Source organism: Dunckerocampus dactyliophorus, chromosome 15, assembly GCF_027744805.1.
Source record: "Dunckerocampus dactyliophorus isolate RoL2022-P2 chromosome 15, RoL_Ddac_1.1, whole genome shotgun sequence".
NCBI classification, from domain to species: Eukaryota; Metazoa; Chordata; class Actinopteri; order Syngnathiformes; family Syngnathidae; genus Dunckerocampus; species Dunckerocampus dactyliophorus.
In genome coordinates this window covers 21082492-21226670 of record NC_072833.1, presented here as the reverse complement: position 1 = coordinate 21226670, position 144179 = coordinate 21082492, and the positions used below count along the sequence as shown (strand labels likewise).

The 144179-nt window shown below is 43.3% G+C and overlaps 2 protein-coding genes and 1 long non-coding RNA gene across 4 annotated transcripts; 2 read left to right on the top strand and 1 right to left on the bottom strand.

The window, feature by feature from the left end:
- Positions 1–28744: 28744 nt before the first annotated feature.
- On the top strand, positions 28745–32270 carry LOC129168550 (uncharacterized). The gene is made up of 5 exons (XR_008566276.1): positions 28745–29362; positions 29427–29466; positions 29586–29712; positions 29858–29932; positions 30041–32270. It is a non-coding gene; the product is annotated as an uncharacterized LOC129168550 (long non-coding RNA).
- A 4840-nt stretch (positions 32271–37110) lies between these two features.
- LOC129168549 (uncharacterized) lies at positions 37111–41527 on the bottom strand. The gene is made up of 8 exons (XM_054753975.1): positions 41478–41527; positions 40710–40972; positions 40559–40630; positions 40391–40489; positions 40255–40308; positions 37936–37972; positions 37755–37871; positions 37111–37650 (listed from the first exon to the last, which is right to left on the bottom strand). The coding sequence occupies exons 2-8, from the start codon at positions 40950–40952 to the stop codon at positions 37382–37384; spliced, it is 891 nt and encodes a 296-aa protein (XP_054609950.1). The 5' UTR covers positions 40953–40972; positions 41478–41527; the 3' UTR covers positions 37111–37381.
- A 7123-nt stretch (positions 41528–48650) lies between these two features.
- On the top strand, positions 48651–126983 carry ttll12 (tubulin tyrosine ligase-like family, member 12). Of its 2 annotated transcripts, XM_054800179.1 has the most exons (14): positions 48652–48991; positions 52436–52596; positions 66769–66958; positions 74056–74215; positions 76728–76861; positions 88173–88249; positions 90228–90344; positions 99572–99760; positions 100249–100360; positions 105313–105464; positions 107891–107972; positions 113274–113342; positions 118698–118836; positions 122453–126983. In XM_054800179.1, exons 1-14 carry the CDS (start codon positions 48848–48850, stop codon positions 122602–122604), a joined length of 1878 nt encoding a protein of 625 aa, XP_054656154.1. In that variant the 5' UTR covers positions 48652–48847; the 3' UTR covers positions 122605–126983. The 2 variants fall into 2 exon arrangements, with proteins under 2 accessions (XP_054656155.1, XP_054656154.1); XM_054800180.1 differs by lacking the exons at positions 113274–113342; positions 118698–118836; positions 122453–126983 and adding an exon at positions 108110–108395 and having other exon boundaries at positions 48651–48991.
- Positions 126984–144179: the final 17196 nt, after the last annotated feature.

Here is a 144179-nt window from a genome sequence, read left to right as displayed (position 1 = left end):
TTGACCAACAATCAATTCCCCTCATTTTCATCCTCTTGGGCGTGTTTGTCATGGTCACTGGGTTGACCTTGACGGGTCTTAACCCCCAAGACTGTTCACACAGGCTGGAGATGTTCTACTGTGCAGACGCCACTTGAATGATGGATTGCAATGCCTTGATTGCATTGGAATCCCAGCTGGTGGGAAGATGATGACCAGATACTTTATTTATCTCCAAGAGAAATATATACCTTCAAAGTTTGGCTTATTTTGCAAAAGCTGTGCATCATCTTGTAAAACTTTTGCATTATCTTGCAAAAGTTTTCCCTTACGTTGTGCCATAATGATTTCAAAGTTATGTTAGGAGAACAGACAAAGACAGACGAGAGAGGGAAAAACTTCCCAAAATGCAATTCTTCTTAAAGGGCCAGGCTCAGCCGATTATGATGATGAACCAGCACGAATTCTCCCCACAGGACAGAAGCCAAAAACCCACCACTTCCACATGGAATATTGATCAATGGCCATAGCAAAACTCTTGGAATGGTGTCAGGCAGATAAAGGCTAAATTACGTTGCAGGATATATATTTTGGGACAAGGACACCAAGAGTGCAATAATGGAACAGGACTAAATAGTGGTGTGAATGATATAGCAAGACATTCCACTAAGTAACCTTACACGACACAACAAAATAGCAAACAAAACATCAAAACAACAACTGTATTTTATGCTATTTTTTTTTGAGCGCCTGGACGTGCACACCGGTGTTACAACCTTTTTGGAAGCCTGAGGCACACGAGTGCTGAAGGCGGGGCTCACATTAGCTGGACTGCCAATCATATACTGTAGCTGTATATCAAAAAATTTTCGACAGAATTGTTTTATTTTTTGGAAAATCAGGGCATGTGTTTGAAAAAGCTGAAATGGTGGCATAGGATTTCCGAAGGGGCTGAATGCTGGAAAACACAAAGGCTGTGCCTCATATGGAATACTCCCATCAGAATGTTGGAATAGGATTTGTATCCAGTCTTACAAAAGACCATTTCAGGTTGGTTGTTTCTATGACAGTAACATTTTTGAAGCCTATAAAAGCAAATGATAGAAAAGCATCCTCAGGGTGAAACGACCTAGGAAATATACAAGTACCAATACTAGTTTCAAATGAAAAAAAACAACAATTTTACATTTTCCCATCATGCATTGCTAAATAAGACATTGTTTGGAATGTTAGGTAGAGTTACAAAAAAGAACACGTCACGTTCTTGTCTTAATTAGTGCTCATTTAATTTCTCACTTCTGAAATTAATATGTGGACAGCTAGAATAGCAGTGAGGACAAGTGAAGAACATTATTTGAACAAATAATAGTGTCTTGAATAGCCTCTTTTTGAAATAAAAATAGTGTGTCTATAATTCCTTTTTAAGTCTACTGTACATGAAGCAAGACCAATGTTCTTACAAACATAGATGAACACCTGAGCAGCTCTGTGTCACGGTGCGGTTAGGTGCCGGTCTGGGAACCCCAAATGCAGAGACTGGAGGCAGGTAGGTGAGCACTGAATTTATTCTGCTCAAGAATTCAAAACGTAAAGCGATGGTGACAAAACAGGTTCACCATGAAAAAATAGAACACAAATTATGCCGGTTGGGGGCAGAGTCTGCTGAGAGCTAGCAAGAGACTGGAAACAGTACGAGGCTAAGGGACACACACACAGCTGGATCGTGGTGTAGCGAACGAATAATCCGGCGTTCTCCAGCTGTCAGTAGTCGGCCTAAGTAGTGGCGTAGGCGCTCAATTACAGGTGCGTTCAGCAGCTCCGCCTCCAGCCAGGAACTAACGATCTGGACAGAAACACAGAAAAGGCACGGGAGACAGGGGCAACCAGCAAGAGCCCGTGAAACGTGACACTCTGCCTTTCCCAGCAATCTAAACACAATGCCCTCCACACCTGAATAAGTGAGGATATCGGATGAGCAGCAAACGTGGGTAGTGAGACATACTAGTGGATCTCCTCAATGTTTTTGTCTGGATCAGGACAGTTGGGTGTCCACCAAAAAGAAACAACAGTACACTTTTAGGAAAAGATCCTTGGTTCTCACCCGGAAAAGGGAGAACCATCTCCGAGTGCCATCTCTGGGCATCCTGCAGGTGCAGCTCCAACAGAGTGAAAGTATTTGTGAAAAATGTTTCAACAACACACACAGCGATTGGCAAAATATTCCTGCGGCATCGACAGAAGCGGTCAACCTATATTCTGGTAAGTTCTGGAACATAACATCATGTGTGTGTCTGAAACAGGCCCGTTTTTAAACCTTTTCAATATGTTGCCTTGACTTCGGCTGAATTGTCAACCAAATGTCTCAGTGAGTGTTGACTGTCGGGATGAAGGCTCTGCGTCTTTATTTGTAAAGCTAGTTCCAAAATATTGTATATGGCGTAAACAGGTTTTCTATGCTCTAAATGCACTCTGTGGTCTTCAAACCAAGAATATCCAGACTTCCTTCCGAAAAGTCTCTTTCCCCGCAGATGTACACCCCGAAAACCCCTCTCCATTCATTCAAGTTGCAGTCTTTCACCCCAATGTTTCACATGTTGTGCAAATGTTAATTTGCATTGATTTTTACAAAGTAAAAATAGGACTGCATTGATTGAAAAGTGTGACATTCACTTCCCCTGTTATACAGAATCAGTCAGCTCTTTATTTGACAAATAAACAGAGCAATAGCTAGTTTTAATATAATTGTATTGTTTCTTACAGAAGCTGATGGAGACCACTGCGGAGAATCACAAGCAGACAACACCAAACAATGGGTCCATACATGCTCAGCCACTGTTTGGAATTACACGACTCAAAATAAGAATTTGTGCAATCATTATGTGAGACATCTTGTGCGTTCTAACTGAAAAAAGTAATAATAAATACAAACTCTATGAAATGAATGAAACCAATGAATGTCAAACTAAATTATGTCAAGTCTCAAAAGTGCAACTCTGAAACTAGAAGGAATTGCAGATAAAAAGTTTATTACACTACAACATTACATCACTACAATATGGCGTTATAATTGTGCCAGAATTTTGAGTACAGCAATGAAACTCAAGTGAAAAATAAAACCGACCAAACATAAATGTATTTTGTGCCCAATAAAGGTATTTGCATGTTTGTAATTATCCATATTAATGTGCAATAATTACTGTTGCTGCGCTCCCCCACTTCCTCTCCTTCTCGCTCAACCTGTGCAACCTGGCTCAAGTTTGGGTTTTTTCTACAATCGTCACATTTCTGCTTTCTGCTTGCTCTCAAGTCGGCACAGCGTTATAAATGTGCCAAAAAGCCAGCCAATCAGAAAACTAGAGAAATGTACCCTCTGATTGGCTGATTGTTCTCCAATAATTGTTCTCCGGAATAATTCAAGTGGAGGTGGAGTGGCTGTACTACAAAACGGTGAAGTCGTTTGCTATTTATAGCCTCATTCTGAAAGTCTTATCGTGAAACAAAGCTGACGTAAATTGTACACTTCAATGACTACTGCCCCTTGTGGTTGGGAGGCATTTATCCCTTCCATCCATCTTTTCTGTGTATTTATATGCTTTTCCAATTGTTTTCTGCATGCAAACTATTATTCCTTGTATATCCATTTAACTAAGAAGTCACACAAAACGTTAGACCAATGCAGTGTATTTACTTTCCTGCTCTAACCTGCTTGCTAGAAATAATTTGAGTCCTCCTGACGCCGCTTGTGTAGACTTCGGTACACTGGACTTCTCAGGGACTAGTCGATGGCCCTGTGAAATCCAATATCCAAAAGCTCCTGTAGAGTGTAAACCAGACCCGATATGAGCAAACTGCAAACCTGGAAGAGACGTAGGCTTCGCGGTCTGAATGCGCCGCCATCTTGCGTAAGAATAGGTCTTCTGTTAAACACACACGAAAATAAAATGAAACCATTGCCATTACCAATGTCTAATTTCTCAACTTCCCCAGTTCTGTGCCACCACGGGAAAGTTGTGCATGCACATGAATTCATTCTAAACCACGAAAGTGAAAATGCCTACTTATCTTTATGCTCATCACATTTCGTCCAACGGGGGTCTGGGGATGTCGATTTACTCAAGTGCAGAGAGTAGCAACTTTATTCTGGTAAATGTAGGGTTTCATGGTTGACTATGGATATTTACAGGGTTGGTGTGCACAGTATGTCTACAACGACACATCTGAAGCTGATCCAGGGATTTGGCACATGAACGCACCAGGGCAGCCACGGAGCTTTGACAGTTGTTGTCATAACATGGACCTTGTTTTTGATGTGTGCATCTATAAATGTGAGTAACCTGGTCTTAAATTAGTGACCCATGTTGTGGTCCCTGAAACAGGCCTTTTTGGGCTAATCTATGCTCCCCGCCCAATAAAATGGAGGAGCTGCATCTCCTCACAATAACGAAGACAAGCCTAACCTGCCAGTGTCGCCTCCGGGGAAGCTCCTGCCCTACTGTGAGTTATAGGCGCCAATTTTCGGAGGTGTCTCGTGTGTTGAGAAGGTCCCTTGAATCCCACTTGGCCAAAATACAGTACAGTATATGCTGTTTAAATACCACATGGCCCCGTGGGATATGTCGTCTGTTTCGTGAGCTAAGGGAAAACGAATACAGCACATCCTGGATGGATACTTTATTCATCTCCACGGGCAATTCATATTTCCAGACGAGGGCTCTTGTAGGAGCCGAGCAGAGCAGCAGTTTTGCTCACGCTCAGCTGGTAGGTGCACCTCCCGGACGAGTCATAGTGATACCGTCGCACACACACAAAAAAGGATGCAAGCGTTAAAAGGGCCCGTTCAGCCGCCTGCTTTGTGCAGGAGGTGTGCTTCCTACAATATACAGAAAGAATTTTGTAAATTTTCGAGCTTTCGAGTTTGATCTCCTTGTCTAGATTTTAGGTGTGTTTTAAAACTCAGACTTCCCAACTGTTTGCTAGCGACTTTGTCCTGTGCGCCATGATCCAACTCAGTGCACTCAAATGGTAAGCAGGGCTTGTACACTAACCCGGGAAGAGACACAGCAGAGTGGTAGTACAAAATGACACCGTATGTGGCGAACAGCTCTCTTATTTTGAAGGCCAGAATAATGTAGTAATGTTAAAATTATATATTTAGAAAGTGGTAAACAGGTTTATATACAAACAGGCCTCGACACCCTAGTTCACTCATCGAATGGGAGACAAATGGATCTACCTTTTATCCCGTCAATGCACATGGCCGTGGCAATTTTCCACCTTTTGGAGGTAAGGGTAGAAGCCTGTTTGATCATGATAGACTGAAAACAAGGTCTCCTCTCAATCCATTTGGAAGTGGTCAGAGCTGTGTCATTTCATCACAGGGGTTACGCTTCAGATCAGCAAATCTTCTTTTCCTTTGGACTTTCCCTTCAAGGGTCGCCAAAAAGGGGTGTGGCTGCGCTGCAGAACTCTCAGGTAAAAATCCACCCGGAACGCGAAGTGGCTGTCCAAACACCAACTCAGCAGGCGCAGCCTCGAGGTCTTCCTTGGGAGCCGAACGCAATCCTAGCATGACCCAAGGCAAACGGTCAACCCAGTTGCTGTCCGAGAGCCCAGCACGCAACGCCGCCTGAAGTGACCGATGAAAGCGCTCACACAAGCCATTAGCCTGGGGGTGGTAAGCCGCCAGGTCCACGTGCACGTGGTCAAACCGCCTATCAAGGATCAGGACTGGCTCCAAGGGGGCCTTTATGTTCCGGTGGACCTTGGCACGCTGACACGCCACGCATGCAGCCGCCCACTACCTGACGTCCCTCTGAAGGCCAGGCCAGACAAACTTCGCGCCCACCAGTCTGACCGACGCGTGAACCCCGGGGTGTGAGAGGGAGTGAATTGACTCAAAAACCCGGGGGGCGCCAGCCAGTCGGAACCACAGGCCGGGGGCGGCCAGTAGAAACGTCACAGTTGGGACTTGGGCCGCCATCCTGCATCACCACATCCTCGAGCTTCAGGGCTGTACCCATGGACACAAGGGAGCAGATATCTGGATCACTGAGCTGGCCCGCAGCCATCGCGGAAAAATCCGTCCCAAGGTGCACGGGTGACACCAGTGCACGAGACAGACAATCAGCAACCGGGTTAGCCTTGCCCGCCCCGTGTTGAATGTCCGTTGTGAATTCTGAGATGGCCGCCAAGTGGCGCTGCTGGCGGGCTGACCATGGCTCAGTCACCTTGGACATGGCGAAGGTCAGCGGTTTATGATCAACATAAGCCGTGAAGCGGCGGCCTTCCAACAAAAAACGGAAATGGCGGCACGCAAGATAAAGCACCAGTAACTCACGGTCAAAAACGCTATACTTCCGCTCATTATCCTGCAGCTTACGGCTGAAAAACGCAAGTGGCTGCCAAACCCCCGCCACCCGCTGCTCAACTACTGCACCGACGGCAATGTCAGACGTGTCTGTCGTCAAAGTCACCGGCGCAGCGGCAATGGGTTGCGCGAGAAACCGGACTCGCTCAGAAGTCCAGTCAAGAGGGTCATTGGCCTTCTTCTGCCGCAAGGTCGTGTAAAGAGGTTGCAGGAGGTGGGCCGCACGAGGAAGGAAACGGTTGTAAAAATTAACCATGCCCAAAAATTCCTGCAGTGCTTTAACTAATGCCAGGTGGGGGAAATCCGCCACGGCCTGTACCTTGGAAGGCAATGGAATCGCACTCTGTGATGAAATACGGTGGCAGCCCAAACTGACATTTGGCCGGGTTACCGATGAGGCCATGTTCATCAAGAAGGCGAAAAACCTGCGTGAGGTGCGACAGGTGTTCCTCGGCCGAAGTACTGGCCACCAATATGTTGTCGAGATAGACTAACATAAGTCCATCAGCCTCTGGAAAGTGTGCGCTGCCCCCTTAAGGCCAAAAGGCATGCGCAAAAATTCAAAAACATACGTCAGCCCGCACAGGAACTTGGTGATAATCACGGACCAAGTCGACCTTGGAAAAAAACGTTGCACCGGCCAGGCGAGCTGAAAAATCCTGGATGTGTGGAATGGGGTAGTGATCATGCGTGGTGATTGTCTGAAAGTCTATTTGTGTAACTTTGATGTCTGTTATAAGTAGAACATTTGTAGCCTTTTCTGTGATGTCCAAGTGTCCATGAACGCAGCAGCAACTTGTTCCTGGAAGGTAGGTGATGAACATATACTGGTATATACTGAACTTCTCAAGAATGTGGAACGTCTTTGACAGATTGATACTCTCCCATATATCAGTGAGAAGACTGCATCTCGTTCCAAGCAAGACCAACATGCGCTCACCCTTTTACAGATGGACTCTGAACATGTGTCTGTCGATGGAATCCAGCGCTATGCTACTCCTCTGCTACGTCGCCAACCAGCCACTATGCTATATGCACCTCCAGATGCTGTAATGCCAAATTTACGCAGCATTGAACGCAGGTTGGCCAAAGACCCTCAGCGTGCAGCTTCTTACTGCAAAGAAATTAACAAGCTTCTACAAACAGGATATGTTGAAGAGATTTCGCCCGAGGATGCAGCAAAGACCACTGAGTCATGTTACGTACCTCATCACATGGTGCACCACAATGGAAAAGACAGAGTAGTCTTCAACTGTTCTTTCAATTACAATGGCCAGGCTCTGAATGATCAACTCCTGCCTGGACCAACGTTGGGCCCTACCATGATTGGGGTCCTGCTGCGGTTCAGATGCCATGCTATAGCCATAAGCGGAGATATAAAGACGATGTTCCACCAAATTCACTTACTGCCCCGTGACAAACCACTCCTTCGATTTCTGTGGCGGAGCATGGAGACGACTCTAGTCCACAGATCTTTGAGTGGCAAGTCTTACCCTTTGGTACAACCTGCAGCCCCTGTTGTGCAGTGTACGCCCTACAGCAGCATGTCAGGGAGCATGAGCCACCAGACTCCCTGCTCATGCAAGTGATTGAGCACTCGTTCTATGTGGACAATTGCCTCCATAGTCTGGAGAAAGCTGAAGATGCCAAGACTTTGATAGATAACCTGCGTGCACTTTTGAGCAAGGGAAGCTTTGATATCCGGCAGTGGGCAACCAATCTGCCAGAAGTTGTTGCTCACCTCCCTGCTGAAGCACAGTCAGCTAGTAGTGAGCTGTGGTTAACCCAAGCCAGCGATAACATCAACGAACCCACTCTTGGATTATGCTGGGATTGCTTGAATGATACACTCAGTTTCAAGCATTATGCTACTCCCTCTTCAGTTGCCACCCTCCGAAATGTCTACAGTGTTCTGGCCAAGCTCTACGATCCCTTAGGATTCATCCTGCCATTTACCACTAGATGTAAGGTGCTTATCCAAGACATGTGGAAGGCCAACATTGGCTGGGATGACCAGATCCAGTCCGTGGAACTACTTGACAAATGGCGGAGCTGGGTAAAGGAGATTCCTGCTCTACAACACATTAAATTGCCACGTTCCTATGCAGACTCTACCGCTGACACTGCCACTTCAACCAGACACATTCACATCTTCTGCAATGCCTCAGAGCGTGCCTATGGGTCAGTAGTGTACATGCAGACGGTAGATGACAATCAGCACCTCCATGTGTCCTTTGTGTTTGCCAGATCCCGGGTGGCACCCGGAAAGCAGCTATCTATTCCGCGCCTTGAACTCAGCGCCACATTTACAGGTGCACAGCTTGCCAAATTGATTGGGATTAAGCTTGATATACCTCCTGAGCACATCACACTCTGGTCAGACTCCACGACTGTGCTACACTGGATTAAATCAGAATCCTGCCGTTTTAAAGTGTTTGTGGGGACCCGCATCACAGAAATCTAGAACTTGACAGACCCTGCTCAGTGGCGCTATTTCGATTCTTTGAACAATCCAGCAGACGATATCACACGGGGACTCACCCTGCAGGAGATAATCCAAAGACATCGCTGGAACAAAGGCCCACATTTTCGAGACATTTCCGAGACAGAGTGGCCAACTATACCTTCATTGGAACTGGAACCAGATGCCACAGAGCTGAGGAAATCTGCCTTTGTTGGAACCGTTTCCACTACTTCACTCATGTAGCTTCCTGACCCCAGGAAGTGCTCCACTTGGAAGCAGCTTCTTCAGGAGACAGCTAACTCCCTTCACGGGGCAGCTGACGCCAGTATCACATCCTCACATTCAGCTGTTGACTTCCTGCAGGCGAGAAGCTTATGCTGCAACGAGTCCAAGAAGAGTGTTTTCCTGAAAAGTTAAGAGCTCTAGGAGCCGGACATTCTCTGCCCTCAAATAGCCGCCTTGCATCACTTTCGCCAGAATATGAAGAAGTCACAGGGCTGCTCAGAGTTGGCGGAAGGTTGCGACATGCAGAAGGCATAGATCTGGATACGATTCACCCTATCATCTTGGACCCAAGGCATCACATGACAAAGCTTGTAATTAAGGAGACTGATGAAACATTGCTACATCCTGGGCCGGAAAGAGTTCTCGCTGAAATCAGGCGCAGATTTTGGATTATACAAGGCAGAGAGGCAGTGCGGAAGCATGAGAATACATGTCTGGAGTGCCAACGATGGAAAGGCAAACCTGACTTTCCCAAGATGGCTGATTACCCACCTGCTCGACTCCAAATACACAAACTATCTTTCTATTCAACCGGCGTTGATTGATTTGGCCCCTTCCAAGTGAAAATTGGGCGCCGCAGGGAGAAAAGATGGGGAATTATCAACAAATGTATGACAACTCGTTCAGTGCACTTGGAATTACTGGAGAGCCTTGATACAGACGCCTTTCTGTTGTCCCTACGAAGATTCATTTCCCGACGAGGCAAACCCTTTGAACTTCTCATGGACAATGGGACTAACTTTGTTGGAGGGGAACGTGAATTACGTGAAGCATTTGCTTCAATGACAACTCACTTGAGAGAGCAACTAGCAGCGCACCAGATTTCATTTCGATTCAATCCTCCAAGCGTGCTGCACTTTGGGGGCACATGGGAGAGGGAAGTGAAATCCATTAAAACGGCCCTCAGAGTCGTTCTAAAAGACCAGACTGTTCCTGAACCCGTCCTATTGTCGATGCTGGTGGAGGTTGAAGGCATAATGAATGCTAAACCCCTAGGTTACCTGTCTTCAGACGCCTCAGATCCAGACCCAGTCACGCCAAACCTCCTCCTCATGGGTCGTCACGATTCATCTCTACCTCAAGCCATCTATGACCCGAGTGATTTAGGAAGAAGACGCTGGAGGCACAGCCAAACCCTTGCAGATCGCTTTTGGTCATCTTTCATCCGGCATTACCTGCCAGGGCTGCAGGAGCGTAGCAAGTGGAGGAACGAGGGCAAGACACTCTTGGTTGGTGAAGTCGTCCTGATAATGGATCCTCAACTCCCCCGATCATCGTGGCCTGTGGGAAGGATTATTCAAACCCATCCCGGAGCCGATGGACGCATCCGCACGGCCAGTGTTCAAGTGGGAAATTGCACCTATTGTTGTCCAGTGGCCCGCCTCATTCTGCTCCCGCCTCTTGAAGAAACGGCTGATGACGACACCAGCACATAGACTTTCTCATTGCTTTCAACTACCTTACGGACAGTTGGGGGCGGCTGTGTCTGAAAGTCTATTTGTGTAACTTTGATGTCTGTTATAAGTAGAACATTTGTAGCCTTTTCTGTGATGTCCAAGTGTCCATGAACGCAGCAGCAACTTGTTCCTGGAAGGTACGTGATGCACTTGAATGCAACCTTCTTACAAAAGGAACTAGCTGAGGACTTGTAGCAGTTTGCTAGTATGAGCTTGCTTCCCATGTGGGGTATGAAGAGTCCATCCTTGGTGTGCGTTGTATGACTCAACAAGGTGAGTTTGATGATTCTTTCTGCATTAGGAGTGTTTGTTGTTGCATGATTGACACTGTGTAGGAAGCTAAATGAAAGCTAGTTTGTTGGATGTGGTGTGATTGGGGTACACTTATGAGCCATGTGCTTGTTTGTTGTTTGCTAGCTGTTCGTCATCATCTCTTAGCATGACTTGATATGTGTACTGTGCATGCCTTTATTTGTGTCATGTGAGTGCTATTTGGCTGCTTTATTTGGCATTGTTGTAATTTCATGTGTTCCTATTGTTTAGACCACACACATACAAGCCTTTGGACACACAGCTACTTGGACAAATCCACTCCTTTTGGACAAACCCAATTTCAATGGACTAACACACATTTCTAAAGAGCACATCCACCTCTATAATAAAGATGATTAAATGATTCTCTGACCGGAATCTTTCCATGGTGTCCCAACTCTAAAAGAACCACTACCCCTTTCTCACAGTGAAATTGTTAAGGCGGCGGAAATCGCCACATGGCCACCATGACCCATCCATCTGCCTTGGGCACCATGTGGGCTATTAGACGAGGCCCATGGGCTATTAGACCGCCTCACGATGCCCAAACGCTCCATTGTAGAAATCTCATCTTTAGCTGTTGCTAATTTGGCTGCGTACAGGCGACGCGCGCGCACGCGAAAACCGGCGGCCCCACTGTAGGAATGAAATGTTTAACACCATGCTTAGTACTCCTGGTCGAAAAAGCTGGTGTGAACAGAGCTGGAAAATTCGCTAGCAAACGCGGAAAAACGTCACCCGACGCCTGAAAATGAGCTTTGGTCAACGGCCCAAGTCCCCCTGTCTCACACGGAAATGTGGCAAAAGACACAGCGTCAATCAAGCAGCGATTAGAAACATCAAGAAGCATTCCATTCGCACACAAAAAATCTGCGCCGATAATAGGGACAGTTATTGAGGCAATGACAAAGTCCCACACGAAATTACGCTCGTGGAAACAAACAGTCACCGACCTTGTGCCAAAGTGTTGATGGAAGAGCCGTTTGCGGCACTTAACAGCCCGCAGCCCTCGGCCACCTGGTCCGTGTTCGCCGGGGGAAGCAGGCTGACTTGCAAGCTGGAGTCCACCAGGAAACGCCTCCCCGCCTCCCCCGACGCCCACAGTCGCTACTGGACACCGGTGCTGGCATTTCCCGGAGCTTCGAAGGTGCAGGGGGGAACACATCGCCGAGCCTTTCCACCGAACTACTGGTGAAAGAAGCACAGGCTCTTCCCGCGCCGCTTCTGAAACACCACACCAGCCACCATCGCCGGGTCCGCGTCCTCCGTCGCCATTTGCAGTGGATCCGCAGTAACACTGTGCACTGCGAACCGCCTCTTAGCAAGGAGAATACGATCAGCTTCCTCAGCCAACCCCCGGTAATCGCCGGCGTCCAAACAGGTGGAGTTAGCCAACACCACTTGCACCGCAGGCGGGAGTTGGCGCCGGAAAATGTGCGGGAAAAGGAAACGTCATCCGAGCCCAAAAGTGAGAGCATATTGTCCATCATGGCCGTGCCGTCGCCCAAGCCCGGCAGGGAAAGCAGTCTGTTCGCCCTCTCCGTGGGTGACAAACAGTACCTCCTGAGCAGAAACTGTTTGAGCGCGTCAAATTTTCCAAGATGTGGAGGTGCACACAAGAGCTGCATGACACGGCGAGTGGTCATCTGGTCGAGAGCAGCAACGACCAGGGAGTACTTGGAGTCATCCGTCGTGATCCCCCTCAAGTGGAACAGCGCCTCGTTATGCTGGAACCACGAAGATGGGTCGCTTTGCCAGAACTCCGGGACCTTCGCAGCGGCGGCGACGGCCGGAGCTGGGAGCTGGGGCGACAAGGCCGAAGAGGAATCACACTCATCTGCTGCTTGAAACATGTTCAACGGGGTCACCAATGTGGCAGTTGCAAGGTTTGGTCTCATGCAGAGCTTTATTCTCCAACTGCAAACTGAAACTTGACAAAGAATGAACATCTCCTTTTTAGCGCTAACACTTGCGCGCCAAAACATGGACTCTAACCACGCCCCCTAGTCAACTCCCGACTGGTTGAGAGACATGCCCCCTAGTGTCCACCACACTGCCATCATTTATCACAGCACATCGACACTCCGTTACAATTACACACTTTGATAGCAGCTTTTTTTTTTTTTTTTTTTTAACCAAGCGGACCTTCGGTCGCCCGTGGGGGGGAACCCCTGAACCCCCCCTGGCCTGCACTGTCAATAGACTTATCCTTAATCACCCTTAATCTCTCTGTCTTGCCAACCTGTACTGTATAGATCAGTCTCTCCCTTGACCCTAGTGAGGATAAGGGTTAAAGAGGATGGATGGCTCTTGGAGTGCGTGCAAACAGAAGAGCAAACTGGGTGAGAAATAAAGCCAAAGTAGCAAGCCAGTTTGTGGACTGAACGTTTTACTGCTGGACAGTGTAACAGATGCGAAAAAAACATGTATTATCATGTCTGAAATGTTTTTGTTTATGGGTTAATTTCTCCAAAATCCCTACTTTGTGATTTGTTTTGGTTTCTTCTTAAGCTATAATTTAAAATTTGTAACTTTATTTTCGTATTTCCTTTGTCATGGTATAAACTTTTATTTTGAAGGTTTAGGGAATGTCATACTGTTGCTGATGTCAGTCAGTCCATGTTTGTGCTGGCTGACAGGTACGTTGGTGTGGGAGCAATTAAGTTCTGTAATAACATTTCAGTGGTTAAAATATTGTTTTACATTAACCATATGGAACCCATGTTGTTACTTATTTATGTTTCTTTAATATTATGTCGTGTAGTGTGGTTTTGGGGATGTTTTTGACCGTGGGAGAGCAAGCTAACAGCCACGTTTTTATCTCCTATTGGGGGTGTGCGTGAGCGTGCTATCGTGCATTGTGCTGAATGTGCCTTATTCTTGTACAGGCCCGTTGTTATTGAGGAGCTCACGTGCATGTCCTCTTCATGTATTCCACCACACTGCAGGTATAAACTTCTGTTCCAAAGCCATGTGTCCCTCCATCGTGCACCAGAACACAACGCAGTGTAGTCGAGTCATGCGGATACACTGGCAGCCCGGCTACAACAGTCTGGACGTACCAGCTACAGGAAGTGTTACGCCGACTTTGTGTTGCTTGTCACTGTGCACTACGTACCCGGAACGCAATCGGTCCCGCTCACTTCCTCCTTTACCTCATGTTTACGACAGTGCTTCTGTGACATCACGTGCTGTGGTACTGATTCTATTTGAAATGTATGAACATGAACGGTCAATGACCATACTTCATGCACAGTGTGTGACATGCTGGGAGGTTACTTTAAGAGTGACTTGTTAAAAGACGTTTCCATTGTCTTATGACATCCACCAAGGCTGAGCTGCATAAAAACGTACGCAATGCACGTAGCGCCGACGTAAAGGTCTTATCTGCTTACGTGTAATTAACGTAAATAAAGCACATCCACACAAGTTATATTTCAGTGTAAACAACCATAAACAGAGTGCAATGATGGATTCATGTGGAGTGTTTTTCTAAACGGGGAAATAGCATCCATCCAAACAGACCTTCCTGGCATACCTTCCCTGTCTGGAGTGGCGAAAAAAAATGTAATATAATTTAGAGAACAAAGAAAAGAGGGCTCATAAATTGTCCATTGCACCTTGGATAAAAGAAAATAAGATCCATCCATCCATTTCCCTCCGCTTATCGTGGGTGCAGCAGTCTCAGTAGGGAAGCCCAGACTTCTTGGTCCCCTGCTACCTCCTCCGGCTCCTCCGATAGGACACCAAGGCCTTCCCAGGCCAGCTGTGAGACATAATCCCTCCAGTTTGTCCTAGGTCTGCCCCGGGGCCTTCTTTCATCGTTTTTTTTCATGACTGGATGTTGCATTGTAATGCATGACGAGCAGTTTCAGGGGTAATGGGAAGTGAATCTTTTAGACCCCTCCCCTCGACGTGATATCATTTCGGAAGTCATATGATACAAAAATATTTGAGTTGAAATAAAATGGTGGTATAGTTTTCTGCACGTGTGTGGTTTGAATCTAGGAGATACTTGATTTATGTGTTTTTTTGTTTGTCTGAATGCTGTAAATATTGGACCGAGAGTACTTGGATGTGATTTTTTTTAAAAGACAACATGAGCGCCAAGGTGTGTATGTGATGTCATTCTTTTGTAGTCGTGTTGTTTCTCCATCATGAGTAATCAGATGTTGCCATTAACAGCTGCGTATAATACAATTACAGTCAAACCTGTCTTAGCGGCCACCTGTATATAACGGCCACATGCCTATAGCGGCCACTGAAAAATCCCCCGCAGAGAATGTACGTGTTATAGACCCTGTGTATAGCGGTCGCCTGTCTAACGCAGCCAGCGGCCACCCATTTAGTATTGTTACGGCGATCAGCTGTTTTGCCGGCTGATGCGCGAGCCCGCGAGTGCAGCGGCCCTGTGACGCGCTCGGCAACAGGCGGAACCCTGTTTAGATTAGTGCAGGTTTCTTTAAGAGAGCACTTGGTAGGGCACATCCACTCCCGTATTCAACCAGGTTACTAGAGAGGGGTTTTATACAATTCGGCGTTAGTTCGGCCAGTCAAGTCACATGATCAAAGCCAATTTACTTTCATGGAAAGTTACAGCGGTGAGCGCTCCCGTCTAATCGGCTGGTGCGCGAGCGCGCTAATTACGCAGCTGTGTCAAATTAAGCAGAGTAAAGAGACGCCACTACATAGCAGAACAAAGGTTTTAGTTCCTCCACAGAGCTGTGAGAATACTACCAACAAGAGCTGAACGGACAGCCGGTAAGATCACTTTCTATTTTCTTTGTGGATGTGCGGCACTTGTTGCGCTGCTGTGGCATTGGAATGTGGGGCAAGGTGCTTTGTGTAATGTTGGCTGGGTAAACAGTTGCGTATGGGGGAAATGAGTCACTTGGTTCACTGCTAGATAATCATTTTATATCGGATATGGATTGTAAATATGTGCCTGTAAAATTTGTGGTTAATTAATTCGGTATTTATTAAGTTGTGTTGGCTTTAACTTGTTCCATTAATTCATTGTTTCCCGTGGTTGAAAATGTATTTTTATGCATTCACACTGAAATAATTCATTTAAAATCTGTTTTAACTTAAAAGGAGAGAATTTAATCTATTTTCATGTACTTGTGTAATGGTTAATATTTAAGGGTTTGATAATTAATTGTGTTGTATTAATTGTTCATTATTATGGGTTTTGATAATTATTTGATTTGTGAGTACTTGGGTATAAAATGTTAATCATGTGGTGTTTGTCATTTTAAGGTTTTTCACCTACTGAAAAATAAAAGGAAAAAGGAAAAACAGTCTGGGCTTATTGAGTGAAGTCCTGCTTAATTGTTCAGCGTTGGTACACCCCTTCAAGTGTGGGGAGCACGGCAAAAAACAAAAACACTTGACAAGTATCCCTTGGTCAATATCTGACCGCATATAGCGGCCAAAATACCGACTCAAGTAGAAGCTTCATGCACGAAAAAGTTTGGTTTTTGAATCAATGAAGCCGTTGTGTGTAGACTTTAATTAGTGAGTCCTCGCTCAGTCACAATCATTCACAAGATCCACACAAACTGTCAGTTGTTCCACATAAAAAAGCAGTCTTCTAGGAGCACGCTACTACAGTGACACCGTTTATTTCCTGGTGTGAGCCAATGTGCAAAGGTCAATACTGTAATGCCCTTGTTGTGGGGAAGGAGAGACTCACGTCGCTGACACACTTTAATGGCTTTATTATCAGCGGAGAACACTGCAGGACTTTACATCCACGCCAACATCACACACTTCCCAACTCTCTCCACACTGACAGCTAGCACTCAGCCTAGCTCTCCTGCTCGGGACGCCCACCGTCACTTCCCGATGAACTAAAGCTGTAATGACACTCTGCCGTATATATAGTAGCACAGCTTTGTTCTGTGGGGGGTGTAGAATAACAAGCCTAGTTGTTCTTTACAACTTTTATCTGTAGTCCCACAGTGTCCTCTACTGGTCAACATTCAAAATGGCCGCCAACCTGTCTATAACGGTCACCTGCCTATAGCGGCCACTTTTGCCGTTTCCCTTTAGTGGCCGCTATAGACATGTTTGACTATATACACATTTTATTCTATTTATATACATGTCAGATAATGACGTTTGCATATTTGGCAGTGAGACCTGAAAGCAGTTCTGGATGGCTCAGCATGCTGTGTTTTACAGAGTCCCACTGACGCCAAAGCAGCCTGGACTTCCTTACACGGGCATGCTGGGCAAACGCCTTCACCCGAGGTAGGCCCGCCCTGCTTGGCTCTGCTCTGTTGACCGTGCGAGCACGTATAGCTCCCAGGAAGTGTTTGTGGGGGTGTTCCGAAAGAGGTGTGGTTGGAGTTGCTGATTCCTGGCCAGCAAGACAATATGCTCATCTGTCAACAACACTTCACACGGGACTGCTTTGTCAATATGGGCCAACACGAAGCCAAACTATCAGCCAAAGTGTTGCTGAAGTCCGACAACTTTCCAGCATTGGTGGTGTTGAAGAGTCAGAAGAGCAAGCTGTAAGCAACAATGTATAAGTATCCTAATGTGTTTATTTTGGTAAGTCATCGGACTAAAGGGTGTCCTCTAGGGTGTGACCAATCACAGCAGAGTGGGCGTACCTGGGGTGGAGTAAATGACACGGAGGCAGGAAACACTGCAGGAAGAGTCTGGTCCCCTTCAAGTGGACGTAACCACCACGATGTCATCAAAGGAATGAAAGAAAGCCTTGCAAAATTAACAAATTGTGCCCATCATTATTCAGGATCACAGCAACATTTAATGGGCCCCTGCTTTGCCCAAGACCCGCCCCGCCAAGGAAACTTTGCTGAAATCACACCAGCTCTTAAACCCTTGCTAGCTTGCTTGACCAATGGCGGCCTGTCAGTTCCACAATGTGGCTCCAGGGCGTCAGAGTGGAGTTTACCTGGGGGGGGATGACGCCTCCACAGATGACCAGAATGTGGGGCCTATTGAGCTTGCGCAGCTCCTTCATTAGCTCTGGCACCAGCGTCTTGTGACCAGCGGCAAGCCCCCCAGGTAAACTTCACCCTGACGCCTTTGAGAATGTGATAGCAGTGTGCTGGAATCCCAAAATCCTCCCAGCTGGTACATGATATGGGAGGACATTAGTGCCATTTCATAATTGCAGCTGAGCAAACAGTGAGAGCTGTATCGTCAGTGACAGCAGCATGTGTTGGGAGGAAGACTCTTCCAATCTAAACATCATTTCATACTGACTGTGTTCATATTTGCCTGTGTTTAACTGAATTGAATTGTTGTTTTCAATCAATGACTTTTTCAAAATGTTTTGAAAAAGTCAAAATGTTTGATACAGCTCTCACTGTTTGCTCTTCCAATCTAAACAAACAGTGTGAGCTGTATCGTCAGTGACAGCAGCATGTGTTGGGAGGAAGACTCTTCCAATCTAAACATCATTTCATACTGAACACAGCCAGTATGAAATGATAAATGTCATTCAGTTAAACACAGGCAAATATGAAATGGCACTACTGTCCTCCTGGGGTCACGTGTCCAGCTTCAGTGGTGTCTGGCTGAGCGTACGTCTATAACGAATGATTATAGTCATCAATGGAATGATTATAGTCATCATTCATTCCGACTATAAGGAATGATTATAGTCATCATTCGAATGATTATAGTCATCATTCATTCCGACTATAACGAATGATTATAGTCGTCATTCATTACGACTACAACGAATGATTATAGTCATCATTCATTACGACTATAACGAATGATTATAGTCATTCATTACGACTATAACGAATGATTATAGTCATCATTCATTACGACTACAACGAATGATTATAGTTATTCATTACGACTCTAACGAATGATTATAGTCATCATTCATTACGACTATAATGAATGATTATCGTCATTCATTACGACTATAACGAATGATTATAGTCATTGATTCGTTGTAGTTGTAATGAATGACGATAATCATTCGTTATAGTTGTAATGAATGACTAGAATCATTCGTTATAGTCGTAATGAATGATGACTATAATCATTCGTTCATTACGACTATAACGAACTATAACGAATGACTAGAATCATTCGTTATAGTCGTAATGAATGATGACTATAATCATTCCTTCATTACGACTATAACGAATAATTATAGTCGTCATTCATTACGACTATAAGGAATGATTATAGTCATCATGTTATGATGGTGTTTGTCGCTCTGCTGCCGCCTGCTGTGTTTTTACTATCAGTGCAACCTCAGCCGGTATGGGTGGAGTTCCCAGCGCACACCTGTAGGCAATCTCATCATGCGCCCTTTATATACCCGGCGGCAGCAGTGGACCTTTGCCAGATTGTACTCCTTTGCTTTGCTACCTGTACCGCTTTGTCCGGCTCCTTACCCGTTACCCTGCTTTCTGGCTCACCTCTATTTCTCCCTGCTCAGAACTATTACCTGCTATACGTATTGCTGTTCCAGCTCAGGTTTGCCTGTAGTGTTTCTTAGTTATATTATAGTTACTCCCTGTCGGCCTTCTGCTGACAGCGTTTTGTGTTTCTGCTTTTGGTTTGTTACTTTTGCCTGTGTTGTACTTTTCCCCCCGTTTCGGGACACCTTGTGTTGTTAAATATCTTTTGTATCTATTTTTGGACTGTATCTCTGCGTTGGGATCCGCCCCCTTTACAAGTGGCCTCTCCCACTTGTGACAGAACAATCTGGCTTCCATCAATCAGTCACGCTTCCTGTTTACGCTCCGCCATAACTGACACCCCCGTTACTCCCGTCAGGGAGGAGAGTATAGATTTAACAGAGGTAGCCGCGGTTTACCATGACCTTTTTCAGCAAGGACCGTGCCCAAACCCTACCCCCGCACCGCCCTTATGATTGTGCCATCGAGCTTTACCGGATGCTACCTTACCCAATGCTAAGCTATATAATGTTTCTGCTCCAGAGCAACAAGCTCAACAAGTTTCTTGTAGAGGTTGACGCATCGGATACGGGAGTGGGAGCCGTTCTGTCGTTCATGGTCATCACTGACCACAAGAATCTCGCCTACATCAGGACGGCACAAAGACTCAACGCCCGCCAAGCTCGGTGGTCTCTATTTCTCACCTGTTTCAATTTTTCTATTACTTACAGACCCGGGTAACGCAATATCAAGCCTGATGCGCTGTCCAGGACGTTTGTGTCTATGGAAGAGGAGGCGGCACCAGAGACTATTGTAACTGTGGCTCGTGTGTTGGGGGCTGTTCAGTGGGAGGTGGAGAGAAGGGTGTCCGAAGCAACCCGCGGCACGGAACCACCGGAGGGCTGTCCATCTGGAAGGCTATTTGTCTCACAGGGCCTGAGGTCGGACGTAATACAATGGGGGCACTCTTCCAAGATGGCGTGTCACCCTGGGGTCAGTCGCACACAGTCGGTGGTGGCACAGAGGTTTTGGTGGCCTTCCATGGTGACGGACATTAAGGAGTTCGTCGCGGCCTGCTCTGTCTGCGCCAGAAGCAAGACCTCTCATCGTCCTCCCTTGGGACTCCTTCAATCATTACCCATCCCGTCCCACCCGTGGTCCCACATTGGCCTCGCCTTTGTCACAGGACGACTACCAGCCACCCGAGGTAACACGGTCGTTTTGAGCATCGTGGATCGATTTTCCAAGATGGTCCATTTCATCGCCCTGCCAAGACTACCTTCTTCGCTAGAAACGGCACGCCTACTGGTGAGACACGTGTTTCGTATCCATGGCATACCACGTGATATTGTGTCCGACAGGGGTCGTCAATTCACTTCCCGAGTATGGAGGGCGTTTTGCAAGACATTGGGGGCATCAGTCAGCCTATCCTCAGGTCACCACCCCCAAACTAACGGCCAGACAGAGCGGGCCAATCAGGATCTTGGAGCGGCGTTACGATGTGTTTGCCACCAGCATCCGTCATTGTGGTCCTCCCAACTCCCCTGGGTGGAATATGCCCACAACACCCTCACAAGCTCAGCCACAGGTATGTCACTGTTTAAAGTTGCCTACGGTTACCAGCCTCCGTTGTTCCCTTCACAGGAGTCGGAGGTAGCAGTACCATCTGTGCAAGTACACCTTCGCCGCGCCCAAAGAGTCTGGCAAGAGACTATCGCGGCACTCAACCGGACAGCTGCACGCAACCAACGCCTGGCGGATCGCCGTAGCACCTAACTACCAGGTAGGCCAGGAGGTGTGGTTATCAGCCAAGGACTTGCCCTTAGCGGGAACCAGCACGAAGCTAGCCCCGAGATTTGTGGAACCTTTTCCGATCTAAGCCATCATCAGCCCCTCCTCCATCAGGCTCAAGCTCCCATCATCACTCAAGGTACACCCAGTATTCCACGTCTCCTGCCTCAAGCCAGTTTCCTCCAGCCAGCTGTGCCTGCCGGCCGAGGCGCCGCCCCTGCCGTGTATGATCGATGGCCAGCCAGCTTACACTGTGAAGGCTCTTTTGGACTCCCGTAAGAGGGGTAGAGGGTTTCAGTATCTGGTCGACTGGGAGGGTTACGGTCCTGAGGAACGTTCCTGGGTCTCCCGCTCCTGTATCCTCAACCATTCCCTCATTAGTGACTTCCACCGTCTTCACCCTAGTAAGCCAGGTAGGTCGTCAAGGGACGCCTTATAAGCGGGGGGAATACTGTTACGATGGTGTTTGTCGCTCTGCTGCCGCCTGCTGTGTTTTTACTTTCAGTGCAACCTCAGCCGGTATTGGTGGAGTTCCCAGCGCACACCTGCAGGCAATCTCATCATGCGCCCTTTATATACCCGGCGGCAGCAGTGGACCTTTGCCAGATTGTACTCCTTGCCAACCCTTGCTACCTGTACCCCTTCGGCTCCTTACCCGTTACCCTGCTTTCTGGCTCACCTCTGTTACTCCCTGCTCAGAACTACTACCTGCTATAAGTATTGCTGTTCCAGCTCAGGTTTGCCTGTAGTGCTTCTTATTACGACTATAACGAATGATTATAGTCATTCATTACGACTATAACGACCGATTATAGTCATCATTCATTCCGACTATAACGAATGATTATAGTCATCATTCATTCCGACTATAACGAATGATTATAGTCATCATTCATTACGACTATAACGAATGATTATAGTCGTCATTCATTCCGACTACAACGAATGATTATAGTCGTCATTCATTCATCATGTTGTGCGCAAGAATCTTGACACAATCTCTTTCAAGCCAACAACACACACACACTTTTATTTCACTTTGTTTATTTTCTTTGGGATGGTTGTTGGCCATGACTGGGGTCACATGTCTGCTCTCACCCCCCGAGCCATGAAACCCCATAGTGTTTGTTTAGAAGCAGCATGTTCTTCCATCTTCTCTCATTCAGATCACAGAAAGACTGGAGTCAAGTGGTTGAAGGGAAAAGGCCTCCTTATCCTCTTTATCGTGGTGCTCCTCTTCATAGCCATCGAAGTGGGATGGATTCCTTTGCCTTCCTGGCTGTGGACGACACGCATGGACCGCATGGAGCAGGTGGAACAAACACACCTGGTACCTCATTTGCATGTACTGCAGCAGTACTGACACTGATGTACTTCTCGGCTCTGACTGGAAAGATGAACAACCTGAAGACTGCAAACACCATTCAGGTAGAAAATCACACGTGGGTACTTCATTAGCATGTATAGACAGGAAGTACTGCAGTAGTACTGACACTCATGTACTTCTAGGCTGAGACTGGAAGGGTGGACTACCTGAAGACTGCAAACACCATTCAGGTAGAAAAACACACCTCGGTACTTGATTAGCATGTAGAGACACTGCTTGAGGCGAGTGACCCACAACATGTTCACCTGCAGGATCTGAAGGAAAGTATGGAAACTCTTGAAGATGAGAAAACGGTAAGAACACACCTGGATGCTGAATTACCATGTATACACCATGTACTGCAGTAGTACTTATACTCATGTACTCTCATAGAATCTAACCACACGTGTGGACAACCTGAAGACTGCAAACACCATTCAGGTAAAAAATCACACCTGTGTACTTGATTAGCATGTATAGACAGTACTTATATGTACTCTCATAGGATCTAAAGGCGCCTGTGGACAAGCTGGATGCCATGTCAGGTAGGTCAGAAAGGGTAAAGGTCATAGGAGTGTAGGTGACCTATGACCTGACACCTGATGTGTCCTGCAGACAAACGTAAGGTGTGGTTTACAGCAGGAGGGGGCGGCAAAAAGACACGTGATGGCACGGTGATCTTTGAATACGTGTACACCAACGAGGGTAACGCCTATGATGCCAACACAGGTAGGATGCCACCTGACTGCTAACTAGCATAGCATTTCTTCATAGCTCCTTACCTCTTTGACAGCACTGCTGGGGGTGGGGCACTAACGAAGGTGTGATTGTCCTCCTGCAGGCATTTTCACAGCCCCCTACAAGGGTGCCTACGTCTTCACCTTGAACTACCAATCAGATGGTGAGAAGATTGGTCTAGGTGTGTATAGGGAGAAAATGGATGGGAACAGAGACATGCTGATGATCCTGTGTGACAACACCGACACCAAAGGGGAGTGGTACATGACCTCCACCAGCAGGATGGTTGACCTGGAAGATGGAGACAAGGTGTACGTCTATGCTGATAGTGGCCATGTACTTACATCTACTAGTGCTAGCATATTCAGTGGCTTCCTGGTGCATCCCATGTAAAGTGGAGCCGGGTGCATCATCCATGATATCACGGATATCAGGGCAGTATCGCTATGGATGGATGCTTTTATGTGTATTCCATGATATGGTGTGGTTAACGTTCCATGTGTGTTTATGGGTATTGAAGGGCGTACAGTTGGCGTGTGGGCTGATGCCACCTACTGGTAACGCTTGTCATATTTGCTAGTATTCTGCTCTATATTGTTTTCCTAAAGGGACTGTTTGCCAACATCCCGCCCTCTTCCTGTGTTAGCACGTAAGGCTATTGCTAACATGCTAGCTGCGGGTGATCTTTGTTCCCTATTTGTTCCCTTGAAATGTTGGCATGATTTGCCAACCATGCGCCCTGCTAATGGATCTTTTTCTGGATCATTCTGGATACGATGCCAACATACCGGATGCCAGCAGACGTGTCCTTTCTTTGCAATCAATAAAGTTGTGTTGAAGTTGGCCACACCCATGGCTACATGGTGGTGGTCTATGCCCATGCTAATGTCATAGAGCGTATTGATGACATGTATTTCATGAATGATCACATGAATAAATCCTGTTAGGAAAACAAGTGCATCTTTCATGCTGATGTTTTGGTTTAAATGTACAAATGGAAGTGAAATCCAAGGCAGAGGACACGTGTACGTTGGGAATGTACATGTCTACATTGGCCACTAGGTGTCACTCATTACAATCACCGTCAGAACACAGGCTACTGTTGCTGGGGAACACATTTACTGTGACACACAGCAGCACCAGTCTCATTCATCATGTTTCATTGTTGGAGTGCAAAGGTGACATAGGGGTGCTATCTCATGTCTGGAGGGCTCTAATGCTAGACGGCCACCGACCCGTACGCACACATTTTATCCAAAAACATGATAGTATGGACTTTATGTGACAATACTTGATGACAGTAGATATTTAAGTGCAGTCACATTAACATTGAACACCTGCTCAGATCAAACATGCTTCAAATTGTACCAACTTCCAAATGGTGGATAGGAGTATAGAACAGCACTTCATCTCCCACAACACCTTGCTTTGCTTTAGCAAGGCCTTCAAAAGGCTGTCCACACATTTTACACATAAAATAAATGGATGTTATTATCAATCACAGAAGGCCACCGCTGCTTCATATTTGGACGTGTGTCATATGCTAAATGTTCGTATCTGTACCTTCCATCTGGAAGAAAAATGTAGATTCAAAGCATCTCGATAACCTCCGCCAAGCGCAAGCGCAGCACAGACGTCGTGTTTATGTTGGTTTGTGTTCAAAATAACTTGGAAAGTTCTGAATGGATTGGATGAAGTGGTCAGGAATTGTGGAGGACGGGATACGGAAGAGCGGGTTACATTTTGGGGGGGATTCAGATCACCGTCTGGATCCGGGTATCGTTCAAAAGGATTCTTTAACATTGCGAGACAGGACAGTGGTCGACATTTGTGCGTATAACTCCAATAGAGCAAAAAATGGTCGGAGCACTTGTTTGGGGCATTTAGCCTTCATGCTAACGTTAACATTGTTACGTAGTAGTGGAATCCAAAATGTGGAGACAGAGCTCCCGTGGAACAAAAAGTTTATTAACAAAGTGTCCACAATATGGCAAAAATAGAAAACAAAGCACGACTAAATGACACCTGGACCTTGTCACGGAAAAATGATAGAAAAACAGAAATGGCTGCTAAGCACGGATACAGAGCAGGAAAAAGATAGAAAAACAAGAACCAAAAGTGCTGCATCAAAACTAGCAGAAATGGTTTCAGGAACAAAGTCCACTGCTGGAGAAAGCCTAGCAGGGAACAAGGCACTTCCAAAAATACTGCCAAGGAAATAGAGCAGAAAGCAGAACCCGCTGGAAACAGGATTTCTGGAAGGAGCAGGGCACTGTGGCACGGTAGGTACCAATCTGGCACTGAGGTGGTGTCTTCACACAGCTTAAGAAGGCTGCTAATCAGCTCATCAAGGTGGCATGGAGGTGTGCTGCAAACATGTTAGCATTGCTAGCGTGCTACTATGAGCTATCTTATATACTGTCATGCTAGGTATCAGCATGCTAACATTAGAATAGAACCTTTAGCCATGTTCCTAGGTAGACACTTATCATTAGCATTAACAACATGAGCATGCTATCATCGTTCTACTAACATTTCCATGGACTAAACAAACAAAACTCCCACTGCTGGAACAGCCAAGCAGGGAACAATACTCACCAGATACAGTACAAGGTGACCAGGAAGTAATACCAGCCGGGAACTACAAGATGCTGACATGAACAGGGAACAGGCGAGTAGCAAGTAACAACCTGGCAACCACAGGCAAGTGTGTGCTGCTTCAGAAGCGCTGCTGAATTGGCTGCACGTGTGCACAGGTGGCTCCTCCCAGGCCAGCCGGCCTTGCACTGCAACCAAGCATCGACAGGTGGCAGCAGAGCAGCAAGACAGATCATGACAGTTCGATGATTCTCGCGGATGAACAAGTCTTTTTTTCTCCACTTTTTCACTCTTGCTGGGAATTTTGTTGGGTTAGATTTCAAGGTATGGCAAACTTGCTCTTCATTTTGTTGTTTAGGCTTGTGACTGGCTTCAGAAGCACATGTTTTAAGCTAGGCATGGGCGTTTAAGATAACTTAGCAAAAAGTACTATACTTAAAGTTCATTTCATTAAGCATGCTCAAGTAGAAGTATCGCAAGTACATGACAGACCATGGACTTTTACTGTACTACACAGTATACTCAATTTATACTTTTTCAGACTAAATTAGAACATTTGAAGTTTACTTTAAAGAGTGTACTTTAAAAGTGTACAACAAGTACACTCAATGGTATACGACCAGTGTACTTGGTATATCCCTCTAGAATACCACCAGTACACTTATCTACATACTACCATTGTACGAGCTATATACTCCAAGTCCCTATTTTTAGTTTATTGTAGTATACTTAGATAAACGTTGGTTATTTGACTAGTTGGCTTGTTCTACTTGGCATATTACTATTTGTAGAGTTGAAGTGTACTCCTAAAGGATTCTTCAAGTGTAGCTGTACCACATGGAAACATTGACCAAATCACAAGACAGAATGTTGAAAACAAGTGTGATGTATGATGATATCTTTCACTAACAAAAACCTAGAAGTCCTTAAAAGTCCTTCAAAAGGAAAAAGAGAGACCTGAAGGTCAAGTCCTTGTGCACATGCTTGTAAAAATGTCAACACAAGAGCATTTTCAACTGAGAACAAACGTGCTTCCTTGTCAAGAAAGGGAACAGAAAAGTGCACATGTTTGGAACCAAAATCAAGAAGTAGATGAAAACCAAATGTGTACTTGTATGTCTTCTTTTCATCGACCTGCTTGGCCTAGCTCATATTGTTGCATTTCTTTCTACTTAGACGTCCCACATCTTGCATGGGGGTGTCACGAAGTTTGGTGTCTGCGTGGGCAGTGAGTAGAACACATCCAGAAGCAAACATGACACCAATGTTCTTGTTATCCACGCCCACCATGAACACACGTCATGGCAGGGAGGATGCTTTATCAGCTCATGCAGTCAGCCACACCTGTTACCAAAACATGACAACCCCGTCACTTAGACTGAATAAGACAGAGTGGTAACTGAGTGGCATCACATGGAAATCCTCTGGAATGACGACACCTGAACACATCAATTGTTGACCATCACCATCGTACTTCCCTGTTGTTCCAATGTTGCCTTAAAAATGCACTCACCAAATATAACATCAAGCTAGGCTTTCATCTTTGTGGGCCCCTGACCGCCTCCCACTCAAACTTAACTTGGACAATGTGTCTTTACCATAGATGAGCACCGCAAGACCCCCCATGTACAATGACAGCAGAGACTTCAGCTTTTGTATGGGGACCTGCCGTAAGAGGCGCCTGCTAAACATTAGAATATGACTCACTGAAGAATGACTCAACAATTCCATATGTGTTCATCAGTGCAGTGAATATGCATAGACCTACAGTCTATAGACTAACTCTACTACAGGACACATTTGGGGCGTCATGCCTTCAACAGAACATTTCCTAATCCATCATGAACAGTGCTGGGCTGGGCCATGCGGACCCAAAACTCATATCCCATACATGTATGTTGGATATCAACACACCATGTCAAAGTCACTTTAGACTAAATCTAATATGCATGCAAAGTCGTTTAATTCACATTTAAAACATCATAGAGAAAAAATCAAAGAGTTCCTTTTCTCTTTGAAGTAAAGATAGAAAAAGTCAAACATCATCATCAACCTTCTTTCTAACAAACCTTCAGCTATGCGCTAATCCTCAGTTCACACAAAAAGCACAAAACACCAAATAGGACATCAAGTGCCCCGTTGAAAAGAACATGTTTAAATGTCAGCAGTGTGTCCTTTCTGCTATTAGCAAACAGCATTATTTTAGTTTGACCTAAAAGGATAGTCATCTATTTTTATCAAAGCATCTTTTTAGGATGGCCATGTCATCTGTGACTTCATGAATTAGCTCTTGTGTGCTTTCCCCCCCAAAAAATAATAATAACTTGAAGTCTTTTGTCACTTTACAGATGTCATGAACAGACAAATGAAACCGCTTTGGACCCAATATGAAGTTATTACTCAAAAATGATCCCTGGGCTCAGTACTGAGTAGTCATGTCATGAAGATGAACATAGATTTCTGTTTTAGATCCTGCTCAGTAAAACAGGACGAGATCCACCCCGGTGGCATCGAGGATGCGTGGATCTCCACTATGCAGTGTGCAGTGGGAGCTGACGGCTGCACAGGCGGCTTTTGAGTGCTTGGAGGGCGGGGCGGACCTCTCAGGAGCATCCCCTGCCGCTCAGTGACAACACACAAACTGCACAACAACACATACTTTCACTTTGAAATCCCCAAATAGCAGAAAACTCCCCAAGGACGCCAGAAAAAGTATCTTGATTGACGCACGGAGGAAGCCGAAGCTCACGGTAGTGAGACCAGCTTAAATCCAGTCTATTTTGATATGAACAATATGTTTGTGTTATATGAAAAGAAATATTGACATTGGAATAATATGGATCTATGGCCCAGCTCTAGTATACTGTACATCTATACCAGGGGTCACCAACGTGGTGCCCGCGGGCACCTCATGTGGTCGTGGGGGACTACCAAGCCTGCTTTTCATTCAGGTTTTCAGTTAATAATGAAAGAACAGTAGAAAGAAATGCATTCTGAAATACAAAATGTAAGTTGTGGACACCAGCATTTTGTTAATGTTCTGGTGAAACAAACATATTCACTTTGTTTGGGTTTAAAATATGCTCTGAAAAGAAATGTTACAAAAATGAGTAGCTCTTGGCCATTTTCATTTTGTAAAAGTAGCTCTCACAAGGAAAAACGTTGGTGACCCCTGATCTATCCTGTACACGTTGATGAATATGCTTTCTTTCTAACTTGTGTGTACAATCAAAAGGTGTAGAGGGAAACAGTACAGCAAACCTTCCCACACCAACCAACACATCCACTATCAATGCATCTTCAGGTATTCACCACATCATCAGAGTCAGACAACACTTGAGCAGAGGCGGGTGCACAAACTGGTGGGTGTCCAGATGGTGTGGGTGTTGATCAGGGGATGCATGTGTTGACATCACAACTGGGATCTTTTGTATGACCACCATCAGCGTTGTCACTCCTGCTGGAAGCTCTGTGAAGGAATGAAAACAAGGCAGCAAAAGCTTTGTTTTCACACCATTTTAAAACATGAAATGAGTCATTTTTGTTGTGAAGACCAGGAGCTGATGAGGCAGGAGCTAGGTGGCTGCTGCTGACACGCAGGTAGGATTTCCTTTCAATGAAATTGGCAGAAAAGATCACGTTTAATCTGCTTTTATTTCCAAAGGCAATTGATCCCCATGCACCATGTACAGTCTCATATGGAGGTATCTTCCCAAAATACAGCATGTTGGGATGATTGTGAATGCACTCATACCCATAGGGAATGGAAGTACCTGAGTAATAATTGCTATTTATGTTTGAACGCCCCACCCTTCCGGGATAGGGCAGAACTACAGGACAACACACGAGATCACATGAGTCGGCCCACTGCTTGCACTAGAGAAGTAACAGATGATGCCAACATTAGGAGCTCTTCCACACCTGGGCTTTTGGATTGTGCCCTTCAACAGGTAAACATGGAAAGGCACAGTTTTAGTCTCAGTAGAATTGTTGTGTTGCTAGTGTACATTCCCCATGTATCTGGGGAACCTTCTTATCCTGCTTGGTTCAAGTTGAAGAATCTTTCCTAAATGGTGCTGTCATTTACCCAACCAGGTACGTGATCATCAGCACCTGTCATGTGCCACGCCACTGATGGATGTTTCTCCCTTAACACAACAAGCAGTTGAGGTGGAAAGAACTTTGAAGTTGTCTGAACATTCAAGTTTCCACCTACACTGGTTGGACTTGACATAAAGGGAGTTCATCCAATTGTAGTTCATTGTTTCTCTTCTTCAGCTGGAGAATACCAGTCATGGTGATGATACCAACACACATGGTCACATGACTAACACTTGGACCCACGGAGAGGAAGACGTCAACAATTCCAGCAGCAAAGATGAACTTGATAGTGAGAACTCTTCCACGACCAGCCTGTTGGATGTGGACATTCAAGAGGTACATTGGGGTGGGGGATCCACTAGGCCAGGTTTGTTGGCATAGTAATACACCTCAGAGGGCCTCCAGTGACCCCCTCACCCAAGTGCCAACAGTGCCCACGTGTTACAATACATCTACAAGTAGTTCGAGGTTGAAGGCTCTAGTAATTTTAAAAGGTGTACACTAAGTCCCCAACTAAGGAACACAATTGGTTCCAGATGACCGTTCTTAAGTGGAATTGTTCTTAAGTAGGGGAAAAGGTAATATTACCAATAATATAGGTACTACATGTACGTGAATACATATACAGTATATATGTATGTATGTAAATATGAGTTTGGATGCAGTAGTAATATTAAACCAGGATAATGAATGAAAAAAACAATAATAAAAATGATATAATAATACGTAATGATAAATGTTATTTACCTTTGAGGAGGAGTGGTCGAGCATACGTCGTTGTGGTGGAGTTGGAGGAGGAGATATTGAAAAAAAGGACAAATGGTGGTGGTGGTTAGACTCTTCTAAAAGAGGTAGTGTTCTGTGCAGGCCCGTAACCAGGGAAGGTTCGGGGGGGTTCGAACAAACTCCCCTGCGGGCGACCAATGGTCTGCTTGGTTAAAAAAAAAAAAAAAAAAAAGCTGCTATCAAAGTGTGCAATTGTAACGGAGTGTAGATGTGCTGTGATAAATGATGGCAGAAGTGTTGCAACAGCGCCTGTTGCTGGTGAATAGTGGCATGTGCAAGTTGCTGCAGGAACTGCTCACAACTGTTAGAATGAGACATGGTGAGTCACGTTTTTGCACTGTCCGGGATATTTGGTGATGTAATGTTTACTGTGTGTTTAGATTTTGTCATGTACAATGTCATGTGCATTTGATAGTGTTCACTATTTGGAAAGAGCCAGTCTGCACTTTTGAGTGAAGTTTTATAGACTTTAATGCGAATCATTTATGTAAATGCAGATGATCCCGTGACCAAAGTCGACGCTCATCTGTCATTCCTCTGTAAAAGTGTTGTTCCAAGTAATATTCTATGTCATTGTGACTATGTTGTCTTCAATATGCGGTTTCTACTTGTTGGTACTTTGCTAATGCTAATTGCTGGGCCTCGTTTAGTATTGCACCACTGATCTGTATTATATATCTGGATAGCTCATTGGCGATGACTTGTGAAGGCAAATGGCCGCCATAATGCAACTCGCAAGAAACACTTCTCGGGCAAGCTTTTGCATTCATGGTGAACTTCTTTTATTAATTCGGATTGGACCCAAATTTCGACTTAAGATGCCTGCATGTCCAGCTATTAACTGCACAAATTGCCAGTTCAAAGGCTGTGGACGAACATTTCACGTGTAAGTATGATTGAAATGTAGATTTATGATTGATCATTTAAGGGTTTTGCACTATCTCTCAGATATTTTCGATCGTGTAAAATTCCTCTGATTAAATGTATGTCCAGAATTGATACGTTTATCGAGCTCTATGATAGCTAAGAGGAAATGTACTTTTTTGTTATATCATGACATATGTATTTCTTTAAGGGAGGAAGGTTGCGTTACTTGAAGGAATGGGAGAATCTCAGTGCTTCCATGATGCTTACCAGGCATTGTATACAGTGCAGTTAGCAAGCCAGTTTGCATACAATTGACCCGGCATGACCCTTCATTTGGATAAACAACCATTTTTTTTTTTTTTGCTGCTGAATGACTGACGTAAAAGGATTTATTCGTATGATATGTTCTGGAAAATAATATTACTGAACATGCATACCGGTATGTTTGAGATTGCAAACAACGTATTGTCTTACCCAAAGCATATGGTTTTGTTTCAGTGTTGTTTTTTTCTGTGTGTGTGTGTGTGTGTGTGGGTGTATGTGTTATGGTTACTGCTGCCAGACCACAACCAGTTGCCAGTTATTCCTTTGCCTACCCTGCGTCCTGTACCTTCTTTCCCTGGCTTCCAACTGGTCTCCATTGCTCCTTTCCTTGCTGCCATTGTGTTTACTAGTATCGTGTATGTTCCTGCTCTGTATGCCGTTTTTGCTACAGCTTTCTTATTTATTACTTAGTTTTTCCTCCTGCTTGCCAGTGATTTTTTGTTAGTACTTTTTGGCCTTTGCCCTGCGTACCTTAGTTATATTTTTGTATTTTTGTTGTATTTTTGCACCTTATTACCTACGGTAATAAAAGTGTATTTTTTCACTCAGCGCTGTGTCCATCTGCATTCTGGGTTCCCACTCTTGGCGTAAGCCAAATCGTGACATATTATACATTATGGTTATCACATATTATTGCTGTGGTTTTTGTTAAAATATATTTCTTTATCAGAAAAGAGGTTATTTCTATTTCATAACACAAACAAAAAAAAATCAGCAAAATGTAAAATGATTGTAAAACTTGTCTCTTTTATGATTCATATTTTGTACAGATGAGAGCATAGAGAATTGTATGAAAGTATGAAAAAAAGTAAAGGATCATGACCATGGATTTTAGTGGAAAAAAGGGATGGGATATGCAGTTCAAATGAAAATCTCTTGCTAGAGGAGTAAAACTATGCATTGCTATAGGGGAGTGCTGAGCCAGGGTGCACAGTACAATTTTGTCCCAAAGGCAATGAGAATTGGAAGGGAAAAAGTAGATTTAATATAGCCAAAAGATAGAGAATAACGTATCAAATGGTTTTTCAGGGACGACGGTTGCGTTACTTGAAGGAATGGGAGAATCTCCGCGCTTTTTAATTTAAAATATAGATCTTCTGCGAGCCTCTTCATCTGCTTTGTACACGATGTACGCTGTGCCAATGTCGACGAGATGTGTGAGTAGTAAGATGGCGTCTCTTTGGCTTCAGCGACTTGCACTCCGGCATGCGACGTATGAGCTATCCAGATATATTATACAGATCAGTGTATTGCACGCTGTGCAGCAGCAGCCATGTTGGCCACGTGAAATGTGTTCAGGGACATCATGCAAAATAAGTTTGAATGTGTTAACTTGTCCTGTATTGTAAATTGGATTACAAAATATTTCATTGTATGAATATCAGCACACCTGTGGAACACCCCTCCGTGAATCACCACCTTACTGTGGTGGAGGGGTTTGTGTGCCCGAGTGATCCTGGGAGCTACAGTATGTTGTCTGGGGCTATATGCCCCTGGTAGGGTCTCCGAAGGCAAACGGGTCCTGGGTGACGGGCCAGACCAAGAGTGGTTCAGAAGACTCTTATGAAGAAACACATGAGGAGAGACTGCATCTCGCCCGGACGTGGGATACCGGAACCTCACCCTGGAGCCAGGCCTGGGGGAGGGGCTCGTAGGCGAGCGCCTGGTGGTCGGGCTCTCACCCGTGGGGCCTGCCTGGGCTCAGCCCAAACAAGCCCCACGGGATCTCCCCCACCCCCGTAGACCCAACACATGCGAGGGAAACCATAAGGGTCCGGTGCATTGTGCTTTGGGTGGCGGTCGAGGGCGGGCGCCTGGGCGACCTGGTCTTCGACGGCCAAATGTGGTTCTTGGGACATGGAATGTCACTTCTCTGGTGGGGAAGGAGCCTGAACTTGTGAGAGAGGGTTGAGACATTCCGACTAGATATAGTCGGACTCACCTCGACCCACAGTTTGGGTTCTGGATCCAAACTCCTCAAGAGGGGCTGGACCTTGTTCTACTCTGGAGTTGCTGCTGGGGAGAGGCGGCGATCAGGTGTGGGCTTATTAATAGCCCCCCGGCTCGGTGCCTCTGTGTTGGAGTCATCCCCGGCTAACGAGAGGGTAATTTCCCTACGCTTTTGAGTTGGGGAAAGGGTCCTGACTGTCGTATGTGTGTACGCGCCGAACGGCAGTTCAGAGTACCCAGCCTTCTTGGAGTCCATCGGAGGGGTGCTGGAGAGCACCCCAACTGGTGACTCTGTCGTTTTGCTGGGAGACTTCAACGCCCATGTGGTTAATGACAGTGTGACCTGGAGGGGCGTGATTGGGAGGAATGGCCTCCCCGATCTGAACCCGTGCGGTGTGTTGTTGTTGGACTTCTGTGCGAACCACAGTTTGTCCATCACAAACACCATGTTCGAACATAAGGGTGTCCATAAGTGCACATGGCACCAGGACACCCTAGGCCGCAGGTCTATGATCGACTTTGTAGTCGTATCATCAGACCTGTGTCCGCATGTTCTGGACACGCGGGTAAAGAGAGGGGCTGAGCTGTCAACTGATCACCACCTGGTGATGAGCTGGATTAGATGGCGGGGGAGGATGCCGGACAGACCCGGGAGACCCAAACGTGTAGTGAGGGTGTGCTGGGAACGTTTGGCAGAGTCTCCTGTTCGTCGAGTCTTCAGCTCTCACCTCTGGCAGAGCTTCGCCTGCATCCCGGGGGGGCCGTAAGGTGGCCGGTGCCTGTCGTGGCGGTAAGCCCCGAACCCGATGGTGGACACCAGAGGTCAGGGCTGCCGTCAAGCTGAAGAAGGAGTCTTATTGAGCATGGATGACTTGTGGGACTCCTGAAGCAGCTGATAGGTACCGTCAGGCCAAGCGGCACGCAGATTCGGCGGTGGTCGAGGCAAAAACCCGGGTGTGGGAGGAGTTCGGTGAGGCTATGGAACACGACTTTCGGTCGGCCTAGAAGAGGTTCTGGCAAACCGTCCGGCGCCTCAGAAAGGGGAAGCAGTGCCCAGTCCACACTGTTTACAGTGGGGACGGGGGCCTGCTGACCTCGACTGAGGAAATAGTTGGGTGGTGGAAGGACTACTTTGAGGCCCTTCTCAATCCCACTGACATACCTTCCATAGAGGAAGCAGAGGCTGAGGACACGAACGTGGACAGTTCCATCACCGTGGCTGAGGTATCTGGGCTAGTCAAAACGCTCCCCAGTAGCAAAGCTCCGGGGGTGGACGAGTTTCGCCCTGAATTCCTCAAGGCTCTGGATGTTGAGGGACTGTCTTGGCTGACACGTCTCTTCGACATTGCGTGGAATTCGGGAACAGTACCTCTGGATTGGCAGACTGGGGTGGTGGTCCCCCTTTTCAAGAAGGGTGATCGGAGAGTGTGTTCCATCTACAGGGGGATCACACTCCTCAGCCTCCCTGGGAAAGTCTATTCCAGGTTACTGGAGAGAAGGGTACGACAGTTAGTCGACCCTCGGCTACAGGAATTGCAATGTGGTTTTCGTCCTGGTCGCGGAACACTGGACCAGCTCTACACCCTTGCAAGGGTACTGGAGGGTACTTGGGAGTTTGCCCAACCGGTCTACATGTGCTTTGTAGACCTGGAAAAGGCATTCGACCGTCTCCCTCGCAGTGTCCTGTGGGGGGTGCTCCGGGAGTATGGGATTGTTGGCACGCTACTACGTGCCATTTGGTCCTTGTACAATCGGAGCAGCAGCCTGGTTCGCATTGCAGCAGTAAGTCAAGCCTGTTTCCGGTGAACGTTGGCCTCCGCCAAGGCTGCCCTTTGTCAACGATTCTGTTCAGAATTTTCATGGACAGAATTTCTAGGCGCAGCCAAGGTGTCGAGGGAGTCCAGTTCGGGGGCCTTAGGATCTCGTCTCTGCTATTTGCGGACGACGTGGTCCTGATGGCTCCCTCCGGCTTGGGAATGAGGTCCTTCCCCAGGTGGAGGAGTTCAAGTATTTCGGGGTCTTTTTCTCGAGTGAGGGAAGTTTGGAGCGTGAGGTCGATAGACGGATCGGCGCAGCGTCTGCAGTAATGCGGTCGCTGTACCGGACCGTCGTGGTGAAAAGAGAGCTGAGCTGAAAGGCAAAGCTCTCAATTTACCGTTCGATCTATGTTCCTACCCTCACCTATGGTCATGAGCTTTGGGTCATGACCGAAAGAATGAGATCGCGGATACAAGCGGCTGAAATGAGTTTTTTTCGTAGGGTGGCGGGACTCACCCTAAGAGATAGGGTGAGGAGCTCAGAGTAGAGCCGCTGCTCCTTCACATCGAGAGGAGCCAGCTGAGGTGGCTCGGGCATCTAGTCCGGATGCCTCCCAGACGCCTCCCTGGTGAGGTGTTTCGGGCATGCCCAACCGGGAGAAGGCCCCGGGGAAGACCTAGGACACGCTGGAGGGATTATGTCTCACAGCTGGCCTGGGAACGCCATGGTGTCTTCCCGGTGGAACTGGAGGAGGTAGTCGGGGACCGGGAAGTCTGGGCTTCTCTACTAAGACTGCTGCCCCCGCGACCCGCACACGGATAAGCGGAGGAAAATGGAATGGAAAAAAATGAATATCAGCACACCTGTGAGACAAATGATAAAATGTGAAGATAATATTTTAAGGGGCATTAGAAAGGGTTAGCCAACCAATATACTATACCTTCGACAATATTACATATACTATATAGTCGACAATATTAAACAGCCCTACAGTTGCGTTATTACATAACCGTTCCGACAATAAAGTCAACATATTATGGCAATGAAGTCACAATATTGAGAAACAAAAGTTGCCAATAATGCAAACTTAGGTTGAGGATAAACTTTTTTTGGTAAAATGGCAGCTGTTTTTTCCATTTCAGCTGCGTGGTAGTGTTTTTTTATCTCAAAAATGGAACTTCTAATTGAACTTTGTGTACATTTTCTCATAACTACTTTATACCCAAAATATTTTGACCTCATTCGTGTATTGTTTACTGCATCCTAATCTTAAATAAATGACATCTTTTTTTCTATTTCAACCTAAAAAAAAGTTATATTTCAACTCCATGCTACTAAAATGTTATTCTCACAATATTACATTAGTCTTGTAAAATTGTTAAATTTTTGCGACCTTCTAAACACTTATTATATAGTTACCTTTAAACTCCTTTTACCCTCAGCGCAAACAAGTCATGTTTGTGAAATAAATATGTCTTCCAGCTGAGGTAAGCACTGACAAACTACTCTTGCCAAACTTGCTAAACTTTATTGATTTAATAAGGAAATCCAAACATCCAGCATTCAAAATGTTGTATCATCAAAGAAAAAAAAAAGCAGAACATCAGTGTTTCATCCAAAATGTAGCCTCAGTTTGCGTACAATATGGTACACTTCATGATCACAAAACATCTGTGTTAGCATCGTGCGCTTGCTAACAGAATGGCAACCGGGGAGGTCAGCTACGTTGCCAATCTATGATGCCATCAGCAAAAATTCTGACTGTTGAAATGGCTTCGGTTGGGAGTCGGGACCTTCTGGAATGAATTGACACTAACCAAGTTTCCATCTAGTTTACATGGGATGGATGAGGAAGCCGCTGAACATGCTTTGTTGGGTGTAACTCTGGACTCTGCCCTTATAAGCCTTGACATACACGGTGTCTCCACTCTCCAGTGGCATCACCAAGCTGCTGGTCTCACTGCCGTGATATCCTGCAGTGGGGTTATACAGCTGGCTCATGTCCTCCTCATTCTTATACACATACAGGTCAATGTCCCCCCCATGCGTGTGGATGGTGACGGTGAAGAAGTAGAGGCCCTTGATGCGTGCTGTGAAAATGCCTGCAGGGGACAATCACACCTTTGTTAGCGCCCCCCAGTGGTGCTGATTCAAAAAGCCAACGCGCTATCTAGAAATGCTATGCTAGTTAGCCGTGACATCAGACCTGTGGTATTGTCATAGTCGTCACCCTCGTTGGTCTGCACTTGTGAGAAGATCACCTTCTCCCCACTGTTGAATGTATTCTCATGTTTGATCATTGCTGAGAATACCACCGAACTGGCTGCAAGATGACACATCAAGGGTCAGGTCAAAGGTCAAGGGTGACCTTAGTCTTTCTGACCTACCTGCCGCTCCCAGCTTCGTCACTCGGGTGGTCAGACCCTGCAAGAGGACATGTCGTGGGTCACTGTGCTCAAGTACCGTCCATGTATGTCAGGGGTGTCCAAAGTGCGGCCAGGGGGCCGTTTGGGACAACCCCATCAAAAAGGAAACATTGTTAAGAAAAATGAGAAAGAAAAGTCAAACATCGTTAAGAAAAACAAGAAATAAAAGTCAAACATTGTTAAGAAAAACAAGAAAAGGTCTTAACTCAACAAGAATAATGTTGTAATAGGAGGAAAAATAACATTTTAGTAGCATAAAGTTCAAATATTGTAATATTAATCATACTTCATAGTAAGTTGTAGTATGATGAAAAAAAACTATTTTGGACGATGGAAAAAAACCCACAATTTTCTGACAAAAAAGTCCAAATATGAAAAGAAAACAGTCATATTCCAACAAAATACTAACATTTGATGGCAATTACGAGGAAACTTGTACAGTTCGCTGTGGATGTGAACAAGTCTAGAATTTAAATCAAATACTTTTAAAAATTGGATGTCATTTTAAAAAAATTGTAACATTACAAAATAAAGAAAACAAAGCTGAAATTTTTGGCAAATTAGGTTGCGGAAAATGAAAATAAAGTCAAAACATTTTGCCAATTACAGGAGAGAAAAATCGTTGCCAAAATGCTGTCATTTTAAGTCAATAAAATTTTAATATGAGAAAAAATAATGTCATTTTAGTTGTTGAAATTAATTAACAACTATGTTTTATGAGAAAACAAAGTTGTCATTTTTTCAAAATTGGGTCAAATTACAGAATAACTAATCGGGAATAAAAGTCAAGAACATTTTTCTGACAAAAGTCAAGAGAAAATCCTATTCCAAGTCCAATTTTTACAACAATAAACAGTAATCATAGATTTGAATTCAAGCTCTGTGGGAGTTAAAAAATGATGGGTTGAAATACACTCCTGCTCACAATCTTGGTTGAAAAATGTCTAGAATGATCATTTTGCACGTTTGGATCTTAATGAGGTTTTAAGTAAAGCTACAATATGCAAACACAAGAAGGAGGGTTGAGACAAAAAGCATTTTGAAAAAGTCATTTATTGAAAACAAAAATTAAACTGAAATAGGCGGCTGGGATTGTGGCGCTGGATAAGCAAGGTCTCTCGCAGCGTGCCATGGCTGCTGAGGTTGGGAGCAGGAAATCAGTCTTAAAAGTTTTGGAAAGATCCTGAGCATTATGGAACAAAAAAGTCAAGTGGTAGCCCCAAAAACATCACACCTGCGCTGAGCCGGAGGATCCCATTGGCTGTCCATCAAGACACAGGGCGGTCTTCCACCCTCATGAAGGCCCTCACTGGTGCCCACTGCTTTTTGTGTCACTCCCCCTTCTTGTGTTTGCATATTGTAGCTCTTCTTAAAACCTCATTAAGATCCAAATGTGCAAAAAGCAAAATCCAGCAAGTTAAACTGCTCTTAAGGTTTTGATCAGGAGTGTATGTAGAAAAAAGCTGAGATATACTTTTTCTTTCAATGTAGAGTGGTGTTAAAAAGTGTTTGCCCCCTTCCTGATTTATTTTGCATGTTTGGTCACACTTATGGTTGAGATCATCAAACAAATTGAAATATTAGCCAATGACAACACAACTCATCACCAAAGACCCCACAACAACATCCTAAGAACTGCAGCCCTCACGTGCCCCAGTTAAGGTCAGCGTTCATGACTACATAAGAACGAAAAAGAACATCATAGCAGCAGTAAAACATGGTGGTAGTGTGATGGTTTTCAGGACCTGCAAGACTTGCTGTGATAAATGGAAGAATGAGAATGTTCGGCCATCTGTCAGTGACCTCAAACTGCAAACAACTTGGGTTCTGCAGCAGGACAATGATCCAAAACACACCAGCAAGTCCACTAGTAAAGACTAGTCCAAGTCCTGACCTGAATCCTATTGAGATGCTGTGGCATGACAAGCTATCACAAACGCTTGATTGCAGTTGTTGCTGCTAAGGGGGGCCCGACCAGTTATTAGCTTTAGGGGACAATCACTTTTCACACAGGAACATGGAGCTTTGAATTTGTATACTCCTTTCATACAAAAACTGCCTTTTGTGCTCAGTTGTGTTGTCACTGACTAACATTTACATTTGTTTGGTGATATGAAACATTTAAGTGACCAGCAAGGGGGCAAACACGTTTTCACACCACTGTAGATAACTTCTGGCATGCTAAATATCCCAAATGTGCTCACATTGTGCAGGTGTTGTGGGTCACTCTGCTCAAGCAGTGTCTCTATATGCAAATTAAGCATCCAGGTGTGTTCTTACCGTCACTTGCTCCTTTTTCACTTTTTCAAGAGCGTCCACACGTGCCGTCAGAACCTACAGGTGAACATGTCGTGGGTCATTCGACCCTAGCAGTGTCTGTGTATGCAAATTTAGTATCCTGCTGTGGTCTTTTTACCTCAACTTGCGCAATTTTTGCTACTCCATCAATCTTCTCCGCGAGTGTGGTCAGACTCTGCATGGTTGCGGCTTGTGTTTCAACCATACGGGTCACATTCTGCACAAAGACTTTGAATACTCAGCACTCGCTTGTCCACGTGTGTAAAACTATCCAGGTGTGTTTTACCTCAATGTGGACGATAGCTGCTGTTCTTTCATCAAGCTCATCCACACGTGTCACCAGGTTCTTCAAGAGGGTCTGGGGTCAAATGAAGCAGCCATGTGTGTTCTGGGGTCAGTCCCATGCATGCACATAAAGCAGCCATGTGTGATCTTACCTTCAACTCATTGATGTCCTGTTTCATGGTTGTCAGTTCCTGCAGGAGGTTCTGGTCTGGGGCATCAGTGGCCCGGGTGCTTTGTGCCACGGCGACAGAGTCCCACGGCCAAGACAGGTTAGGCCACGGCCATGCAGTCGCCACAGCGACCAAGACAAGCGAAGTGACCAAGAAGAAGCCCGGGTGGACGGGGTTTTGTGGCTTCTTCTTGTGGGCGTGTGGGCCTTTCACCTTCCTCTGCATGTTGCAAGTTCTTCTGTGATCTGGGAACTGATCAATAAGTTTTTTCCAGTCCATAATCTGGAATTACCACTCAGGCTACACATTTTAGTGCTCAGTCAGTCGTAAGTATTGGGTCCCAACTTTTTGCAGGGAGGCCCACATAGTGAAAATTCAAAGGAGGCCATTAAAATGACACGGTTTCCTCTCATGAGTTTATTCTCCTAAATTTGAAACTTTTTTCTCTTAATAGTCCAGTGAGGTTCATGTGGCCCATCACACATGAAACTACCCAAATCTGGTCTGGAAAAAAAAGAGCTGTTTAGAATTTCCCTCTTAATATCTTGACTTTAATCTTGTGAAACTGCAGCTTTTTTTGCTGTTTTTCTTCTAAATCTTGTAAACGGTCTCGTACCATGACTTTAATCAAGTCCTATGTCAAATCGGAACCATTTTCCAGAAAGTTAAGGGGGTACTCCATTTACTGGCAGATGTGCAGCTTGTTCCAGTCAACAGTGTATTTTCCCAGCAACACCAGTACAGACTTACCAGTTGGCTGTGATGTCTTCTCTGCGGCTTCCAATCGCTTGTGCTGTGTCTGCTTCTCCTGCAGCTCACAACCAGCAAACGTGTACGTTCTTTATATCAAGCATGTCATGGAGTTATTCCAAAGCTGTGAAAGGACGGCTCACAGTCATTAAAGTCATAAAGGCGACGTGTCATGTAGCGTCATCATCGTCATCAGCTTTAATCCTATTAGCGATGGCGTCTGGTGTTTATGAACAAGATATTTCCAGGTAACTCCCAAGCCACCATGCAAAGTGAATGAAAACAGTCCACAGGAGGCATATTATATGTCATATCCAGCAGCGTATTAAGTCACGTGGGGGCCCAAGGCAAAGCCAGCCCTCCACATCCTTGTCCCGCACTGACCATTGTTTTATTCTCATCTTTTTCCCTGCTTCTGCAGAATGAGCTAGCTGACTATTTGATGAAAGGAGGGATGTTTACTTCTTGACGTATATATTATGGGAATAATGCATATAATTGTAAAACAGTTACCATAATAGTAGTGATAGCTCTGCATTTAACACAGACAGCCCCCACAAACTCACAAAAAAGCTCCTCACACTTGGCCTGTCACCCTCCCTCTGTAACTGGGTGTTTAACTTTCTAACAGGCAGGTCCCAGTCAGTCAGAGTCCACAATCGCACATCCAGCTCAAGAATTGTGAGCACTGGGACCCCACAGGGGTGTGTGCTGAGTCCGCTCCTCTACACACTCTTCACCTACGATTGCGTAGCCTCCCAGAACAACACCAGCATCATTAAATTTGCGGATGACACTACAGTCATCGGACTGATCACTGGTGGTGTTGGAACGTCATACAGAAGAGAGGTGGCGGACCTCATAGCTTGGTGTCATGATAACAATCTCCATCTCAATACAGAGAAGACCAAGGAGATCATCATCTACCCAAGAACAAGGGAAAAGGAGCCGCATAAACCCTGTTTATTGATGAGACTAAGGTGGAGAGGGTGAAAACCTTCAAGTTCCTTGGCACACACATCAGCGAGGACCTCATCTGGTCTCACAACACCCTACACATCATCAAGAAGTCCCAGAGGAGACTGTACTTCCTGAGAAGACTGAGAAAATTTGGCATGTCCACCAAAATCCTGAGTTGCTTCTACAGATGCACTATCGAAAGTGTCCTTACCGCCTCCATCACTGTTTGGGACAGTAACTGTACAACACGTGACAGGAAGGCACTCCAGCTGGTGATCAAGACCTCACAGAACATTGGGCCTCATTCACGAATATCTTCTTAAAAGTCTTCTTAAGAAGTGTACTTCAGAAGGCGCGGGTTGGAAACTGCGCCGCATTCACGACACGTTCTTAAGTAGGGATAATCGTTCGCACCGGTGTTCTTAGGTTGATGAATGCCAACTGCGGTGCCCGTGCATGTGAGCCCTAATTTGCATCGGTTACCGCCTATTATTTCCTATATAAGGTCAAAAATGTGCCGTGCGCAACAGGCAGCTGGAGGCGGAGATGGCAACACGCAAGGGGGAGACTAAGGAGCAGCTGGACAACAAACGAAAGAAAAACTTCAATTCTACTGAAATAGAGGTGCTTTTCCAAGGAGTGAGCGAACACAAGACCACCTTATTTTCACATGTATCCATCGGTCATCAGGCCAACCAAAAAGAGTTGGCATGGAGCACCATTGCAGGAAACATAAATGCCGTTTCCACGGAGAAACGCACCACCACAGATGTTAAAAAAAACTGTTTTGACTTAAAATAGACTAAAAAAAAGATTGGACTGCACCGGAGGGATCTGGAGGAAACGGGAGGTGGGCCATCAATCAGAAACCAAACCATTTCGGAAACTCTAGAAAATATTTACACAATCATGATGGAAAAATAAAGTAAAAATACTTAGTTTGTGTGTGACAATTTATTTTTTCTGTGGTTACATTTGATTAGACGCTGCCTAATGAATACAGCAGCCCCGTGCTCTGGCTCAAGATGTGGCTGGGGGCGCCTGTCGTTATCTGGAGGTGCTCCGTGCGCAATAGGCACACCACGTTTCATTGCGATGTTATTCTGATGATCCTGCACACCTGCAAGAACAGAGAGGGAAGCCTGAAGCGGGACATCAAATATTGGTGGCTTTCAGCAAATAAATCTAATGGTCCCTTTACATTCTCTCTCTGCGCAGCGCACGTCCAGCCAGCCTTTTTTTTGATGAATTGGGATTTGAATATATATTTATCGATGGAGTATATTTTAGTTGTTTTGATGATAAATAATTGTTGGGATATTTTATTTGCACTACATTTTTTGGGATCAGGTTGCAAAATCCATCATGAGGGCGATTGCGCATTGAAAGTGCAAGCTTTGCTTGTGCGTAAGAGTCCTCCTGAGTGTTCGTAGAATTTGTACTTAGATCTAAGAACTGTGAGTTAAGAACACGTTTCGTGAATGCCAAAAATCTTCGTAAGAAGGCTTTAAGAACACATTTGTGCGTAAGAACGTTTCGTGAATGAGGCCCATTGTTGGGGCATCCCTCCCCTCACTGCAAGACATTTATAAATGTAGAGTCCTACGCAGAACACACAACCTCATCAAGGACAGCACACATCCACAACACTCATTATTCACACTCCTACAGTCAGGCAGACGCTACAGCAGTTTGAAGTCCAGGACACAAGACTGGCAAATAGCTTTTACCCACACGCCATCAGGCTCCTCAACCAAGTACTCACACATGCCGCACGCAACACACGCACACACTCATAACACTATATATTTATTTATTTGTTTTTTGGTATTCATGTCTCTTCTGTTGTTGCTTAATTTATTGTTATTGATGTTTCTTCTTTTATTGGTATTAATGTTTCTTCTGTTCTTATTCATTTTCTTGTGTCTTCTTTCTTTTCTTGGGAGAATGAAGAGAATAAGAATTTCATTGCAGAGTGTAACTGCCTGTTTTACTATGCATATGACAATAAAACTCTTGAATCTTGATGAAATGATGAACTATCATAGTCATCACAATGATAGTACTGCATTGAAACAGTCACATATAATAGTAGTGATGAAATGATGAACTATGATAGTGATCACAATGATAATAACTGCCGAACCCGCCCCAAGCTCGCAGAGGTGTCCACGGCCCAGATCAGTCCAAGGGAAGCACCGCAAGCCTTCCCACCCCCCAGCGCAAGCCCCGGTTGCAACAGGCCCTAACAGGCCACCCCAGGGAAAGTCAGGCGAACAAGACAAAAGCACCCCAGGACACTCCGGGTGAGCCAGACCGGCCCCCAAGCCCCCCACCAAAGCCACCCTCAACCACCCCACCCCAGAGTAAGCATCCCCCCACCAGCCACAAGAGCTGGAGGGTAGCACGCAGTCCCCACATGGCACATATTCCATACACAAATAAATACATAAAACACAATACAATAAGTAATAAGTTAATTAAAGAAAAAATCATAAATCAAAAATCATAATCATAAAAATAAAATGAAATAGGGCCGCACGGTGGTCTAGTGGTTAGCATGTTGGCCACACAGTCACAGTCTATGATGAAATATGAGTAGGGGTCTTTCGTCGGGTCATTAAAACTCTGAAGAACATATTCTCTTCGGGAACATTTTCTGAGCCAGAATTCTAATCTGCAGTTTATCACGAGGGGATTTGAAAAGATTCAAGATTCAAGAGTTTTATTGTCATATGCACAATAAAACAGGTAGTTCTGCTATGCAATGAAATTCTTGTTCTGTTCATTCTGACTGTGTTAAATGCAGAGCTATAGTCTATAAATAGCATTCTGACATACAGTACTGTATTTGTCCTGGCCTTGTAGGTGCGAAAGGGCTGTGTTTAAACTACTAGTTCTGCTATGTTTTCCTTGATGAAACAAGTTTTGACCTAGAGAGATTACAGATCATTTTTGATGATGTCTATACATTGTAAATGCCTTCATTAATTCATCCTGATTGGCCCCAACATCCATGCAATCATCAACAACTAAAAGACTGCGTTGATTTGATGGAAAAATATTTTCATCCGTCAAAGAGTCAGGGATTCCTTCAATAAATTTAATCTTCACATCTCTAGCCAATTCATCATACATGGGTTGGTAGGATGAATAGCTCCAGATGATTTGATCAGGAACTTGACATAAAGTATCCTTCATATTTTGGAGTACATGTTTCACAAAGAACGACTTCCCACTACCATTTGCCCCAACAAGGAGGACGGTGAATGTTACGCATCTGCTGGTTCTGTAAACTGACAAGCTAAATAACCAAGAACACAGATTTTATTCACAGACATCAAGATGTATACACAAACAAATGAAGAAGGATTTATTGCTATAAATGTCATAGTCTCAGTCACTGCTCTGCCGCCACCTAATGGTTTTTCATTGCAGCACACCTGCCTGCCTAGGGGAGGAGTTCCTGACACACCTGTATTCAATCAACGTTGGACTATTTAGCTCTCGCCCTGATGCTTGGTCTTTGCCAGATTGTCTTCTCATGCTCCGTTACCATGCTCTTGTCCTGACGTTCTTGTTACCTTTGATCCTTGTACTTGTGAGTACTTTAGCCTAAGACTTCTTGCTGTGATTCTTGTGTCCATGCATAACGACTCCTGCAAGTTCTGCTGCTCAAGATATTTGACTTTGGTTTTCCTTGCACCTTGCTCGGTCAACCTTGTTTTTGCTTAGTCTAGTTCTATTGTCATTTTTGATACAAGCTCTTTGTTGTAAATATAGATCTAGTTTCGCCAGTTAATTATTTAGTTCTTGTTTTGTACTTCTACCTTGTTTCGTATTTTTTGCACCCTTGTTTTTCCCCTGCCTAGTTTTTGTGCAGTGACCTCAGTTTTGCTCTTTTCCTATTTTTGGTTTTTCCTGCCTTAGTTTTTGTGCAGTGCCTTGTGTTCTCGTTTTTCCCTGTGGCTGTGCCCGGGTCATGCTTTTGGACTGTGTTTTGTATACTACACAACTAGAGTATTAAACTCATAAAATTACCACCGGCGTCTCTCTGCATTTTGGAATTCAATCACACGGCTGTAAGCCGCCACTACATGACAGTACAATCTGGCCAAAATGGATTCGGCAGAGTTAGACCATTTTCGGTCGGTTTAGACACTATTAATCTCCAAGATTTATATGTCATATGTCAAGTCCACGAGAAGGTGTTGAAGTCGTCAACAATTGACTATTACAATACTGCAATAGCATAGATTGTGCTAAATTCAACAATAGGAAGCAATACATTACCAGTGCATATTGCATAGGCTATATACACCCAGTATTTACTTACGATTCTCAGTAAATTCAAATTGTGCCTTTCTGTCCAAATTTTACTCCAGTATTTATATTTTTGTCTTCACTTGTTTCTATTTGAATGCCATTTCTTATTCGAATTTACAGTATCTTTAAATATTTCATACTATTGTGTTACTCATGTTATTACATTTTACTTTTATCTGTGTCTTATTGGTAATATTTTTCTTTCTTTTCCTTAACACAGCACGAGTTATAGCTCGCACATTATTTCTAAACTCCAATTGGCTTATTTTACTTTTTTCCAAAACCTCTCCTTTTTTTTCCTCCCGTCCTTCATCACTGCTTAATGTATATGTAACGGATGCCAGTCTGTGAGGCTGCGCAAGCGTACGTTGGTAAACCTCACTCCCTCTGCCTTAAAGCTGCGCTGAACACGGGGCCAACAGTCTGGGATTTTAGCCGTGCGGTCAGCGCTCCCGCCTTCCATCACGAAGGTATTGTGTTCAAGCACCAGTGCGGGCAGTGCGAAACAGGGCGGGTTACAGCTTCAAATTGTGTGTAAAGTTTCTGTCAAAAATTTTACTCTGGTATCTATTTTATTTATACAGTATTCCATTACATTCCACCTTTGCATTTTTTCCTTCATGACTGCATAGAATACCTAGCCACTGATACATAATTAAAACAGGCAGTTATACTATGCAGTGAAATTCTTATTCTGTTCATTCTCCCAAGAAAAGAAAGAAAACACAAGAAAATGAATAAGAACAGAAGAAACATTAATAAATTAAGCAACAACATTAATACAAATAAATAAATAAATAGTGTTATGAGTGTGTGCGTGTGTTGCGTGTGTGAGTGCTTGGTTGAGGAGCCTGATGGCCTGTGGGTAAAAGCTGTTCGCCAGTCTTGTGGTCCTGGACTTCAAACTCCTGTATCGTCTGCCTGACGGTAGGAGTGTGAATAATGAGTGTTGTGGATGTGTGCTGTCCTTGATGAGGTTGTGTGTTCTTCGTAGGACTCTACATTTATAAATGTCTTGCAATGAGGGGAGGGCTGCCCCAACAATGTTCTGTGAGGTCTTGATCACCCGCTGGAGTGTATAGAAGAGCCACGTGTGTGTTCGCCCGGTCTGCTCAATACATCACTGCATGACACTGTGCTGTTTTCCTGCTAGGCGAGCATTCATTTTAAATGTGCAGTGTCCTTTATATTATACAGGTGTGTTGAAGGTAAAATATGTATGCAAAATAAGTAAATGAATGGTATGAGTGTGTCAATTGCTAATTAGCCGCTATGCTAAGCGGAGTTTGCCATTGCCATTCATTTGTATTGATGTGATACTTTGAATCCTGTTAGATGGTTATTCTACAAGATATAAGTGCCTTTATTTTTCTTGTGTGTTTATATTGCAACATGTATTAGGCTGTTACACATTTACGTTTGCACATGGTCAGACAGTGTATAGGAGAGAGCATCACAACATGACAACACAACATCACTGCATGACACTGCTGTTTTCCTGCCAGCAAATTGAATGCGAGAGACTGTTGAGCTCAAGTGACACTTTATTTTCTTATGCTGGACAGCAATCTTTAAACTGTTCTCAGGATATTTAATGGACATATATATATATATTTATGTTTCACTTAAATGTTTTGCCTGTTCATTCTCGTTGGAAGTGTTATGTTTACAGTGGATCTGACTCCCAGTGTAACTGTGAGCAATGAAAGGAGATGCATTTCAGCCCACCAACTCATTGGTGGTAAACTGCTGTCAGGATTCTGAATTTTGTCATAAACATGGTCGATATTACGTACTCCGGTACAGTAGGTGGCGGTATGCACCGTTGAATTCATGGTTGCAACCCGCCATTAAAATCAAAAGAACAAGCAGACGAAGAAGAAGAAACCTAAGCGAACATGCGCAGAACGGCTCACGTAGGGACAGATGTGGCTTGAGGAGGTACAACCGGAAATTGTGCCCTTTGGACACCGCGTGGGCTGAGTGCTTCGGGGGCTCGCTACCTTGAATTTTGACACAGCTACTGCCGCTAAAGTCCCATTCTTCACCGCTGGATCAACACTTCCGGTTACATCGCGACGACGATGTCAACCAACGCTGGCGTGTTGTTAAATGGAGGCGAAAATGAAGAATTCAAGACTTTTGTTACCTTATACTACAAAGCCTTGAATGGATGTGGAATACCTCAAATGTACTGGAGGAGCCTACATCACAAAATCACGAACCAGGTCAGTGTTAAGTGTCATCACCACCTCTAAAGTGGTAACTTTTAATGGCTTGACTACGTCAGAAAATCACTGACAGCGGGGGTCTCATCAATCTACGAAGTTTGGGTACGCACAATAAAGAACGGAAAGGTTTCGCACGTTTTCCATGCAAAGTGTGGGACATGGGAGTCGTTTAAAATCAGAGCGAAATGCCGCATACACATGCAAGAACGTTAAAGAAACAACTGCAAAAACGCAGAGAAGGGTGGCTACTGGACAGGTGTGGCATCAAAGACGGAACTTGTGAAATTTGTACCTATTTGGTGGCATGCGCGCGGATTAATTGGTTATTAGTTCTATGCCTACTGTGATGAGATACGAAGTGAGATAGTCATCTGTGCTTCATTTTTAAGATTGTCATTGAGCGAATATTTTAGTGTTACAACACAAAAATATGTATCAAAGATTTTAGCGCATGCGCAAAACCGGCGAGGATACACATTTCATGTCGAGTGGAACTGCGTAAAAACATGTTCCATTTGCAGTGAGCAACAACAAGCGAAATGCATACTAAAGCCAAAGTTAAAGTATTCTTACCACTCGAAAATGTGAAATGCAGAAAGAATTGCCTCATAACAGAAAACTTTACATTTATAATTTCCTCATATTGCTTCATGTAAATACACTCTAGTGCCAAACCCCTGCTTGTGTGTGTATATACAGTGTGTGTGTGTGTGTGTGTGTATATATATATATATACACACACACACACACACACACACACACACACACACACACACACACACACACTCCTGATCCAAATCTTAAGACCAGTTGGAAAAAATGCTAGAATTTGCATTTTGCACCTTTGGATCACTACCTGAAGCTCCAGTCTTCTGCTGAATGAAAAAGCACCCCAGATCATGATGGACCCCCTCCAGTGTGCCGGGTAGAAAACATCTCAGGTGGGATCTCCTTGTCATGCCAGTAACGTTGGAAGCCATCTGGACCGTCAAGGTTACATTTTTTCTCATCAGAGAATACAACATTTTTTTAAACCTTTCAGTGTCCCATGTTTGATGCTCCCAGGCAAAGTCTAAACGGCCAGTTTTGTGGCATTGAAGGAGACGAGGTCTTTGAATTTGTTTTTTAAACCCTTTTCCCGCAGATGTCGTCTGATGGTTATTACGCTGCATTCGGCACCAGTAAGGGCTTTAATGTGGGTCGAAGACTGCCCTGTATCTTGATGGACAGCCAATTGGATCCTCCGCCTCAGCGCAGGTGTGACTTTTTTGTTCCAGCTCGACAATCCGACCACGTTCAAAAAGAGAAAGTTTCTTAGCTTTCGCCATCACGAGGGCATGACAGTGTGAATGCCTGACAGAAAATGAACATTTTAAGCCGTTTTATAGCCTGTGGTCTTAAACTGTTGATCAGCTGATAAACAGCCTATTTCAGTTTAATTGTTGTTTTCAATAAATTACTTTTTGAAAATGCTTTTTGTCTCACTTCCCCTTTTTGTTTTTGAATATTGTAGCTCTACTTAAAACCTCATTAAGATCCAAATGTGCAAAATGCAAAGTCTAGCAATTTTTCAACTGGTCCTAAGATTTCGATCAGGAGTATATATATGTGTGTATGTATATGTGTGTATGTACAGTATATACAGTGGGGCAAAAAAGTATTTAGTCAGCCACCAATTGCGCAAGTTGTCCCATTTAAAAGATTAGTGAGGTCTCCAACTTTCATCATAGGTGTATCTCAACTATGAGAGACAAAATGATAAAAAAAAAATCCAGAAAATCACTGTCTGATTTTTAAAGAATTTATTTGCAAATTATGGTGGAAAATAAGTATTTGGTCACATAGCAAGCAAGATTTCTGGCTCTCACAGACCTGTAACTTCTTCTTGAAGAGGCTTCTCTGTCCTCTACTCGTTACCTGCACAAATGGTACATATTTGTCCATCAGTATAAAAGACACCTGTCCGCAACCTCAGACAGTCAGACTCCAAACTCCACTATGGCCAAGACCAATGAGCTATCAAAGGACACCAGAAACAAAATTGTTAGACCTGCACCAGGCTGGGAAGACGGAATTTGCAATAGGTAAGCAGCTTGGTGTGAAGAAATCAACTGTGGGAGCAATTATTAGAAAATGGAAGACATACAAGAACACAGATAATCTCCCTCGATCTTGGTCTCCACGCAAGATCTCACCCCGTGGGGTCAATGATCACGTGAACAGTGAGCAAACATTCCAGAACCACACAGGGGGACCTAGTGAATGACCTACAGGGAGCTGGGACCAAAGTAAAAAGGCTACCATCAGTGACACACTACGCTGCCAGGGACTCAAATCCTGTAGTGCCAGACGTGTCCCCCTGCTTAAGCCAGTACATGTCCAGGCTCGTCTGAAGTTTGCTAGAGAGCATTTGGATGATCCAGAAGAGGATTGGGAGAATGTGATATGGTCAGATGAAACCAAAATTGAACTTTTTGGTAGAAACTCAACTTATCGTGTTTGGGGGAGAAAGAATGCTGAGTTAAATCCAAAGAACACCATACCTACTGTGAAGCATGGGTGTAGAAACATCATGCTTTGGGGCTGTTTTTGTGCAAAGGGACCAGGACGACTGATCCGTGTAAAGGAAAGAATGAATGGGGCCATGTATCGTGCGATTTTGAGTGAAAACCTAATTCCATTAGCAAGGGCATTGAAGATGAAATGTGGCTGGGTCTTTCAGGATGATAATGATCCCAAACACACCTCCCGGGCAACGAAGGAGTGGCTTCGTAAGAAGCATTTCAAGGTCCTGGAGTGGCCTAGCCAGTCTCCAGATCTCAACCCCATAGAAAATCTTTGGAGTGAGTTGAAAGTCTATGTTGCCCAGCGATTGCCCCAAAACGTCACTGCTCTAGAGGAGATCTGCGTGGAAATGGACCAAAATACCATTAACAGTGTGTGGAAACCTTGTGAAGACTTTCTGAAAACGTTTAACCTCTGTCATTGCCAACAAAGGGAAGATAACAAAGTATTGAGATGAACTTTTCTTATTGACCAAATACTTATTTTCCACCATAATTTGCAAATAAATTCTTTAAAAATCAGACAGTGTGATTTTCTGGATTTTTTCCCCCTCATTTTGTCTCTCTTAGTTGAGGTACACCTATAACGAAAATTGGATACCTCACTCATCTTTTAAGTGGAAGACCGTGCGCAATTGGTGGCTGACTAAATACTTTTTTGCCCCCACTGTTTATGTGTATATTCTCATTCCTCTCCCTATCCCCCTGTGCTCTTTCTCTTTGCCATCTTTATCTCATCTCAGCCAACTGAGCCCGAGTTCTATTGCAGGTTTATTTCCTAGAGAGAGTCATCCCTTGACTTTGTCAACAAAGAGCTTGCAAATAAATCCAAATAGGTCTCATTCCTTACAGAAATCTTTTTTTCTTTTCTTGACAGATTTATGATGCTGGCAAGGTGTTTGGAATCATGCAGCTCCAGGTAAATGAGGATGATTGGAATAAGGTTGGCTGTGTAGAGAAGGAAAAGACTGGAATGGTGGTTAGCTCCAAAGTAATTGTTACACGAAAGAGTGGACTGCAAACCTCACAGCCAACAAGGTAAGTATGGCAAAGATGCCTTGTTAGTAGGAGTGTAACAGTATACATGTATTTGTATTCAGTAGGGCTGCAGCTATCAATTATTTTTGTAATGGAAAAGTCAATTTGAGTGTTTGATTAATCGAGTAATTGGAATAAAACACACTTGAATAATTTCATAATAAAACAACCTCCATGTGTATTTTAGTGAAAACTAGTTTAAATTATTAATTTGTCTTATAAATGCACATCAACATTGAATTTGCACTTTCAACATAGTGCTGTCGAGATTTAAAACAAGGAGTGATTATGATCTGTATTTAATGTAGTAAATCTAATGAATGTCTTTTTTTAATCTCACATAAAATTGCAGAAAGGAAAAGTCCTCACCTTGAGTTATTTTCATTTAAATTTATTATACTATGGCAGATCACAAAGTTGATATTAGGCATGGGCCAGTTGCTGGTTTCAGTGTATACCACAGTATAAAAAAGTCATGATTTAAAAAAAAAAAAACGCTAAAATAGTCTGTTATACCATCCTACAATATGAGAGAAAGTGATGGTCCACCGCGGCCACTATGTGGAAATACTTTGTCATGTCCTGTGTTATTCCTCGCAGTTGCAACTGGGCTTTGGTGTGCAGAAACCACAGGCATGAACTTTGTTGGGAGATGTCAGCAACTAAACCGTCGCAGCATAGCTAGCACTGTCGTTAGCTGCCTCGAAGCATCAAGGGGGGCCAGTGTGACGTGTGCTCTCGTAGGGTTTTGGATCCCGGAGCGTCTGTATTTCACACTCTTTGTATTGTTTACTGGCTTTGCTTGGCGTCATAGAACTCTACTACAAAATCAGTGTTTTCTACAAGTTCGCTTCTTAAACTATTATTTCATGATGAAATTAAAAATGTGCCCATTGATGAAACCATTTCAATATGTTGCCTTGACTTCGGCTGCATTGTCTTTTGCATAATCATTTTAAATTCTTGTATATCGGTAATTTTTGATAGCAAATGCTAACTGGATGTAACACATGAACTGCGTTACATAGTTAATTTGACTGACACCAGTACTCAGGTTATGTACACAACTATTTAGGAGTTATGTTTATTATCATTATTATTATTATCATTATTATTATTATTATTATTATTATCTTTATTTCCATATTGAAGTGAATTATGATAGCAACTACTTTGATTACCTGTAAACTTTGAAAATGTGAATGTGAAATACTAATCATTAATATTTACAATAGAATTTCAGAGTTTACTGGTTACATTTTGTCTATGTTATGTTTTATAGAAAGAGGTAGATCATTTTGACTTGTATTTGCATGCTGAGAAAGTGTGTGCACTCCTGGTATACATGTATAACATACATAAAAATCTACTCATATATTTTTTTTATTTTAAGTAAATATATATACTTTCTATATTTATAGTAGTAGGTAGATCTTTGGGACTTGGTCATTTTCAAAGTAGCTCGCAGGCTAAAAAAGTTTGAGCACCCTGCTCTATACAGTTCAGAAATAATTCTAGTTCCGGCCTCTTTATACGATTTCAATATGATTCTTATCACACCAGTCGCTTCCCAGGAGGGGTCTACCTTCATCTCCTTTAAATAATAGTCCCTGAGTTGCAGGTACTGTACCTATGAAAGTCAAGGTTACACTTTTCTTTTAAGTTTTGGAAACTCTACAGCTGCCTCCCCTTCAACAGTAAACACCACACTGTGATTCCATTAGTTATCCACCTTTTGAATCCTTAATCGTATTTAATTGGTTTAAAACCACTGTCAAAATCTTAAGACCAGTTGAAAAATTGCTAGAATTTTCATTTTCCACATTTGGATCTTAATGAGGTTTTAAGTAGAGCTACAATATACAAAAACAAGAAGGGGGAGTGAGACAAAAAACATTTTGTAAAAGTAATTTATTGAAAACAACAAACTGACATAGGCCGTTTATCAGCTGATCAACAGTTTAAGACCATCGCTCAAAAAAATAACAAAAAACTCTCCAAACCAGAACAAAAATTGTTCTCGGTAGGACTCGGTAATGAGTAGCTCCACCGTTCTTGTTAATCACTGCGAAAATTGCTTTGGACATCTCATGAGTGTTTCCAGGAGGCAAGTGGAAACATTGCTCCAAGTGGTGAAGATGGCTTCACGAAGGGCATCAACTGTCTGGACCTGATGGCCATTTTAGGTGCCGTTTGATGGTTATTGCGCTGCAGTCGGCAGCAATAAGGGCCTTAATGTGGGTCGACATTAAGGTTAAGGTTTGGTTTGGTTTAGTTTATTTGAACATGAAGGTTACAATGGAATACAGCTCATGAATCATTCTTTCACAGTTCCACATGTCCAAAAGGAGTAGGAAGAAGCAAAGTTTATTTAATCCTACCCCCCCCATTCCACATCTAGTACAACACCTGTTTCATATCCTTCCAGCTCAAAGTCCATTCCTTTGTTGGCATTGATCCAAGTTTCTGAGATTGCTATTACTTTGAAAGGTTCTTTGAATTGATTCAAATATTGTTTGATGCTAATAAAGTTTGCATACATGCTTCTGCTGTTTATGTGGATGATGGACAACTTGTCGTCGTTGATGAGGCTGTTGTTATATTGCTACTCCGAATAATAACAGCAGTCGTTTGTAATGTGAGAGAAAAAATTTGAGTCCGGATCAATGTCTTTTTCCATATCCAATTGTTTGTGATCTGTAGAAGTTAAATGTGTCCAATTGTAGATCTTCTTGTAGCATATTAGAACTGTTTTCTTCCATGTTGGGAGACCTCAATATCTTTCTAGGTCCTTGATGTCTTTGACAACAAGAACTCTGGCCTCTGGTCCTCCATTTACTTAGATGAAGATTTTGCAATTTGCACTCCACGTTCCTTGGATCCTTCTTTGCTTCCTCAGATCACGTGCTTTCTTAGCAATTTCAGCATTGCGCCTTGTCAGGTGGTCATTCATGTAGACTTGTTGCTCCGTTGAGGCGACATCCATGTCAGTATCCGACACTTCTCTGGCATAGGACCTTGGTTTGATTCGAAGCCCTGTCACGACCACGTCATTCATTCGCGTGTTCTGATCTATGTCATCTATGGTAATTTTCAGCTGCTCAATGATTTTATCTTTTTCTTCACATTCTTTTTTTGAGAGTTGCTCTCAATGTAGCATTACTTTCCTGTAATTCTTTATTCTCCACTCTAATGACCCCATATCATTTTGTAATGCTTTATTCTCTGCTCTCTGACCTTGAACTTCCTTACTTAGGGACCCTATTTCTTTTTGCATCTCTTGAACTTCTCTTTGCGTGGAGGTGGAAGTCTCCACAATGAGCTGCAGCTGCCTTCCAAATTCCCCCAGGACTTGCGCTGTGGTAGCCTCACACTTTTGCGTTAAGATTCTTTCTTGCTTTTTTGCTTGGTCATGAATCTTCTTTATGGCTCTCGCTGTTGCTCCATCTACACTTCCACTCACTTGTCTCATCTGATTAAGTGTGTCATCATTGTCAGGTCTCGGCGGCGGTTGAGGTACACGGCTAGCACCTCCGGTTGTCTCAGGAGTCAGTTCTAGATCGGCATCTTCCATATACTTAACTGAATCCGGAGTGCTTCGTCCAGAACTGCTAGAGCCGCCGCCTGATCCGCCTCTTCTCCATCGAGCCTTTGACATTGTTACTGTTGCTTAGCAACGCCGTCAGTTAGCCGTTCACTTGTGGTGTAAGCCTTCGGTGATTAATATTCCTTATACCAGAGAGTTTGTCTCTCCCAGTGTCTCACCAGTCCTCGTTAGCCGAAAAAAGCTCCAGATGTTTTTAAAATCCGGCTTCGTATGCAGCTGTCAAACCGTGGCTAGCATGATAGCTTGCCTTTAACGGCTGTTGGCTCCAACTGACTGTCTGTTTTGGTGAGTTTAGTCCACACGCTGGTCCGAATTGAGGCAGAAGTCTCAGCACTCACTTGCGGAGTTGTGATCACGAACTGTAGCCGCCAAAAGTCACAGAAGGTTTAAAACTCCGGTAGACAGAGCTTTTCCGTCAGCGTCCTTTCCATACATCAGGAAGTGACGTAGTTTTTTTAGCTTTAGCCATCATGAGGGCATGACAGTGTGAATGCCTGACAGAAAATGAAAATTTTGAGCAGATATTGGCTTTTATAGCCTGTGGTCTTAAACTTTTGATCAGCTGATAAACATCCTTTTTCAGTTTAATTGTTGTTTTCAATAAATTACTTTTTAAAAATGCTTTTTGTTTCACTCCCCCTTCTTGTTTTTGCATATTGTGTCTGTACTTAAACCCTCATTAAGATCCAAATGTGCAAAATGCAAATTGTAGCAATTTTTCAACTGGTTTTAAGATTTTGATCCTTTAATCCTTTCCTGCATCTTATGTTTTTTCACTATGGCAAACCACAAGTCCAGTAATTTAATCAATTTGATTTTTGATCTCTTTGAATACCTCCTGGTCCCCCACAACACAGTGCACTGGGTATTCTCCACAGTATATTTACATCTTTCCACTTTGCAATATAATTTGGTTTACACCAACATACTAGAAATCTCATTTCATCCTGATTATCTGAATTTGTGAGGTCAAAGCCAGTGTTAGTGTGGACCATCTATCGATATCTCTTTGTATGTCCTGACTTATTCTGCTATAATTTGCTTGGTATAACTTAGATATTCCCTTTGTAACGGTAAGCCCCAAATATATATATATATAATAATATATAATTTTCTTACGTCCCCAGTCAAAGTTAAACATTTCTTGCATATCACGTGAGGGGCTGTAATTGAGCCTTAATATCTGCGTCTTTGTGACATTTATTTAATACCCTGACAAATTTCCAAACAATTCCAGAAGTTTCATCAGTGGAGGTAATGATTTATCTCTGTATTTTGTCTCACTGCTTGCGCGAGCCGTTCAATAAAAAGAGTGCTTAAGGTGGGTGATAGGCAGCAGCCTTGTCTCGTCGACCTCTGCAGTGGTATTCTATCTGTCAGGCTGCCATTAATTTGTATTCTTGCTGTTTGTTGTTGGTAGAGCGTCCTAATACACTGTACTGCCTTATTGTTGAATCCAAATCGTTCTAATACTGTGAATAGTTGTTAATACAATTAACACAGTCGAATGCTTTTTCAGCATCGACACTAACTAGTACAGTGCTCTTCTTGTCGTTTTTTGCTTGTTCCACAATATGCAACGTTCTCCTAATATTATCATGTGTCTGACGTCCTCTTATAAATCCTGCTTGATCTTCATTTATCAGTTTGACACAAATGAGTTCAAGATTCAAGATTCAAGATTCAAGAGAGTTTTATTGTCATGTGCATAGTACAACAGCAGTTATACCATGCAATGAAAATCTTATTCTGTTCATTCTCCCAAGAAAAGAAAGAAAACAAATGAAAGAATAAGAACATAAGAAACATAAACACATAAACATATATACCAATAAATTAAGCAACAACAACAGACGAGACATTAATACAAGTAAATAATACAAATAAATAAATAAATAAAGTGCTATGAGTGTGTGCGTGTGTTGCGTGCGGCGTGTGCGAGTGCTTCGTTGAGGAGCCTGATGGCCTGTGGGTAAAAGCTGTTTGCCAGCCTTGTGGTCCTGGACTTCAAACTCCTGTAGCGTCTGCCTGACGGTAGGAGTGTGAATAGTGAGTGTTGTGGATGTGTGCTGTCCTTGATGAGGTTGTGTGTTCTGCGTAGGACTCTAGATTTATAAATGTCTTGCAGTGAGGGGAGGGCTGCCCCAACAATGAGTTCAACCTCTTTGAGATTATCGTAGTATAGATTTTATAGTTTACGTTTAATAACGACATCAGCCTATAGTTTATGCAGTGTTGTTGATCTTTTCCTTGTTTTGGTATGACTGTAATTATTGCCTCAGCCCATGAGGGAGGTATTTTATTGTTCTGAAGAGTCCCATTCAAGGAGGAGAGGAGGACCGGAGTTAGCTCTTCTATAAACATCTTATACCACTCCACTGGAAACCCGTCACTTCCCGGTGACTTATGATTTTTTTGTGCGTTTATTGCCTCTTTCACTTCCTTTGTTGTAATTTCAGCCATAAGCCTATCATTCTGTCTGAGGAAAGGTCTAGCCCCTCAAGAAAAACCATCATTTCCTCTCCTTTTGCTGATGTATATACAGTATGTCACAAAAGTGAGTACACCCTTCACATTTCTGCAAATATTTTATTATATCTTTTCATGGGACAACACTGAAGAAATGAAACTTTGCTACAATGTAAAGTAGTCAGTGTACAGCTTGTATAACAGTGTAAATTTACTGTTCCCTTCATAATAACTCAATACACAGACCTTAATGTCTAAACTGCAGGCAACAAAAGTGAATACACCCCAAGTGAAAATGTCCAAATTGGGCCAAAAGTGTCAATATTTTGTGTGGCCACCATTATTTTCCAGCACTGCCTTAACCCTCTTGGGCATGGAGTTCACCAGAGCTTCACAGGTTGCCACTGGAATCCTCTTCCACTCCTCCATGACGACATCACGGAGCTGGTGGATGTTAGAGACCTTGTGCTCCTTCACCTTCAGTTTGAGGATGCCCCACAGATGCTCAATAGGATTTATGTCCGGAGACATGCTTGGCCAGTCCATCACATTCACCCTTAACTTCTTTAGCAAAGCAGTGGTTGTCTTGGAGGTGTGTTTGGGGTCGTTGTCATGTTGGAATACTGCCCTGCGGCCCAGTTTCCGAAGGGAGGGGATCATGCTCTGCTTCAGGATGTCACAGTACATGTTGGCATTCATGGTTCCCTCAATGAACTGTAGCTCCCCAGTGCCGGCAGCACTCATGCAGCCCCAGACCATGACACTCCCACCACCATGTTTGACTGTAGGTAAAACACACTCGTCTTTGTACTCCTCACCTGGTTTCCGCCACACACGCTTGACACCATCTGAACCAAAAAAGTTTATCTTGGTCTCATCAGACCACAGGACATGGTTCCAGTAATCCATGTCTTGAGTCTGCTTATCTTCACCAAACTGTTTGCGGGCTTTCTTATGCATCATCTTTAGAAGAGGCTTCTTTCTGGGATGACAGCCATGCAGACCAATTTGATGCAGAGTGCGACGTATGGTCTGACCACTGACAGGTTGACCACCCATCCCTTCAACCTCTGCAGCAATGCTGGCAGCACTCAGGCGTCTATTTTCCAAAGACAACCTCTGGATATGACGCTGGGCACGTGCACTCAACTTCTTTGGTCGACCATGGCGAGGCCTGTTCTGAGTGGAACCTGTGATGTTAAACTGCTGTATGGTCTTGGCCACCGTGCTGCTGCTCAGTTTCAGAGTGTTGGCAATCTTCTTATAGCCTAAGCCATCTTCGTGTAGCGCAACAATTCTTTTTTTCAGATCCTCAGAGAGTTCTTTGCCATGAGGTGCCATGTTAAACTTCCAGTGACCAGTATGAGAGAGTGCGAGAGTGATAAAACCAATTTTAACACACCTGCTCCCCATTCACACCTGAGACCTTGTAACACTAATGGGTCACATGACACTGGGGAAAGAAAATGGCTAATTGGGCCCAATTTGGACATTTTCACTTGGGGTGTATTCACTTTTGTTGCCTGCAGTTTAGACATTAAGGTCTGTGTATTGAGTTATTTTGAGGGGACAGTAAATTTACACTGTTATACAAGCTGTACACGTTTTGCCAATAATTTTGTGGCTTTTGGGCGTACTTCGTAATAGCCCTGCTTAAAGTCTTTTTTTAGATTTCATCTAATAATATACTCCTGGACTCTTTCATTTCTTGATATACGTTGGATCTTGTGTCCTCTGATAGTCCTGTTCCAGTTCCCTTAATTTCTCACTATTTACTCTATACTCTTTAGCTTTAACATTTTTTGCATGTGCTGTTTCAGGTATTAATTTCCCTCTGATAACTGCCTTCATCGCGTCCCAGAGTATTGTTCGGTATCTCTCCTTTGTCGTTCTCCTCAATGTATCTTTTTATCTCTGCTTTTACTTTAGCCCTTGTCTGATCTTTGTTTAATATTCCCAAGTTGAGTCTCCATATTGTTTTCCTTTTCCTGATGTTAAGATTTATTAACAGATCAACTGGGTTGTGATCAGATACATCTGCACCCCCAATCTGTCATTCCCTCACTCTATAGTAATCCTCCATCCATCCATTTTCTATCCCGCTTCTTCCTCATTAGGGTCGCGGGGATGCTGGAGCCTATCCCAGCTGACTTCAGGCGACAGACTGGTCACCAGCCAATCGCAGGGCACATATAGACAAACAACCATTCACACATTCATACCTATATATAAGTCACCAATTAACCTCACCTGCATGTTTTTGGACTGTGGGAGGAAGCCGGAGTAACGGGGAGAAAACCCACGCGCACACGGGGAGAACATGCAAACTCCACACAGAAATGCCCAGGGGAGAATCGAACCCAGGTCTTCCCGATCTCCAAGCTGTTACTTTGTTGGCCAACATGCTAACCACTAGACCACCGTGCGGCCCGTAATCCTCCATGTTAATGAAAAAATAGTAGATTCTTGAGTGCACTTTGTGTACCGCTGAATAGTGTGTATAATCTCTTTCGAGGGGGTGCATATTCCCCCATACATCTACCATCCCCATCTCTTCCAAAGATTATATATGTTCAAAAACCTTGTAAGTCGCATTCTGTTTATTTTAACGCTGGTTGTATCTACTTTATGATCTCTAATGACATCCTGGTCTCCCCCACATATCAAAATACCACACGTTTCTGTTGCAATAGCATCAAATAGGCACCTTATTTCCTTTTAGCGGATTGTTTAGGCCATTAACATCCAGCGACATTATCCTAACATCATTCAACATCCTTGTGTTTTATCATTCTTTGATCATATCCTCCCAAACAAATCCTAACTAGGCACTCATTAAAACAAAAACAAAAAAAAACATTCAACTCTTCTCCACAAGTCCCCCTTGATGGGCAGAGGAGAAATCATCATCTCTAAGAGGGCTACTCTCTAGCCTTCCCGTTCTGGTAACTCTATAAAAGACCTAGATGTCCAACTGAATAATATACTAACATCAACAGTCCCCAGCCGGGTGGAACTATTATTTTGAATGACAGAGAAGTCTTTGTTATGAACCCGTAATTCTACCTCTCTCTTCCTGCACTCGTTCAGATTTTCTTGACGAAGTCCTGTAGCTTTTCCCTCGCCTGCATCACCATTCCATGTCGAGTCTCTCTCCTCCGGACACGCCGCCACTCAGCTACTCCTCGCTCCTTTCCCGCCGCCACCGGCGCACTGTCGTCTCCTGGGATGTCCACAGCGTAGACCGGGGTGGGCAAACTTTTCGGCCCGGGGGCCACATTGACTTTTACAATTTGACAGACGGGCCGGGTCAGCATAAGATACGATACATATAAAAAAACTGCATTTGTACAAATGAAACAGTTACAGTACATATGAAACATAACCAGAAAAAAGCATGAAAGTATGAACATACCTTTTCATGAGAACAGTGCTGTTGATCACCTATTTTAGCCAGTGCATCGAAGTCTGGTGGTAATCCTGTTGTGGCAATTCTCAGAACAGATCTGAGGTGTTCATCACTCATCTGGGATCTGTGGGGTGCTTTGTTGGTGTTCATCACACTAAAAGTCTGTTCACACATACGTAGAGCCCAACAACACCAGCATCGTCTGTGCCATCTTCTGGATGTTTGGAAATTTGGCTGCACTGAATGAAGCATAAAACTCATCCAGTTTCAGGGAGTTGAACTTGTCCTTTAACACCATGTCACATTGGAGATCAATCAGTTCCAACTGCAACTCCTGTGGAACCGTTTGCGGGTCTTGTGAGAAGGGACATGACACCAGTTGAAATGCCCTGTCAATTTTTCCAAAATCACAAAACCGACGGCAGAATTCCTCACGCAGGTCATCCAGTGATTTTGCTGTATTTTTTCACATGTTGTGGGGCCTCTTTTTACGTAGCCAGTGTGGGAAAATGAGCAAATGACTTGTCTGACATTTGCTTGGAAAATAAAACCAGCTTGGCTTTGAAGGCTCTGACGTTGGCTTGCATTTCATGCACAAACTGTTTTTTCCCTTGTAGCTTCACATTCAACTGGTTCATGTGTGTCAGTATGTCCACAGTAAAAGCTAAATCACAAAGCCAAACTGCGTCATTCAGCTCAGGAAATGTGTCAGTATTCTCAAGTAGCTCCAAAAACCAAATCATCTCCTGTTTGATCTCCCACACACGTTGACATAATTTTCCCAAACTTAACCAGCGGACATTAGAATGGTTAAGTAAGTCTGTGTGATTCGCACCAGTTCCTTCAAGAAAATTAAGAAACTGACGATGGTGAAGTCCCCTCGCTGGAATAAAGTTAACGAGTTTCACAACTGGCTTCACTACGTGGGCAAGCTGCAACACGGATTTACACAGCGCTTCCTGGTGAATTATGCAGTGTAGAAAAATGACCTCCTGCTCAGGGTTGTCCTCTTTCACCTGTCCTGAATTCTCTTGAGCATCCCGACGTTTTTTCCTGTCAGATTTGGCGATCCATCTGTGGTAATGTTGGCGAGCGAGTAGAAGAAGAGCGGTAATTGGAAATGGCTCTCTCAAGTCACTGCACCTATGGCGCCACCTGTTGTTGAAATGGCGTCATTACAAGTCAAAATGAAATGAACGCAGTCATTCACATCAAACCTTAATTCTGTACCAATCTTCGGCGGGCTGGATTAAAAAGAACAACGGGCCAGATCTGGTCCACGAGCCGTAGTTTGCCCACCTCTGGCGTAGACTCTCACTCTCATTTCCTGTGCTGCTGTCGTATGTCTTCATTCCATCACTCCAGTGGATTCAGATTCTAGTCAATGGTGTCTGAAACCGAACTCCTCTCTCCTTCAGCACCTTTTTAATACTCATATCAGGCTTTTCGTTTTTTGACGACTTCGGCTGGATAGTCGCGATTAAAAAAAATTAATAAATAAATCAATAAAAAATAAATAAAAAACTTGTTTCCCATGTACACCTTCCTCTTCCACGCCGTCTTAAAAATTACTTCCTTCTTCTCAAACTTTAGAAAGTTGACAATAATGGATCGGGGTGCAGCATCCTTAGTTTTTCCGCTCGTGTGTTTGCTAGCTTGTTCGCTAGCTTCACTTTCGGTGTGTTCGGATGCTGCACGGGTTTGGTCCTGCTCTCAGCTTGCTTTCTTTGTTCTTCTTTTGTTTCTCCCACGCATGTCAATCGTTGTTGCCATTGAGTTAAGTCTTTTGGTGGGTTTATGATGCCCGGCCAGGGAGAGTCGATGACTACACGTCTGCTCTCGGCGCCATATTACTGGAAGTCCTAACATTTCATATATTTTTGAAAAAAAAAGTGAGAATGAAATACAAACAAATACAAACTGCGAAGTGTCGAGGGACGGCTGTAAATGATTACTGAAAAGGTTAAATGATCATTTAACGTCGCTTTTACCTTTTATTGAAGACTTTGTTCAGCCATGGATGACCAAGGGACTACTAAATGCCTAGAAGAAGAAGAAAAATACACTATATAGGAGATTTATCATTCAAAAAACTAAAGAAGCAGAAAAAATATGTAAAACATACAAAAATAAGTTAACAAACATCCTGAGAGTGTGTACTGTAGGAAAGAATATTATAGTCAATTATTAAACAAGAATAAAAACAACACTAGAGCAACATGGGGCATTCTAAACAGTATTATACGGAACAGTGCTAAGAAAGACTACCCTCTTTATTTTATAGATGGAAATGATAAATATGACAACATGAATCAGGTAGTTGAAAGGTTCAACAATTACTTCGTAAATATTGGACCGGAATTGGAAACAAAGATCCCAAATTACCCACCAGTAGAGGAAAGAAATGAGATCATAGACAATAATCCCAATTCCATGTTCCTCACTAACGTTACACAAAAGGAAATCATAGATATTGTCAATAAATTCAAAGCGAAAACATCAACCGATTGCAACGGAATAGAAATGGAAACGATAAAAAGGGTTATAAATGAGATTGTACAACCGCTAACATACCTTAGCAACCTATCATTCCAGACAGGTAAATTCCCAAATAAAATGAAAATCGCTGAAGTAGTTCCAATCTTTAAAAATGGAAACAAACATCAATTCATAAATTACCGACCAGTGTCCTTACTGCCACAATTTTCCAAAATCATTGAAAAACTATTTAATAACAGGTTGGACAATTTTCTAAACAAAAATGAGTTACTCATGGACAGTCAATACGGATACAGAAGCAACATTTCAACTTCCATGGCACTGATAGAAATTACAGAGGAAATCACCAATGCTATAGATCAAAGAAAGTGCACGGCTGCAGTATTTATGGATTTAACAAAAGCCTTTGACACAATTAATCATGATATTCTAATCACTAAACTAGAAAGGTATGGAATTAGAGGGTTAGTCTTGAACTGGGTTAAAAGCTACTTAGCTGACAGGAGGCAATATGTGAAGCTAGGAGAACGTACAGTACGTCCGAGGAGTTAAACATATCATGCGGCGTTCCCCAGGGGTCAATTCTAGGACCAAAACTATTCAATCTATATATAAACGACATCTGTAAAGTCCCAAGAGACCTAAAGCTAGTATTATTTGCAGACGATACAATCGCATTATGTTCTGGAGACAGCACACCAGAGCTAGTGCAACAAATCACAGATGAACTAACTCTACTAAAAAGATGGTTTGATAAAAACAGACTATCACTGAACCTAAGTAAAACTAAAGTAATGCTATTTGGTAAGTGTAAAAAGGAAACGTACCAGCAAATACAAATTGATGGTGTAGACATTGACAGGGCGAACGAAAATAAATTTCTCGGGGTTATAATAGATGAGAAGATGAACTGGAAATCTCACATTAAAAATTTAAAACATAAAGTGGCAAGAAACATCTCAATACTGAATAAAGCTAAATTTGTCCTTGACCAAAAAGCACTACATACGCTCTACTGCTCACTGATATTACCATATCTAACTTATTGTGCCGAGTTATGGGGTAATAACTACAAAAGTGCACTTCAGCCACTAACTGTGCTACAAAAAAGGTCACTCAGGATCATCCATAATGCTGCTTACAGAGAACACACAAACTCTTTATTTATAAAATCACAATTATTAAAATTTGCGGATCTCGTAAACCTTCAGACGGCTAAAATTATGCATAAAGCAAACAATATTCTTCTACCGAAAAATGTAAAACAATTCTTATCAACAAGAGAGGAGAAATATGATCTGAGAGGAAAATTTAACCTAAAACACCTATATGCACGGACAACACTGAAAACTTTCAGCATTTCTGTATGTGGAGTCAAGTTGTGGAATGGAATGGGTAAGGAACTCAAACAATGCACAACAATGAGCGATTTTAAGAAAAAGTACAAGCAGTTGATGTTCACAAAATACAAAGAAGAAGAGACCTGAACCACTGTGTACATACAATACAACATCTAACCACTACTATACTGACTATTAACTCTTCATTGTGGTGAGTACATGGTCTGTACTCATTCATTATCAATCAAACACTTCTTCAATCATTCTATCAATTATAAAGCCTGCAGCTTCCTTTTAGTAAGTGAAAACCTTGGTTATGATCGCACTACATTGTCATGTAGCCTTACAAAGCATACCTGGAAGAACAAGAGGTGAATAAATGTATTGCAATTAATGTGAAACTGATGAGAGGTAGGATTAAATAAGCTTTGCTTCTTCATACTCCTTTTTGGACATGCAAAACTGTAAACTGTATTATGTGATGTGCTACTGTTTGACTTATATGCATGTTCAAGATGAATTAAAACCATGAACCATTTGTTGACAAAGACAAAAGCAGAGATCCACATGGACATGCATGTTTTTGTATCTATATTGATAAGCCACAGGCCTCACACACTACCCCAAAGCTATAAAAATTGGGGAAACACTGTTTTAGTAGTAGTAGTAGTAGTAGTAGTAGTAGTAGTAGTAGTTGTACTTTTAAAAGAATCTTTTTTTTTAATTTAAACTTTTTTTCAACTAAAGCTTTTGAATACATGACAGGTTACATTTCTTTACAAATGTGTTATTTTTGCCAACAGTTTTTGAATGAGCTTTACAATATGGACATTTTAATGCCTTTGCAGCGTTTTCTTGGTTGACCATGCATGGACATACCGTGTTGGTCATGCCCGTCAGCAGCTGGAGGAGATTCCTGGCCTGTTGCAAAGAATGGAGTCCCTCATGAGGTTGGAGAAAGACCCTGCTGCTGATTCAGTCCAGCGTGTGATGGACCGTATGTGGCTGTACAACCAGACTTACCAACTTTCCCAAGGGGTAAGTAGACCACTTTACACAGTCACTGGTTAGTCAGTTGAAATTAACCCATAATGTTTGGAAGCAATATGGTATGTCTATTTATAAAAGTTATTTACTGCACTTTTGTACTGTTCATTGAGTATCAACATTAAGTACGACACATTCTTAACCATTTTTGAAAGTTTTGCCATGCCCCGAGAGATGCAAGGTAATGTATGCAAAACTAGGATTGAATGATTTGCAGCTGTTTGCAACAAAACTGAAGAAGAGTGACGCTGTTTCAAACTAGATTTGAGTTACTAATTGTTTTAAACGAGAATTTTAATCATCTTTAGCTACTTGAGCTAACCAAAGCACTGCAGAAATATTTGTCATTTACCCATTCAGCAGCCTGTTTGTCCCTGCTGTCTGTCCTGGTGCCTCGTGTACAAAGACTTGCATGGATTTTCCTACTTAAACATGGTGTACGCTTAAAACTTCGAAAATGGCATACACACAAAAAATCCTGATGTATCAAACTGTGCGTAAGTATGAATCCAAACACATTTCCTTTTGTACCTCTCAATCAACGTGGAATTGAGCGCACATGTAGTAGTGCCAGACAGCCTCCCTCAGCACGGCCACATTTAAATATGCAAATTCTTATAAAATATGCTCAGCACCTGTGATTCTGCTGTCTTTTGGATCATAAAACAAAATGTATAGATCAGGAAAGAAGAGGAATTTGACCACGTGTGAGTTGGAGAGACTCCTCAATAAAGACACCAAATCGGTTTCAAACTCCGGTAGCAAAAGCAGAGCTCTTACTAAAAACATCCTTTCCAAACAACAGAAAGTGACGTCCTGTCACTTCCTCTAGGGTGTCGTATTTGAGCTGGACCACATATCTGTGGTAGTGGAGTAAAATACAATGTTTTTGATGTCCTTCAACTCATCTTCTTTTCGTACGGTCTGTCAAACATTTCACGAAATGTTGGCTATTGAAAGGTTGCATTTCTTTCGCAATGTTGCAGGCGACACTGTTTGTGAGCGCACACCATTTTGCACAGTTTCGTTGATATTTACTTTGCCGAACAAACGCCTCAGTAAGCGTTGACTGTTGGGACCTGCACCTCCACTTTAGATAAAGACTGGAATACAGAAAGGAAAATGTTAATGAATTTGGACATCAATGTACAGAGTTTATATTATATGAAAAAAATACCTGATACATTAAAACAGAGCCCATTTGAAGCTACTTTTGACATTTTCAAATTATGCCATAATATACACTGCTCAAAAAAATTTAAGGAACACTTGGAAAACACATCAGATCTAAACTGGGGGAAAAATTATCTTGAATATCTTTCCTGATAATACGTGGGTGATGTATTAGTAACAAAATGATGCCACATAATTTGATAGAAATGAAAATGATCACCCTATAGAGGGGGGGAAATCAAAGACACCCCAAAAATGAAAGTGAAAAAATGATGCAGCACACTGGTCCATTTTGCCAAAATGTCATTGTAGCAACTCAAAATGATTCTCAGTAGTTTGTGTGGCCCCCACGTGCTTGTACGCATGCCTGACAACGTCCTAATGAGACTACGGATGGTGTCCTGGGGGATCTCCTCCCAGATCTGGACCAGGGCATCACTGTGGTACCTGGACGCATGGAGGAGATTCCAGGAGACAGGTAGTTACTCCAGGAGAGCTAGACAGGGCCGTAGAAGGTCCTTCAACCCTCAGCAGGATCGGTATCTGCTCCTTTGTGTGAGGAGGAACAGGATGAGCACTGCCAGAGCCCTACAAAATGACCTCCAGCAGGCCACTGGTGTGAATGTTTCTGACCAAACAATCAGAAACAGGCTCCATGAGGGCCCGACGTCCTGTCATGGGCCCTGTGCTCACTGCCCAGCACCGTAGAGCTGGATTGGCATTTGCCATAGACCACCAGAATTGGCAACTACACCACTGGTGCCCTGTGCTCTTCACTGATGAGAGCAAGTTCAACCTGAGCACATGCGACAGATGTGAAAGGGTCTGGAGATGCCGTGGAGAACGTTATGCTGCCTGCAACATCATTCAGCATGATCAGTTTGGTGGTGGGTCTGTGATGGTCTGGGGAGGCATATCCCTGGAAGGACGCATAGACCTCTACAGGTTAGATAATGGCACCCTGACTGCTATTAGGTATTGGGATGAAATCCTTGGACCCATTGTCAGAACCTACGCTGGTGCAGTGGGACCTGGGTTCCTCCTGGTCCACGACAATGCCCGACCTCATGTGGCTAGTGTATGCAGGTAGTTCCTGGAGGATGAAGAAATTGATATCATTGACTGGCCCTCACGTTCACCTGACCTAAACCCAATAGAACACCACTGGGACATTATGGTTAGGTCCATCCGGCGCCGCCAGGTTGCTCCTCAGACTGTCCAGGAGCTTATTGACACCATCCGTAGTCTCATTAGGAACATGCCCCGACGTTGTCAGGCATGCGTACAAGCACGTGGGGGCCACACAAACTACTGAGAATCATTTTGACTTGCCACAATGACATTTTAGCTAAATGGACCAGTGTGCTGCATCATTTTTTCACTTAAGCTTTTACAAACATGAATAAACTCTCTTCAAAGCAATAGTCATTTATTGATGGTATAAACAACCGGCATTTAGAGCAGCACTTCCCGTACGAGATCCAGGCACAATGACACAGCAGTCCGGGCACAGTGAGGGGGAAGTACTGCTGTAGCTACAGAGCCAAATATCCAACCCTAACCCTCTATGTTCCCACCCTCACATATGGTCATGAGCTTTGGGTCTTGACCAAAAGAACGAGATCACGAATAGATCGCGAATACAAGTGGCTCAAATGAGTTTCCGTAGGGTGGATGGACTCACCATAAGAGAGAGGGTGAGGAGCTCAGTCATCCGGGAGGGACTCAGAGTACAGGCACTGCTCTTTCACATCGAGAGGAGCCAGTTGAGGTGGCTCGGGCATCTAGTCCGGATGCCTCCCGGATGCCTCTCTAGTGAGGTGTTCCGGGCATGCCCAGCCGGGAGAAGGTCCCAGACACGCTGGTGGGATTATGTCTCACAGCTTGCCTGGGAACGCCTTGGTGTCCTCCCAGTGGAGCTGAAGGAGGTGGCCGGGGACCCAGAAGTCAGCCAGAGCTCTTTTACACACAGACCCAGAACAGACAGTGACTCTCTGCTTGCCTGGCTCGAGGTTTTTTGTTTTTCAGTCTTGACAGTAATCCCTCTTTTACAGCGATTAATTAGCACCTGACTGTGATAAGTGAGTTTCTGCGAAGTAGGATTCCTTTTTCATAAATGGAATGTGTCTTCTTAATGCCTTGTACATGGACTTTTACTTCATTTAGCCATTTTTACGCTTAAATTAGGCAAAAAAAAAAGTACTTTTTAAAAAAATATGCATTTTTAGAAATAACAGGCCGTATTCAACCACAAAACAGCATGACTTATAAAAACAAATGTTGAAAAAACATGAGTGAAGTCGCAAAATTTGAAACGTTATGTGGCGAGGTACAACTGTATAAGTGACAATGCATGCACGGTTAGTGAAAATCTGCTAGCACGAGGCAGCTATCGAGAACACACACAAATGGGAAAGACGTGTTCTTGTCTCACATAAGGATTGTGGATGGTGGGCATAATTTAAAAAAAAAAAAGTGCAATTCATGCCATGGCAGTGTAGGTCTATGGCGGGGGTCGGCAACTTGCGGCTCCGGAGCCTCATGCGTTTTTCATCTTTTAGCTTGATTTACATTTTTTGTTTATTTGCCGCATACAATACATACAAAATATATAATTGTGTCCAGTTATTTATCTTTTTTTCATAAAATACACTAGGTCCCCAACTTACGAACACAATTGGTTCCAGACGACCGTTTGCAAGTCGATTTGTTCTTCAGTCGGAGAAAAGGTAATTTACCAATGATATAGGCTACATGTACGTGTATACATATACAGTATATGTGTATGTATGTTAATATGTGTTTGGATGTAGTAGTCATATTAAACGAGGATAATTAATGAAAAAAAACAATAATAATAAAAATGATATAATACATAATGATAAATGTTATTTACCTTTGAAGAGGAGTGGTCGAGCATACGTCGTTATGGTGGAGGAGGAGGAGGGGTTATTGAAAAAAGGACAAATTGTCATCGTCGTTAGACTCTTCTAAAAGAGGAAGTGTTCTGTGGGTGGTGTAGAATTAAGCAGGCCTGTTAACACTTCACAACTTTAATCACACGCTCTGTCCGGGTTGTATCATACAACTCTTAGCCTTCCTCTCTCCTCTTCGTCTTTCTCTCCTGTTGGTCCCATTTGCAGTGTCACAGTGCCCTCTACTGGTCAAGCATGTAGCAGTATAACTACTGATGGAGCGACAAGACAAAATAAAATAAAATATAGACCAGTCTGCTGGTCTGCTTGCGTTCGTATCCGCGAATGTTCGCTAGTCGGATGTTCGTAAGTTGGGGACCTAGTGTACAGTAAAAATTGGCATATTTCATTGATAGTGGTAAAGGGAGATTAATTCATTTGAAAGGTGATTATTTTATAAAAAAAAATGTAATCAACTGACAGCCCTAGTTATTTTTTTATTAGTCCTACGACCGGAATAAGCGCCAAGACCTTTATCAGACACTGTATATTTAAAGACAAATGTTTGTGTTTTTATCAGTTATTATTATCAACATTGTAGCTTTTTCTAGTTACATTATGCCTTTTTGCTTTATTTTTCCACTTTTGCTGGGTTTTTGTTTATTTCCTTCTGTAATGAGTCACATTCCACAGATGGCCCCTGCACCACACTTTTGGACACTCATGCTTGTTTTGCCAGAAAGGAGAGTGTATCCAAGCTCTGCCTTCTTGGCAATGTTGGTCAGGGACTGGTTTGCATTATGGAGTTTTTTTTTTTTTTTTTTTAGTTTTTTTTTTACAGCTTTCAGTCATGCATTGAGGTTTTAAGTAGAGTGACAATATGTAAAAGCAAGAAGGGGGAGTGCGCCAAAAAACATTTGGAACTTGTAATTTAAACAAAAACAAAAAAAAAAAAAAAATAGTTGTTTATCACCTGATCAAAAGTTTAAGACCAAAGGCTATAAAAACCAAAATCTGCTCAAAATGTTCATTTTCTGTCAGGCATTCACACTGTCATGCCCTCCTGATGGCTAAAGCTAAGAAATGTTCTCTTTTTGAAAGTGGTCGGATTGTCGAGCAACAAGGCAGCGTGCCATTTCTGCTGAGGTTGGGCGCAGTAAGACAGTCATTCTACATTTTTTGAAAGATCCTGAGGATTATGGAACAAAAAAAAAGAAGGGTTTTATCTTGACAAAGGACTTCTTCAGGGAGAATAACATCACTCTTTTGGACCATCCTGCACGTTCCCCTGTTTGTCTATGGGATTTAAAACCCATAGACAACATTTGGGGATGGATGGCAAGAGAAATTTATAAAAATGGCCATCAGTTCCAGACAGTTGATGCCCTTCGTGAAGCCATCTTCACCACTTGGAGCAATGTTCCCACTAGCCTCCTGGAAACCCTCGCTTAAAGCATGCCCAAACTCATTTTTGAAGTGTTTAACAAGAACGGTGGAGCTACTCATTACCGAGTCCTACTGAGAAAATGTTTTGTTCTGGTTTGGAGAGTTTTTTTGTTATTTTTTGAGCGATGGTCTTAAACTTTTGATCAGCTGATAAATGGCCTATTTGAGTTTAATTGTTGTTTTCAAAGTGCTTTTTGTCTCACTCCTCCTTCTTGCTTTGCATATTTGTAGCTCTACTTAAAACCTAATTAAAATCCACCAAATGTGCAAAATGCTAATTTTTGCAATTTTTTTTAACTGGTCTTAAGATTTTGATCAGATCTGAACATGCATGACTCAAAAAGTACTTAAATGTGCACCCTTACTTTTTAAATATAGTGACCATTTCGCTAAATTGTCAACATGTATCTCTTCCATGAGTGAGGTGTGTTATGAAACAGAACCGATGATCGTGGGTGTTTGAAAGCTGGCGTTGCAATGAGCGTCAATACAAGCGCTCAGTGAATAAAGGTGTAGAAAAGTCAGAACATCTACGTGGATTGATCTGACAAATCAATGTACAATTGATCAAATGTACAATTACTACAAGTTTTGCTTGGACGTCAACAAGTAGAAAGCAGCTGTTTAACTCCGATGGACAAAAACAGCCACATATCACGTGCTGCTGTTGTGAACACCATGGAACCAAGCTACAACGGATAAATGACGCTGACCAAGGTTCCACTGTACACTAGGTCCCCAACTAACGAACACAATTGGTTCCAGACGATCGTTCGCAAGTCGATTTGTTCAACAAAAGGTAATTTACCAATTATATAGGTACTACATGTACGTGTATACATATATACTGTACATATATGCGTATATATGTAAATTATACATTACTGCTGTTTTACCATGCACATGACAATAAAACTCTCTTGAATCTCTTGAATTAGTTTGGATGTAGTCGTAATATTAAACGAGGATAACTAATGAAAAAAAAATAAAATTATATAATACGATTATGTATCATATAATTTTATGTTAAATGTTATTTACCTTTGAAGAGGAGTGGTCGAGCATACGTCGTGGTGGTGGTGGAGGAGGAGGCGTTATTGAAAAAAGGACAAATCTTCGTCGTCGTCGTTAGACTCTTCTAAAAGAGGTAGTGCTCTGTGGGTGGTGTAGAATTAAGCAGGACTATTAACTCTTCATAAACTTTAATCACACGCTCTGTCCGGGTTGCATTGTACAGCTACAATTTAGCTTTGCATTTCTCCATTACACTCTCGCCCCACCTTTTTCCTTTACCTGTTGGTCCCATTAGCAGTGTCACAGTGCCCTCTACTGGTCAAGCATGTAGCAGTATAAATATGGAGTTACTACAAGGCAAAATACATTAAAATATAGACCAGTCAGCTTGGGTTCGTATCTCCGAATGATCGCAAGTCGGGGACCCAGTGTATAGCATATAGTAATGTGTGAATGTTGCATTAATAATTAATAATTTCTACTGTTATGAGCTGACTGAATTGGAATTTTCTTCTCTTCCTACTATGTTTCCACCTTCAGTCTGCAGAGGAGAAGGTTCCTGTGTGGTACATCATGGATGAGTTTGGTTCTCAAGTGCAACACTCTGACCAGCCCAGCTGTGGCATGGCTCCCTTCTTCTACGCTCAGGAGCAAGTGGCCTACACCGTACTCTGGCCTGTCATCGACCTGCAAGAGGGAGGTGATAACAAACACACGGTGTATAGGTTAGAGTGGACGATGTGTCAGAATCTTCCATGTTCATCGGAACATGTTCATGTTCATCAACGCCACAAAAATATGAATTGTCCTTGTCCCTAAACAGATGTGTGCAGGAAAGCACTGAGGTGTTTTCTATATTGCACACGACCTAATTAATTTTAACTTAGTGGAGGTATCTGGAGTTAACTTGATATGACTCCTGACACAGCAGATGTTTTTCAACTGTGCAGCACTTATTGTATAGATTGTTACATGTCAAATTATGAACCTACATTGTAAAATTTTGTAATGGTTTGAATCGACTGAGAAACATCGAAAAACGACATAATAATAATGAATAGACAAATTTTAGTGCAGAATACATCCCTCACATTTCTGCAAATATTTAGTTAGATCACACTAATATAACCTATAGCGTTCAGACCTGCCGACATGTACTTTTTTTTGTACTCTGCACACATTTTGACCCTTAATTATGGTTGTACGTGTCGTTGCTCTCTTGGTACAGATTTGAACTTTCAGTTTGACGTTCCCATGGCAATCGGCTTGTAGGTGGAGTGACAAGCTTTGGGCGAATCTGCGCACTCCGTTTATAATTGCCTCCTACAGCTGCCACTGCTAGCAAGTAGCAAGTGCTATGTGGAGTTCACTTCTATTCACACTTTGGGGTGTTAACATCACCGCTGCTGCAGCTGCATGCCCATCCCTTGTTATCCGTCAATGAAAGCAGCATTTAAAAGTAAAAATTAAGATGTTTACAAGATGTTGTTAGCCATTTGTCGAAGACCCATTCAGCTATTTGATGTGCGTATTATGGCGTCCGGATTGTCCCATAGAGACTGATGTTCTTTTTAAGTTGTATGAGCGCTAACATTCGTGGTAATTTCCAACACCGTATGCAGCTCACGGCACACACGTCTTTCTTACACTCACAAGAACAACACTTCCTTCTTATCCACTGATAAAATTCACCGCGAGGCACGCTGACAAACACCACAATTCAGAAATCAGTGTTACGTTCAAGCTGGTATGGCTGTCTTTTGTTGTATCGCTCATATGGTTTGGTTTGGTTTGGTTTGGTTTAGTTTATTTGAACATGAAGGTTACAATGGAATACATCTCATGAATCATTCTTTGACAGTTCCACATGTCCAAAAGGAGTAGGAAGAAGCAAAGCTTATTTAATCCTACCCCCCATCCATTCTACATCTTGTACAGTACATGTAGTTCACTTCCTGCATTCCATGTCATGTTTTCAGTAATAGTCAGGATAACACATAATAGATAACGGTAAGATAGCCCTCCCCCCAAAAAAAAGAAAGAAGAAAAAATGTTATATATATATATACATACACATACATTAATAATAATAATGATGACAATACTAAATAAATAAATAAAAAAGAACAAAGCTTTTTTCTTTTCTTTTTTTTCTTTCTTTTTTTTTTTTAAACACAACAAAGAAAATTATTAAAAAAAATAAAATCAAAAAAATAAATAAATAACAAACCTGACAGAACGATCAGGACTCTTCTGCCTTGTATTTAGCAAACATCAACTGCTTGTATTGTTTTTTGAATTTGCTCATCTCTGTACATTGTTTGAGTTCTTTACTCAATCCGTTCCATAATTTAATTCCACACACGGAAATGCTATGGGTTTTCAGCGTTGTTCTCGCATATAAATGTTTTAGGTTTAATTTTCCTCTAAGATCATATTTCTCCTCTCTGATTGAGAAATACTTTATTAGGTTTTTGGGTAACGAGTTGTTATTAACTTTATACATTATTCTAGCGGTTTGGTGTGGAGGTGTGGAGCTTGAAGGGTCTTGCCCAAGGACCCAACTGGATAATATTTTTCACCCTCAGGGTCTTGCCTAAGGACCCACCTAGATGTTCGTAAGGAGTGCAAGGTCACTAATATCCACCAGTTCCGCGTTGCCATCATGGAGCAGTGGAAGAGGATTCCAGAGGCAACCTGTTAAGCTCTCATGAACTCCATGTCAAAATTAGACATCACAGAATTAAGTAATAACTGTTGTCAGCTAAAGTTTAACGTGAATGTAAATCTCCTTGCATACTAGTTTTGTGCAACAAATATACAGCAGCGTTCATTGAAATTGAAATATATTTCCCTTTAAGGGATTGTGATTAAAACGTTAGTTAATACAAAAGAAATAATCTAAATGAAATGCACCATGTCACATCAATGTTGATCCCGAGTACGGAACATTCTGCTGTCAAAAAATATAACAGAGATTTTAAAAATCCTTAATCCTCCCTCAAAGAATGTAATATACGAGACATTTTAAAACCCCAAGCCCTAACCTCTGTCAATTTATACTTGACATTGTAAGGAATAATTGATCCAGTACGACCATGGTAGCTGAGGGAAAATGATAATTAGCAAGATACTGAATAGCGATATTCATAAAATACATTTATAATGTTATAAGAAATGCTGTACTAACTTGGAATGATTTCATTTGACAGATGAAGTAACACGTGACTTTGCATATGGCGAGTCAAACCCTCTGATTAGACAATGCCGTTTGTTACCATGGATACCTGCTGATCTAGAAGAGCTTTGTGGCAGAACCCCAGAACCACCGGATTCGTACTATGAGGTAGGAAGCAGTGCTGTTAATATTTCATTACCTCCACAAAGCGCAAGCACGACCCGGAGGTTATGTTTTGCCAGCATTTATCTGTTTGTTTGTGTTCCAAATAACTTGAAAAGTTCTGAATGGATTTGGATGAAATGTTCAGGAATTGTCGGAAATGGTATATTGAAGAATTAATACAATTTTGGGGGTGATTCGGATCACCGTCTTGATCGAACATTTTTTTGAAAAGGTTCTTTTAACATTACAAGAGAGGACCACTTTCGGCATTTGTGCATAGTACACCTCAAAAAATGGTCACAGCACTTTGAAAAGTGACCTGTATTTTTTGCCAAAGACTGACTGAAAATATAAAAGACTGATCCAAAAAATGTAGTAGTATTATTTTGGTGTGAATCACAATATGGGTGGAACTATGGTACTTGGCGGAGGTCTGCTCTCTCCAAGTGCTTCTCTAGTTTAGCCAAAAGCACCGTTGATATGATCTTCACCAGGGGTGTGACAAAAAAATCAAGATGTCGAACTATCACAGTGTTTAACCCTACGATGGATTATTGATACAATTTTACTATCAAAATACAGCCACTGTAAACGTCTTCCACCGTTTCTCCTCAGTGAGTCACCATTTTGTCATCAAGGATGAGCTCCTCCCAAATGTGGCAGAAACTTGGGCAGAAGTCACATGACAAAGCCATCTCCTTCATCACCACACTTGCCAAGAAAACTGTCCCTACTAGAGAAATGTTGAGTTTTCTCTTCAAATGCTAAATATTGTTATTCATTCAAGAGACGTGTTTAATTTACGGCATTTGTCAACATTGTGCTCATGCAGCCCAGATGCTGATGATGAAGAGTTTGTCGATCAACCTTGTCACCTTTTTTTTTTTTTAAACAAAACCTAATGTTACAGTCAGCTGCACATGAAAGTAACATTTGCAACCTTAACTGTCTCCTAAACATGCAGCCGTCTGCTCTCACCCGTACACACACACACACACACCGGCTCCCCCCGTCACCCTTGCCTTTCACGCTTGCTCACCAATCATAGTCACGACTCAGCCGGTACATATTCACCGCATCACAGGCAGATTATAAATAATATAATATAAATAAATACAAATGATAAAACTGTAACACCAACAAAAGTGTGTTTATAATTATTTTGAGTAATAAATTCACCAATATAAAATAATGCAATTGTCATAATTATAACAGGAAAAAACTAAAATACAGAATATAGGAAGTGTGCAAAAATAGGTAAAGATTTTCTTTACCTATTTTTGAACCTTGAACATAATCCAAGTTTATACACAATTCTAGCAATGTTAGACTACCGTGGCAATAGTGTTTGCTAGTTATAACAGAGTGTTGTTACAATTGTTATGTGTTTTGTGTGTGTGCCGTCAGAGATCCTCAGGTGTGTGGGAAATTTGCCAATTTCATCTAATTGGGGGCTGTGCAATTCAACACACTTCCACTAGATGGGAGCAAGTGGCTAATTACGTTGTTCATCATCAGACAATAGAATTAGTGAATTACTGTCGGTGACTCATTAAGAGAGATGCGGGGGGGGGGGGGATTACAGTGACAAAGATGGATAAATATCTGAAAAGGAAAAAATACAAAGACTGAACTGGCTCTCAACAAAATTCTGACGGAAGAGTGCCATAGTGTGAGTGGTGGTGAGGAGAAAGCAAAACTGTTGAGCAATACAGTGAAAGATATCTTTGCTTTGGATTCACCTTTTTACCAAACAATGACTTTGCTGTGCTTGGTGTGTTGTCCAACAGCGGTAGGATAAACTGAAACATCACCTCCAAACAAAACACCCAGTAATGCAAAACAAGAGCGGATACCATTTTGTTCGATTCTGTGAACAAACTGAGAAACAGGCAATTTTACTGATTAAGAAAAAACACAAAAGTGAATGAGAGAGCTCTAAAAGCATGCTACCACGTTGCAGAGCTTATTGCCAAAACCAAAAGGCCACACACTATAGCAGAGGCAGTACCGTAGCTGTGTCGCATTTCGGGGTCTGCATCCTTCAAGCATCAGAACATTTCGTGGTTGTATCATATCGTCACACCCGCTATCAAAGTAGAGAAAAAAAGACGGACAGCCCTAACAAAATATGAAGTAATGGAGCCAAAGTTGTTGTTGTATTTATATTGGGATTATGTGTTGCTGGAAAGAGGAAAAACGGCCATCTCTCTGCAGATTTATCTCAAATTCAGAGAGAAGCCTTGTATTTTTAACCATACCAATATCATTAACTACTTTATTACTTCTAGCCCATTTGTACAGCACTTTGGTCATTAAGAAGTTGTTTGGATATTTACAAGTTATGGTTTCATTATTTTCATTTTTTTTTCATTAATATCTTCACCGGAGGGTTCAGCATTCTCTTTATTAGGCAAGTCAAACCATTTTCAAACTATTCTTATTTTATTAGTTGTGCAATAATTACTTTGTTTTAGTAGCCCTGTCAAATTAAAATGAATTATGATTAAATTATGATTAAAATTTTTAATCTGATTGATCACGGTTTTAAAATGAATTATGATTAATCACCATGTCACACTGTCTGAAATATGCCCATTTTTACTGTATTTTATTGAAAGAAAGATAAATGACCGGGCAGGATTATATATTTGTATGTATTAACAGCACCAAATTAACTTAAAATTTAAATGAGGTTAAGAGATGGCACACGTCTGAAAATCTATTTACCTAACACTCCTTTTTTTGATAGCAGAATATTTGAATCAGACTTGAACTGTGTTATTATGAGCAATAAATATTTGCTTTCAGAGACACCATGTCATTGAAGTTGAATTCACGTTTTGAGTGAAATTTGTGGGATTTTCAAGCATACTTAAATGCAGCAAATTGTACTTCAGTATTAAGAGTTAGAAAGTGAGTGATAAGAATATCCACTTATTGTTTTCTTTGCATTTCTGTTTATTTAGACCACACATACACGTATAATGAGGACGTTGTTGTAATGTTCGGAGTGTCCGTGAATGCATTTTGTGGTCTGTCTAGTGACAATGAGGATGTTAAATGTTGTTGTAATGACGAATGGACTAGAGACGTGTTTGTTTGTAGTTGGAGAAACATATATGGTGTTGAAATTGCATTGCTATTGATGTGTTCAGAATTAAGTTATAAAAGCGTGTCACTCTGTGGGGAGCTACACTGTGCCGCCGTCTGTCATCGTAACAGAGAGCCGTGGCTTCCCATGATGCGTATGTGTTAATTACGCAAAAAAATATCAAGTAATTAATGAAATAAATTATTTACTGCCTTTAAAGCATTATTTTTGACAGCCCTACTCATTAGTTTCTGTTTATATAAATGTCTTAGTAGCAAACTGATAGTCAATCAGCTCTGCATACTTACTTGATGTGCTGGACATAAACCCACTCCAGATGATGTCCCAGAAAGACAGACGTCATCATGGTCGTTGTTGGAGTTCATACAGCAACACCACACACTCGACTAATGGATATATTTTTTTAAATACGTTGTAATCTGTAAATAGATTTTTTTCTATAAATGCCCAGGCTGAATTTTTAATAACAAATAATCCCTTGTTTCTATAATATAGCACTTGGGTGCTAATGGGTTTTCTAAACCCATTATAAATGTTTTCTAAACCCATTAAAAATAGTACTTTAAACTATACATTTAAATATTAAGTGAAATAGAACAATTGGAATAGCAGAGTTTATTGCTGAATATTTGCAATTAAGGCAGAGGAACACCAGAGGACACCAACAGTAGTTTCAGCACATAACAAGCATGGGTAAAAAAACAACTCTGCTTATAAATGATCCTCCAAAGCTGTACTGTTTATATGTTTTTATGACACACTTCTTTGTGCATAGTCTGTTGTCCTTTAATTTGTCTAGTGCAAAGCTCCGGTGCTCCCTTCGCCGAGCGCTCTGATTTTTTTACAGTACCGAAATAGACCTAATATATGCAAACATCAGCGACGCATACAGTGCTGCCCCTTTACCTGCACTGGGGAAAGCAGACCACAACCTGGTCCTGCTCAAACCTTACTATATATCAGAAGTGAAGAAATTACCCATAACCACAGGCTCATTCAGGAAATGGTCCCGTGAGGCTGAGCAGGCTGATAGACTGCTTTGAGACCACGGGCTGGGATGCTTTGCACAGCCCCCACAGTGACAATATGGATGAAATGGTCGCTTGCACCACTGACTACATCAACTTCTGCATGGATGTTGTTGTGCCAGTAAGGACCGTACACTGCTTTGCTAACAACAAGCCCTGGATAACAAGTGACATCAAAGACCTTCTGAACCTGAAGTAGAAGACCGTCAAAGATGGTGACACCCAAGCACTTAAGCGGGTACAGAAAGAACTAACAGTCCAGCTGAGAGAAGCAAAGGAGCAGTACAGGAGGAGAACAGGAGAGTGGATGCAGAACAACGACATGAAGGAGGTTTGGCAGGGAATGAAGACCATTGCGGGCTGCTGCTCAAAGAGAGATGCCCACATTGAGGGGGATGTGAGAAGGGCAAACCAGTTAAACCAATTTTTTAACAGGTTTCACTTCATTCGCTAAACATATTGCAAAAAAACATCAGTTAGGCTAATCCAGAATGCTGCATACAGAGAACCTACAAACCGTCTATTTCCAAATCCACAATTATAAAAATTTGCTGATCTGGTAAGGGTAATGGTTTAATTTTATTTGAACATGAATACAAGTTACAGTGGAATACATCACATTATACAATTCACAGTTCCATATGTCCAAAAGCTGTAGGTAGAAGCAAAGCTTATTTAATCTTACCCCCTATCTGTTTCACATCTGTTGCTGTACATTTATTCACTTCCTCTATTTCATGTGATCTTTTTAATGCATACAAAAGTGATTAGGTACGTAATGTAACAATATGGTAATATAGTGGTCAAAGTTTTTCCACAATCATAATAAATAGTAATCATACATAATAATCAGTTAAATAATAAATACATAATAATAAATACAAATAAACATAACTTCCAGACTCTTATATTTTGCAAACATCAACTGCTTGTTTTGTTTCTTACAATCACTCATCTTAGCGCATTGTTTGAGTTCCTTACTCGTTCCATAATTTGATTCCACATACTGAAATGCTGTGGGTTTTAAAGGTCCTGTCACACCTCAACGATTTAGGCAGCACATGCCTGACCTGATCATTTTGATGGCATACGCTGAACAGTCAACGTTTTTTTCAATTTTGGGCGTGTACATAGCGTATTCATAACGAGTTCGACGTATACATGACGTTTTAGTAACATATATAGAACGTTTCTAGAATTTATAGACAACTTATACCAACGAATGCGTAGCGTGTTGCCGGCGTTCACAACTTATGCCTAACGCCAGTCTAACTTATGCAAACCGCGGGGCAGCGTATGGCCGACGATCACGTGCCGTAGCCTATAAAAGGCTGCCACTTGATGACTCAAATCATAACCTCACTAGACATCGCAGTGTCAACATCACCATCATGCCGAAGAAAATTTCGAAGACCGCTGCCAATAAGTATCAGGGCAGTGACGGAGGGATCCATCACCACCCACAGCCTCCCCCTCCCACTCTCACTCTGATGGAGATGACGCAGGTTCTAACGCCTCTCAGGCATCGTCAATGGTATCGGAAGCTGCTTTCCCAGTGGCCTCCATCTCCTCTCAGCCAACCCATGCCATGAAGAGAGCCAAGAAGACACAATTTTGTCTCAAGGTATGTTGACGTATTACGACTTGTGCGTAACTTACAAATAACGTGTGTGAACAGGCGTCAACGATCGCATAACTTATTGCCCGCGTATGCGGGACGTATGAATCATACGTTGACATACGTCGAAAAGCTTTGTGCATACACAAAATTTTGGGACGACTTGGACGTACTACGACGTATGCCGGCGTGCTTCAGCGTGCTCTTAACTTATACAAAACTTACCCATAATGTATTTGACGTATTGGCCAGCGTATTGGCCAAATTTTTCATACGATGGCGTACGCTGGCTAAATCGTCAAGGTGTGACAGGGCCTTTAGCGTTGTTCTCGTGTTTTCAGTTTTGTTTTTCCCTGAGATTGTATTTATCCTCTCTTGTAGAAAAGTGTTGTATGACATTTTGGGTAACAGGTTATTGTTTTCTTTATGCATAATTTTAGCTGTTTGAACATTTACAAAATCAGTGAATTTTAATATTTGTGTTTTTAGAAATAAAATATTTGTGTGTTCTATGTACATGGAATTATGGATTATACCAACTGATCTTTTTTGCAGGACATTTATCCATTACTAGTTATTACCCCATATCTCCACACGTTAAGTTAGATATGGTAATACCGGGGAGCAATAAAGAGTATATGGCATGATTTTTGGTAAAGGACAAATGTTGCTTTATTCAGTATCGAAGTATTTCTCGCTACCTTATGTTGTATATTTTCAATGTGAGATTTCTAGCTCATTTTTTTCATCTTTTATGATCTCCCAAAATTTATTGTTGCTATATACGCGAGAACAACACTAAAAAACTTCAGCATTTCAGTAATGCTGAAGCAGTAAATTATGGAACGGCTTGAGCAAGGAATTTAAACAATGCACTAATATGCGCAATTTGAAGAAATAATACAAGCAGTTGATGTTGGCAAAATACAAAGAAGAAGAGTCCTGAACCACTGTGTACATACAGTGCTATGCCTAACCACTTCCAACCCTCATTACTAACTCTTCATTCTTGTGAGTTCATTGTCGGTCACCCATTATCCAAAGGTGTTCAGTTATGTCTATTTTTTACTAATGAATGGGGGTAGGATTAAATAAGCTTCAATGTAACAGTGTTGCTTCCAGTGTAACTTGTATGCATGTTGCATGCAGGCAGCAACAGGAGCATAGAAAGATCATGTCTGTTTGCTATAATTAATCACGTCAGACTTCGGGAGTGCCGCCCCTGCCAACGACTGCTTTTGCACAAATGAGGATCCAGGACTTTATCTTTTTGAACCTGAATATACGGAAGATGAAGGTTGTCAGGTAAGACACCCCTTCCCCCCAGGCAGAGAATAATGTGCTGGCTGCTAGGCAGATCCAGCTATAGTGAAACACTAAGGCTTTCTCATAGCGTTATCATGGAGCACTATAAAAATAACAGTACAGTGGTAACTCGCATAACATAAACCTTTTACATAAATTCCACTGAACATTAAGAATTTATGTAAAGTTTTTGCTTCGTATTACAGAAGAAATTCCATATAACAAAGCGTGAAGTCAGTGCAAGTCTTTTTTTTTTTTCAATCAACTTTATTTATGCCTCAAGTCGGTGCAAGTTCAGACTAACACTTGGTGACGCCTTCTGACGCATCACGCTCTCATTGGCTGATTTTCGGGTCACCGCCTCCGCTCTCATCTCATTGGCTGATTATCGAGGCACCGCCTACGCTCTCATCTCATTGGCTGAGTTATACAGCACGTGCGTGAGTTTGTATGAGAGACAGGCTTGTCCCTTCAAACTCCTTCCTCTTCGTAGTCCCCCTGAAACTAACTTAAACAATTAAGTTAAGTTGCAAATTAAAATTTTGCACACAGCATTATCGTGTAGTGCGTGTGCGTTTGTCTGTGAGACCAGCTGACTCAAGTTTTATTCATTTCCAGTAATCTTATTTATTACCTTATTTTATATTGGAATGTTGCTGTACTATGTTTATGCTAATGTTTTCTTATTTTCCCACCATATTTGGTGGACTTTGAATATTTTGAAGTGCCAAAGGAGTGAGTTTGGGAAGATCTTGGAATGGATTAATATATTTACATGTATTTTACGCTTTGTATAACATAAAATTCCTATAACATAAAGGTTCTCAGAACGGATTATTTATGTTGTAGGGGCGTCTACTGTATAATGAAAACAGTGACTTACAATGTCCACTGTCATTGGGGTGCCAACTGATGGAATGGCTGTATCTTTCAGCACAAGACTTGTGCTCCCCATTGAGCTAGTAAATTTAGTAGAGTCCTCAGGTAAAAAAAAAAAGTTTATTAGCTTATTCGGCTTATTGCCACAACCTTCTACAATAATACACATGCGAGGAATGATTTATAACCTAGACTCACAGACAACACAGCAACAGGTCCAGTTGGTAGTGTTACCGCTCGGTACGAGACTATAGAGACGTGTCGCCAGAAAAATATAGTTCTTTGTGTTAACTGCGACAATAACAGCATCGCTTAAGCTTGGTTAATATGCAGGTCAATTATGTAAATGGAACATCTTTGGCATTTTTTTTAGGTTTTTTTGGGGGGGGGGGGCTTTAAAGTTGAAACAGGTGAGTCCTGTGCATTGTTAGCTCCCACATGCAAACTTGTTTTTTCTCTTTAGAATGCACAGAAAAGAGTAAAGCATGTGGTAATGTTTTACATAAGGATTGGTGGGCAAAAAAGTGCAGTTTTCCTTTAAGATGCACCATTCTGACTAAATGGAGGGTGGCCACGGCTGCTGCTGAGCACACATTTTGACAAGGAAGGTCTTTGTTTTTGTTATAAATAGCTTATTGTGATTCAAAAACAGCCTAATTTGGCCAAATGGAGTTCCGTATAAGCTGTACAATAACACACTAAATCTTCTACGCTACCTGTGGAGGCTCATGAGGTAGTATCGCAAAAGGGAATAATACCAAAGGTGTGGCGTAGGGCTAGGGGCATTCTAATTCCCAAGGAGAGGGATGCAGCAGACATCAGTCAATTAAGGGCCAATCTGCCTTCCCAACGTTGAAGGGAAATTCTTTTTCAGCGTAATAGCACAAACTGTCCACCTACCTGGAGAAGAACAAGTACATCTTTACAGAAGGTCGGCATTCCAGGTTTTCATCATCAGGGCCTCTAGATGGGTGGTGAGAGGCGAGTGAACTAACAGAACCCGCCTTCCACCTATTCGAGCATTCATAGATGACATGACCACACTGACCACTACAGTAGCATGCACCAGGCGGCTACTTGGAAAGCTGCAGGAAAACATCAGGTGGGCCCGGATGAAAATCAAGTCGAATAAGTCACAAAGCATCTCAATAGTCAAGGGAGAGCTTAAGAATGTGAGGTTCTGCATTGGTGACGACCCAATACCGATGGTGTCAGAGCAACCTATCAAAAGCCTTGGCATTCATGGACAGGCCCTGCGACAGACAATAAGATCAGTCTCTGAAGCAGCCTGTGGCTATGGATCAAGCGCAAGGACTCTTGCTGGGCTCAAAGCAGAGGGGGGCACACCTGTGACGGCAGTGTCATGGGCCTATCATCAAAACACCAATGAAGGAGGGTGCCCACCTGACGACCCTAATGAAGTATGAAACCCACCCCCTTCCTTTCTGCCCTTACCCAAAGGTAGGGTGTGGGGGAAAGGGGGGAAGCTGAGCGACGACCCGGTGGGTGGGGCAGTTTTTGGTCCCAGGTCAGGATCTCACTACCTAGATCACTGCCCCCATCCCCTCCCTCCACCTTCTAGGCACTACTTTGCTCATGATTGGGCATGGGACACGGGCTCAGGCTCGATCACCCTGTAGTTGGCCGCTTTTTATGAAGGTGTCTAATATTGAAATGCCGACACACCCACTGATTCAAAGGTACACTACTGACGATGTGTCCCAAAATTTACATCCTTCGCATGGCTGAGATAAAGTTCCAACGCCACTCTCAACATCCACACCTCATGTGAGTCCTTTGTATTTACAAACTATGATAATAAAGAATCAAAAATGACATGCGTGTTTAACAGAAGACCTGTACTTACCATGCATTAATAAAAATCACCCGCAAGTGATTAGGCGAGTGCTAGCTTTAAATGCTAGCAAGACCGTCAACATCTAGGAACTCATGTCTCATAATGGCTACAAAAAAAAAATGTGGAAGCATTTTAAAAAGGTTAAAAATGACTCAAGAAAGTGAAATGCATCTTGTTTCAGCAGTTTCTTACATTTCATGCGACAACAACCAACAGCATATCATTTAAAACAGGTAGGCTGTTATGCCAATTTCATTTTATATCTCGACTGAATTGTAATGCAAGAAATTAGGCCGCTAACTCAGAGGTTTGGCAAGTTGTTGTTTATCAAGCCATGTCATTCCTGTTCTTTGTGCACTTTTCTGATGTGTTCTGACAGCGACTGTGTTTCAGTTTCATTCGTCTTGATTTCTGTGTCACTAAAATATTAAGGGACTGTTGCACACCTACCATGCTTATTTGTGTGTGTATTTGAGTGTTTTAGCATTTTTCTTTGAGGTGGAAATAGTCGCAAATGAGATCTGTTTATTTGTTGTGATCGCCATTAGCTCTGCTCTTAAAAAACATTAGATTTTGTCCGTAGTCGACTGGTGACAAACAGGTGCAGGTTTCACATTGAGTGAGTATAAATAAACAGAGAAACAAATTTGTGACCATATAAACCATTTTAAGCTTTAGTGTTCTATTTGCGTTGGGTGGTATACCGCAGGAGTTTCTATATGTCAGAAGTTTGCAGTCCCTTAAAAAATGTTGAAAAGCACTGTGTGATGTGATTATTGACGTATTTAAGTTACTTTTCTGTTCAACTCGCACATCACAAAATTCCATAAAAGAAAAATAACATTATTTTTGTACAAAAAATTGTGGCTAAAACCACATCCGTTGATCGATCATCATAGTGGGCTTTCCAATCATTCACCAGCCTCGATGGAAGACAGATGGTGCAGCATTAACAACAAATTCAGAAGAAGACACAGGAGGGGCACATCAAGGAGACATTCATTTAACCATCGTTTGTAAGTGTGCATACTGCTGTTGTACCTGTAGAGTTATATGTATCATATTGTTACCTATTAGTAGGTGAAGAGAAGTGTTTTATTTTAGATAGCAGGGAGTGTTGCCACCAATTTATGGTGACAACCGCAAGAAGGCCTACTGCTTATTCTGTGCTTGAATACACAATACAATACTAGTGTAGGTAATTTGTATTTATTGGCTTAGAGTTTCCAAATTTGGCTGGATGACTGGGAATCAGACACTTTGACCTTCAAAATAAAACCCATGCCCGAGGAAGCTTATTGTTTACTGTCCATTTTGAAAGCACATTTGAAACTATGACGAGAACATTTGCCTATTTTTATTTTCTGTTTTTGAAAATATCTGTTAGATGTCCATAACCGTCTTCATTGGCTCACAGTGATCACTGGCTTGACTCTGCCTTTAAACTAATCCGTCACAAGCACTTTGCTACACTGGAAAAGAGGTAACTGTTGTGTCTGTGCTACATCTAGGCTGTGCTTCAGGAGAACAAAGAGCTCCTTCCTGTGGAAATCCAACCCTCAACTTTACCCAGGGACAAAATACTTAAGTATGTCTTGAACATTCTTCATAGTGCATATTACGAACATTAAACAAAAAACTTCAGTAATTTGTGTTTGGTAGTTTTCTGTTGTAACAAAGCTTATGGCCAATAAATGTAAGTTATAAAATAAATACATGTTTCTATTTATTTCCATTGTGAAGGAAAACTGCACTTTTTGGGGATTTTCGCCCATCATTCACAATCCTTATGCAAGACTTGAACTCACGTCTTTCTCATTTCTGCGCCTATTAAGCCTTCTGAAAAATACCATTTACATATAATGTGACGTGCATGCAGTATAACCAAGTTCCAGTGACAGTGTTATTAACATTGTTACGTGGATCAAACTATGTTAATGGCACATTGACACTTGGTCATAACACGCCAGCTAGCGAATAGTTTCACCACAGACTCGGCCGCAGCGCGTCAGCGTTGCACTCACAACGCCTCAGACCACTACAAAAAAGGTAAGGCTACATATTTGAGCTGATGCCCTGCTGCTGTTTTTATTTCTGAGTTTGGAAAAGTTAATTGTAGGTGTAGGCGCTCGTTTCTGTAAGTATTACATGTTATGATAAATGTACCTGTTACTACATGGTCACAGCGTGTATATAAAATCATCAAACGTGTTGGAGGTGTTTTAATAAGGGTCTTTGTAGGCGGCATTGGTGGATCCCGTTACGTGCAGTACTGATGTCTTTTTTTTAATCTGTTTTTATATCTTTAGAACACAGAGAAAAGAGAAAGACGTGTTCAGGTCTCACATAAGGACTGTGGATGACGGGCAAAATTCAATTTTTTTTTTTTTAAGGATTAATTTGTAAGGTATACATTTGTAGGATGAGGACAAATGCAGGTTCCTTGCAACTGCAGCATCATTGAAAAGGGAATTAAACAGTTTTTTTTAGTAGCATGTTTACAAGGAATATCATACCGAACACACATTTAAAAATGTTTTTTCTCATTGTGTTTTCCCATTTATTATGAATTAAAGTCAAATATTTGCCATTTCCTTAATGAGTTATACATTACAGTGGTACCTTGGTTAACGTCTGCTCCGGTTAGCACATTTTTTGGTTAACATCCAATATTTGTGCCAAAATTTCGCTCGCTTATTTGCCATTCAAAATGGGTGTTGTGTGTTTACGCCGCCATCTTGGATCATGCGTCTTTTAGAGTTGATAGAATAAGATAAGTATTCTCGTAGAGTTATTTTGTGGTTGCACTGGCATCACTTTCACTTTTGAGCAGACAGGCTGCTTGACGGCCTTTCTGTGTGAGGGTGGGGTTGAGGCCAGTGTAGCACACAGGTTGCCTGGCAACCTGATCACACCCACTGTCTGCACACAACCTTACAGCCATGCGCCCTTGATTGACAAAAGCGCAAACCAATTAAATGCAAACACATAAATCACATACTGGTCCACTCATGAAGGAGTACTCGCCCCTGCGTGGTCGTGTCTCAAGTACACTGTAGCACTTACCTTGGCCACTTTCTAGTTTTCATCACTGCCTGCTAAGGTGAGTAGTACAGTAGTCCGGCAGATTTAAAAGACAGAAAAGTGTGTCTGCCTAATCTCTTTTTGGGAAAAGCAACCCGGTCGTTTCACGTCAAAGATGAAATCTCATGATATTTGCTCCCGCACGACTTATCTAAGTGCTGTTTACGTCTAGTGCATGACAATAGTACGCGCGACGTGCATTGTTGCCCCGTGGGCGTGCATTGTCACCACCAATGGAACGGATTCATTGAATTTACATTATGTTGTATGGGGAAATTTGCTTTGGTTAGAGTCCGTTTTGGATTGGAACAGATTAACAAAGTTAAGCAAGGCACCGCTGTATTTTTAACAAATTTGTGAAAATCAGTGTGAGCACTGCTTGACCAAGCAAGTCAGACATACAGATATTGATTAGAGCATGGTTATTGCACAGGTTTGCCTTGCACATGGTTAATTCTGTTATTTTTTTATTTTCTTTCAAGGGTTTACTCTGAAATGTCACAAGTAACTAACAACTTGACACACACAAGTTTCCAGCTGACAGATAATGAGGAAGAGGCCGATATCATTTGGAGCTACAACCACATCAAAGACTACAGGTGAGGAGAAAACAGTTGGAAGGCGTACAAACCATCCATCCATTAATTTTCTTTTGCTTATGTGGGTGCGGGTTATGCAGAGGCCTATGAAATCTGTTTTATTTTTTCCCAAATTGCATTTAATTTTTTCCTAAATTCAGTTTTTTCTGTTTCATTTTTTTTAATTAAGTTTTTTTATTTTTACACTTATTTTATCACCATAGGTTGTGTGTTTAATTGTGTCAGTGAATAAAATGACTTAAATAAATGCAAAAATACTTACATTTATTGATGCAATACATCACTGGACAATTTTGCCCAGTGTGTTTCAAACTTTTCATTGCGACAGAATCCTCAAAAAAACGATCGTATCCGTGCTTGTGGTTAAAGAAGATGTAGTTGCAGATGCAATTGCAATTGTTTTATTAATGTAAGCTATTTTTTTAAGACACACTTATTATATTACTAATACTACACGATGTGCACCGCTCTTATTTGGAATCCTGGAAGTACAGTGTGTGTTGAAAATGATATTTGACTGTTGATAGCTATCTCGGTGCCTCTTGCAGCCGTGGCTGTCATCTTTATTTTTAACGCACAAAGTCATGAGTATCTTAAAACGCTCGGTGGCATTACCTAAAACACAACTTTGGCACACACAGCCGTACACATTAGCATTCTCCACTAAACTAAGCTAACCCAGCCAGTTTACACTGGCCATTACTGTACGTGAGCTCACGCTCGGTGAAGAGTGTTTTTTTGGCCTTACTTCAGGAGGGCGCTGGGGAAATATTTCCCCAACTAAACATTTCTTCTCCTCACGATTACAGCGTTTCATTCACAAAATGTCAATATCCGTGAGATTTAACAGTAGGTTACGTTTTTATTGGACAACTCCGCAATTCTGTTAGGGCCCAAGTTTATGAGGGAGGCAGCCCAGACTTTCTAGTCTCCGGTCACCTCCTCTATCTCGACCAGGAGGGACACCGCAGCAGTGGCTCAGGAGGTACAGCAGGTCGTCCCTCCACCCAGTCACTGTTGTTGTGTCCCTGAGCTAGACACTGACAAACGGGAAAGACCTTGCCTACAGTGCTGTCCACACTGGTGTATGAATGTTTGGTGGTGGTCATAGACCCTGTAGGTGCGAATTGGCAGCCACATTTTTGTCAGACTACAGATGTAGGTTGCCACCACCAGTGTATGACTGAGGAGTGAATGAATAATGGGTTCACTTCACTGTGAAGCTCTTTGGCTACCTTGAAAAGCACTATTTAAAATCTAATCCATTATTATTATTATTACAGTGGCATTCCCAGGCAAGCTGTGAGACAATCCCTCCAGTGTGCCTTAGGGCTACCCCGAGGCATCTTGGTTGGGCCACCGACCATAATGTCCGTCTAACAATGTAGTGATTGGTGTAAAGTATTGTCGCGACCCTGAATTGTTGCTGTTATGCATGTTGTTTCAGAGTGTTTGACCGTTTTGGGTTACCGTGGCGGTATGTGGCAAAGAGGGCCGGTACTCAACAGTGCTTCCGAGCACGTTGCTCGCCTTCGCCAGGCAGCTCGCTTCCGAGGCCGGCTTCGGTTCACGGAGCGTTAAGAGGTGTGCGAGAACGGAGGGTGATGACGATGGCAGCGCCTATGTCGACAACTTGGCTGCCAGCGCTAGACGTAAGCAAAGATGGTGGCGCCCATGGCAGTCAGCAGCATGTGAAGACACCAAAATACAACGGAAGGGCAGATTGGGAGGCATTTCACGCCCAGTTTGAACTGTTGGCACGAGCTGCTGGCTGGTCAGATGATGATAAAGCATTACCACTTTCCCTGTGCCTTACTGAGGAGGCTTTTTCATGTTTACTACTGCTGAGCCCAGCTGAAAGAAATGACTATGGGACTTTGGTCAGCGCCCTGCAGCGGCGTTTAGGACATTCAGGCAGAGGCAGGCTGGGAAACCGCTCCGTGTATTGGCCAATGACATTGAAACCCTGACGAGACGTGCATACGCACACATGTCTGCTAATGTGCAGAGTGAGCTAGCCAGAGATCAGTTCACCCGGGTCATAACCCCCAGGGAGCTGCGCATACAGACACAGAACATCCCCGCACCCTGCAAGAGGCGCTAGAGCTGGCTGTGGAGAGAGAGGACCCCCAGCACAGTGACCACGGGGGTGGCAGCCCTGTTGTGAGGACCATGGTACAGGTTGGCCTGGGCCAAGAGAAGCCCGTGTGGGTGGATGAGCTGATTTAGTGATGTAGATGTGAGTGATGCAAGACCCATCAAGGTGCGGCCCTGCCGTCTTACACTGGCGCATCAGGCGGATCCACACAGCGCCATCAGCTAAAAAGAGGTTCTGTGTGGACTACAGGCCACTGAATAATGTGGCAAAAAAAGACTCGTACCGGCTGCCCCTTATTGACGAGTCCCGAGACGTGGTGTCTGGTTCATCATGGTTCTCCTCGTTGGACCTACGCAGGTGAGCCTGAGCCCTGAAGCCAGGCCAAAGACTGCTTTCTATACTGGCAGAGGGTTGTGGCAGTTCCAGGTCCTCTGTTTGGGCCTTTACAACGCACCGGTTACATTTGAACGCCTCATGGAAAAGGTGGTGGAGGACATTCCTTGAGAGGAATGTGTGGTCTATTTGGACGACATTCTGGTCCATGAGAGCACTTTCCAAGCGGCCTTGGGATCCCTGCAGCGGGTGCTGCAGAGAGTGTCAGCGGCTGGTCTGAACTGTGACTATGACAAGTGTTGCTTCCTGAGAAGGGCGCTGGAGTTTCTTGGACATAGAATTGGAGGAGGGGGCATCAGCACGCTGCTGGATAAAGTGCGGACGGTAAGGGACTGGCCAACCCCCACCAAACGAGCTTCCTTGGACTTGCGTCCGACTACAGTCAGTTTGTGCGGGACTTCTCATGCATAGCCGCGCCCCTCTTCCGCCTCTAGCGGAAAGACACTGATTTTTCCGGACACTTGAGTGCGAACAGGCCTTCAACTCTTTGAAGGAGGCCTTCATGGAATCCCCTGTCTGACGTTGGGATGGGGGCGGTGTTGAGCCAGGTGGGGATGGAGGGGGAGAAAGTTGGGGCCTATTTCAGCAAGACTTTCAACAAGGTGCAGCAGTGCTATTGCATCACATGGCGGGAACTACTTCCGACTGTGAGTGCAATAACCCACTTTAAATATTACTTGTGCGGTCTGCCCTTCATAGTCCAAACTGACCACGCTGCACTCCAGTGGCTCATCTCCTTTAAAGAGCCAGAAGGACAGATTGCATGCTTGCTGGAAGAACTGGTGCCATATGTCTTCAAAGTGGAATACAGGGCTGGGCCTCGCCACGCTAATGCTGACGCCATGTCACAGCGCCCTTGTGCGCTCGTCGGCTGATGTTACTGCGAAAAGAGAGAAGCCTGGGAGAAAGAACTGACGGGGGCGGCCATGTGTGTATGGAAGTGCAAGTGCTCACTGCAAGACATTTATAAATCTCGCGTCCTACAAAGAACAAACAACCTCATCAAGGAAAACACACATCCACAACACTCATTCTTCACACTCCTACCGTCAGGCCGACGCTATAGGAGTTTGAAGTCCAGGACCACAAGACTGCCAAACAGCTTTTACCCACAGGCCATCAGGCTTCTCAACGAAGCACTCACAAACGCCGCACGCAACACACACTCATAACTCTATTTATTTATTTATTCATTCATTCATTCATTGGTATTCATGTCTCGTCTGTTGTTGTTGCTTAATTTATTGGTATTAATGTTTCTTGTTCTTATTCATTTTCTTGTGTTTTCCCTCTTTTTGGGAGAATGAACAGTACAAGAATTTCGTTGCATAGCTACCTGTTTTACTGTGCATATGACAATAAAACTCTTGAATCTTGAAGTGGCAGATGCGCCTGATTGGAGGATGCAGCACAAACAGGATGCTGATGCTGCAGTGGGTGGAGTTAGGACAGAATCCACCTTGGGTTGAGGTGGCACCGTACCCGCCCGCCACTAAAGGACTGTATGCAATGTTTGGGGCTCTCCGGATGAACTTTGTGTGACCCCTCGGGGCGAGGGTTTTTGTTCGGGGGGGGGGGGGGGGGGGGTTAGTGTAGCAACCCTAAAGTGTTGCTGTTATGCATGTTGTGTTCAGGAGTGTCTGATCGTTTTGGGTTACTGTGAACGCACCAGGTGTGGGGGCGTGTCATGGGAAGTCAGTTGAGTAAGTGCCTTATGCTGATTGCTGGTGAGCTGTTAGTGGCGTGGTTACGGCCGACAGTAGTCATTATTGTTTGCAATAAAAGCTTGTTACTCAACTACCGTCTTGTGACGACGCTTCAGTATTATTACAACTAGGGATGTCCCGATCTGATCTTCAGGTCGGGATCGGCTGCCGATCTGCTGTATTTGTGAAGATCGGATAATATCGGCTTCCGCCATGGGTCAATCCGGTTGCTGTATCACGTTCATAACGCTGAGCCATACTCCAACATGGTAGGTGCAGTAAAGCGCCTCAAAGCTGGTTGCCACTCGACTCCCCCCACCCGCAACAAGAAGAAAACACAGCACCACCACATGCAGACATGTCCGCAGTGTACCGTGGTGAAGTTAGTTTCAAGTTGGACATTCGGCTCCATAGCTACAGCGGTAGTTCCCTCTCACTGCGCCTGGACTGCTGCGTCATGGTGTAGGGAGATCGCACGGGAAGTGCCGCTCTGGTTGCTTATAATAGGGACCGCACAAACACTACTAAACACGTCGAAACAGCAGTGAAAAACCTTGGAAACTCCTCTGTTACGGAGTGTGAATGGAAGCCAGCGGGGTTTGCTTAGTTTAGCTAGTGCAGTTGTGTGTGTGTGTGTGTGTGTGCGTGTGTGTGTCTGTGCTCACGAATCCGACGGAATGAGTATATTTTCACTGTGTTGTATTTTACTGCTTTAATGTAAGAACCATTTTACAATGCCCACTGACGACGTTTAGGTTCTGAGTGAAAAAAGACGAGAGGCACGTTTATTCTCGCACCCAGCGCGTATCAACCGTCAATTGCCATTCTCAACACACACAACACATTCCGTTCTTCAAAATAAGAGCGCTCTTTGTCACATTTGTCTAATTGTGTAAACAAAATAAGGGTGTCATTAAAATATCTTACATTAATAACGGAACTGGAATTACATCTGTGACTACATCTTCCTTATTCACAAGCACGGGCATTACAGTTTGTAAAAGATTTTGTATCAATATGTGCTGAGGCTGACATCCCATTAGAAAAGTTAGCTAAGCTACATCCATTTCTCAATTACTGGACAAAATGATATATTGCATCAATAAATGCAATGATTTATGCATTTTATTCACTAACCCAAATGGTTTGTTTGTGAGGTTTGTTACAAAAGCCAAACAATATTGTTGGTCATGCTGTGTAATAAAAAAAGTAAATTCAGCAATACTTTGGTTGCATTATTTTTAATGCTTTGAAGAGCTATTTTCATAAACATATTCAATTCCACAAATTCATGTTTGTTACTTTGTAATTCAAAAAACATAGAAAATAACGATCGGTACTGGATCGGGTCGGCAAGACGATTTTAAAAAACTGATCGAATTGGGATCGGGACATCCCTACACTTTTGATAGTGCACCGATAGAAGCAACTGAGGATTGTGGTGGACATGCCAAATTTCCTCAGTCTCCTCAGGAAGTACAGTCTCCTTTGGGACTTCTTCATAATTTGTTGGGTGTTGTGAGACCAGGTGAGGTCCTCGCTGATGTATGTGCCAAGGAACTTGAAGGTTTTCACCCTCTCCACCTCTGTCTCATCAATAAACAGGGGTCTATGCGGCTCCTTTTCCCTTGTTCTTGGGTCAATGATAATCTCTTTGGTCTTATCTGTATTGAGAAGGAGATTGTTATCATGACACCAAGCTATGAGGTCCGCCACCTCTCTTCTGTATGGCGTTTCAACACCACCAGTGATCAGGCCAATGACTGTAGTGTCATCCGCAAATTTAATGATGCTGGTGTTGTTGTGGGAGGCCACGCAATAACAGGTGAAGAGCGTGTAGAGGAGCGGACTCAGCACACACCCCTGTGGGGTCCCAGTGTTCACAATTCTTGAGCTGGATGAGCGATTGTGGACTCTGACTGACTGGGGCCTGCCTGTTAGAAAGTTAAACACCCAGTTGCAGAGGGAGGGTGACAGGCCAAGTGTGAGGAGCTTATCTGTGAGTTTGTGGGGGCTGACTGTGTTAAAAGCAGAGCTATAGTCTATAAATAGCATTCTGACATATGTGTCCTGGCCCTGTAGGTGCAAAAGGGCTGTGTGGATGGTAGTGTTGATTGCATCATCAGTGGACCGGCTCTGGCGGTATGCAAACTGTAGAGGGTCCACAGTGGCCGGGATACTCTTTTTGATGTGGGTCATGACTATCCTTTCAAAGCACTTCATTACAATAGGAGTGAGTGCTATAGGGCGATAGTCATTCAAGCAGGTCACGTTGCTCTTCTTGGGTACGAGAACTATGGTGGTGGACTTAAAGCAGGTCGGTACAGATGCTTGTGCAAGCGACAGGTTAAATGTGTCAGCAAGCACATCAGCTAGCTCTGATGAGTGCACGGCCTGAGATGTTGTCTGGGCCTGCTGCTTTTTGTGGGTTTGTTTTGTTCAGAACCCTGCGCACATCAGCTAATGTCACCATGAGAAGTGAGTCCTGTGTGCTCCCCAAGCCCAGCCACCCTCTCTGCTGGTCAGGAGTTTGGGTGTCAAAGCGTGTGTAGAACTCATTCAGCTCGTCTGGAAGTGTGGTTGGCTGGAAGTGGCCACGCTACTCCGCTGTCGATACTCTGTGATGTGCTGGAGCCCCGCCCACATGCGCCGAGGGTCTGAGGTGGAATAGTAGCCCTCCAGCTTCTGTCTGTACTGTCTTTTGGCCTCTCTTATGGATCTCCTCAGGTCATATCTGGCCTTTTTGTAGTCCTCAGCGGTGCCCATGACAAATGCAGTCGAACGAGCACGTAGCTTAGCCCTTACATCACAGTTCATCCAGTTAAACTGTGTGTTAACAGTTATTAAGTTGGCAACTCAACCGTCGCAGAATATCTAGCATTGCCTCAGTTGCATCAAGCGCCACCAGTGTGTGGCAAGACCTGTGCCCTCGTGGAGTTTTGCATCCCGAAGCGTGTGTATTTAGTATGTATTTCACAGGGCTCTACGGCTATCAAACTAATGTTTAAGTACATAACACTAGTACATTGTCAATAATGTTAACGTGAATATCATAACCTAATATGTGGCAAATGTCATCGTTTAATCGCTTGAAGTGTAAACAAACACATATTGACAGCTTAAAATGTATCGTAAATTACAAAATACACTGATATAACATTAAGTGAAAACATTGTACTCACGTGAAAGATTCCTTCAAAGGGGTGCACATTTAGAAGATTTACTCCATTGAGGGTTGTAAGAAAATATTTATGGTCTTGACATGAGTCGAAGGATTAGCCACCATTGACTGCATTAAGAACTGCATTTGATTTATTATTTATTTTGAAATAATTCAGTTGTTTTTGTTATTTATTTGAAATACATAGGTTCCACTTCCCTCATGTTCTTTTATATTGTTCAACAGAGAAGTTTTTTTCGTCTTCTTTTCGATGAAGATATTTCAAAGTAACACATTTTAGAGCTTTAATTGTAATGCCATAAAACCGTCAAATCGTGATATTTTTGGCCAAGGTACCGTCAGAATCTCATACCAGCCCGTGCCTACTTTAGAATCCTGCTGTGCCACTGAAGGAGTGTGCTTCTACCGCATAGACACTAGAAACATACACATACAACTCACTATTGATTGATATGAAAAAAACTCTTTTATTCTATGTTTATTCTTTTCATCCACATTCATTTTATATTGAGATTCTATTTTTATTGTTATTTCTAGCATACTATTGGGAATTGGTGGGTGAAGAGAAGTATTTTATTTTAGAGGAGGAAGCGTTTCATCTCAGTGACAGAGATCTGTTGCATGTTTGGTCACTGCTTTTTGGTAACTTGCAAGAACAAATACTCTAGTCTTAGATAACATTTATTCTTTATTTTAATATTACACACCATAATAGCTGAAAGTGATTTTTTTTTTTTATTGATTGGCTGGCACCTGGTCAAATTCTGACCGACGATTAGGAAAGTTAATCAAAATTTGTAAACTTGATTAAATGGCTGGGTCACTCTTACCTCTCTCTTGTTATTTCCTGACTGGAGCCGCACCGGCACCAAAGTTTGCTGCAGTGAAAAATTGGTAACCTGGTAACTAAAAAAGAAAAATGGGTAACGGAGGAATTTTCTGACTACCTCAGATACCTCGGCCATGTTCGTGACCCAGACTATGCTTCCGCTACGAAAAGTTTGTATTTGGGTTTAAGGAAATCCTTGAAGTATTCTTTCCACCATCCACCAGCTGGTTCAGAGGCTGCCACCACAACTGGCTCTACCCGCCATACAGTCACATCTCTGTTTGAGCTCTCCCGTAGCACCATCTTGGGCCCACCAAGCACGTGCCAACCGACCCTTTCCTTGAAGACGAAAAGGCGGCATTCCTCTGAGAGTATGAACGACAAGTTCATTAAACATTCAGAGATAATCGTCACCGTTGATGTTGTTGCGGAAAGTCCAGTCCAACAATTCAAACATTTCCAATCTTGTCAGAATAATCTGGGTGTTGCAGCGTAGAACAAAAATTCTTATTTTGCATCACAGTTTATGAGTTTTCCTTAAATTTTAACTCTTTAATATTTTGGAGGAATTATTTTTTTTTGCCCACCAGAAAACAGACCTGTGTTCAGTCATGCATGCAATTATGCAATACATTTTGGTATGGGCCGAAAGATGTCAATACCAACATATGCCAATAGAGACATTTCCTGTAAATATTCAATTGTAACTTTAGTAGCTACTTTTTGGAGAATCTACTTTTGTTTTATACACCCTGGAGTAGGATTCAACTGACACATAGTTTCATATTACAGCAAAAGTACATAGAAATATGTGTCATCAATTTTACTTGGAGTTCAGGTCACCTTGGTAAAGCCCGTCATATGACTCGAGACGTTTGAAGTAGCTGCAGTCGTCTTGGTTTTATATTGTTTCCAGTTATTTCAGTGATCGTTGTCTGTTTTTCTTTCACAGAGGCTATCAGCAATTTTATCCATGTCTCTACTGTGTGGACTTGTGCAAACATTTTTATTTTTTGACAGGATGCTGAGTGAGGCTCGGCCTCATGTCATGCTGAACCAGTTTCCCTGTGAGAACCTCATCACTGTGAAGGACTGCCTTGCTGCCTTGGCCCGAAGATTGAAGAGTGGTTCAGATGTAATACCGGAGACCTTCAACCTTCAGACGGAGCTTCCACAGTTCATAAGGCACTATCAACTGAGACACCAGAGGTTTCTTTCATGTTTTTTATGCATTCAGGTTAAAAACATATGGTATATTTACAGCGCTTAACCAGTTTATTAGAACACCAAGTACAGTGGTTGGACAAGCTTTAGCATCAAAAGAGCCATTTTGCCTCCTCTTCCAGTGAAGAAAAATGGTCTGCAAATGGCCGCAAATCATGACACAGCTTATAAACTTTTAGAAGTTTTGGTCTTTTTTTAAAATAAATCTCTTTTGACACCAGTCCTGCAACTTTTCTGACACACCTTGTACACCTTATTTTTCACATATGGCCCATTTTTTGACATATACAAACAATTTTAACAAAGTTCTAGGAATATGATTTCAACCTCGAACTCATGAATTCAGTTTGGCTTATTCAATCGTTGTCTCAACGTCAATCAATATTATGGGTAAAAAAATAATGCTTAAAAGTTTTTGCACTAGTAAGATGTCAAGTTATGTCAATTTGTTTATATTTGTTTTTGTTCTTCAGGGCACATGATAACCACTGGATATGCAAGCCCTGGAATTTGGCCCGTGGGATGGACATACACATTACCAACAATCTGAACTACATAATCCGACAGAGAGAGAGTACACCAAAGGTATTGAAACAGTTAAATTAGTAAAATTCAGTGCATTCACAAAATGCTAAAATCATTCTCATGTTTTTGCAAATGCATTAAATACGACTCAAATCAGTTATTCAGATTAAGGCTTTTGTCATGTCTTGCAGACACCAATACCATGAGTGTATTTTATGACACAACTACAATACACAATAGACCACTGACAATTTTTCTTCCACCAGAAAAAGGTGTGATCCATCTGAAATGTTTCAACATAAATAGAGGTCCATTGTATGTGTGTTCTTACTATTGGAACATACAGTAGTATTATTCCACAGACTCATTATGTGTTTAGTGTAAAGTCAGGAACTATATGGATATCTTCATAACAGTATCTTGACACGCACCCCAAAGTACCCAAAGGCGCCACAAATGCTACAAACCATTATGTCAAACACACAGTATTTGTATACACACCTCACCATGATAGTGATCAAGATTCATTAATCTGAAATGTCACAGTCAATGTGAGGTACAAAACAGCCTCTGACCTGTAGCCGTATGGCCGACAAACACATAAAAAATGTGTAAGGCATTTTCAAGTTCTACATTGTTGGCCCTTAATAAAATGTGTATTTTAAGGTACAGTATTTGTCGGTGCTATTAAACAATGGCGACATGGCTATGTGGGATTTTGTCAAGTTCAAGGTGTGGATACAGTAATCCCTCGTTTATCGCAAATTATTGCTTCCAGACCCAACTGCAATAAATGAATTTTTGTGAAGTAGGGTTCCTTGTATTTTTGTTGTTATGGCTTAGAAAACCTGTTTACGATTTTCTAAATAGTTTTTTTTTTTTTTTTTACCATTATTATAGCCATATAGTCATGAAATAACACCTCTATAGTGATATACTCTTTATACTCCTATTACCCAATATAGTAGATATAATCAGCGAAAATTAGCAGTTTAAGACAGTTTACCTTGTAGAAGAGAAGAATCTGTGGTGGACAGGAAGTAACGCCAGGGGTTCAGAGTTGTGTTTTAGCTTGTTGTGGGCTATGGCTGCAACAGTAACCCTTGCTGTTATGTTATTAAGATTATTATGGGCCTGCAAGCAAAGCGCAGCAGGGCAACAACCACATTTAAAAGCTCAGCTGAGCACTGCTAAAGTAGTCAGGACAAATGGCTCAGTTACTTTTCTTGCCTTCGATTCCGAAGGTACATTGTACGGGAATGGCCAGGATCGCTTGCTGTGCATTGGAGGCCTGAAGCCACCGGAAGTATAGAAGTTGCCATGTTGTTTCACCCAAAACAAGAAAGCCTAAGAACTAGAGGAGTTTGAGATGCCGTCTTGTGCTGCGATTAATTGCACAAATCGTTATACTCGTGAAAATCGTGAGAAGGGACTTACATTTCACAGGTAGGTAAATGCTTATAAATAATAAAAATAGTTTAAAAACTAGATATTTTAAATCTGTAAGCATCTTTTCATCTAAGTAGTTGTAAATTACCCCTTATTCTCCTTTAGATTTCCACACTGCAATGCTCAACTTTTAAAGCAATGGCTAGTAAATATGCGGAGAGACAGGTGGATTCCTGCAGCCAGATCGCAACTCTGTTCAAGTCATTTCACCGAAGAGAACTTGGACAGGACCGACCAGACTGTTAAATTGCGACAAAATGCAGTTCCAACTATATTTGACTTTCCTGATCATCTTCTAAAGGTATGCTAGCATTTAACTTTGATACTACGTAGATCCTTATCATAACAAATACCTTGTGAACAATGAAATTGACTTGTTATGCATTGTAATTTCACACCATAGCGGTAGGAAACACCTTCAACTGGAGAGAAATTTTTAGATTTGGGTCGAGTAAATTTCCTCTGTTTCAATGGAATTTTTGTTAATTCGTGTTCATTTTTATACCGAACCATAATAAATGTAGTGAATGAAGATACATGTATGTGTATTGGTGTGTGCTTTTTGGGTGAGGCAAGATGGCCGACCAATGGCTTCATGCGGTCAGCAGGGACGCCCCTTCCAGTAGTATAGAGTTCAGTGGGTTCGATCCCAGGCGCTAGCAAACGGGCTACACTTGTAATTTATCCACTTGTTGGTGGTTGAAATGTGTAATACAGTGATTGCTAGCTAGCACTGTTAAAGTTCGCTAATTCTAATGTCTCCACTTCGCTATCTTAATCCTAATCTCATGCAAAATCCCAGAGTGCATATAACACTCTTTACTTATACAAATTGTTGAACTGGGGGTTAAAATGTTGAATATATATGCTAATATGACGTATTTAAAGAAATGCTAGCAATCGTTAGCTAGCACTGTTAATATATACTACTATACTATATACTACTATATGGTATTATGGTAGGAGCATGTTAGTAACAATCTCAAAATTATTTTAGCATTTTATATTATATCATCATGGTTATATTTATTTTTTTTTTTTTTTATGGTCTAGTGGTTAGCACATTGGCCAACACAGTAACAGCTTGGAGATTGGGAAGACCTGGGTTCGATTCTCCCCTGGGCATTTCTGTGTGGAGTTTGCATGTTCTCCCCGTGTGCGCGTGGGTTTTCTCCGGGTACTCCGGCTTCCTCCCACATTCCAAAAACATGCAGGTGAGGTTAATTGGCGACTCTAAATTGCCCATAGGTATGAATGTGAGTGTGATTGGTTGCTTGTCTATATGTGCCCTGCGATTGGCTGGCGACCAGTCCAGGGTGTACCCGAAGTCAGCTGGGATAGGCTCCAGCATGCCCCTGCGACCCTAACGAGGAAGAAGCGGTATAGAAAATGGATGGATGATACATATTTCAATAAAAGTAAATCATTTTAACAGGCTAGTCAATTTTTATTCAGCAATAAAGATCAATAAAGACAATGGAATGGTTGTAAAAGTAGCTAAAAGGCAATAGAGTATGATCACAGAAACTGGAGTCCATCCATCCATTTCCTATGCCACTTGTCCTCACTAGGGTTGCAGGACTCTAGGCGAGAGGTGGGGTACACCCTAGACTCCACACCAAAACCTACCTTGTGATTCTGCTGTTCATGTATTTATGACTGGCAACATTTCAATTGTACACTACTCTATTTACCAAGCACTCATGTCCACTCAGTGTGGCCATCGTCTTTATGCTATTGTTGTGCTCATTTGTTATTATATAAAAGGCATAAGCTTGTTTAACATAGTAATGTTAAAAAAATGATGACTTCAATGCAAAGTGTAAATGCACAATATATTCAATATGTTCCCATTGGTGTTTTTTTCTTTTCATAGAAGCTAGTGACACATATGACACCATACTGTAAAGTAAGAAATCAGCCATGAAAGCTTCAACTAGCATGCTAAGCTAATACAGTTTCACCGGATTATGGTCGTTTCCCCGCCAGCAGAAGTCAAAGCATTTGCCCACAAATATGACACGACGTTTCCCCGTCGTATCAAACACAAACACAAAAATGTGTTTCTTACTACTTAATACGCCATTACTCTTTACTACAGTGTGGAAATATATCTTTCACACGAAAATAAAGGGCGGTGTTTTGGGGTTTTTGTTTTCATAATCTAACATTATATTGTAATATATTTTTGAAGCTGTTCATTGAGGTTTAAATAAATCAATTTAAATAATAAACATTTAATATCGTGTATTTTTACATTGGTACTTTCACACAATACACATAATTAGGTAATAAATTACTTTAAGCCTACAAAAAATATGAGAAGCTACGATGGGAGCCAAAAGTGTTGGCTCTTTTTTAGTAAGCGAGCCAAAAGAACCGGCTCTCTTAAAAGAGACACAATTTTCATCACTGCTGTGACCAAGGATGCGGACCTTGCATCAGGAGAAGTGACGGCTTGGCGGAAGTCGACCACTCGGCTTCCTTTATTTGTAATTCAAATAACAAAGTGATCAAATAAAACCTAAAATAATTTATATATAATTTATGCAACCAAGAAAAAAATAAATTTATCCACTTGCACCATGGATATGATATAAGAAAAAAATGATTATCTTGTAATTTCTCAAATCTTTTTTGGGAGTGGGTGACGTATATTGCACATGCATCGACATTGTGCCAGTCTAGATCCAATGAAAGTTTGAGCAAATTTCCTTTAAGTCAGAGTTCTTTTAAGTCTTAGAGAAAAAAAAATTTAAAAACAATATTTGCAAATAACCACAGATATCAGTAAAATTAGCAGGGTGCTACGGTAATGCTGTCTCTGTCCGTAAAATAACTTTGATAGAGTAATTAAGTGAGGAATACAATACTCACCGATAACTGCAACAGTAAATCTTGATCCGTCGTCCGTCCTGCAGAGTAATTTTAAACCATAGAAAGAGGTGGGTGGAATGATCCCAATGTCCACATTACCAATACAGTGGGCAAATCAATGACCTGCAAGGATACAATTCTGGACCGGGGGTAATTGCAAGGGCAGGCCCATTCAAAATTTCTATTGACATTTTTCTAGTTATTGTTATTATTTTATTATTATTGTTGTGAGATAATTTAAACTTGCAGTAAAAGCTGGTTTTTCCAAGTATGATGCTTGTCTCACTGAACAATTACTGACACCTATGTATGTACAAAACTACATTCACAAGTTGAATGTTGGTCTTAATAACTTATACTGTATTTGTATTTGTTCATTTTGCCATTTTTATGCTAAAAAAAATGCTTGATTTTGGCAAACAATATGCACAATTTGGTTAAATATGCATATTTTTAACTAATAATGGGCCCTAGTCAACCACTAAACAGCGATCATTTATTAATTATTTTTTTTAAAACTGTGGGATTGAGAGAGCGATGTTCGAACCGCAATGTACCGAGGGACGACTGTATCTACTTTTATACAGTTAAATACAAATTAACTCAACGGGCCACCTTTGGGACACGCTCAATCAAAAATTACTTGACTGACATCTTTATAATTGCAACATGGTTTCCTTCCCCAGGTGGTGTGCAAATACCTTGAGGATCCAGTACTGTTCAGCAGGGAGGACATAGGATTGGTCAAATTTGACATCCGCTACATGTTGCTATTGCGCTCTGTCAAGCCTCTGCGTCTGTATGCCTACAATGTCTTCTGGCTGCGCTTTGCTAATAGGTAATGCATGATTACACAATGAATACAACACTCATGTAAAATAATATGACCTCAAGATGAATGAAAATAGGATATTTCCTCACAGTCTGCTGTCTTTTACAATGAACATAGGCAAAACTATAGGGGCTGCACATACAGTGGTATGAAAAAGTGTTTTTCCCCTTCCTGATGTCTTATTTTTTTTGCATGTTTGTCACACTTAAATGTTTCATCAAACAAATTTAATTAGTCAACGAGCAGAACAGTTTTGAAATAAAACTTTCTTCTTTTTTTATCTCCCCCCTCCTGGTAAACATACATTGACTTAGATTAATTGAGATAGCAATCAAAAATAGAAGCTTTGTGAGTCCAGCGAACCACCATGAGAGCCATTATCCACAAATGGCGAAAACACAGAAGAGGGGTGAACCTTCCCAGGAGTGGCTGGCCAACCAAAATTACCCCAAGAGCGCAACAATGAGTCATCCAAGAGGTCACAAAAGACCCCACAACAACATCCAAAGAACTGCAGGCCTCACTTGCCACTGTACATACACTCTTGATCAAAATTTTATAAAGTTTATTAACAATTATTGTGATCAGAATTATAATGGTTATTATTATCATGGTATTGTTGAAGGTGCTCAAAATGTTTAAAAAATACCAATACACACATTAAAGTCTATTAACAAAGTTTCATTAAAAAAAAACAAAAAACACACACAATATACATTCCTTAGCAGATGATGTAGCTGTGGCAGCTGTAGCATTGCAGTTGCCTGCTGCACCCCCACTCTGTAAATAAGGGAAAAGCAAAAACATTACTATTATTACTATTATTATATGATGATTATTATTATCATCATGCTGACACGCACACTGTTAGTCCTTTAAAACCAACAAAGGGGGGACAACAAAAAAAAAAAAAGAGAGACAAGAGACAAGGACAACAGCAGCAACAACAACAATTGTGATAGAACAACAGAAACATACAGGACGACATCAGCAAATAAATGTCTGTGACAACTATAAAGACGAACAAGGACATAAGGACAAAACAATATCAACAACCACAATGACAAAGCTGTCAATGACAATCACGCATAATAGCAGTCATGAAATGATGAACTATGATAGTGATCACAATGACAATACTGCATTGAAACAGTCACACATAATAGTAGTAATGAAATAATGAACTATGATAGTGATCACAATGATAATACTGCATTGAAACAGTCACACATAATTGTAGTAATGAAATGATTATCCATGATAGTGAACAGAATGAAAATTACTGTAATGCACATCATTGTAAAAAGAAAAAAAAAACAAAAAAAACTATAGTCATACTGCTGATATCACCGTCGCTGTAATAAAACCAACAACATAATAACACCCTGGATAACTCAGTGAGTAATGTGGGGAAGTACGTATGTACTGTGAGTGTGCATATGTACAGGTATCTCTGTATGTGAGGAAGATTTCACATATATAAAGGTGCAAGAATGTGTGGGCGTGTAATTGTCACTGAGAATGCATGAAAGGAAAGGGGCCGCCTTCCACCCCAAATAGCCAGGCCGGGCCCCGGCCGCCAGAAGGCCACCAGGCCCAGAGGGGCAGGCAGCACAAAGATCAGTGCCCCAAGAGCCAGCCCAGAGAGCACCCCTGAGACCAGCGAGACATCACACCCCACAAAGGCAGACGGGTAGCGGGGGCCACAAACCGGCAGGCCCAGAGACGCCTCCACAACCGGAAAGAAGCCCGCCCGCGCCGGAAGCGCCAGATCCCGCTCACCGCCACCCCCACCCCCAGGGAGTGGAGCCCGGCCCCCGACACAGGGCCGCCCCGCCAAGGGATGCAGGAGGCACACCCTCCACCCACCCGGCGGAGGCACGGGCGGCAGAGATGTATCACCCAGCACCCGACCCCACGGAGCAAACCCCTGTATGCCCCCCCCAAAAAAAAAATAAATAAATAAAAGTACACACATGCACGCACATACACACTCCTACGCACCCACACGCACGTACATACACACTCCTACGCACATACACACCCCTACGCGCACGCACATACACACTCCTACGCACTCAAGCGCGCGCACGCACGCACGCACACACATTGGTCGACTGCCAAATTAATTTAAATATTAGTCAATGACAACACAGCTGAACACAAAATGCAGTTTTTAAATTTTTTTTTTTTATTATTCTTAACAGAGAAAAAAAATCCAAACCTACATGCCCCTGTGTGAAAAAGGTACACTTACCGGGAAAAAGTTGTCACATCTGTCGAGCCATGTTGCTGCAATTAATGACATAAATGACAAGAAAATCATCAAAAAATGTTTCTTGACTTTACTTAATTTTATTTTTACTTAATTTCACTTACTTTGTCATCATAAACGCAATGATTGTAATTGGACAATTTTTAACCCTCTTTAGACCCTTTTCCCTGGAACGTTTTGATGACTACCAGAAACACTTTACTGTTATGAACTATACAGAAGGTGTGGAACTCAAGCAGGTACTTTTAAAAATGTTTTTAATATTGTAAAGTAATAGCTTGATGAGTTGTTATTGTTAGCTCCACTGTCAGAAGTCATCTGCTATTATTATACTTATACCTATTATTATACTTATACAGTATAGCCTAACCAACAGATACATCAGGAAGTGGATGGGATTACCTCGCTGCTTCTCAGATGCAGGCCTCTTTGGATGGAACATGCTGGAGCTCCCTTTGAAATCCGTCAGTCTCGGGTACAAGCAGGAGAAGGCACGCCTTGTACTTGAGATGAAGGACTCTGCTGAGGAGGAATAAGGAGTGCAAAAGTCCCAATCCGCACAGGCCGTAAATGGAAAGCACCTGCCGAGGTAGAGAACGCCATCTCCAGCCTGCAACACAAAGAGTTGATGGGGTCAACCCAGACAGGTCGCCACGACCAGGTGCTAGCCAAGTTGGCAGAGCACCTTGAAAGATGCAGGGTGGCTGCAAACCGCACCCAGACAAAGGTAAGGCCGGCGCTAGTTGCTTTCGTCAAGCCAGGCAAAATGCGCAGAGCACCCACGCAGGGAGTTACCATCCTGAGACCAGGCAAGGAGTGGCAAATGCTGGTGGATCTCAGAAGACAACTGGTGTTCCCGAGAGAGATCATCATAACTACTCAGACCAGACATTGTCATGTGGTCTGCGGTGGAGAGATCAGTCCACTTCATCGAGTTAACCATCCTCTTGGAAGAGGGCATGACAGCAGCCCACGAGAAGAAACACCTCAAATACTCCGAGCTGGCTGCGGAGTGCCGAGAGGCTGGCTGGAGAGCCAGTGTACACCCTGTGGAGGTCGGAAGCAGGGGCTTTGTTGGCAAGACGGCAGTCCAACTGCTCCGCAGCGCTGGGATGACAGGGACAAGCCTGCGGAAAGCGTTGAAGGAGCTGGGAGAGGAGGCTGAGAAGGCGAGCTACTGGCTGTGGCTTCGGAGGAAGGAAAAAGGATGGGGGCTAACACCCCCTTGAGGGCAGCTGCAGGGAGTGGCGAGGAGACGTCCCCATATGCCACTGCCCCCCCGCTGGGAGATGTACTGGTATAGGGGGCGAAACATCTGTGAACGGCAGCCTCCAGCTCACGACCCTGCAGCTGCCCGCATTGGCACCGGAGGAGATGCGACAGGCCGGAAGGTCGAAGCAGGAACCAACAGCTGACCTGTGCAACGATCTGAACACCCCTGGCAACCAGTGACTCCTGTGAAAGTGCAGGTGACAACCAGGAAAGCCTGGTGGACGGCTGGGAAAGACCAGTTGACAGCGGGAAAGACCACACCAGGCGTGGGCGGCTAGTCACCCAACCCACTGGCGACCTGGAAGCACCTATAATGACTACGAAGCAACCTAAGAGAAAACAACCCGAAGGCCCTCCGAGAGGCGGGGTGGAAGATGGGCCAGATAGGACAGACCAAGCGGTAACGACTGGAACAGTTAACGACAACGAGAAAATCCTCCAGAGATGCACATGCGGATGGGAGAAAATGACGTCACGCAGGGGCCTACACATCCACCAGGGGCGGATGAAATGTAGAAAGCAGACAGACCAGCATCCTCGCACTGCGCAAGCAGATCAGACGATAGGGACCCAAAGCCAGGTTTGCAACCACAGCGCTGCAGGACCCAACAGTGCTGGGATGTCTGAGGTGGCGGAAGGTAGCCCTGTGAGGGACGTGGACCCCAGCGGAGACGAGAGGCTGTCCGAAAGTACAGCCCACAAAACCAGCAGCAAAGGTGTCAGCATGCCCTGTAAGATCAAGTGGCCAAAGGCTAGCGACCGGGCAGGCTGGCAGAAGCTCAATGCAGAGTTGAGTCATTTGTTGGAATTGACACTGCGAGGAAGAGTCGAGAGCAAGCTCAACATGTTTGGCGAGATTATCTTTGAAGAATGCAAGGAGAGGTTCGGCGAGGTCAAAAAGAGGCAGCCCACAGCCCCAGGGAAAGGAAGGAGGGAGAGTGACATCGAGCAGCTTGTCAGAGACATGCGGAAGCTCCGCCGGAACTGGCGGAAAGCTACACCTGAGGAGAAAGCTGGCATTAAGGAGCTGTGGGACGAGCTCAGGCAAAAGCTCGCCAGACTGCGCAGAGTGGAGAGGATCAGAAGGAGGAGGAAGAAGAGAGAGAAAGAGAGAACCAGCTTTTTTAAAGACCCCTTCAAGTACGCTCGGCAGTTGCTGGATGAGAAGCGGAGCGGGAAGCGAGATGCCTCCAAGGAGGAGCTGGAGAGTTACATCAAGAGCCAGTACAGTGACAACAGACAAACCATCCCGCTCGGCTCCCCAGGACATGTCCCACGCCCAAACCCACCAGCAACACAGTTTGACACCTCCCCACCCAAGTTGCGGGAAGTGGAGGATGTCATCAGGAAGGCAAGGTCAGCGTCAGCCCCCGGGCCCAACGGGCTCCCGTATAAGCTGTACAAGAACTGCCCCCAAGTGGTGAGGATACTGTGGAGACTCATGAGGAGCCAGCAAGTGCCAACAAAGTGGCAGCAAGCAATTGGTGTATTCATACCAAAAGAGGAAAACTCCAGTACCATCAGCCAGTTTAGAATCATTGCCCTGCTCAACGTGGAGGGGAAGATATTCTTCTCCATCCTGGCCAGGAGAATGACCAACTTCCTCATGGCAAATGATTACATCGACACAAGCTGCCAGAAGGCTGGAATCCCTGGTTTCCCTGGATGCATTGAGCACTCCTCCATGATTTGCGAACAAATCCAGCAGGAAAAGAGGGAAAAGCGGGACATTCATGTTGTGTGGCTAGATCTCCCAAACGCATACGGTTCGGTGCCGCATAAGTTGATAGACTTCGCCTTGGACTTCTTCCATGTTCCAGAGTGTGTAAAGAACATCATCACCAGATACTTTGACAAACTGCACATGTGCTTTCCGCTGGAAGGCTGCACAACTGGATGGCAACGGCTAGAACGAGGAATCGCCATGGGATATGCCATCTACCCAATCCTGTTTGTGACAGCCTTCGAAGTCATCCTCAGAGGGGCCAGGCAGGTCGTTGGAGGGTCAGGCTACCATCAGGGGAGAGGCTCCCACCACTAAGGAGCTACATGGACGACGTCACGACCATCCTTCAGACGGCGCCATGTACAACACGACTCCTTGAGAGTTTTGATGAGTTGATCACATGGGCAAGAATGAAGATAAAGGCAGCAAAATCAAGAAGTCTGTCAATAAGGAAAGGAGTCCCCCAAGTCAAGACCACTTTTGTGGCGGGAGGAGAGCCAATTCCACAGCTCGCTGAAAAGCCACTCAAGAGCCTGGGGAGGCAGTACACTTGCGGACTTGTCTGACAGACAGATGGGAAAGCAGGCCAAACAACAACTTGCCGAGGGGCTGGCAAGGATAGACCAAAGCCAGCTGCCAGGGAAGCACAAGGTGTGGTGCTACCAGCACACACTATACCAACGTGTGATGTGGCCACTTAAGATCTGCGAGGTCCCCATTTCAGAGGTCAGCAAGATGGACAGCCTAACCAACAGATACATCAGAAAGTGGATGGGATTACCTCGCTGCTTCTCAGATGCAGGCCTCTTTGGATGGAACATGCTGGAGCTCCCTTTGAAATCCATCAGTCTCGGGTACAAGCAGGAGAAGGCACGCCTTGTACTTGAGATGAAGGACTCTGCTGACCATCTAATAAGGAGTGCAAAAGTCCCAATCCGCACAGGCCGTAAATGGAAAGCACATGCCGAGGTAGAGAATGCCATCTCCAGCCTGCAACACAAAGACAGGTCGCACTGGCCTAGGCTGGGCAGCACCACGACAGTTCTGGTCCAAAGCTACCATGAGGCAGAGGAAGACCATGGTGGTGGACGAAGTCACCAGGGTGGAGCAGGAGCACTTCCACATAAAGGCGATATCCCAGGGCATCCGAGAAGCCTGGACACGATGGGAGGCTACCGTGCAGAGGCGCATCAGCTGGGCAGATATTTGGAGGACACCACAGAGCAGACTAAGCTTCCTGATCAGAGCAGCCTACGACAGCCTCTCATGCCCCCGGAACCTCACTCAGTGGTTCGGGAGTGAGGTAGGCTGTCCGCTGTGCAGTACCACCAAGGATAGCCTCCAGCACATCCTATCAGGATGCAAGGTGGCGTTGACCCAGGGACGGTTTAGGTGGCGCCACGACCAGGTGCTAGCCAAGTTGGCAAAGCACCTTAAAAGATGCAGGGTGGCTGCAAACCGCCCCCGGACAAAGGTAAGGCCGGCGCTAGCTGCTTTCGTCAAGCCAGGCGAAATGCGCAGAGCACCCACGCAGGGAGTTACCATCCTGAGACCAGGCAAGGCGTGGCAAATGCTGGTGGATCTCACAAGACAACTGGTGTTCCCGAGAGAGATCATAACAACTACTCTCAGACCAGACATTGTCATGTGGTCTGCGGTGGAGAGATCAGTCCACTTGATCGAGTTAACCATCCCGTGGGAAGAGGGCATGACAGCAGCCCACGAGAGGAAACACCTCAAATACTCCGAGCTGGCGGCGGAGTGCCGAGAGGCTGGCTGGAGAGCCAGGGTACACCCTGTGGAGGTCGGAAGCAGGGGCTTTGTTGGCAAGACAGCAGTCCAACTGCTCCGCAGTGCTGGGATGACAGGGACAAGCCCGCGGAAAGCGTTGAAGGAGCTGGGAGAGGAAGCTGAGAAGGCGAGCTACTGGCTGTGGCTTCGGAGGAAGGAAAAAGGATGGGGGCTAACACCCCCTTGAGGGCAGCTGCAGGGAGTGGCGGGGAGACGTCCCCATATGCCACTGCCCCCCCGCCGGGAGATGTACTGGTATAGGGGGCGAAACATCTGTGAACGGCGGCCTCCAGCTGACGACCCTGCAGCTGCCCGCATTGGCACCAGAGGAGGTGCGACAGGCCGGAAGGTCGAAGCAGGAACCAACAGCTGACCTGTACAACGATCTACTTAATTTTCACCATGTCAGTTTACCGTATAAAAATGCTGTTTAGATTATTTTACCGTATATTTTGTTTCTACTGAGTGGAAATTCTATACAAGTATATTTTCAACATCACATGCCTGTGTGTGTTGTTAGTTGTTAGGAATATTATTATTTCCAATGCCAGAAGAAATCGCATATTATTAGTACCTAAGGGGACACAGTGTCAGGTTTCCCTATATAGATGCTGTTTATGTGCTAGTGCTGATTTGAAGTACTATACAAAGATATTTTGTACATCATATACGTGGTGTGGTTAGTTATTGTAATTTTGGTCCAGTTGTAAAAATTAGTTAACAGTGAATTAATGTCTCTTTGTATCTGTAGGTCCACTACGATGACTTCATCCCTTTGTTTGAAAAGCAGTACCCTGACTACCCTTGGAAGGGAGTAGAAGTAAGTTATCTAAGAATATTATACACTCTTGATCAATCAAGACCAGTTGAAAAATTTGAAACATTTTTTTTGTTTTGCATTGTTGGAGTTTGAAGTGGTTGTAACTAGAGTTTTAAAATGCAAAAAGAAGAATGGGAGTGAGACAAAAAAAAAATTAAGTAAGCAGTTTATTGCAAACAACCATTAAACTGAAATACTGTAGGTTGTTTATCAGCTGTTCAAAAGTTTAAGACCATAGCTCAAAAAAACAACAACCCTTAAATAGAAATAACAATATTTGTTAATTCTTTAAAAAAAAAATGGCATACTTGATGCTAGTGTTTTCGGGAGGCTAGTGGGACTGTTGCTTCATGTGGTGAAGATGGCCAAAAAAAAGCCAGTCATTACCTCACAGATGAGGGCCTTCAGTCATGAGGGATGCCTCCTGCAACATCTCCACAAAGCCAGCTGTCATTTGACGTCCCTGCACAACTTGAAGGAAAAAGAACCCGAGATCGTGATCGTGATCCACTGTGCCATGTGGAAAACATCTCAGGTGGGATCTCCATGTCATGCCAGTAATGTTGGAAGCCATCAGGACCATCAAATTAAAGTACATTTTTTCCATTATAGAATAACACTTTCTTCCACCTTTCAATTCCCATGTTTGGTGCTCTCGTGCTAATTCCAAACAGGCAGTTTTGTGGCATTGAAGGAGACGATTTTTGTTCTTAAAACCCTTCCCTCGCAGATGCCATCTGATGGTTACTGTACTGCAATCGGCACAAGTAACAACCTTAATTTGGGCCGAGGATCGTCCCGTGTCTTGATGGATAAGCATTAGGATCCTGCAGTTCAGGGCCAGTGAAATTTTTTTGATTTTACTTTTTTTATTCTATAACAGTCAGGATCTTTGAAGAATTTTCAAATGACTGTCAAAGTTCAAATGACAATTGGGGGCTGCAAGCAGCTCAACAATCCGACTGCCTTCAGAGAGAAAGCCTTTGCCATCAGGATCATGACAGTATGAATATCTGACAGGAAATGAGAGTGAATCCACATTTTGGCTTTTGAAGGGCAAATTATTTTTGCATTTTTAAGCTCTATTTACAACCTCCTTACAGTGCAAAATCTAAATTCTTGCCATTTTCAACTGGCCTTAAATTTTGATCAGGATTGTATTATAATATAATGACATCATTGTACTTTTTTCTTGATTACAATCTATCCTAAAGGGGGAGGCAGTTTAATAAAGCTGTAGTTGTAGTCAGAAGTTCACTCATCTTGGGCATCAGTGTCACCTTAATTTTGCCCTTTATTTGAACAACGCGAAGATTATTCAGCCTATTCAAGGAGTTTTCCATCCATCCATTCATCTTCTATGCCGCTTGTCCTCACTAGGGTCGTGGAGGGTATGAAAAAGTAGAATTTAGTGCACAAGATTATTTAAGATTTTTTGAAGTAGGATCACATTGTACTTATAGGCTCAAATATATGAATACACATACGAGGACCAATCAACAGGAGTTTCATTGATTGACCACTGAGTGGACAGGATGCTAATCAGTATGCTGTACTTGCCGTGTCAGATTTCCCGGAGCTGGTCACAGACGCTCGTCACCTCCCGTGTGCATGATTTGCTTTGCAATGGCGATGAGTTTTGCCAATCGCAGTCATTTGTCGCCTCCCGTGTGGCGCCCATTAGGCTTACTATGAAATTTATCACAAGCCAATTGTCAAGTAACATGGTATGTATATGATATGTTAACACATCTTGTTAACTTCATGTCTGCTTGAGATTGCAGTCATGTTAATGCCGTTTCTCTGCACAATGCATTCCGTTTTTCTTTCGGATGGATTATATTAAAGTATATCCACAAATGAGTGTGGCGTTTCCAACCAAAAGTGCTCGCGCTGCCATGTGTGTGACTACTGTCACCGTCCATTGGTGTGTTGAGCACTAAGTGCACTGCATGCGTTTTAGTTTTCGACTGACGGATTAAAGGCACAATAGGCAGAAATGTTATGCATTTTAAACTTCTCATAGACCGCCCACTAACATTTTTGTCCCGTCTCTTGTCAACGAAAACTCATACACGACTCACATTTTAGTCATCAAAGAGGCATGTTTAGCTCATCACCGTCTCACTGAAGTAATTTAGTCATTGTCACCATTGACAAAAACACTGTTCAACAGGAAGGTAGACTTTCACTACTGCTGTTTTAGTACTTTCATACATCCTGAATCCTGACTGAGCATCATCAAAGAAATTACTATTTTGTACAGTCATACAACTGCGTTGTCAAGAATCGTACTTTCTGGAAAAAAGAAAGATTGGTTATTGTCTATAATTGGCTACAACATCTGGCTCAAGACAAATTTGAATGGAATGTTATACATAGTGGTGTGAAAAATTGTTTGACCCTATGCTGATTTCTTGGGTTTTTTGCATGTTTGTTACACTTAATTTTTTCAAATCATCAAACAAATTTAAATATTGGTCAATCACAACACAAAATGCAGTTTTGAAAAGAAACTTTTTGAATGAAAAAAAAAACAAACCTACATGGCCCTGTGAGACAAAGTGAATGCCCCCTAAAAATTTCACTGGTTGGGCCACCCTTAGCAGCAACAACTGCAATCAAGCGTTTGCGATAACTTGCAATGAGTCTCTCACAGTGTTGTGGAGGAGTTTTGGCCCACTCATCTTTGCAGAATTGTTGTAATTCAGCCACATTGGAGGGTTTTCAGGCATGAAAAGCCTTTTTAACTCTGCCATGCAGGCCGTTTTTGCCCAGTGTCTTTCTTATGGTGGAGTCATGAACACTAACCTTAGTGAGGCCTGCAGTCCTTTGGATGTTGTTGTGGGATCTTTTGTCCACTCTTGGATGAGTCGTTGCTGCGCTCTTGGGGTAATTTTGGTTACTCCTGGAAAGGTTCACCACTGTTCCATGTTTTCACCATTTGTGGATAATGACTCTCACTGTGGTTTGCTGGAGTCCCAAAGCTTTAGAAATGGTTTTATAACCTTTGCCAGACTGATACATGTCAATTACTTTTTGTCTCATTTATTTATCATCATCTCGGCATGATGTTTAGCTTTTGAGTATCTTTTGGTCTACTTCACTTTGTCAGGCAGGTCCTATTTATGATTTCTTGATTGAGAACAGGTGTGGCAGTTATCAGGCCTAGTTGTGGATAGAGAATTTGAACTCATGTGTGATAAACTAACAAACGCGGACAGTTTTATCACCGTGGCTGAGGTAACTAGGGTAGTCAAAACGCTCCCCATTGACAAAGCTCCGGGAGTGGACGAGTTTCGCCCTGAATTCCTCAAGGCTCTGGATGTTGATGTCTTGGCTGACACGTCTCTTCAATATTGCGTGGAAGTCAGGAACAGTACCTCTGGATTGGCAGACTGGGGTGGTGGTCCCCCTTTTCAAGAAGGGTGATCGGAGGGTGTGTTCCAATTACAGGGGGATCACACTCCTCAGCCTCCCTGGGAAAGTCTATTCCAGGGTGCTGGAGAGAAGGGTATATGACAGTTAGTCGAACCTCGGCTACAGGAATTGCAATGTGGTTTTCGTCCTGGTCGCGGAACACTGGACCAGCTCTACACCCTTGCAAGGGTACTGGAGGGTACTTGGGAGTTTGTCCAATCGGTCTACATGTGCTTTCTGGACTTGGAAAAGGCATTCGACCGTGTCCCTCGCGGTGTCTTGTGGGGGGTGCTCTGCGAGTATGGGATTGGTGGTGCGCTACTACGTGCCATTCAGTCCTTGTACAACCGGAGCAGGAGCCTGGTTCACATTGCCAGCAGTAAGTCAAGCCTGTTTCCAGTGAACGTTAGCCTCCGCCAAGGCTGCCCTTTGTCACCAATTGTGTTCATAATTTTCATGGACAGAATTTCTTGGCGCAGCCAAGGTGTCGAGGGAGTCCAGTTCGGGGGCCTTAGGATCTCGTCTCTGCTATTTGCAGATGATGTGGTCCCGATGGCCTCATCGGGCTGTGACCTGCAGCGTTTACTGGGACGGTTTGCATCTGAGTGTGAAGCTTCTGGGATGAAACTCAGCACCTCCAAATCTGATGCCATGGTTCTCAGTCAGAAAAGGGTGGATTGCTCCCTCCGGGTTGGGAATGAGGTCCTGCCCCAGGTGGAGGAGTTCAAGTATCTCAGGGTCTTGTTCACGAGTGAGAGAAGGTTGGAGCGTGAGGTCGATAAGCGGATCGGCGCAGCGTCTGCAGTAATGTGGTCGCTGTACCGGACTGTCGTGGTGAAGGGAGTGCTGAGCCGGAAGGCAAAGCTCTTAATTTACCGATCGATCTATGTTCCCACCCTCACGTATGGTCACAAGCTTTGGGTCGTGACCGAAAGAACGAGACCGCGATACAAGCGGCTGAAATGAGTTTCCTCCGTAGGGTAGCTGGACTCACCCTAAGAGACAGGGTGAGGAGCTCGGTCATCCGGGAGGAGTTCAGAGTAGAGCCGCTGCTCCTTTACATCGAGAGGAGCCAGTTGAGGTGGCTCGGGCATCTAGTCCGGATGCCTCCCAGACGCCTGCCTGGTGAGGTGTTCCGGGCATGCCCAGCCGGGCGAAGGCCCCGGGGCAGACCTAGGACACGCTGCGGGGATTATGTCTCACAGCTGGCTTTGGAACGCCTTGGTGTCCTCCGGGTGGAGCTGGAGGGGGTGGCCGGGGACCGGGAAGCCTGGGCTTCCCTACTGAGACTGCTGCCCCCGCGAAGCGAAGCGGAGGAAAATGGAATGGAAAAGTGTGATAAACTACAGTTATGTTATGGGGTGCAATCACTTTTTTACACAAGGTTTGGATTTTCTTTCTCCCTCAATAAGTTTCATTTAAAAACTGCATTTCGTGTTCAGTTGTGTTGTAATTGACTAATATGTAAATTTGTTTGATGATCTGAAACATTTAAGTGTTACAAACAAAGAAAGAAGAAGAAATCAGGAAGGGGCAAACACTTTTTCACAACACTGTACATACAGTATACTGTACACATTGAGTAGAGTAGAGTAGTGTGGCAGTGGCTCAGGTGATTTAGCAGGTCGTCCATAAACCAGAGGATTGGCAGTACCGTGCCTCCACCTTGCCAACAGACCCACACGGGTCTGTAAGTGTGAATAAATGTGTGGTGGTCGATGAGGCCGTTGACGTGACTTGGTAACATTTTCATCAGTCTACCGCATGCTCTGGCTACTGATAGTTTACCAATACTAGTGTGCATAAAGGGTTTCACTGTTAAGTATTTTGGGTATAAATCTAATCCATTCATATAGTGCCTAGCCAGCAGTAAAGACTTTTAACTATCATTTGTAAACATCCTGAACATCATTTCTACTTCCTTTCTTTTTGCAGTCAAAGTTGTTTGAATCATTCAAGCTTGTCTTCCAAGCTGCTTGTTCTCGACCTGCTCCATATGGTATATGTCCATACCCGTCTTCCAGGGCAATCTATGCTGTGGACCTCATGCTCAAGTGGAAAATACTGGACAATGGTAAGTATTTGGTGCATACAATAGCTGTAATAGAAACATACAAAGAAGCTTTGATGTCTGATGATGTCACTGATGATCTTGGAATGACTGAGTCAGGCATTATTTGGGTACGTCCAGAAGTACTTGGGCAGTGACCTTTTATCGTTTTACCACAGTACACAACTACAATGGATTTGTTATAAAACAGTCAACATGTGATTGAAGTCTAGACAATCAGATTTAATTTAAGAGCTTTCACAAAAAAATGGCATTGACCGTTCATTAATTAAAATCAAATTCAAAATACTGCATCTTTCAGACACTTGGCATGATTATAAGTATAGTTTTTAATACTTGGATGACAATACTTTGTCTTCAATGACTGCCTAAAGGACATTAGTGTCCCTCTTTGGAGAGGTTTTTCCACACCTTTATTGCAAATGTGAGTCTTTCTGCCTTAACGTTTGTCTTCAGTGAAATCAGAGTTAGGTCAGATCTCAAACAAATAATTTTTTCTGTCACATGGCATGTCATAGAGTCAAGTCCAGGTTGTTTAGCCATCCAAATGGCAGTCTGTCAAAGAGTTTACCAGTCCCTCCAGGAAAACACCTTGAATGATAGTCATTCACAATGTGTGCGACGGTCTGTTGCACGAGTTGTTTTTCCGATTTTTGCACAATTGAAAAATGACAAACCGAAATGCCGACGATTGTCTTCCTTCCATGTGTTACACTGAGTTCACCTGGAAGACATTTTTTGGCATGTACTTGGGCATGCATCTAAAAAAAGTACTGTCAGGGGCCTTTCCTTATTCAGGATTAGGGTTGGGCATCGTTTGAATGTGAGAGACACCGTTTCAGATTCTGATTCCTCGTTTCAATGCCAGTTATCGGTTCTGATGCTTTTAAGAGGCAGGGTCTTTAACGTTGGCATGGTTTAAATGAGGGCGCAAACCAGAGTTCTTTTTGGGTGAAATGTCTGAACTTCTCCATGTTTTTTTTTTTTTTTTTTAATGATATGAACTTTTTTATCAACTTTACGATGAATCTCAGGGCTATTTTCAACCAGTGTATTAATATCAAATCATTCAACTTGAATACAAATGTCGTGAAATTTACTTCCACGGGAGTACACTTTCACAAAAGAGGTTTACTTTTGAAGACATTTGCACATATGCTGTTGTTTATGCATTAGTGTGTGATGCTGCAGGTACTTAACCTGGGTGCAGAATATCAAACAAACAACTTGTAAAAGATTTGTTTATGAAAAGTATACGGGCTAACATTAGCTGGATATTTGAGTTGCGATACCGTATTAGCACTAGTATACCTTGTTTGCTGCCTCAATGCTGGTGTAATCTACTTTTTGTGACACCGTTTTAGTTAACAGCAAACAGGATGTGGTGCACAGAGCTCTTATTTTGAAGGCAAAGCCGTGTTGTGTGGGTTGAGAAGGTCTCTTGACTTTCTAAATGAGATGTACACTGTATACAGTACATGAATAAACTTGCATCTCACAGCCGTGTCTCCAGTCCTCTAGTTACTCCGAACACCAAACCACAACATCAGCGGGCATCTTGAAACCCTCAGTTACATTGACATGAGGCAGATGTCGTTTATTGTTTGACATCCCTGATTGTGACTGCTTAGAGGAAGTCCACATCAAAGATGAGGCTATCGTGACAGGCCTATTCATACCTATGGACAATTTAGAGTCTCCAATTAACTTAGCATATTTTTGGAATGTGGGAGGAAGCCAGAGTACCCGGAGAAAACCCACACATGCATGGGGAGAACATGCGAACTCCACACATAGATGTTCCAATGGCGATACAAACTCACAATCTCCTGACTGTGAGGCCAACATGCTAACCACTATTATGCGGCCCCTTTCAGAAAGAACAATCTATGATATTAAGTATGAAGAATATAAAGATACTGTATTTGCATGGTTGCAGTTGCAGTTGCAAAATGCTGGACTGAAGCCTGGCAGAAAATCACTAACTATGTAAATGCGTAGGTTTGCCACATCACATCAGCCTACACTGTACATTAGAACTATACATTTCTAAAATACTTTAATTTAAAGGTGTATTTGGCCATTTTTGTTTTATTCTTTCAGTTGCAACCCGGGTGGTGTCAAGTGAACATGGGAGCAAATAGAAATGAAATACTGTGTAGAAATACTACTCAAAGTGGTAAGATCGTGCCACTCAAGTCCATCCATCCATCCATTTTCCTTCTCTTATCCGGGTCCGGGTCGTGGGGGCAGCAGTCTCAGTAGGGAAGCCCAGACTTCCTGATCCCCGGCTACCTCCTCCAGTTCAAGCGGGAGGACAGCAAGGTGTTCCCAGGCCGCCTGTGAGCCATAATCCCTGCAGCGTGTCCTAGGTCTTCCCCGGAGCCTTCTTCCGGCTGGGCATGCCCGGAACACCTCACCAGGGAGGCGTCCAGGAAGCATCCGGACTATATGCCCGAGTGACCTCAACTGGCTCCTCTCGATGTGAAAGAGCAGTGGCTCTACTTTGAGCCCCTCCCGGATGACTGAGCTCATCCCAGAAGCTTCACTCAGATGCAAACCGCCCCAGTAAACACTGAAGGTCACAGCCCGATGAGGCCATCAGGACCACATTGTCTGCAAATAGCAGAGATGAGATCCTAGGGCCCCCGAACTGGACTCGCTCGACGGCTTGGGTGCGCCTAGAAATTCTGTCCATGAAAATTGTTAACCGAATTGATGACAAAGGGCAGCCTTGGCAGAAGCCAATGTTCACCGGAAATGGGCTCGACTTACTGCAGGCAATGTGAACCAGGCTCGATGCTCCGGTCGTACAAGGACCAAATAGCACGTTGTAGTCAGCCACCAATTCCATAGTCCCAATAGGACACCGCGAGGAACGGTCGAATGCCTTTTTCAAGCCCACAAAGCACATGTAGACCAGTTGTTCAAACTCCCATGTACCCTTCAGTACCCTCGCAAGGCCACACAAGTGTGATGCCTTAAGGGTGGCCGTGGTAGTGGTCACATATAAAACACATATTGTGTGTGTCTCACCCAGTCTCTGAACATGAACTGATGAAACCTTCTCCGATGAGAGGCGAATTTCACAGGATTTCACTCTGGCCGAGGAGCTGTCATGGCAGCAATAATGACGACAAATAGAAGGGATCTAATATTCATTTCAATTTTATTAACAAGACCAACAGAACAGATAATGGCTATGTGAAATAAAGTAAAATACTTGTAAAATACTTGAAAATGGAAACTATTATCTGTCCTTTTAATGGGCACTATAAGCGCATTTATTCACCATGTCACTTTGTAAACCTACGACCCCAGAAGTCATAAGCCAGTTCTTCCTATGATGATCTAGAACTTTCCTTTTGAAAATTATGGAGAAAATCAAAGCGGTTTTGCCCAATCTCTGCAAATGCTTGCTTTGAAAGCCTGAATTACTCTTACCATCTGAGCTGAATCGGCGCAGCTATTGTCAATGAACGATGACATCATTTTCCAGAGATAACTGATCGAAGGACACAGACTGCTGATCATTGCCATTGTCATTGTTGAAATACTTGTGGCTATGTTTTCTAAATATTTAGTTCTTAATGCTTTTTGTGTTTGAATCTTGGTACAGGTCAGCGTGTCATGGTTCCTCAGATTCTTGAGTTCAACTTTAGTCCAGACTGCACCCGGGCCTGCCTCTACCACCCAGACTTTTACAACCACATGTTTCAGACTCTGTTTTTGGACCAGCCAGAGGACTGCCCTGTTACTCAGATTGCATGATTATTTACTACCCCTGTATCGATACTTCTTTGGATTTTTATTTTGCCATTTAGCACCTAGATTTATAAATGGCTGTTTTCTGTCAAACAAACATACTCTGTGGTTGCTAAAAGTTGACAAGGGTAATTAAATCACATTTACATTAAAAGTTGTGCGGGATTCTTTGTTTTATTTTCCCTTGTAATTTAGGTTGAATCCACGTTTTGAGTGTAGATGTAATTTCTGGGATAACCAAGTATACTTAAATGCAGCAAATTGTACTTCTGCAGCAAGAGTTACGTTAGTGAGTAATAAGAATATCCGCTTATTGTTTCTCTTTGTCTTTCTGTTTATTTAGACCACACATACAGACATAATGAAAATGTTGTGATGTTTGGAGTGTCCATGAATGCCCCTCGCTGTCGTCTAGCGACAATGAGGAAGTGTCAGACTAGAGACGTGTTTGTGAGTTGGACATACCTATATGGTGTTGGAATTGCACTGCTGTCGACATGTTCAGGTCAGAATAAAGTTATAAGATCGTCAGACTGTAAATCTGTGTCCCCACACTTGTGGGGATGCTACATTCCACCTCAGTCTGCCTTCATAACAGAGAGGTGTGGCTTGACATGATGTGTTAATTACGGTAAACATTGTAATATAACTAATGTGGTAACTAAAAAGTTACCGCCATTAACAAATTATTTTCGGCAGCCCTAAGGAAAAGCCAGCATTTTGTTGGGTTTTTCTTTGTGACAGCGCAGCTTCAAAGAGATTCTGGACTACCATCCGCCATCTCAGGAGGGGTAAGCAGTGCACGGTCAACACCGTTTATGGTGGGTATGGTGTGCTGACTTCGACTCGAGATGTTGTGGACCAGTGGAAGGAATACTTCAAGACCTCTTTTATTTGTCTTGTATACCAATGAGTGCCAGGGAGATACCTGGGGCGGCATATCCTCAAATTTGCAGATGACTCTGTGATTGATCAGGGATGACGACTCTGTAGTGTCTGAGTTTAAGGACTGGTGTAGCACGTCCTTCTTAAATGTGAACCAAGGATATGATTGTAGATTTTAGGAAGAATCCTACAGTCTTATCACCTGTTGTCATAACAGCTGTTATGACACACACCTGTTGTTGTGATAAAGCAGGCTGTTGAGGTGGTTCAGCAGTACAAACATCTGACAACGGTGCTGGACCACAGGCATTTGAGTCTCAGGTGGATGCTATATGTAAAAAAGCTCATCAGAGGATGTATTTTTATCGGAAGCTTTGCAGTTTTAAAGTGGATAACACTTTTATGAAAATGTTTTATTCTTTTTTTTTATTGAAACAGTGCTGACGTTTTCTTTTGTCAGCTAGTATGTGCTGCTCACCCTCAAAAAGAGGAACAGGTTGCAGGGCACTAAAGTCTGCAGCAGAATTGCTGTCACCACACTTAATGGCTAAACTGTGTTGGATCAGAGGCAGACTCTGAAAAGTCGGTCCTTGTTGATCCCATTCATCCCCTGCACGATGAGTTCAGGTTGCTTCCATCGGGGCGCAGATACAGTGTTCCTAAATGTAGGACCAATAGGATGAGGAATTCTTTGGTCCCACCAGCCACTGTTCTGCTGAATAACTGTTTGTTATGTTGGTTTTGTATTTATTGTTGGTTTGTTGTCTGTGTCATACTGTTGGCTGTAGAAGACATTGCCCCTTGGGGATAATAAAGTTTACCTTGACCTTGACCTCAATCACACCGACACGTCTTCCAATCGGGAAGCAGTGCCTGGGGACTCCGCGGTGGGCTATCATATCTCTGGGGCTGAGGTTGTCAAAAACCTCCTCTATGTGGGTGGATGAAATCTGCCCGATAACACTTCTCAGGAACGTTTCCAAGTGGACCGTGCCTTTCATATGAGACATCATATGTCTCATATATAACCCTAACCCCGATTATTCCAACAATTATAACAAGACCAGAGACACCACTGGGATGTCACAGCTATTATTGATCCTAAGTTACAACTGTGTTTAGTCTTGAGTGTCCATTTCGTGCTATTCCTCTTTGATTCAAGGTTATCAGCCTAACCTGTGTCCCTGTAAATAGTTGAAGTGTGAAATAAAACTCAAGAAAACCTACTGGGGTCGAGTTGATGAAGCGTCTTTTACCATCTTCTCAGCCTTTTCAAGTGCAGGCTGGCATAAGTCTAAATGAACTTGACAAATATTTTATGAAGTATGGTTATTGATTTATGTTCATAAATGTAACAAATAATAAATATCACGGCTCGTGACGTCACAGAAGTGCTGTGTACAAACTGTATTTTCATTCTCAGGTTATTGAATCAATTGCAACCGGACTGTTCATGTTGTCTTAGAAGTAGGGATTCTCCGATCAGGGTTTTATGCTGCCGATTATGATACCGATCATCCATGAGTGAAATGGGTCGATACCGATGACATAGATTAAGTGTACATTTTTATATTTATGTATGATGACTGCTATTGGCCAGAACTGCCGTATAAGGGGAAAAAGTTAGGACAATTCCAAGGTCCCCTGACTGCCAGGGGGCCCAAAAATAGGTAATTATTTTAATTTTTTTTAAGTTCATGGGGCCCGGAATTCCTGATTGCACCCCTACTATTGGCTATATGATATGAAAAAGGAAACCATAAAATCACCATTTAAACAAAAACATATTTTACTTACTTTTTCAAGAGAACATAAACCACTGGTGAAAATTAGAGAGGACGAGACTCCTTTATTAAGGAGAGGACTTCCAGGTATCATGCAGCGGGGCTCCAAGTGAGAGCACAATCGGCAAACCCGGTGTCTTCCACCGCTGATAGAGGCTGGTTATCTAGTCGGATGAGTTCAGCGGTGGCTACAACAGGTGCCAATTGACTGACGATCACATCTTGAGCCTCGAAAACTCGCCATACTCCGTCAAGTGTTTGTTCTTCAAATGCCATCTTAAATTAAAGCGTTTTAACGTGCTACCCCGGCAAATATTTTTTGTGTCATGTTTTGCAGGGTGCAAAATTTATATCACTCTCACCAAAGACAGGTCAGTTCCAGTTGCAAGTTCACCATGAATGGATGAAGCCTGCTCAAATGAGAGGCGAAACGTCTTCTAAGACAACCTGAACAGTCCAGTTGCAATCGATTTAATGCCCTGAGAATCCAATGACCTGGATGAATGAGAATATTCACAGGTGTATTTTTATCATTTTTAAAATGTAGTACTTGCTCCCATTTGCTAAGCCGGTTATAAATGCTTGCACTTTAGGCTGTACTTGTAATGGTGTAATTTTATTTGAACATGCATGCAAGTTACAATTGAATACATCACATAATTCAATTCACATTTCCACATGTCCAAAAGGAGTAGGAAGAAGCAAAGCTTATTTAATCCTACCCCCCATCAGTTCCACATCTTGTGCAGTACATTTATTCACTTCCTGTATTCCATTTGTGATTTTTCAATACATAGAGCAATGATAATGTAATGTAACAATATAAGGTAATTATTAAGATTTTTTCACAATGAATATAATAATCAGTATAGTAAATAAATAAATAATAATAAATAGAGACAAGCATAACAAAACAAGTTCGAGATTCTTCTGCCTTGTATTTTGCAAACATCAACTGCTTGTATTGTTTTTGAATGGGCTCATGTTGGTGCATTGTTTGAGTTCCTTACTCAATCCATTCCATAATTTGATTCCACATACTGAAATGCTGTGGGTTTTTAGCGTTGTTCTCGGATATAATTGTTTCAAGTTTAGTTTTTCCCTAAGGTCATATTTCACCTCTCTTGTAGAGAAGTATTTGTATGACATTTTTGGGTAGCAGGTTATTAACTTTATGCATTATTTTAGTGGTTTGAAAATTTACTAAATCAGCAAATTTTAATATTTGTGATTTTAAAAATCAGGGATTTGTATGTTCTCTATATGTAATGAAGTCAAATAAATCCATTGTAAAGCAGAATATCCTCCCTATTTCTGAATCTTTGCAATTAAGGTAGCAGATGAAAATCACAAGAGCAGTATTTATTCAGTTACAAAAAAAAAACTCTGAACATACTTTGCCCATGCATTTTCAAGACCGTTCTAAAGAGAGAAGGAAAAGAAAATGTAAAAACAAAATCACATCAACAGGAACACAAACATTAATTAAAGTTAACAATGTCCCAATAAAACATGTACATTATGTACACAAACACAAATAATCAGTTGATCTTGTTCAATTTATGCATGTAAAATCAAGTGTTGTCTTTACATAATAACATAATAACAAAAGTAAGCCTCTCCATGTCTAAGAACGATTTAGGCATTACTTCGAAAGGCTCTGCACATCAATCTACTTACAGCTTACAAACAAAAGTCCGCTGGCCGTCGCGGCGCAGTGGCTCGCGGTGGGATGCTTTTGTCTGGTTCGCCTGCCCTTCCCTAGGGTGTCCCGTTGGGGCCTGTTGATGCTGGGGCTCGCGCCTGGGGGCGGCTTGCGGTGCTTCCCTGGGACTGACCTGGGCCGTGGGCACCTCAACGCTGTTAGTGCGGATTTGGCAGTCTCTGGGGGGGCAGTGCCGGTACTACGGATGGCCCGCATGCCGCCGTGGTGGCTTGTGGTTGCTGCGCTGTGGTGGCTGCCGAGGCGTCGGGCTGTCTGGTGGGGTGGGGCTTGGTCCTGCTCGCGGGGACCTTGGGCCTGGGTGACGGGCGGTGGGGGGAGGGCGTGTGCTCTGGGGGGTGGTGCTCTGCTGGGCGCTTGGACATTCGCCGCTGGTCTTTGTGCTTTGCTGGGCCGTTGTCTGCATCTTTGCCTCCCCCGGTCTGTCTGCGAGCTTGTCAGGGGTGGGACTCCGGTGCGTGGGTGGTGGGGTCCGGCGGCTGGTCTGCTGCTGGTCTTGCCTTCTCTGCTCTGGTGCTTGGTCGAACTGGGGCTTGGGGGTGCGGCACTCCCACTCCCACTCCCTCTCCGGGATTTGCTGCCCTGCGGGTGTCGGTTGGCGCTGTGTGGTGGTTTGCCCGGCTGCTCGCCCGTTTGCCCGCCTGCTTCCTCATTTGTTGGCTTTTCTCTTTGCCAGCTCCTCTGTCTGCCTTGCTGGTAGCATCCTGCAGTTGGGATGGGATGGCCTGGGGTCTTCCTGCTCCCTGGTGGTCCGCATTCTCCGCGCCTTGGTTTGTGTGTCTGGTCCCCTACTCTGCTGCGCCCTGGGTCCCCGGCGGGGGACGTCCGGCAGCGAGACTTCTGGGTATCGGGCAGTTGACCACTGTGTCTCAGTGTGTGTGTGCATGCGTGAGCATGTGCGAGTGTATGTGTGTGTGCATGCTATTATTTATTTATTTTATTTATTTATTTTTTACTTTTTTTTTATTATATTAAAATTTATCTTTTTTGCGGGGGTGTGGGCGGTACACAGGGGTTTGCTCCATGGGTTCCGCCTATTGCAGATACTAGGGGTCATCGTTAGAAGGCATGCACATTGCACATGACAAATATTAAAAAGCAACCACCTTAACAGCAAATATTAATAAATAATTCTACCAGTGATAAAGAATTCTATACATCAAAAATGATGGAAATGATAGCTGCAGTCATCTTCCAAGTACACTCCTGATCAAAGTCTTAAGACCAGTTGAAAAATTGCTGGAATTTAAATTTTGCACATTTGGATCTTAATGAAGTTTTAAGTAGAGCTACAATATGCAAAAACAAGAAGGGGGACAAAAAACATTTGGAACTTGTAATTTAAACAAAAAAAACTGAAATAGGTTGTTTATCACCTGATCAAAAGTTTAAGAAAGGCTATAAAAGCCTAAATCTGCTCAAAATGTTCATTTTCTGTCAAGGCATTCACACTGTCATGCCCTCTTGATGGCTAAAGCTAAGAAGCTTTTCTCTTTTTGAACGTGGTCGTGGCGTGCCATTGCTGCTGAGGTTGGGTGCAGTAAATCAGTCATTCTACATTGAAAGATCCTGAGCATTATGGAACAAAAAAATCAAGTGGTAGACCCAAAAAAATCACACCTGCGCTGAGCCGGAGGATCCGATTGGCTGTCCATCAAGACACAGGGCGGTCTTCCACCCAAATTAAGGCCCTTACTGGTGCCGACTGCAGCGCAATAACCACCAGATGGCATCTGCGGGAAAAGGGTTTAAAAAACATAAAAAGAATTCAAAGACCTCGTCTCCTTCAAAGTCACAAATACTGCCCGTTTAGACTTTGCAAGGGAGCATCAAACATGGGACATTAAAAGGTGGAAAAAAGTTTTCTCTGATGATAAAAATGTAACCTTGACGGTCCAGATGGCTTCCAACGGTACTGGCATGACATGGAGATCCCACCTGAGATGTTTTCTACCCGGTACAGTGGATGGGGTCCATCATGATCTGGGGTGCTTTTTCATTCAGTGGAACACTGGAGCTTCAGGGTCGTCAAACGACGGCTGCTTTTGTGCAGATGTTGCAGTGGGCATCCCTCATGACTGAGGGCCCTCGTCTGTGTGATAACAGCTGGGTTTTTCAACAGGACAACAGTGCAGTGTATATATATGTATTTATCATTTTCTCGGCATATATCTATATATCCTTGTTGGGGCGGGGGGGGTTGCGCAGGTTCACAGCTAAGACCAGGGCTTTTGGTCTCAAAAAGTTTGGTGATCACTGTCTTAGCTCTTTCTACGACCTAAAAAGGTAGACTTTGATCTTACTACCATGATTATGTACAGTGAGGGTCATAAGTATTTGCACCCCCTGCGATTTTGCAAGTTCTTCCACTTAGAAAATAGGGAGAGATCTGAAATTTTCATCATAGATGCATTTCCACTCTTAGAGACATAATCTAAATTTAAAAAATCCGGAAATCACATTGTATGATTTTTTTAATGATTTATTTGTAAATTACTATGGTTCATAAGTATTTGCACCCTTGAGATAATCAGTGCTAATATTTAGTGCAGAAGCCGTTGTTTGCAATTACAAAGGTCAAACGTTTCCTGTAGTTCCTCACCAGGTTTGCACATACAGCAACAGGTATTTTGGCCCACTCCTCTACACACATCCTCTCCAGATCTGTCGGGTTTCGGCCACCCTAGGCCCACAGTACCCGCAAGCATGACCAAGCCCCAACCCACCAGAGGGCCCGGCGCCTCAGCAGCCACCACAGCGCAGCAACCACAAGCCCCCGCGGCGGCGGCACGCGGGCCACCCGCAGCACCGGCACCGCCCCCCGGAGACTGCCGAATCCGCCCCAAGGGCGCAGAGGCGCCCGCGGCACGTGATAGTCCAGGGGAAGCACCAGCATCAACAGGCCCCAATGGGCCACCCCAGGGGAAGGCAGGCGAACCAGACAAAGGCATCCCACAAGCCAGGCCACTCCGGGCGAGCCGCCGCGCCGCGCCGGCCAGCAGACAGGTCCACAGCCACACCCTCGATCCTGGTGGGCAGGCGCCACGGAACAGGCACGAGGCACCCCAATCCAGCCCGCCCTACCCGTGTATGTGATAAGGTGTGATTGTGTCTATTATGCAATTAAAAAAAATAAAAAATAAAATAAAAGAGGACAGCTATATGAAGAGCTGGTCTCTGTGTCCCTGAGGGGTGTATCTGTGTGCATGTATATGATAGGGGTGTATGTGGATGATAGCTAATGATGCAATTAAAATCAGGGGACAGCTGCCGCTCGGTGGGCCCCTCACCTGACCAGCCCCCCCAAACCCTAAGTGTCTACTGTGCGATTAAAATTGGGGGGCAACAGGTCAGTGGCATGGCAGGGGCAAGGGAGCCCCTGCAAGGCAACTCCCCCCCCCAACCACGCCTGACAGTAGGCCACCCCCCAAAGTCCTATATGTATGTGAGGTGGTGCAGTGGAACAGGAAGGACGCCGCCCAAACCGAGCAGGGGAGGACCAAGGACACATGATCGACTGGCCACCCACCACAGCTCGGGCGAGCCGCAGGACACACCACAGGCCCTACCCGGCCCGCCAGGATGCCCAGCCCACCCAACACCCCCAGAGGCCATACCCCCAGCGCCCCCCACACCGGAGCCCCACCGGAGGTAGCGTCCACAGCGCCACCCCCAAACCGCCAAACACCACGGACCAGCCACACGCCCCAAGGCAGACCCGACTGCCACCAGAACAGCGGGAACTGCGCCCACGCCGGCAAGGGAGAAACACTACGGCGACCACAAGAGAACTGGACCCCACATAGAGCGGAGCACGACCACACCCACGAAGCAGGCGAGCAACGAGCAGGCAACACGAAGTTTCAGCTCCTTCCAAAGATTTTCTATTGGATTTAGGTCTGGAGAGGCCACTCGAGAACCGTGATATGCTTCTTACGCAGCCACCCCTTGGTCATCTTGGCTGTGTGCTTCGGATCATTGTCATGTTGGAAGATCCAGCCACGACTCATCTTCAATGCTCTGGCTGCGGGAAGGAGGTGGTTGTCCAAAATCTGACGATACATGGCCCCATTCATCCTCTGTTTAATTCAGTACAGTCGTCCTGTCCCCTTTGCTGAAAAGCACCCCCAAAGCATGTTTCCACCCCCATACTTAACAGTAGGGATGGTGTTCTTGGGATGCAACTCAGCCTTCTTTTTCCTCCACACACGACGAGTGGAGTTTGCACCAAAAAGCTCAATTTTTGTCTCATCTGACCACATGATATTCTCCCATGACCCCTCTGGGTCATTCAGATGATCCCTGGCAAACTTTAGACGAGCCCGCACATGTGCTGATTTCAACAGGGGAACCTTCATTGCAATGCATGATTTTAAACCATTACGCCGTAGTGTTCTACTGACAGTAGACTTTCCAATTGTGGTTCCAGCTCTCTTCAGGTCATTGACCAGCTCCTGCGGTGAAATTCTGGGCTGATTTATCACTTTTCTAATCATGAGTGATGCCCCACGAGCGGAGATCTTACATGGAGCCCCAGTCCGAGGTAGATTAGCAGTCATGTTTAGCCTTTTCCATTTTCTAACAATTGCAGCAACTGTTGATTTATCCTCACCAAGCTGCTTACCAATTGTTCCATAGCCTTTTCCAGCTTTGTGGAGCTCCACTATTTTGCCTCTGGTGTATTTGGAAAGCTCTCGTCTTGCCCATGGTAGCAGTTGGATTATGACTGACTGTGGGGTGCACAGGTGACATTAATGAACTCAAAGGGGTGGTAGAAGGGTGGTTACTCGTGGGGTAAAGGTGGACTTTTTTTTTAGGTGGACTGAGAGCTCTTTGAGATTCAAAATTATTGCTGATTCTCAAGTGTGCACCATAGTAATTTACAAATAAATTATTAAAAAATCATACAATGTGATTTCCGGATATTTTTATTTTAGGTTATGTCTCTAAGAGTGGAAATGCATCTATGATGAAAATTTCAGATCTCTCCCTATCTTCTAAGTGGGAGAACTTGCAAAATCGCAGCGGGTGCAAATACTTATGACCCTCACTGTAAATATATAGCACTTCATATTATGTACATAAATGGAACAAGATGAAGTAATTTATGTTTGTGAACATCACATGTTTTATTGAGAAATTCTGTGTGTTGCCTTTCATGAGTGTTTGTACTTGTGTTAATGTGATGTTGTGTTTACATTTCTCTTGCTCCTGTCTTTATGGCAGTCTTGGAGGGAATACATGGGCTCGCAAGCACATACAGTCTAGGAACAATAACATATGTACAAAATAAACGTAAGAATGTAAATGAATAAATATTGTGCTGAAACTACTGCTATGGGGATTTTCATCTTCCGTATTAATTACAAAGATTCAGGAATAGGGAGGATATTCTGCCTTACAAATTATTCTAGTTCATATTTACAATTACAGTATAAAGTACAATATTTTATAAAAGGCTTAGCAAATGGCAGCAAGTGCAACATTTTAGACTATTATTATTTTAGGTCACTATTATTAAACATGTATGTAACAAATACAGTAAATATGATGTGAGTATGACTGCATGAGGTTGCTGTATGTGTTCCATCAAGAAAGATGTATTGTGTCTCTCACTGGGACATTATGTGGACTGGTGCATGTCTCCACTGTCCTCCACATCAGTGGTTCCCAAACTTTTTACATTGGCGTAGCCCTTCAGACATTTGACCTGAAGCCATGTATCCCCTACTCCTACACACTTAAAAACATAAACACACACAAATAGGATAGTTTTAAAGATAATCATGATCAGGATGGAGCTCCAGGACAGCCAGACATGTGGTACCACCATGGAACATCACTGATGTTCCAAACCTTCTCCTCCTTTGGCTTCCTGCACCTCATCATTTCACCTGCCCTCCAGCTTGATATCGTGCATGGACGGTAATTATTATTTTTATTTTTTTTATTACATCAAGTTGTGTATGTGATCAAACAATACATATATTAAAACTTAAAAATACAAAAAATACTAATCAATTATACAGTAGCCGAGGTATTCAAGTGATCCTTAAATGCTCAAATCTATATATAAATATATTTCATAAGTAATATGTTTTTGCTGATCAGAGTGTTGTACAAATGAATGAAATAGCCAAAGAGTAACAAATAAGTAGCTATCAATATTACTGTTGTTTAAGTTTTTACATAGCTCAGTCTTGGTGGATGTCATAAGACAAGAGAAAGATCCGCATGTGTCACGCTTTGCAGTGACACCACTCTGGTGCTGCAGGTGAGCTACCTATTGGTCTCTGTTTGTTTTGGATTTGGTTTCTCAGGTGTTTCTCATTGCAGGGCCACCTTGATGGGTGAAGCTACCGAACGAGCCACAGGTGTTCCTAATCAGAGCTGCCTCTTTATATTCACACCTGTGGCAGCAGGAAGGCGTCGTTTGATTGACCTTCATGGACTCACGCCACAAGCCATCGTCATCTTCCCAGACGCATTCTTGCTGCCCGTCTTCATCCTTAACCTTACACGGTAGATATATACTGTCTTTTTCTGTTGCCTTCCTGCCAGTTCGGTAGCTTCTCCCAGTTAGCCCTCCCGTTTGGAGTTTGGTAGTCTTTATGTTCGGTTCCCTTCCTTCGTGGTGCTATTTTGTTACTGTTTGCCCTGCACCATAGATTTTTGTTGTTACCCCTTTTTTTCCCTTCTTTCTTGCTGTGGTGAACGAACTATTAAAGGACTTCCTTTTTGACACCACCCTGCCTGTCTGCCTTTTTGGGTCCAACCAATTTCACGGCGTGACAGAATCAAACGACCACACTGATGGACCCTGCAGAGCAGGAAAAGATTTTTTTGGCACTCAAGGCTCATGGCCAGACTATTAGCCGCCATGAGCAAGTCCTAGAAGACATGTCGACCCTCATTAAAGACATTCATGTCCGGACACTTGCCCATGCCACCTCCTCTGAAGACCAGCCCTTACATGCTGTCCCAGTCACACCCTCCTTCATGCTGCCCAGTTCCTCTGTCCGGGAACCCAGCATTCCCCACCCAGCAAGGTTTGGAGGTGATTTTGGTCAGTGCGGGTTGTTCGTGCACCAGTGCTCCCTCATATTTGCACAACAACCAAGCACGTACGCCACAGACTCCGCAAGGGTAGCATACATGCTTAGCCTCCTTTCGGGGCGCGCTGCCAGTTGGGCGTTGGCCATCTGCGAAAAGAAAACAGAGCTACGTGACAACTTACCCCTGTTTGTGACAGAGATGAAAAAAGTATTCGACCACCCGATGCGAGAGCGAGAGGCTGGCATGCGCCTTCTCTCCATCCGCCAGGGCAACTCCTCTGTCGCGGACCACTCTGTCATGTTCCGCATTCTCGCGGCTGAGAGCGACTGGGACGAGAAGGCACTACGCTGCAGCTACCTAGGAAGCCTCAGCTCCCGCCTTCAGGACGAGCTTGCAGCACGGGACGAGACAAGATCATTGGAGGAGCTGATCGCTTTGTCTCTTCGGTTGGATGGTCGGCTGCGGGAACGCTCATTCCAACGCCGAATGGACACTCCCACCTTTCCACAATGGGCATCACCATCAACCCTTCCGGATCCCCTCCTTCCTCCTTCGGATGTCAGTGGACCGTCTTCGGGGGATTCCAGCGGGATCGAGCCCATGCAGCTGGGAGCCAATCGCCTGTCATCGACCGAGAGTCACGAGAGTCACTCATAAAATAACGTCTCAATATATTCCATATATGAAGTATGGTTATTGACCATTTATGTTCATATATTTAAAAAATAACTACCACAGCACGTGACGTCACAGAAGCGCTGTCGTAAAAATTTGCTCAAGGAGAAAGTGACGGAGTCCTCCCGCATGCGCTGCACCAATTGCGTTCCGGGTACATATTGCGTAGTGATGGAGGAGCCTTCACGAACTTCCCAATTTGGGGGGCGCCAAGATGGCCGAGTGAGTGGACGCACTCTGCCGAGTTCTGCAAAATAAAACCTAAATGTGGTAAGAGTTGTATTTTCTTAGTTGTCAAACGCATACTCAGACTTTTTACCAACTACTACTCACCTACTGAGAAGTTAGAGGTGCACAATGTTGAACCGAAGTCAAAGACAAAGGCCTCCGGTCAAAGTCAAGCAGAAGCTAACATTGAGAGCATTGAGAACATGGTAAGTGCTAATGCTTAAAATTGAGGGTCTTAAGAAGACAATTGGTTTTGTCTGTGAAGTAGTTAAGGATGTCAAAAGAAAAGTGTGTACACTGGAAGAAAAGGCTGTGAATGAGGAGTAGAGAGTGGGCACATGCCAGCAGAGGATCTCAGAGCCGGAAAGATACACAAGGAGCTGGAACCTTTGGCTGTACGGGGTTGCAGAAGCAACAAAAAAATTATTGAAATATGTCTAGCTATTCTCCCAGAGCAGAAAGACTGGATCTCTGACACCGTTTGACACTGTGCACCGCCTTGGTCCCAAGCGACAAAATGTAAACAGACCCAGAGGCATCAGCATCCAGTTCTCCTCACGAGTCAGCAGAGACGCCATATGGAGAGCTGCAAAGTCATCACCCTACCTGATGGACAACGGCTTAAAGTTCGCAGAGGATCTTTCGAAGGAGGATAGAGAGCGCAGAAGCAAGCTATGGCCCTCCATAAAGAAAGCATGTGAGGAGGGCAAGACAGCCATCAGAGGTTGTGCCTTTATCAGCAGAGCATAAGTATCCCTCCCTACTTAAAAAATATTCTCCTTGCTCTTCTGATGTTTGTTACTTCGGTAAATGGTTTGGGAAATGGTAATGGTTTATCAGGTCACTCTCCACCAACTAGGATGTCACAAGGTTTGGTTTGGTTTGGTTTAATTTATTTCGAACACGCATATGTCCGAAATGGAGTAGGAAGAAGCAGAGCTTATTTAATCCTACCCCCTCTTCGTAGCACATCAATTGCTAATACATACGTGTCCACACGAACACGCACATACATACAGTATATATGCACTTACATCTGCACCTACACAAGTACACACATATATACATATACAGTATACAGGTACACAAATGGTAAAAAAAAAAAGTTCTTTTTTCCCATTTTTTCATCCGTTTCCTTTCCTTTTCCCTTTCTATTTATCCTGTCCTTTCTCTCCTGTTGATATCCACATCCTCTTTGGTGTTGCACTGCTAGTGACACTGGGTTTGTATACAAGAGTTCCTTTTATTAACTATGTCAAGGTTATTGCTATGGAATGTAGTCCTTCTCGTTGTATTGGTCTGTCTTGTAGGGTGTATAGTAATATGATCTTTAATATGTATCCAGATCGCTGATGTCTTGGACAACAAGCAGTCTTGCGACTCCTGGACCTCCTTTTAGTTTGATGTAGATTTTCCCGTTAGTGCTCCAAGTGTTTTGAATCTTTCCTTGCTTCCTCAGGTCTCGTGCTTTCTTGGCGATGTCGGAATGCGTTTTGTGAGATGCTCATTCATGTAGACGTTGGTGCCTCTTAGCTTCTTTCCCTGTTTCAGCAGTGCAGCTTTGGATTCCCTGTTGGTGAACTTAATGATGACAGGTGTGGTGTTGTTTCTGCCATGGAGTGGGACGCAAGTGTCAATACTGTTTACATCAACATCCACCTCCTTCGATTGTAGGAAGTTAGCAATCTGTTGCTTTATTGTAGGAACGTGTCTTGACTTGGGTGTGATTTGGAGCCCTGTGAGGACCACATCATTCATTCGTGCCATCTGATCCATCTCATCAATGAAGTTTTTAATTTGCTCCTTGATATTCTCCTTTGCTTCTTTCTCTTCCTCAAGGGTGGTGCGAAAGTCCGCATTATCCTTCAATAGTGCCTTGATGTCATCAAGGCACTATTGAAGGATGTTGATATCATTGCATCATGGTGTATTTTCTTCCCTGGGGTCTTTAGCGTCCTTAAGATCAGTACATGAGGTGGCTTCCATATGGTTTATAGCCTCCTCGAGAGCAGTGCGCAAGGCAGCATTATCTTCCAATAATGCTCTGATATCATCCTGCTGAACCCTGACATCCTTGCAAAATGCTGTATTTTCTTTACAGTTTATTGCTTCCTGAAGAGCAGAGCGCAAGGCAGCATTGTTATTCAACAGTTCCTTAATATCATCCTGCAGAGCCTTGATATCTTCCATTGGGTATTTAACCTCCTTAAGAGCAGCACCCAGGTCTGCATTTTCATCTTGCAACTTCTTGACTTCTTTTCTTAATTTTTTTATATACTTGTTCTGTGCTCTATTTTCTTCCATAATGTTTGTGATAGACTTGCTCTGTGCTCTATTTTCTGCCATAATGTTTGTGACACCATTACTGACGTCCATTGTGACTTCAAGGAGGTTTTTGTAATTACTCTGAACTTCTATTTCCAGAGACGTTATAGCCCTCCTTATAGCTACATTTGAAGCTGAATGTTTCTCTGCCATTGAATGCAGTTTCTCAATTGCTTGCATTATTTGTGGTAGAGTGATCTCTCTAATCTCCAAGCGACTAACGAAGGTTTCGTTGAACTTATTGGTAGCATTTTTCCACTCTAGGTATCCTGGAATATTTAGGTATCCTGACTCTGTTTTTCTGTCCACGTCCACTGTGAATTCAGAGCCAGAATCATTTTCCTCTGCAAGTTCAGAGCCAGTATCATTTTCCTTTGTGTTTGACATTGTTGCTAAGCAACCTCTTTAAACTTCAGCAGTTTGCTAATTAGCTAGACTTGCTAGCAGGTATCGATACTTGTATCTTTACCTCTCGACTATCCAAGTTAAAGGAATTCAGATGGGGGATTCAGTCATCAGCACTGATCTTGTGTTCATGAAGTGTAGTCAGGAAAGCACCAAAATAGTTAAAATTTCCAGTATCATCAACAGAGCTCCTGCCATACACGGCCTTCCCTGTCAAGGAACAAAAAAAAAAAGGTGAAAATCATCCAAGACATTTTTAACCTTTCTTGACGAAAAGTAGGACTTTTATTTACCTTTTGATTGTGTTGACAAAAGAAAACAATTTTACATTTCAGATGTACGTTACCTGATTGTGTTCTGCAAGCCGCAGCCTGTTTAATAATAAAGTCTCAGCTTCACCCACCACTATCAACTGCCTTTTTCTGCATGTGCCTTGGTAACTCTACACACACACTGACCCAAATGCATTGAACAGACACGTTCACGGTATTTCTATGCTCCAAATGGGTAAATTGCATTAAGATTTTTAATCAGATTAATCATGACGATGGCTTAATCTGCATGAATTTTGACAGCCCTAGTTGAAAGCGTGTGTGTTGCTTGCAATGATGCATCTTTTTTTTTTTTTTTCCCCCTGTCCTGTCCAGCCTTTAAAGCAGATAGAATTGTAGATCTAAATGCCGTCAAGTGCTCAACTAATTTACTCTGCCAGGGAGAAGTGTGATATACAATTCCCCTGGTATACAGAATTTATTTGACTTTGATGCTTGTTATTAAGCAAATTTGGAGCAACCGGACTGGACTGAGAACTACATCAGCAAATAAATGTTTGTGACAACTATAAAGACGAACAAGGACATAAGGACACAGGACAAAACAATATCAACAACCACAATGACAATGCTGTCAATGAAAATCACACATAATAGCAGTCATGAAATGATGAACTATGATAGTGATCACAATGGCAATACTGCATTGAAACAGTCACACATAATTGTAGTAATGAAAGGATGAACTATGATAGTGATCACAAAGACAATACTGCATTGAAACAGTCACACATAATAGCAGTCATGAAATGATGAACTATGATAGTGATCACAATGATAATACTGCATTGAAACAGTCACACATAATTGTAGTAATGAAATGATTATCTATGATAGTGAACAGAATGATAATTACTGTAATGCACATCATTGTAAAAAAAAAAACTATAGTCATACTGCTGATATCACCGTCGCTGTAATAAAACCAACAACATAATAACACCCTGGTTAACTCAGTGAGTAATGTGGGGAAGTACGTATGTACTGTGAGTGTGCATATGTACAGGTATCTCTGTATGTGGGGAAAACTTCATATATATAAAGGTGCAAGAATGTGTGGGCGTGTAATTGTCACTGAGAATGCATGAAAGGAAAGGGGCCGCCCTCCAACTCCTAGAGAGCCCCAAATAGCCAGGCCGAGCCCCCGCCGCCAGAAGGCCACCAGGCCCAGAGGGGCAGGCAGCACAAAGATCAGTGCCCCAAGAGCCAGCCCAGAGAGCCCTCCCCCCCCGGGAAGACCATCAAGGGGCCGAAGAGAGGTAAATCCCAGCCAAAGACAGGGCGCCGGCGGGCCGGAGGACAGCCAACCCCTGAGACCAGCGAGAGATCACACCCCACAAAGGCAGACGAGTACCGGGGGCCACAAACCGGCAGGCCCAGAGACGCCCCCACAACCGGAAAGAAGCCCGCCCACGGCGGAAGCGCCAATCCCCCCCAACCACCCCCCAAAAATAACTAAAATAAATAAATAAAAGTACACACACACGCACGCACATACACACTCCTACGCCCCCACGCGCACGCACATACACACTCCTACGCACCCAAGCGCGCACACACACAGTGGTCGGCTGCCCGACACCCGGAAGCCTCACCCTATCCCCCGTTGGTAACCAAAGGAGCAGTGGAGCCGGGGACCCCGGGGTCCCAGACATACAATCCAGAACCCAGGCGCGGAGAGCGCGGACTGCTGAGGAGCAAGAAAGACACCAGGCCACACCCTCCCAACGGTAGAACGCCGCCAGAAAGGCAGACAGAGGAGCCAGAGAGGAGGAAAGCGGGAAACTGAGCAAGCGGGCGGGAAAACGGGCGAGCAGCCAGGCGAACCACCACACAGCGCCAACCGACACCTGCGGGCCAGCAAACCCCGAAGAGGGAGCAGAAGCACCGCCCCCCAAGCCACAGCGGCCCCGTCCCTGAAGGGAGAAAGCAAGGGATCCCCCCCCACCCCAGCACCAGGCACCCCCCACCCCGAGCCCAAACCGCACATCCGCGACCCCCACCTCCGCGCCCCCAGTCACCCGGGGGACAGCCACAGGTGCCGGAGGACAACAAGCAGCTCCCACCTGTCACACATACACCACACACATAAATTAAATTAAATTAAATTAAATCAAATCAAATTAAATTAAATTAAATAAAATAAATAAATAAATAAATAAATTTTTAAAAAGGGGCAACCCAAAGGGGGAGATAGCTCCGCAGGGGCAGCTGGGCTCAGGCACCCGCGGCCCCACTAGGGGGAGAGGCCGGCTCCCACACCCCACACCGGACGACCCCACGCGGCAGCCGAGCAGGAGGGCCCAGGGCAGACCCCGCCCCACCCCCTGAGGCAAAGGAGGCGAGGGAGAGCTAGCGCCACCAGCCGCACACGGGCCCCCCCAGCAGCAGTAGGCGCCCGGCACCCGCAGGATGCAGCACCCCGCCCACCCACCACCCCGGAGGTCAACCAACACTGCCCCCGGACGGCCCCCCCGCCCCCGCCCCATCACCCGACCCGACCCCTCCCCACCCCCCAGCCTCCCCAGGCAGGCAGCCCAGCAAAGAAGACCCTGGACACCAAGCCCGCCCCCGCCCGCCCCCGAGGTACCAGGGCCACCCAGGGACCAGGACCACACCCCATGCCAGATGAACGAGACCCCCAGGGGCAGAGACAGACGCCCTCACCCCCCTGAGAGTCAGGTCAGGGAATTAATTATTGGTGCCCATATAGACTGAAATTCTGACATTTGTTCCTTAGATTCAGCAGACATTCTCTCCATAGCTATATGATCTAACAAAAGATTTTTGTAAAGAGCTATGTTCAGTTTCTTCCTTAATTTCCAATTGATGAGAATGGTTTTCTTGGCGATGCTTAATGAAGTGATGAGAAGCTGTGTTTGGTTTGTTTCTACATCAATTGTGGAGAGATCGCCCAGCAGGCATAGTAAAGGGGAGATAGGAATGGAGAACCCAAGTGCCAAAGATAGGTACTCACACACTCCGTGCCAAAAATTTTTAATAGAGCTCACATGGCGTGTAAGTAGTCATCTATTCTATGGTCTGAGCAGTGTGTACAGATGTTAGAGTCAGTTAAGCCCATTCTAAACATTCTATGTCCTGTGTAGTGTACTCTATGAAGGATTTTAAACTGAATCAGCTGTAGGTTGAGATTATTGATTAACCGGGAAGCATTGAGACATTGCTTCCAGAATTCAGGGTCACAGCTTGTAGATAAATCTGAGTTCCATTTGGAGATTGGTACTCCGAGTGTGTTGTCATTTTTTGAAAGTAGAACATATAATTTAGATAATGTTTTAGGAGCAGATATTTTTAAAAACTGGTCAATAGTGGTATTGCTTTCCCATGATATAGTCCTGAAACTTGCTTTAATTATAGATTTAATTTGTATGTATTCAAGAAATTTGTTATGATTTATTCCATACTGTGTAACAAGGTCGTTAAATGAGATAACGTTGTCTCCTATAATTATATTTTTCATACAACTTATTCCTTTTTCGTGCCATGTTTGGACATTTAATGGTTTCTTTTTAAGCAAGATGTCAGGATTATTCCAGACGGGAGTGTATTGGCAAGGAGTGAGCGAGAATTTTGTTATTTTTAGAAATTCCCACCAAGCTGTAAGAGTGGTGCTTATATTTATACTTTTAAAACAATTATTTTTCCGGAGGATTTGGCTAATGAAGGGCAGGTTACAAATTGGGATTTCATGGCTAAGTGATTGTTCTATGTCTAGCCATAAATAATGCAAAAAAAATGCAATGATGCATCTTACCGGTGTAGTTATCACTGCTTCCCCATGTATGGACTCCTCTAGTGTGGTCAGGCTATCAGCAGAAGGCAGTGACAAACATAACATGTAATGTCAATACTACGGAGCCCCGGAGGGGACATGGAGAAAAAAAAATATGATGGGTAAAAAATTAAAAAAAAGAATGAACTTTTGCATTCCCTCTCAAAACTTTTGTGAGATAACGCAAAACTGTTTTGCGAGGGAACGCAAAAGCGACTGTGGTAAAGATGGAAACATATTGACATATTCACACTTCCGGGATCAATAACTCCCAAGTGAATGTCTCTAACACAGCAAACCATACCTCTTTCCAACCGTGGCAAAACAGACAAACAGCTACAACCCAGTTTTTATCAAAACGAGCCGTGTTCTATGCAGTCTGATTTATATTGATCTCTGTGAGAAGCCGGCAGCGAGACTGGAGCGCAGGGACCGTCTACAAATGTCTTCTTCTTCATCTGTATTATGGCGGTTGGCATAATACATGGTGGTCTCGCTGCCAGCTTCTCACAGAGATCAATATAAGTCAGACTGCACAGAACACGGCTCGTTTTGATAAAAACTGGGTTGTAGCTGTTTGTCTTTGTTGCCACTGTTGGAAAGAGGTATGGTTTGCTGTGTTAGAGACACTTGGGAGTTACTGATCCCGGAAGTGTGAATATGTCAATATGTTTCCATCTTTACCACAGTCGCTTTTGCGTTCCCTCGCAAAACAGTTTCGCGTTATCTCGCAAAAGTTAATTCTTTTTTTTTTTTTATCCATCATATTTTTTTTTCTCCATGTCCCCTCCGGGGCTCCGTACGATACAAACCTAAGCAACAGTATGAAACTTTTTCCTTCTTTATTTGATTTTTTTCCTGAATTTACACTTTACCTTTATTTAAGTAATGGCATTGTTAATACATTTGATAGACTATAAGCTAAATCATCATCACTGGCTTGTCATGAATTTAACTAATCACCCAGAGAAACAAATTAGCTCTAAGCTATATTGTGTGGGAGTCCCACATAATATACACTTGTGAGTCTTGTCCAATGTCCTGTTCTTTCTCGTTTAAGGGCGACTGCAAAGAGGAAAGGAAGTTGAAGGGACAAGCCAGTCTCTCACACAAACTCACGTATGCGCTGTATGAGTCAGCCAATGAGATGAGAGTGTAGGCGGTGGCCCGATAATCAGCCAATGAGATGAGAGCAGAGGCGGTGTCCCAACAATCAGCCAATGAGAGCGTGAAGCGTAAACATTTCTGGATCATTTCCTGCTTGGCTTCTATCGACAGTTTTTCCCTTTTTTTCTTATCACTTACACTTGGTTTAGGGCCCATGATTACGGTAATTTTAACACAAAGAAAAGTAAAAACATTAAGAGATTTCAATGCACGCAAACTAGTTTAAGGGCGACTACGATGAGGAAGAGAGGTTGAAGGGAGCAGCATGTCTCTCACACAAACACACGGACGAGCTGGATAAGTCAGCCAATGAGATGAGAGCGGAGGCGGTCCCCCGATAATCAGCCAATGAGAGCGTGAAGCATCAGAAGGTGTCACCAAGCACTAAACAAATCGAATTTCTGAACTTGCACCGACTTGACGCTTTACATCAGGGGTGTCAAACTCGTGCCATGGAGGGCAAGTTTTCTTTCCAGCCGGTCACTAAAGCAGGTGATTTTAATGATTACCACCTCCTCTAATTTGAGGGAAGGAGTTCATCAATCAAATCACCTGCTGGAGAAACTAGTTGGAGAAAAAACCTGCAGTGTCTCGGCCCTCCAGGGCACGAGTTTGACACCCCTGCTTTACGTTATGTGGAATTTCTTCCATAATACGATGCAAGAACTTTACATAAATTCTTTACATTCAGTGGAATTTATGTAAAAGGAGGTTTACGTTATGTGAGGTACTACTGTATTTATTTTTGGGAAACTTGAAAAATGGCAAATCTGGTCTTTTGGACTGTCGATTAAGAGCAATTAACGGCTGAGCAGTGTGCCGAGGACATGTTTCTGGATTCTGCTCACCATCATTGTCACAATAAGATTGTGATGGGAATGTTTTGACTTGGCACAAGAGGCAGTGTGACACTACACCGGAAGAGAGTCACAGCTAGTTTTATATGTGAGAGTTATACCTGCTGTAAAGTACTAAACAAAGTTAAAGTGAGAAAATGCACAATTCTAACAGTCCACTCTTTATGGTTTAAGAAGTAACGGAACAGAGTGAAACAATCATGGCGGCCAAGCCCAGGGCATACTCAGTACGGGAACGGAGCCCCAGAGGGGAGGAAAAAAAGGGGAGAAAATGAAATGATGGTTTTAAAAAAAACAACCCATAACGACCTTTTGCAAGAGCTCGCAAAACTTCTTTGCTAGATAACGCAA

Bases quoted from the DNA above. Each gene is read 5' to 3' on its own strand.
- LOC129168549 (XM_054753975.1), bottom strand. From the start codon at position 40,952: ATGCAGAGGAAGGTGAAAGGCCCACACGCCCACAAGAAGAAGCCACAA. The intron at 40,631-40,709 runs GTAAGATCACAC...ATTTGACCCCAG, and splicing joins AGGACATCAATGAGTTGAAG to ACCCTCTTGAAGAACCTGGT. The intron at 37,973-40,254 runs GTAAGAACACAC...GTCCTCTTGCAG, and splicing joins TGAAAAAGGAGCAAGTGACG to GGTCTGACCACCCGAGTGAC.
- ttll12 (XM_054800179.1), top strand. From the start codon at position 48,848: ATGTCAACCAACGCTGGCGTGTTGTTAAATGGAGGCGAAAATGAAGAA. The intron at 105,465-107,890 runs GTAATGCATGAT...AACCCTCTTTAG, and splicing joins TGGCTGCGCTTTGCTAATAG to ACCCTTTTCCCTGGAACGTT. The intron at 113,343-118,697 runs GTAAGTTATCTA...TTCTTTTTGCAG, and splicing joins ACCCTTGGAAGGGAGTAGAA to TCAAAGTTGTTTGAATCATT.